This window comes from Ascaphus truei, chromosome 4 (genome assembly GCF_040206685.1).
Source record: "Ascaphus truei isolate aAscTru1 chromosome 4, aAscTru1.hap1, whole genome shotgun sequence".
Lineage (NCBI taxonomy): Eukaryota > Metazoa > Chordata > Amphibia > Anura > Ascaphidae > Ascaphus > Ascaphus truei.
The window spans coordinates 51,202,950-51,327,578 of NC_134486.1; the positions used below are offsets into that span (position 1 = coordinate 51,202,950).

The 124,629-nt window shown below is 42.6% G+C and overlaps 1 protein-coding gene across 4 annotated transcripts; it reads right to left on the bottom strand.

Annotated features, from left to right (window-relative positions):
• Positions 1–60,037: 60,037 nt before the first annotated feature.
• Positions 60,038–116,531, bottom strand: HAAO (3-hydroxyanthranilate 3,4-dioxygenase). 4 transcript variants are annotated; one of them, XM_075595757.1, is made up of 11 exons: positions 116,373–116,531; positions 115,050–115,162; positions 100,211–100,289; positions 89,151–89,234; positions 85,435–85,541; positions 78,262–78,351; positions 73,212–73,255; positions 69,386–69,531; positions 68,221–68,289; positions 65,764–65,846; positions 60,038–60,288 (listed from the first exon to the last, which is right to left on the bottom strand). In XM_075595757.1, exons 2-11 carry the CDS (start codon positions 115,094–115,096, stop codon positions 60,207–60,209), a joined length of 831 nt encoding a protein of 276 aa, XP_075451872.1. In that variant the 5' UTR covers positions 115,097–115,162; positions 116,373–116,531; the 3' UTR covers positions 60,038–60,206. The 4 variants fall into 4 exon arrangements, with proteins under 4 accessions (XP_075451872.1, XP_075451869.1, XP_075451873.1 ...); XM_075595754.1 differs by lacking the exons at positions 115,050–115,162; positions 116,373–116,531 and adding an exon at positions 112,683–112,916; XM_075595758.1 differs by lacking the exons at positions 89,151–89,234; positions 115,050–115,162; positions 116,373–116,531 and adding an exon at positions 112,683–112,920.
• Between the last annotated feature and the right edge of the window lie 8,098 nt (positions 116,532–124,629).

The following is a 124,629-nucleotide window of genomic DNA, read 5'->3' on the forward strand; positions in this document are numbered from 1 at the left end:
TCGCTGAAATGGAGAAGGCTGGGATCGTGCAAGGGTCCCGGAGTCCTTACGCCTCGCCCATTGTGGTAGTCCGCAAGAAGAACGGGACCGTACGCTTATGCGTGGACTATCGAACATTGAATAACCGCACCATTCCCGATCAATACACGCTGCCCCGAATTGAAGATTTATTGAACGCCCTGACGGGAAGCACTTGGTTCAGTGTACTCGACCTCCGGTCGGGGTATTACCAGGTACCCATGGGGCAGGAGGACCAAGAAAAGACGGCCTTCATCTGCCCCGTGGGGTTTTATCAGTTCACTCGCATGCCGCAAGGGATCTGCGGGGCACCCGCCACGTTCCAGCGATTAATGGAGAGAACTCTTGGAGACCTGAACCCGCAAGAATGCCTGGTGTATCTGGACGATATTATCGTGTTTGGGCGGACTCTAGAAGAACACTCCGAGAGACTAATGAAGGTGTTGGATAGGCTTCAGGGGGAAGGCCTCAAACTATCTCTGGACAAATGTAAATTCTGTCGGTCCTCTGTGACGTATGTGGGCCACATCGTATCGGCTGAAGGGGTGTCCACCGATCCTGGGAAGATAGAAGCGGTGGTGAACTGGCCTAGGCCCCAAAATATCCAAGAGCTGCGGTCGTTTTTGGGATTTTGTGGCTATTATCGGCGGTTCGTGGAAGGCTACTCTAGCAAAGCAAAGCGGCTGAACGATCTTCTAAGGGTGTACCCAGGGGAAACCGAGACGAAGGGGATCACGGCGCAGACGCCCTTTGGGGAAAAATGGACCCCGGAATGTGAACAGGCCTTCCTGAATTTAAAGACTAGCCTCACTCAGGCTCCAGTCTTGGCCTATGCGGACCCAGACCGGGAATATGTCCTACATGTCGATGCTAGCCTTAACGGACTGGGGGCGGTATTGCATCAGAAGTATGAGACCGGGCTACGTCCTGTGGCCTATGCGAGCCGAAGCTTGACCCTTAGTGAGCAAAACTATCCGGTCCACAAACTGGAATTCTTGGCTCTAAAATGGGCCGTGGTGGACAAGCTGCATGACTACCTGTATGGGGTACAGTTCGAAGTACGTACGGACAACAACCCCATGACATATATAAATACCTCAGCCAAATTGGATGCCACTGGACACCGTTGGTTAGCTGCCCTGGCCAATTATAGGTTCAACCTCAAATACAAGCCCGGACCCACCAACATAGGTGCCGATGCTCTATCGCGTCGACCTGGCCTTCAGGCTACCCCGGATGAAGAGGTGTGGGAAGAAATACCGGGCCCCGGGATTCGTGCTCTCTGTTCCGTGGCTGCGATAGTCGACGATCAGGTTGCATTCTCGGAATTACGGGTTGCTGACTCGTTGGGATGCCATTCACGAGCCATTCCTCGGGCCTATCAAGGTCGAGAAGGGATGAATATCACGGAAGACAATATCATCTCATGGAGGGATCTAGTGCATTACCAAACTCAAGACCCCATAGTGGAGATGGCTCGTCAAGCGGTACAACGAGATGATCCTTCTATACTGAAGCAAGCCCCCAAGAACTTGGTGAAACTCCTGTTGAACGAGTTTGGGAAGTTCGAGATGGATAATTGTTTGTTATATCGGGTGATACCATATCATAACCACCCCGATCGGCGTCAGCTGTTTCTACCGGAACGCTTGAGGACTCTGGTCCTTCGGGCCCTGCACGATGACCATGGCCATTTGGGCATTGATAAGACATATGGGCTGCTACAGGATAGGTTCTACTGGCCTAGGATGAGGGAGTCCGTGGAGCAGCATTGTCGAAGGTGTACCCGCTGCCTACAAAGAAAGACACTGCCCACCAGGGCTGCTCCCATGGCACATTTGAAAAGTTCAGGTCCCATGGATCTGGTGTGTATGGACTTTCTCTGTATTGAGCCCGACAGTCGGGGCGTTAGTAATGTTCTCGTGATCACTGACCACTACACCAGGTACGCCCAAGCGTTCCCTACGAAAGATCAGAAGGCCGTAACGGTAGCCCGGGTCCTGTGGGAGAAGTATTTCATTCATTATGGATTACCAAATCGTCTTCACTCTGATCAGGGCAGGGACTTTGAGAGTACACTGATAAAGGAACTGCTTACATTACTAAACATTGCCAAGTCGCGGACTACCCCGTACCACCCCGAAGGGGATGCGTTGCCCGAACGGTTCAATCGCACCTTGTTAGACATGTTGGGGACACTGACAAGCCCACAAAAGACGGAGTGGAGTAAGCACGTCGAAGCGTTGGTGCATGCGTATAATTGTACCCGGCATGAGTCCACTGGATATACCCCGTACTTTTTGATGTTCGGAAGGGAAGCCCGGTTACCGGTGGATGTGCGACTACGGATATCTACCGATGGGGTATCCAATAGGACGCACTTTCGATATGTACAGCGACTGAGGGACAGTTTGCAGCTGGCTTATAAATTGGCTGAACGAACTGCAGCACAATTGAATGCGGGAAATAAAAGACGCTACGATCACAAAGTACGTCACAAGGAGATTCACCCCGGGGATGCGGTCCTCTTACGCAACTTAGGAGTTCCTGGGAAACATAAATTGGCGGACCGGTGGCGGGAAGGTGTGTACGAGGTGGAGTCACAAATGCCTGGCCTTCCTGTGTATCGGATCAAGGACTCCGAAGGCTGCGTAAAAGTGTGGCATAGGAATCATCTACTCCCCATACCTCAAGTAGGGAACAATGAGTTAGAATTATCTGCTACGCCAATAGATGGAGAAGCTGAAATTCCAGAGGATGGCCTAGAGACTGTAAAAATTGCCACCTCTGAAGATCCGATGGAAGGAACCTCTCAAAGGGGCCTTCCGGCCGCGGAGGCATCTCCCGAAGGAGCTACGGGTAAAGAGCCTCTTGGCCCGAACATTGATAATCTGACTCCAGTGAGTCAGTCCCTAGATCCACAAAGCCCATGTTTCACACCCCAAAGAGACTTTAATAATGTTGAAAACCCCTCAAGGGTAGAGATGGAAATACCAGATGAAACTGGATACTCTGCAGAGGAAGCGGAGGGGAATCAACCTCGGCGAAGTCAGAGAACCAGTCAGCCTCCCATGCGAATGGCATACGATCAATTTGGGGCACCCCATTATGAGGCTCAGCAGTGGGCTCGGCATAGAATGCAAGCTATGGTGGTACTGTTCAATGAAATGTGTAACCTGATCTAGGAAAGAGGGGGCGGTGTAAATAGTTCACACATATGGTGGTTAGATAATCCAGCGGGGACGTTGGAATCTGGAGAGGGGAGAATGTAAGGATGTGTATACATGTGTATGTAAGGTTCCGCGCTGTCACTGACATAGGAAGCGCTATACTGTTCTTTTGCCAGTAAGGTTCATAGAGTAAGAGTCAGGCTGCGCATGCGCGAGGAAAGCGCGCGAACGGCAACCAATCTGGAGGGACTTTGGGGGTTGCCCTTTGAACTCTGAACTGTGAGAGAGTCAGCTGAGGCTGAGGACCAATCGGGTGCGAGACTCTGGAGAGAGGAACCGGATGCGTGTGGGCGGTGGGAGAGACACGAGAGGGAGGTGAAGGAGGAGGTTGGCGGAACCTCGTGTGCGAGAGCGGAGGGTCAGTGACCTTCCCGCTTAGGTGAGAGACATTTCCCCAGGCCCGAGGAGCATTTCCCCTGTCATCGTAGGGTGCCGTTTTGTAGGGACGGCCATAGCAGTTAGGGACGTTTCCCTTTAGTGCGGTTTGAGCTGCGGAGCTGCGGAGCTGCGGTCGCCATATTGGATTGGATACAGACGGCGCAGCATAACGGAGTGTCAGCGAAAGGCTGGAATCACGCTAAGAACCCTGTGTGGAGTGTGACGGTCATCGCAGTGACCGGAAGGTATCATTGTCTACAAGTGCACCTACACCGGTCAACAGGCGCTGATCCCGCCTCCCACTAACTAATTGGGGACATTCGTGTGATTCATATGGTACAATACAGATACTGGTTATAGGACATACTCCTAGGGAGAGTGGCAGAGCCACCTGTGTACAGAACATTATTCCTGATAAGGTGTGGCCGAGCCACTGTGTGTGTGTGTACCGTTAAAATATATATTCTGCATTTATTCCGTTCAGTATGCATAATACATAAAAGGTTGCTGTTGCACAATATGGTTGTTATGTTCTTGCTTAGGGTATATTCTCTATTATGGGGATCCTAGGCAAGTGGAGGCGCTGCACCGTGATAAGTAAGGGTATTTCCCCAGGCTCCCAATTAGCGGAGGCTCAGAGCTCCTGAAGCCACAGGTACATGCAACACCCGTAGCTACTTAGTGCATGCAGGCACAAAAAGGGTTACATATATATAATAGAGAGAGAACTACATAGTGCGATCAAAAAGGTACAACTTTATAATTTAAAAAAACGGGTCAATAAAATGCGCACTTACAATGTGCCAGTAAAAATCATGCATGTATCTCACAAATGGAGAAAGTAGAAGCTCCCCGAACTGCTCACCGCCTCCCTCGGGTGTTTGGCTGGCTTTCTCTCACGGATCTGTATGCCGGTTCAGAGCCTCCCTCACGGCGCCCGTCCAGGAAGATGACGTCACGGCTGCAGAGTTGGTCAGCTACGGGTCGCGTTTGAGTCCAAAATTGGTACACTCTACGCGTTTCGCCCAGCTTGCTGTAGCTGTTGTCGGCTTCGTCAGGAGTGTGTAAAGGTTGGGTGCAGTTGATACTTATATACCCTATAGACAAGCTAATCTATTCAATTAAACAATTAAACAATTGAACAACCTGATCTAAGACTGTTATTGTGGGAGTGAAATTGGAACTTTCAAGTGATATAATCAATTGCTACGCATATGTTAGAATGTAAGTACAGATGACAATACATAAATGAAGAAATCAGAGAACAGACATTATGACCTTATGATGTTTCAAAGTACATATATATATAAAATTACAATGATATCCCAACTTGGGCTATATGAAATGTCATTAGACAATTAATGTTTTAAATGGCATATGTGGATTTTTTTCTCCTTTTCTATAATCCTCAAGGAGCAACACATATGAAAATAGATTGGGGAGATGGAGTTTGAGGGGTAAACTCTGTGCTCAGTGTAAGACTGTTCACAACATTTTATAATAGTATTTTCTTGCTTCTTCAATGGGTATTTTATTCCCAAAGGTTCTAGCAGTAATGCTCAGATTGCAAACAATGGGTTTATTAGAGTAGTATAGTTAGGAGTTAGTATATATGTGCAGTTTTTGGTAGGGTGCAATCTTCTGCACTAACATATATCTGGGAGCTAATTAGTCATGAAAATATGGCAGGGTATTGATTCCTAATGGCAGTTTAATGGCATCTTACTTTAGATATATCTTGGTGGTCCAAATTTTATGTTTTATGTATATACATTAATAGATAAATATAATGAGCTGTGAAGATAGTATATAGATTCAATTTATCATAATTGAGATGTGAAACAAATTTCTAAAGGCTTTCACTAGGGTTGCGTTAACAGGGGGACTAATTGCATATGGATAAAGACGAAGTGAAGAAAAATATTAAATATTAAATAAAAATAAAAAATAAAAAAATATAATAAAAAATCTCTATCAATCAACTATAATGACATTTCATTTACATTGTATGGACACAGAATCAAAATATTCTATATACAGATATAGTGTGTACAGTTGTAGATTCCTATGGGAAATCCTGAAAAATAAGATAGGAAAAGCTGATGCAAAGACAAAGAGACAAAGGAACAAAAGAGGATCATATTAGTAACATGATTTTGAACATAATCTATTTCAAAAAAGGAGCAAGATCTATCTCAGCATTGAGGCCTCTTGGAGCTAATGTTTTGAGGCGATGGATCCAAAATGTTTCCCTCTTTAGGAGTTCTGACCCCCTATCCCCTCCCCTCCAATGGGGTAGTACATGTTCGATGGCTTTAAAGACTAGGCCTGTTGGTTCCCCACCGTGACATTCAGAAAAATGATTTGGTATACTGTGGTTGGTTAATTTTCTCTTGATGCCACTCAGATGTTCGATAATTCGAGTTCTTACTGGTCTTATGGTCTTTCCGATGTATTGTAACTTGCAGGAACATTCCACCAGATAGACTACGTGGTCTGTCCTGCAAGTCATAAAAGTTTCAATATTGAAGACTTCACCGGTGACATTAGAGCAAAAATTAGTATGATCAGAAGACCTAAAACCACACGCCTTGCAACTTGTGCAGCCAAAAAAACCTTTCTTATTTAGCCATCTGTTGTTCTTAGAATTAGAATCCCTTAATGCATTAGGGGCTAGTTTGTCTTTAAGGTTGGAAGCTTTTTTAAATATCACATTTGGTCTATCGGGGATATTTGGGCCCAATACTGGATCATTTTTAAGTATATCCCAGTGCTTTTGAATGATATTCTTAATTTTTCCTGCATCTCTACTATATCCCGTCAGAAATGCAAAATCATATTTGTTGTTTCTATTTAAATTCTTTTGCTTGGGTACCAATATTATCTTTAAAATAGGTTTTTGTTTTGATAGATTCGTTTTCGATATAGATATTTAGATCTAAGAAATTGATTTGATCCTTGCTCCATTCACTAGTAAATTTCAAATTATATGAATTAATATTCATCTCATTGATGAATTTGATGAGTGTGTCTTCTCCCCCTGTCTGTATCAGATTGGGAGACAGACAACATCTGGTCAGGGAGTGAGCTTGGTGCGAATCTTGTCCTCTATCGCCGCTACATTGATGATGTGTTTTTCATTTGGAGTGGGGGAGAAGACACACTCATCAAATTCATCAATGAGATGAATATTAATTCATATAATTTGAAATTTACTAGTGAATGGAGCAAGGATCAAATCAATTTCTTAGATCTAAATATCTATATCGAAAACGAATCTATCAAAACAAAAACCTATTTTAAAGATATAGATAAAAACAATTTCATCAAGAGAGACAGTTGCCATTTACCACAATGGATGGACAATGTACCAGCAAGCCAGTTCACCAGAATGAGAAGGAACTGCACAGACAAAGAACAATACATCACACAATCTGAAAAAATCAAAAACAGATTTTTAGAGAAAAACTACAAAGAGGAAACAATAGAATCAGCTATAAATAAGGCAGGGGAACTTCAGAGAGAGGATCTATTGGTACCCAAGCAAAAGAATTTAAATAGAAACAACAAATATGATTTTGCATTTCTGACGGGATATAGTAGAGATGCAGGAAAAATTAAGAATATCATTCAAAAGCACTGGGATATACTTAAAAATGATCCAGTATTGGGCCCAAATATCCCTGATAGACCAAATGTGATATTTAAAAAAGCTTCCAACCTTAAAGACAAACTAGCCCCTAGTGCATTAAGGGATTCTAATTCTAAGAACAACAGATGGCTAAATAAGAAAGGTTTTTTTGGCTGCACAAGTTGCAAGGCGTGTGGTTTTAGGTCTTCTGATCATACTAATTTTTGCTCTAATGTCACCGGTGAAGTCTTCAATATTGAAACTTTTATGACTTGCAGGACAGACCACGTAGTCTATCTGGTGGAATGTTCCTGCAAGTTACAATACATCGGAAAGACCATAAGACCAGTAAGAACTCGAATTATCGAACATCTGAGTGGCATCAAGAGAAAATTAACCAACCACAGTATACCAAATCATTTTTCTGAATGTCACGGTGGGGAACCAACAGGCCTAGTCTTTAAAGCCATCGAACATGTACTACCCCATTGGAGGGGAGGGGATAGGGGGTCAGAACTCCTAAAGAGGGAAACATTTTGGATCCATCGCCTCAAAACATTAGCTCCAAGAGGCCTCAATGCTGAGATAGATCTTGCTCCTTTTTTGAAATAGATTATGTTCAAAATCATGTTACTAATATGATCCTCTTTTGTTCCTTTGTCTCTTTGTCTTTGCATCAGCTTTTCCTATCTTATTTTTCAGGATTTCCCATAGGAATCTACAACTGTACACACTATATCTGTATATAGAATATTTTGATTCTGTGTCCATACAATGTAAATGAAATGTCATTATAGTTGATTGATAGAGATTTTTTATTATATTTTTTTATTTTTTATTTTTATTTAATATTTAATATTTTTCTTCACTTCGTCTTTATCCATATGCAATTAGTCCCCCTGTTAACGCAACCCTAGTGAAAGCCTTTAGAAATTTGTTTCACATCTCAATTATGATAAATTGAATCTATATACTATCTTCACAGCTCATTATATTTATCTATTAATGTATATACATAAAACATAAAATTTGGACCACCAAGATATATCTAAAGTAAGATGCCATTAAACTGCCATTAGGAATCAATACCCTGCCATATTTTCATGACTAATTAGCTCCCAGATATATGTTAGTGCAGAAGATTGCACCCTACCAAAAACTGCACATATATACTAACTCCTAACTATACTACTCTAATAAACCCATTGTTTGCAATCTGAGCATTACTGCTAGAACCTTTGGGAATAAAATACCCATTGAAGAAGCAAGAAAATACTATTATAAAATGTTGTGAACAGTCTTACACTGAGCACAGAGTTTACCCCTCAAACTCCATCTCCCCAATCTATTTTCATATGTGTTGCTCCTTGCGGATTATAGAAAAGGAGAAAAAAATCCACATATGCCATTTAAAACATTAATTGTCTAATGACATTTCATATAGCCCAAGTTGGGATATCATTGTAATTTTAAATATATATGTACTTTGAAACATCATAAGGTCATAATGTCTGTTCTCTGATTTCTTCATTTATGTATTGTCATCTGTACTTACATTTTAACATATGCGTAGCAATTGATTATATCACTTGAAAGTTCCAATTTCACTCCCACAATAACAGTCTTAGATCAGGTTGTTCAATTGTTTAATTGTTTAATTGAATAGATTAGCTTGTCTATAGGGTATATAAGTATCAACTGCACCCAACCTTTACACACTCCTGACGAAGCCGACAACAGCTACAGCAAGCTGGGCGAAACGCGTAGAGTGTACCAATTTTGGACTCAAACGCGACCCGTAGCTGACCAACTCTGCAGCCGTGACGTCATCTTCCTGGACGGGCGCCGTGAGGGAGGCTCTGAACCGGCATACAGATCCGTGAGAGAAAGCCAGCCAAACACCCGAGGGAGGCGGTGAGCAGTTCGGGGAGCTTCTACTTTCTCCATTTGTGAGATACATGCATGATTTTTACTGGCACATTGTAAGTGCGCATTTTATTGACCCGTTTTTTTAAATTATAAAGTTGTACCTTTTTGATCGCACTATGTAGTTCTCTCTCTATTATATATACATCATCCTGCTGACGGTATCGCTAACAAGGGGGGTCCAGATCACAGATAGGTGGCAACCCAATTTGCCAATTGCCTGATTAACTCATACATCTTGTGAGTAATACATTTATACGAGCCAAGACAATATCATTCCACTTTATAGAAACGTCTGCACTTAAATTTGTATTTCTTTCCCCTTATGCTCCCCCTGGATGTTTGAGAAAAATACTTTAAGAACGGGGTGGCACATACCCTCAAAAATGTGGAGGACACAGAGGGATTCCTTAGGAGGGTCCTGGGTTCAACACAGAGTCCCCCTCGCCATGCGGCGGCTAAAGATGGCGCCCCCCCGCGCAGCCATGAGCTAACCCACGACTGATGCACTGAGCCCTGCATGAAAGACCCTCCACAAGCCACAACCACCGGAATCTACTATTTAGACCTACCCCAACACTGCCCCTCATGCCCTCGTGACCGCTTGGGACCCCTTCCGCAGCCCTCACCAGTCCCTAGAGAGGGGAATCAGCGCCCTACAACGCAGCAGGTTCTACTCACGTTTTTTGGCCGGCAGCCATCTTCCCTTGCTCCTTTCCCGAGGCGCGGGGGAACTTCACTGATCTTCGCGGGCTTGTCCAGTGATGTCATCACCCCGCGCCGTCTTCCCGCGAGAGCTGGATCCCTGGCACCTGTGCAGTAGAGGGAGGAAGCGGAGGCACCTACTGCCCTCTCCAAGATGGCCGCCGAGGAGTGCTGCCACGCGCGGGACCTCCGGCGCCTGCGCAGAAGAGGGAGGAAGTGAGGGAGCGTACTGCCCTTACAAGATGGCCACCGAGGAGCGCTGCCACGCGCGGGATCCCAGCGCCTGCGCAGAGAAGGGAAGAAGCAGAGGCGCTTGCTGCCCTCACCAAGATGGCCGCCGAGGAGCGCTGCCACACAGAACGAGGAGGCTGGCGGGGGCACAGACGCGGAGAAGCTCTAGACACGCTACAAAGGAGTGTGCATAGCAGCCTCCACTCGTGCCCATGCCCCAGAACTGTGGTCTCCCATATACTGTACATAAATACACACAATAAAAAGGATCTAAGGGAAAGGGAGGGGGGGTGGGAGGAGGAGGAGAGGGGGGGTGGGAGGAGGAGGAGGAGGAGAGGGGGGAGGAGAGGGGGGGAGGAGAGGGGGGGATGAAGAGAGGGGGGTGGGAGAGGAAGGAGGAGTGGGGATGTATATGTACACACTCAATAAAAAGGATCTAAGGGAAAGAGGGGGGTGAGGGGGGTGGAGGAAGAAGGAGGAGAGGGGGGGTGGAGAGGGAAGAGGAGAGAGGATGAAGGAGGAGGAGAAGAGGGGGGTTGGGTTAACATTCACCAAGGAGCTAAGTAGATGGGCTCCAAATAGGTGACGTGGTTCAGGGAGGGAGACAGAAGGTTAGACACAGGGCAAAGTTTTTCGTTATGTTTGGGAGGTGTTTATTGATATGCAGTTTCTGTTCCAGTTTCCATCGTTGAAGAGTTTAACGGAGTTACATATAGTAGCTGATTATGAAAAACACGCCGGCGGGATCCCCCGTATTGGCGTGCATGCGTTTCCACTTACGATCCCTGAGAAAGAGGGATCGCACACAAGTCCCAGGGAGGTCGGGTCCCAGCAAGACGGAGAGATCCCTCTATAAGACTGGACCAGGAGACCAACCCCGTGGGCGCAAGAGACACACTCGGGGGCTCCCGAGGTGGATTCTTGTTTTTTTATTATTTGATGTCACTGCCATGTTGATGTTATATATGCATGTTATTTTTTGTTTCCTCCCTACTGTTTTTACCTACATGTGGTCCCCCATCCCCCGCCTTCCCACCCTCCCTTCCCTCCCTCTCCTCCCATCCCCCCTCCCCCCCTCTCCTCCCCCCTCCCACCTCTCCCCCTCCCACCTCTCCCTCCCTTCCCCTCTCAGGGGAACATCAGCCACACCGTCAAAACACACAACAGATGGTACAGATGCGTCTCAGCACTACGGACCGGGCATGCTCCAAGGATGGAATCTTGGGTGAGTCCAAAGATTTCACGAAGCTATCCCACACACATTAATAAATGGCGTTGATACTTATTTCCCATAACGTACAGGGCTTTAACAACCCAACCAAACGGAAGTTGGCCTTTACAGACTATAAAAGGAAACACGCTGAAATCCTTTTTCTACAGGAGACACACTTCAGTAAATCAAGTGCCCCTAAATATCTTGACAAAAATTTCACCCAGGTTTTCACATCATCAGCAGCAGTCAAAAAACGGGGGGTAGCTATATTATTCTGGAACAGTATTCCGTTCGAGGTGCAGTTAAGTAAACGTGATACGGATGGTAGATACATTATTGTTGTAGGTACAATTAGGGGGCAGAGAATCACGTTGGCTTGCTTATACGCTCCCAGCGAGAAGAGCACGATCTTTTTCGATAAGTTTTTCAGAACCCTGAACTCAGTGGCCCAAGGGAGCATCGTGCTCGCGGGTGACTTTAACATAGTCATTCAACCGCACCTGGATAGGTCAGGGGTTGTAGGTCAGTACAACAAGGGAGCGGGTGTATCTTTGCGCCGGGGCCTCAAGACCAACCAGTTATCAGATATATGGAGGGAATTACATCCGGCAGACAGGGATTACACTTTCTTCTCTCACCCCCATGGCTCGTACAGCAGAATTGATGACTTTTTTGTGTCCTGTCAACTGGTTCCTAAGGTTACCCGAGCAGGGATCCATGATATTTCATGGTCAGACCATGCGCCAATAGAGCTAAGGTGCAATAATATCCGAACTGATAGACCTGGGACGAACTGGAAACTTAATGAATCAATCTTAAAAATACCCGAAATATGTGATGTTATTGGCAACGAGATTGACCAATTCTTCAATATCAATACGGGCTCTGTTGACTCACAGCTTGTCCTATGGGAAGCCCATAAAGCAACGTTACGCGGCACGTTAATAAATATCACAGCCAGACGAAAGAGAGAAAGAGAGTCCAAAATTATTAATCTCCAAAACAAATTACAGACTTTCTCCTCTAACCATAAAAAGAATTTAGACCCCAAAACCTTACAGGAGGTAAAAGATGTCAAAATTGAACTTAACATGCTACTAGCTTCCAGAGCTGACAATTCACTGAGTTGGTCAAAGAGAAAATTTTACGAGAAAGTGAACAGGCCGGATACAATGCTGGCCCGCATGCTAAAGGACAGGCAAGCTAAGTATAACATCCAAGCTATATGCTTAAAATCTGGTACCCCCACGTCTAATCCTCAGAAAATTGTAAACGAATTCGGCTCCTTTTATGAAACACTGTATAACGGTGAAAAAGTGGCACCTAACTCTACAACGAGCGGTGCCCTAAGAGATTTCTTAGCCAGCTCGGAACTAGGGAGATTGACGGACACTGATAGAGCAGCTTTAAATGCGGACTTCACTATGGAAGAACTTTCTCAGGCCATTAAAGAACTGAAGCCATCAAAGGCCCCTGGGCCTGATGGATTCTCAGGGCTTTACTATAAGAAATTTATAAAACTGCTCGCCCCAAGGTTGCTCCACATGTTTAACGCTATTTTAGCGGGAGTCCCCATCCCCAAGGAGATGTTAAAGGCGTCAATATCACTAATTCATAAAACTGGGAAAGACCCGCTAGACTGCAAAAGTTACCGGCCTATATCATTAATTAACACTGATGTTAAATTATACGCTAAATTATTGGCCAATAGACTTAGTCTCATCCTACCCAGACTTATACACCCAGATCAAGTCGGATTTATCAAGGGCCGGAAAGCAGCGGATAATACACGACGATTTATTGATCTGTTGGATTTGGCAAATAGTAATGCGACTCAAAGCATGTTGTTAAGTCTGGATGCAGAAAAAGCTTTTGATAGGATAGACTGGCCATATTTAAAAGAGACGCTTGCGACATTTGGCTTTGGAGATCGGGTGAGTGAGGCGATTCTATCGCTGTACTCTAACCCCACCGCCAGGGTCATACACCAAGGCTACCCCTCTCTGCCATTCCAAATAAAGAGTGGCACGAGACAGGGCTGCCCATTATCCCCGCTTTTATTTGCCCTATGTATCGAACCACTGGCGGCACAAATCAGAGGAAACCCAGACATCTCAGGGTTAAATGCATACTCCCAGACCCATAAAGCAGCCCTGGATGCGGATGACATCCTCTTGATTATCACAAAACCCCTTACGTCCCTACCAAACCTCTTCGACCTACTAGATCGATTCTCTAAGGTCTCTGGCTTCAAAATCAATCAATTCAAATCGGAAGCCCTCAACATCAACCTCCCTAGACACATGGAGAAATTACTAAAATTGAATTTCAAATTTAACTGGCAACAAAACCACATAAAATACCTGGGTGTCCACATCACCAAAACTGTAAAAGACGTGTACAATGCAAATTACCGCAACCTGATTCGGACCTTAAAATCTGATTTACGGAAGTGGACATCCAAAAGGATATCCTGGATTGGACGTATCCATAGTGTCAAAATGAACCTACTCCCCCGTATATTATACCTCTTCCAAACTCTTCCAGTGCCACTCAGTTGGAGGGACTTGCACTCACTTCAATCTGAAATCTCCAAATTTATCTGGGGAGGTAAAAAACCGAGAGTAAGTAAATTAAATATGAAAAGATCTGTGGTGGCGGGCGGCCTAGCAGTACCCTGCCTGGTATCATACTACAAGGCGGTACAATTAAGTCAGATTGTACAATGGCAATCTAACCCAAAGTTAAAGAGATGGGTGGAAATAGAAAATGCTGCGTGTGCACCTCTGGAATTGAGCAGCTTAATTTGGTTACCTAAAATGGCGCGAAAATTTACCGCCATGCCGCTCTCCTCGGTGACCAACTCAGTGTCAATCTGGGAGTCTACGAAATTTCGGCATTCCCTCACGACAAAAAATTCCATGGCAACACCCATCTGGAATAACCCTGATTTCGCTCCAGGTCTATCAGTCAGTAATATCTCAATCTGGAGACAGAGGGGCCACAATTGAATTAGAGATCTGGAGGGTTATGACAGAAAAATCAAAACATTCGACCATATCAGGGAAGAAAAAGAGATCCCTCACTCAGAATTCTTTAGATACCTCCAGATCAGTGCATTTTATAACAAATTTGCCCCATACCCCCTACTAACATCTTTCGAAAAGCTCTGTCTGGCTGAGACCGACACGAAGGGACTTACATCTCAGCTATACGGAGAAGTGATCAGTTCTGGTGAACATGAGCAGCAGATACCCTCATTCCGATCTCAATGGGAAACAGATCTGGGAGAAAACTTAGAAGATGAAGAATGGAGCGCCATATATATGGCCACAGCGAAGAGCTCCATATGCACCACTCTCAAGGAGAACGCATATGAAGTCATAATGCGATGGTACCTCACCCCACTGAAATTATCAAGGTTTGTGCCGGGTTCCTCTCCTCTGTGCCCCCGCCAGTGCGGAGGAACAGCCGACCTGTTACATATGCTGTGGTCTTGCCCACGGATCTCTCCACTGTGGGAGGCGATTAGACATTGGATACAGAGACTGTTTGATCTCACCATTCCCCCAGACCCGTGGTTGTTCCTCCTGAACAGGCCATTGACTGGCCTTTCCAAAGCAAATAACAAACTAATTGCCCATTTTGCAATTGCAACGCGGTGCGAGATCGCAGCATTATGGAAACAATCTGATATCCCAACCATCCCAAAGATTCGGAATCGAATTTGGTTAATTTGCCAGATGGAAAAATTAACGAGTTTAGTTAACAATACTGGTGACAATTTTCTAAAAGTCTGGACGCCTTGGCTGGCACAAACAGATATCCCGGGGATTGAGAGGTCCTCAATATGGCTCTGATAACAGTAGATGCGTTCTCCTTGGGAGGGACATACAGGAGGTATTCTATACACCCAAGACCCCTTATAGCAGCATTATAATATAAGTAATGTGAGAGACGACTCAGCTTGCAAGCATCTGTGATGCTTGGCACGGGGCCACGTGTCGCATCTACTGCTAACGCACTCCCCCTACCTCACCCCCAACCTACCCCTCCACACCCCCCTTGACCTCCCTTTTCCTTATATTTAATTTTTTTTTTTTTTTTTTTTGTGAGTATGTATTGTCTCCCCTTTTAAGTTAAGTTATAAGTGTCTGTTTGTCCATTTAAGTAGAGTCGGCTTGGACTATATGGTCCACACCAAAATACCCGGAAGACCGGGTCCCGAAGCACAGCAGGACCTCGTTGTTACTTACACAGTTGTTAAAATATTGTTTGCATACAAGACAAAAGTATTCTGTAATGTATTTTATGCTGTTTTGATTCAATAAAATTTAAGTTATAAAAAAAAAAGTCAGGTAATAGGAAAGGAAATCCCTGAGAGCTTACAATCGAATACATGCAAAATGTCAGGGGCAGTGAGAGTGAGACTGTGGCTGAGAAACAAAGTTGAACTGAGATGACTAGTGCCACCATGCCACCTGTACCCACTAACATTGGTGTTCACACCCAAGGCCTACAATACAACTACAAGTTGTACCAACTAAGACTTGCACAAGCAAATGAATGCCAACATAACCAAAATATACGTTACACATGGGTATTAGAGTGTGAGGATCGGGTGCAGGCTCCTCCCCCAAGATTTCATGATCAGGTGCAGGACCCACCCTCATGATAACTCTATCGTCGGAACAGTTGGTGCCTCATAAGCATCTGCTGTGCAGACTTCCCCCAGTGACGACCCAGTGGTCTGATCTGTAATCATCAATTTCAGCCCTGATGCCTGTCCTTGGATTGGCTATTCGATTTAAGACAATCACCTTCAGCCTTGCAGCCTCTCATCTGATTGACATAAGGGTAGGAGAGGTAAGGTAGTAGATATACTCGCCATGATCGACGGTAGACGACTGTAGGTAAGTTGAGGTCACTTAGCTGAGGTCGAGGGTAGTAGAAAGTAGAGTGGTAGGTATCCAAGCCGAGTTCGAGGGTCACAGAGAGGTAGAGCAAAGACCTGTGGTTGAGGTAACTGGAATACAAGACAATGTAAAGCAAGACAAGACCAGCAAGGCCGAGCATGGCAAGCAGAAGCTTGTAGCCAGCACTTCGTCACTAGAAAAAGACTACTAGGCTCAGACGATTTGCAGAAGGAATCAGTGAGCATTTAAAGGACAGGTAGTCAATCAGATGAGAGGCTGCAAGGCTGAAGGTGATTGTCTTAAATCGAATAGCCAATCCAAGGACAGGCATCACGGCTGAAATTGATGATTACAGATCAAACCACTGGGTCGTCACTGGGGGAAGTCTGCACAGCAGATGCTTATGAGGCACCAACTGTTCCAACGATAGAGTTAACATAAGGGTGGGTCCTGCACCTGATCCTGAAATCTTGGGGGAGGAGCCTGCACCCGATCCTCACACTCTAATATCCATGTGTAACGTATATTTTGGTTATGTTGGCATACATTTGCTTGTGCAAGTCTTAGTTGGTACAACTTGTAGTTGTATTGTAGGCCTTGGGTGTGGACACCAATGTTAGTGGGTACAGGTGGCATGGTGGCACTAGTCATCTCAGTTCAACTTTGTTTCTCAGCCAGTCTCACTCTCACTGCCCCTAACATTTTGCATGTATTCGATTGTAAGCTCTCAGGGATTTCCTTTCCTATTACCTGACTTTGTTGCTCATTTTGATGTGTGTATATAGCAAAACTTACTTTACATCATGATTGCCAGCAGGTGGTGTTTGGAGTAAATTGTAGTGCATATGCGTGGAATTTGAATAATGACATCATCACATTAATATGTAAATGGGGAAGACCAGGCGCTTACCTTTAGTAACAGATAGTGATGACACCAATAAATGTGGTTACTCTCTTTTGTTGCAGAGTTATTCCTATGGTCCCTTCTGCTTCAACCCCTAAAAGGGATAATCCAAAGCCCTTATGAAAACGTGAGAACAAAAAATAGAGTAGGGGGAGCGAGGGATCAGTAGACATACACCAATAAAATCAACGACAATACAACATGCATAAAATAAATCCAATGTAATGGGGTTGGGACAAGAATTAGAAGATAATAATATAGATACTTACACGGCCGTGTGTAAGTACGATCCAAAGAAGGTATCTTTGTGACGGAATATTGACCCCTCCACAAATAAGTGCAGGGGGATCTCAGAGGGTATCTATATACTAATGTAAATACTCACACGGCCCAGTGTGAGTAAGGGTGCAGGGCAGATGTCTTTAAGGTGGAGTCAGTCTGTCCACAGACATTTGTTTTTGTTCCATAACATGATAAATGGAGCATGTGCATTACTAAGCCCTTATTAACCTATGGAAATTGTACTGTCATTATTATATATCTGTCGTACAATAGTTCACTTTTCAGGAATATGATGATAGGGATTGGTTAGTAGGTAATAAAGCGGACTTTGGTGGGACGGTGTAATGGTTTGGGTGAAGTTTCTAGGCACCGGTACTTTATGTTAGTTGTGAAGGGAATGATTATGTGTTAGATTCAGTATATCTGTTTGTGCCACTGGGTGGGAGGTAAATGGTTAATTAAAAACTGTGCTCCTCATGACAAACATCTGTAGCTGCCTCTGTGAGGCTCTCAAGGTCCCGTGTGTGATGATGGCATGTACTGCTCAAATCCTAAGGTCAAGGCAATACTCTGACTGAATTAATATTCTGTACAGGCAAAGCTTGTTTCCTCAGGTAAAGCGATATCAGGGGACACTGGCACAGTGGCAGCTCATGGTGGTGTGCTAAAACATTGCCTTTAAAAGTCTGTATACTGTATACTATCATGTTCTTGGTCTTTGGTTTGGGCTGCTTCACCTCGTGTTTATTATTCTCCCTACCTGTCTTGGCTGCCCAGCAAGACCTCCCAGATGTCCTTTTTATGATGTTTGTAATGGGTGCCTGTTGTCGCAAGCTCCATGCAGGGGGTGTGACGGTGAAGGGGTAACAGGCCATAAATAAAGGTATTATGCCCGGCTGGTTACCTCTGAGCCCTATTTCAGGTTGTAGAGTGTTAGCTCTTCAACCTGTGTATTGTACCTGCAATTAATGTAATTGTATGGCAATAATGAGTTTACAGTATGTGTGTTTTACCTTTCCAGAAGTGCTACCCAGTGGAGATTCTCAGGCTATGAGTTTAAAGGGTGGGGTTTGCAGTAAAAGTGTTGTCGGATTGTGCCTAGGTAGACTGGGGTCCAGAGTTACTGGCCATCCCAAAAATGTAGCCGGGAATCAGGTCAGATTCCCGGGGACATATAGGCACATCACCATGGTCAACTCCCTTGAAAACAGTTATGCGACTCACCGCCAGGTTTCCCTGCTTCAGCAGAGACCAGAAAGGTAAAAGGGGGCATAGGGATTTGTGTATCCCGGGTAAAGTCAAGGGTTCCTAATTTGGTGAGGGTTCCCCAGTATATGCCCAGGTACCCCAGAATCAGTTTAGAGGTTGCGAGGGGTTTTGCCCTAGGTCCGTACATCAAAGTCACAGATGCTGCCAGAGTTGTTAAAGCCATTTGGGTAGGATGGTTAGGTGGAGTACCCTCGCCTCTTTGTGTGTGTGTGGGGGGGGTCTCTCTATGTGTCTCTGTGTGCGTGTGTGTCTCTCTCTGTGTGTGTGTGTGTATGTCACTGTGTGTGTGTGTGTGTCTCTTTGTGTGTGTGTGTGTTTGTGTCTCTCTGTCTCCTTTTTGTGTGTCTCTGTCTGTGTGTCTCTGTGTCTCAAGGGCTGTGTTTGTCTGTGTGCAGGTCGATGGCTGTGTGTGTCTGTGTGCAGGACAGTGGCTGTGTGTGTGACTGTGTAGTTCAGTGGACGTCTGAGTGTCTGCAGGTCTGTGTGTACAGTTCAGTGGCTATGTGAGTAGGTCAGTGGCTGTGTGAGTGTCTGTGCAGATTAGTGGCTGTGTGTCTGCACATCAGTGGCTGTGTGTCTGTACTGGTGTGTCTGTGTAGGTCTTTCTTTGCAGGTCACTGGCTGTGTGTCTGTGCAGTTCAGAGAGAGAATGGAGGGGGGAGAGAATGAAGTGGGGGAGATAATGGAGGGGAGAGAGAATGGGGTGGAGGTGAGAGAAAATGGAGAGGAGGGATAGGGAGAATGGGGAGAAAGTAGAGAGAGAATGGGGGAGAAGGTAGAGAGAGAATGAGGGAGAAGGTAGAGATAGAATGGGGGAGAAGGTAGAGAGAGAAAGGGAAGAGGTAGAATGAATAATACAGCATCAATGGTGACACTTAGATATCATTATAATATTCATTTTTTAGTAATGTCACTTGAGTATTAATAATTTTTTTCATGTGTCCCTGTTTTTTACTTTCAAAATCTGGTCACCCTACCATTACCTCTACTCTATAGAATAAAGGCTAATGTTTATTATTGGCTAAAGCTGGTAAATTCCGGGCATTATTGAAATCCCTGCTCTTTGATTGGTTAAAATTTCTGGCATTATCCAATCAGTAATGGCCTGGAATTTTTGGCAGCCTACCAAGTTTTTCAGCCAATCATCTTTCAGTTTTCATTCACAAAGAGTGAAATTTGCTCTTAGACAAGGGAGGTGATTGGACAGAAGGCAGCAGCAAGGCACTGACTCCTCCCACTCCCTGCCTGCAGAGAGCTCCACACAGGACAATGAGGGGAAAGGTTTGTGTGTCTGTTCAGTGTTTTGTGGGTATAAAGGGGGCCAAGCAGAGTGTTTTATTAGTGTGTGTGTCTTCTGTTGGTGTGTGTTTTGTGGGTGTAGATGGGGCAGCAGAGTCTTGTTGGTGTGTGTCTGCTGTGTGTGTGTTTTGTTGGTGTAGAGGGGGAGCTGCAGTGTGTGTGTCTTCAGTGTGTGTTTTGTGGGTGGAGGAGGGGTGCAGAGTGTTTTGTTGGTGTGTGTGACTGCAGTGTGTGGGTTTACAGTGGGCTGCAGTGGGTGTAGAGAGGGGCTGCTTGTGTGTGTTATGTGGATATAGAGGTGGCAGAGTCTATTTTGTTGATTTGTGTGTATCTCTGCAGTGTATGCTTTGTAGGTGCAGAGGGGGGGCTGCAGTGTGTGTTTTGTGGGTGGAGGAGGGGTGCAGAGTGTTTTGTGTGTGTGTGGATGCAGTTTGTGGGTTTACAGGGGGCTGCAGTGGGTGTGGGGAGGGGGCTGCTGGTGTGTGTTTTGTGGATATACAGTAGAGGTGGCAGAGACTGTTTTGTAGATTTGTGTGTATCTCTGCAGTGTATGTATTGTATGTGCAGAGGGGGAGCTGCAGTGTGTGTGGAGGCACGTGCAGCCGAGTCCCCCAGTCTGCAGTGAGCTGCGGGGGAAAGTGGGGGGGGGCGGAGTGACGGGGCGTGGCCGTGACGTCACCCGGCAGGTTCACCCTCATTGGCTGAACCGATGGGGGGGCATGGCCTAGAGCTCCGTCGCAAGTCCTGATCTCGATTCTCTTGAGAGCAGGAGAAACTGTCGGCGCAGCGCAGCGGCCACCCCTCGCTGCGGGCCCGGCCCCATTGTGGGGCGGCTCTTGTCCCTGTAGGACTAGTAATAGCCAAATCTCACAGAGGGTGGGGGTAAAGGTGTTACACGCCTATAATATATATTATCTTTAACTGTGCATTCAATGTCTTGTATATAATGTATAACCCTTTTCACCTAATGTAACCATGTATTTGTAACCATGTTTTTGTCATTATAACTCTGTGCCCAGGACATACTTGAAAACGAGAGGTAACTCTCAATGTATTACTTCCTGGTAAAACATTTTATAAATAAATAAATAACACATCACTTACTTTGTTTATACTTATTAAGTATATACCAGAGAAAAGGGAGACCTAGTATTTAAGCACTCAATCACTGCTGATGTATAATGATAATATTAAAATACTTTATTTCCAAACAATGAATTAAAATAATGGGGTTTAAAATAAAGGTAGATCAAACAGCTCGTGACTGTGGATCTGTTGTAACATAATTCTGGCAGCTATGTAGATGAAACGTATGGGGGATCCCTGATAGATATTCAGGATCCCTTGCCGTATGTATGCAGCCTACTACTGGTGTAGTAATAGGACCAATGTTAAACCACTCTTCCAAACATAATAAACACTCTGCTAATATGCACAAAGTGTAACCACCTACTGTACAGTATATCAATGATACATGCATACAAATTCAGTGGTGGTGAAGGTAGGTATAGAGCTAGGTACAGCGATGCGAGTTGTACTAAGGAGTGTACTTGGCTAGGTTTGAAGAAACCCTTGCCACGGAGGCACCCCTAAATGAGGATTTGTATAGACAATGAAACCTCCTTGTCAATCAACATGAACTGCTGTTGGTTGTCTCAAGAGTAAACATATAGTGCTAATGGTACCCTTATAATGATAACATACAGCTGTTAGAACACATCCACAGCATGTGGGAGGTGCCGTGAGTCTGGTCTAGTTAGGATAATCTCCCACACAGATACCCCAGGTAGAGGACTGTTGATACTCACAGACACACACTACAGCAATGTGAACCAGGTAAATCCAATGCTATCCTGGTGTTGCTTAAACAGCTAGTGGTGCAGTTTTACAAGAGGTAGTGTGCTGATAGCAGATCCACAGCCTGTGAGAAGTGCCGTGAGTCTGGTCTGATTGGGATAAATCTGCCACACAGATACCCCAAGTAGGGGAGTATAAATGCTCACAGATATACAATATAGCAATTTAAACCAGGCATAATTATGCTAACCTGGTGTTGCTCAAACAGCTAATGGTGCAGTTCTACCGGAAGCAATGTGTGCCGTCAGTGAGCTCTGTCTACCTTTATTTTAAACCTCATTATTTTAATTCATTGTTTGGAAATAAAGTATTTTAGTATTATCATTATACATCAGCAGTGATTGAGTGCTTAAATACTAGGTCTCCCTTTTCTCTGGTATATACTTATCTCCCTACCTAGGTAGCACCTCACCGTGGTCCACAACATTAGCTGTGCGGGGGTTCCCCTTTATGTGTAGCCTTTATACTTATTAACTAAGAGCAAATTGTTACCCCCCCCCCCCCCACCCCCACCCCCCTGTGCTTGAAATGTCTAAAAATGTCTTAGATGGCAAGCAGATGACCAGGCTGTCCCACAGAGACTGTGGGGACCCCAAAGAGCATCTCCACATTCTTGGGGCTACAGTTTCCCTGGGAATATTGGAACACCATCAATGGCCATATTGCCTAACAGAGTAAGCGATACCTACTCTAATCCTTCCATTTTTTGTTTATTTACAAATTATATACAGTATACAATATCCTGAAGTGTTTTAATTCTCTATTATAGGAAAAAAGGGGAAAAAGTAGAGCACTGCCAAAAAAAAGGAAATCAAAAAGGGCTGGGGCAAAAAATAACAATTATTTATTGGGCATATAAGCATATAATTGTTATTTTTTGCCCCAGCCCTTTTTGATTTCCTTTTTTTTGGCAGTGCTCTACTTTTTCCCCTTTTTTCCTATCTCTCAATTATCGGTATAGCAGCACGCCCCGGTACAACTATTGCAGATCAGCTGTTTCATCCAGAGGATTTTCTCAACGAGCTGCAGAGTAGATCGGGTTTCCAGCCAGTGTGTGGCCGACACCCCAGCCCCTTACCTTTACCAGGAACTGAACACAGCTGACAGAGACGAACAGCACAGAGGAGTGGATCGTCCTCCGTCTCTCTACCAGCACCCGCCCCCTTGACAGCGTCGGACCGATACATCGCGGGAGAATCACCTGGCACCCGGTAAGGCGGCGGTAGACTCTGCTTGCAGGTCTCTACTACCATCAGCTTGTCCTATCATACCGGGTAGCCGTTACCGCATGTCCGAGTGAGGAGGGTTTTACCCCATCTGCCACACAGGGGGTGTGTACCATCGGCTCGGTTGGAGTTTATCCCGGTTCCATACAGATGAGGTGGGGGTCGTCCAGGCTCACACACCATCGGCACTACCTACGGAACACTCTTTTATTTTTTATATGTACCGGCTCATCATGGCATTCTATCTCAGTGCTTAATTTAAACTTTGCAGTATTTGCAGCATCAACTTGGGGGTTTCCCCCTGTTTTTCTAATTCTCTATTATGTTTTGTGTAGGGAAACTGGCAGAGAAAACACGCTCCTCCTGCTATGGCCGAGTAATGAGGATGAAGAACTGGCATGTCTTCTGCTCTACAAACTTGAAGGGGACCATGATCTTCTACAGTGGCTGGTGGAGGGTTACAGCACTTACAAGGGGCCAGATGCTGACTGGATGATTCCATACACTGACCCCATGAGTATCGTGTATTTGTGGTGCTTGGTCGGTTTCTGTAACGTTAGGCCTGCAGAAGGGTGTTTATCTGTGTAAAGCTGCATACTGTTCATTAGTGAATTACAATATGAATTAATTTCAGAGTACCTACAGGTACTGAACAGTATGTGTAGCAAGTGTAGAAAGTTGGCTGTGTTACTGCTTCAAACAACAGTATGTACAAAATGCTGAATAGTGATTATTACATTATTTTTCTTTCCGTTAAAACTGCAGCCAGCATTTTTTATCTTGCTTGTCAAGTGTGAGGAGGACGTGGAGGAGGCACATCCACCAGCAAAATAAAACCTGACCCCTCCTCCCGCTCCGACGTGAGGAAGAGCTCACCGACCATCCACCACGTTCACCAGTGAAGAAGAGGGCACAGGGAGAGAGTTGAGTGGGAGATCGAGATAACGGAGGGAGGGAGTTCAAGGTCTTTTATACATTTTGTTTTACTTAATAAAGATTTATTTTTTTGTAAATAAATATAATGTTGAAGTTCTTATGAATAACAAGTTAAACCAACTAATTTATTATACAATAAACAAAAGTTCAACAATATAACATGAATTAAAAATAAGAACATGTATAACACAACTAGAAAATAAATATAACCCCCTCAACCCCATCCCATAATCAGTATTAACTGCATATTGTCATTAAATTGTAACAACTCTCGATTTTCAAACATAGAGCACGTGTACACAGAATACAGCAGGGGTGGGCACTCCAGTCCTCAAGGATCACCAAAAGGTCAGGTTTTCAGGATATCGCTGATTCAGCCCAAGTGGCTCAATCAGTGGTTCAGTCTTCAACTGTAGCTAAAACTGGATTTGGGAAGGGGGGGTGAGTGGGCTATATTTATTTTGTAGTTATGTTATACATGATCTGATTTTTAATTTGCAGGGTTTATTTATAGCTTCTTCTGGATCTCGAGAGAGTCTAGGCAGGGTTTTCCGTTATTGTTTGCATTGTCTATTGAGCCCTTGGCAGCCACCATCCGAGTGAACCCCAATGTCTCAGGTTTACAGGTGGGTGATATAGACTACTCTATAAGATATCCCTCTTCACAAATGACATCCTGTTGACAATCATTAGGCCTAAGATGTCTCTTCAGAACCTGTTCCAAGTGTTGGAGTATTAGGAAGCCAGTTTGGGCTTCAAAGTCAATAACTCCAAGTCCCAGGACTTAGATATCAATTTGCCTAAAGGAAATGTCCAGATTAATAAAATTGAACTTCGACTTCACATGGCAATCCCAATCCCTCCCATGTCTAGGTGTAAATATCCCCCAAAAAACGATACCTCTATATAAAGAAGTGAAAAAATAATTGTGTTGCACTCAAATTATAAAGTGAAGTGTGAAAAATGTTAAGATAATTGTGAGTACATAAGGCACTTGATACAATAGTATGCACAAAAGTATCAATTGCACAAAAAACACTGAATGTGAAGAATACACAAAGAACTTTCCTACTAGTTGAGGGTTTGCTGCTGTTCATTTGAATGGCTCAAACATCACATATCTGGATTAATTTAAAAAAAAAAAAAAGAAGAAAAGCACAAAACCCTCATGGTGTAGAATTTATAAATGTGTCTGTGTGGTATAAAAAGGTGAAAAATACATGTACAACAATGACATTCAAATAAGCATTAGTGGTATAAAAACCATGTTGAAGTTATCACCAAGGCAAACAAGCCCTCACACCACACCTGAGCAGTCCAAATAGATAGAAGAGGAGGGGGAAGGGGAGAGGGGGGGGAGTAGAGGGGGGTGATTGAGGCAAAGCTCTCTCTAAATAAGAGAGCTATTGGATATTCCAACTGAGCACCCTAGTCCCTTCAGGGTTAAACGTAGAGGTTTATATAATTCCTCTCTATTGACTGTTTATTTTGTTAATAAATTAATTAGTAATATTCTCTGCACTAACTTTTCCATAGGATAGTACACAACCCCAGCACTATACCCCACACTATGCTGTGATGAGTTGTTTAGTATTAATACATTTGGTGATCTGAAAGTATATAATATACAATAAACAATATCCACAAATTGAAATATTATGGGTGTTTAAAGTCCACCTCTATATTGAAGTTTTGCAGCCTGGAAGTCTCCCGGATTGTCCAAGTCCTTTCTAGAAGTTTGTACAAAATAGTCCTCCTTGGCGCTAGTCCTCAGTGGAAAGTGCACTGTGCAGTATGTGAAGGAAACATAGACAAAAAACAGTGTATAGTATCAAACAGTAAAATAATACAGTTTGTTGTCATTCATACAGTATTGAGAAATTTGTGTAGAAAGAGTCCGCTCCTATAGACACCATGAATATAGAGATTTAATAGCAACAGTGGTCTAGATTGTTCTGTGACACCATTGGTGTGAAGGGGATTGATGTGGCAATTATGTTACCCCTTAGGTGCACATAGTACATATAAACTGTCACTGGATACCAGGCAGTTTACACCTTTTTACCAGGATCATTCATTGAGCAAAACAAGGTAATGAAATAAATTGTAATGTATTCGGCATAAATTCGCATACAGACAATGAAACACAAAATACAGATGAAAAGTACACTTACTGGGGATCGAAAACTAAACTCTTCTAGGTGCAGGGAACTCTAAATAAGGGTTTTACCCTGATCGGGAATTAGCCCGGAATCTCCTGGTTCCCAAATCGGCGTGAAGTTCCACACGCCACCGATCCCTTCGCTTCTGAGAACTTGGACTCTTTTGACCGCGAGCTACCACCGATCCTCTGGAACCGAAATCGGCATCAAATCCCAGCCGCGACCGCTATGTTTAATTATTGGAACTTGGTCGCTAAAAACGGGACTTAGAATCTGGCGGGCAGACTTTCCTGGCTTGAAATCGAAGTCGGTTGCTCTGCTATTCGCGCAAGAGCATCTTTGAAAGCCCGCCCCCACTTCTACCTCTAGAAATCTCAAATCTGATTGGTTTAGACGATTCTTATAGTATTCTGAGTTTCATTCATGAAACTCAGCAACCAATCATAACGTGGAAACTTTCTTAGCAGCCAATCAGATACTTGTTTTTAAACCAATAAATGTTGTTCTTTAAGTCCTGCCTCTACCCGTTCGTTTGGGAAGCTGTGCTCCGGTTTCTTCTCTATGGGACTTTCTCTATCAGCTATGTGCTTGCCTGGATGCACGTCACGCTGGAGATCACTCTGAAATCCATTACTACATCCTGCACTGTGCCATTGCCAGCTGATTCCCTGGTGTTCCAGTCACTACGACGTCACACTCTTAGTGTTCAGCAGACGCAGATGGAACCTACACCGGAGCAGCTGACAGACATCGGTCAGCCCCTTGAAGAGTTTTTCAGCTTTATCGGGCCTCTTCATCAGCTGTGCCTACAGCTTGGAGCTATACAGCTTACATCGCGTGGTTCCCCTCCTCCCCCAGGTTCTACTAACGGTTAACCGTGAGTACAAGTCAGGCACGATTATTGGTGCTACATGAGATCAGCCAGTTGCCTTGAATTACTTGTTTCTATCTATACTGGTGGTTGTGAGGAGGGGTTATTTATTTACATTTATGGATACATATTTTCCTTTTTAAGGATCTCCAAGAACCAAATCTGTACATTCATATGTCTTCATTGAGCACCGATAACTTTTAGGGCTGACATCAGCCCTGGATACAAACTTTAATCAGATACAAGCCGGTATGTGAAGCGAGGTAAGCTGGACAACTGAAATTGCCAAGGGACATGCGCAAGTTTGCCCCCTCTGTCCCTGGCTATCTCATGCCACCCGCTGGGTCAGGCTCCACTAGGCCTGGCAGAACAAATGGCAGCCCGGATGACTGCTATAGTCCTCCAGAACTGAGTATTTGAGCCTTTTCCTGTTACCCAAATGGTGTTCACACCTTCTGCATCCTCTGGTTACTTGAACTCTGATGTCCAGCAGACTTACTGGCACCAATATGGTAGCCCATGTAGCCTGACTGGGCATCGGTTCTGAAAGTCCCAAGCCCATACAGTAAATTACAGTATGTTACAATGTATTAATAAAATAGACAATAATACATCCCTAAGCCTTGGGTATAGGGAAATAGAATAGAAAGGTGCACTTTTATTTCTATCAGCCTTTATTCCCCACACACTATCTATAGGACTTAGACTGGACTCTGAGAGTCCCCTCACAACCTTATCTATGTTTGGAGTACCCACGAACCCAATACAGGATCTGGGCTACCTAGGCATTACCTGGGGTACCCCCTTAATCTAGGGATCCAACAGTTCCAGCGACACTTTTCATCCCTGTGCCCCATTTACCTTTCTGGGCTATGCTGAAGCAGGGAACCCTAGCGGTGAGTCGTGCAAGTGGTTTCAAGGGGAGATAATGCTGGGACAATGTGCCTACATTTATCGGAGAATCAGGCATGATTCCCGGGTAAATTTTTAGGGGATCCAACAACTCCGAACCCCAACTACCTAGGCACATGCTGACAACAATTCCTCTGCAAAATTCCCCTTAAAACCCATACCCTAGCAATCCCTTCTCACTGACATGCCCGGAAAGATAAAAACACAAAAAATATCTTGAACCCTTATATACAGATCAGGGGTAACCTAAACCGGGCTTAACCTTTATTTGAGGGCCTGGTCACCGCCTACCATCACACAAACATGTCAAGATATTGTTGGATACAGTTACGACTCACATTAACAATTCATTTGAAGACAATGGAATGCAGGATTGCATAAGGTAGTATTATCAATTGCATAAAAATTGAGAAAATATAACATAGCACAATACTGTATATATAATGTAATAAAGAACATAAAACACTCCTCCCCTGAGGATCAAAGTTTATTCAGGAAATGCATAGGGTGATTGTTTCCAGAATTGCCTTTGCGGGTGGTCAGTGATCGGAGACTCGTGAGAGTGCTGGGAGGTCTGGAGAGCTGACTACAGTGCGGGATAGCATAGAGATGACCATGACAGTTAGCTGTGTATCGGCGTGCGACGGAATGTGATGTCATCGCACAAGGTGGAGTCGCGAGGCTGAGTCGAGCGAGATCTAGGAAGTAGCTGGCTTACCGGCATCTCGGCAAAAATCCTTTGGAGACACGTGGACGTCGAAAGGAGCTGAAACTACAAAAAATCCAGGCCACAGAACCCAGAGAGACAACAACTTACCTTGTACAAAGCGCAAAAGAATGGAAAATGTGTGAGTGGCACTCCTAGTGTCTGTGTTTTATGATTTTTATAAAATTTTATATACAGCACTGTGCTATGTCATTTTCTTCTCTTATCTGTAGCCTACTGGGACTGATCCTAAACTTGTAATGATGAACATCAGCGGCGGTATCCGCCATTCTGTCTTCCTGACAGTTGGTGACAGCACCTACATCTGGACTGAGTGGTATTCAGTATTTTCTTGTACTTTTTTTATTTACCTCTATTCACAGCTCAATCTATCCAAAACTGATGAAGATCATGAAAAAACACTTGGAGACATGGGGCAAATATTGCATCTCGTAGATAGGTAAAATTAATTCTGTGAAAATTACCTAGCTAGCACATCTCGTGTATCTATGTAGAAACCTGCCCATGCCCATCCCCCATATAGCCCTCTAAAAATATATCTCCCATTTTGTCTGGGGAAGGAAGCGCCCTAGGGACAAACAGGCTGTACAGGGCCTCAGATCATACCAAATCTCCCAGCTTGGTCAGCTCCTCCTGAGGAACTCCCCCAAACGCTAGAAAGGGTGAGTCGATATTGAGCATGCCGAAGTGGTGCCGACCAAGGTTAACTCCCTGCTTTGGCTGTCTAGTTCATCCATGCCCGTGACCATTAAATCCCACCCAGTTATAAAACATTCCTTTAAACTATGGGATCGGTTAAAGTTTCCTTTCAAGCTCTTCTCCCTGAAACCTCGGTTGATCCTTTTGTTTAATAACGGGACTGTGTGCCTCGTCTCTCAGATTGGACCTTCAATACATGGAGAAAGGCAGGTATCACTAGGGTTCAGGATATGATCTCGAGTGCAACCAGTAACGTCCCCTTTTCTCTCTGTATCCCATTAAAACTGACAAACAAATAAACAGGTTTTTTTTTACGTTCCCAAATCTCTGCTTTGAGCATGATTAAATGTAAGTGAAATAATTAGATTGCTAAATTCTATATATTTTTTTTTTGTCAGCCATGGTGAAATGCACCTTTAAGGGTAGGAATAAAGCGCTTACTTTTTCTCCCTTTTATAATATGTATATTTTGTTTTATATATATTTTTTTTATATATTGTAGAAACCCAAAACATGAAAAACAGGAAACAGTAATAAAGGAGCTCATGCAAATGTAGTCAGCCTTATTGTTCCTAATGATAACATAACATATCCTGTTATAGTGTAACTTTGAGGCCTAGATTCAAAGCTTATTTGATATATGAAAACATAAACAGACAGACAAGTTCCTCCTTGAATGCACTCAGAAAGGTAAGTCAGAGCGATATGGTTGATAACATTAAAAACCTTTTAATCACCAAATAGTAAGAACATATTGTATAGAGGGAAATGGTAGAAGTAGTCCACGGCCAGTCCCTTAAAACAAACCAAGAAAAGATCTTCCTAAATAGGTGTAGGGAAGATAGTGGGGACAACTATCAGACTAACCTCTGAGGTTGACCAGACGAACATCACGTTTCTTGACCTCCTGATCTCAAAGACTGCACACGGGACCTTATCTACGTCCCTTCATCGTAAGTCTACCGCCACGAACAGCCTCCTCAGAGCAGATAGCCACCACCCGAAACACCTGATAAGGGGTATACCAACGGGCCAGTTCTTACGCCTGAGGAGGAACTGTTCATCCAATGAAGACTTTGAGACAAAGGCGGCAGCCATGAAACTTAGATTTCAGGAAAGGGGATACAGCAACAGGATTATTAAAAAAGCATATCAGAGAGCAAGATCTACAGACAGAAAAACACTGCTAGATGATAAGGTCAGCCAACAAAATGACAAAAACGTTATACGTTTCATTGGTAGGTTTAACAACCAATGGCCTGAGATTTATAACATCATTAATACACACTGGCACGTATTACGTGAGGATGTTGACCTAAGAGAGGTCCTGAACGATAGGGCAACACTGGTGAGCAAACGAGCCTCTAATCTTCGGGATCTGTTGGTACATAGCCATTACCAAAGACCCTCCACAGGCACTTGGCTAGCCAACAGATCCGCCGGCTTCTTTAAATGCCACAAGTGTCGAGCATGCTCCTCCTGCATGCCTACCAAGATCTTCCAGAACTGGGATGACACACACAGCTTCAATATCCGTCAGTTCATAAATTGCAGAACTGTGGGCGTGGTGTACCAAATTGTCTGTACGTGCAATAAAAAATACATTGGTAAGACCAAACGGCAATTAAGGCACAGGATACTTGAGCATCTAGGGGATATTCGCAACCATCGCGATACCCCCGTTGCCAACCACGTTCACAATAGACATCAGGGAGTACCCACAGTTCTAAAATTCGTGGGCATTGAGGCAGTGTCTAGTCACAGCAGAGGGGGAGATTGGGATAATGAGATCCTGAAACGTGAATCCCGATGGATCTATATCTTGGGTACATTGGCCCCAAAGGGACTCAATGAGGAATTTCTTTTCTCCCCATTTATTTGAACGATCTGGGATAAATCATCAAAACTTTAATTGAATGACATGCGTGACCTTGATACTCACGAGTATCTATGGCTATCTTTATGTAAACACAATTCTGCATTTGACTATGATGACTTTATACCCTGGCGGACCCACAAAACCAACACCATTAACCCCCCCCAAAACCAAACCCCCCCCCCCAAAAAAACCCCTCCTGTCCCAGTTGACACTTGACACTTGCCGTCGCTATCCAACTTACATTTGTGTACACTCCCCCTGTTCTAATCAACATGGGCGACTCACCTGTTACAGGGACAATGTATGCATTCTCTATCTGTATGCATCTTATTGCAGCACTTATCTGTACTTCTACTCATTGTAAGCAACTAAGTGTCACTCTACTAACTACAACTATGTATACACACGTAGGCTTAACATCAGTATATTTATTTATTTGTAAGTCAAGCGTGTTCAAGCATCACTCGCATGCAGCAATTCAGGCAGCGCAACAGTTAACCCAGCAAGCAATCAAGGGCAGCCACTCCCCCCTGGTTGCCACAACAACCGAGCGCTATTTAAAGTGCACGTTTACTGAGTGCATATACCTTTGAGAAAGCGCGATCATGCGCGAAACGTACGTCAGGTGACCAGAATGTGATGACGTCATCACACCGAGCGGACGCCTCCTAGCAGTGGGATGAGACTGCTGCGGCTGCAGCTGCTGACTTAGCAGGCTACAACCCTTCAACTCGGCACCCCGCCCCCTCTGCCTACACTGTAGGATCGTGAGCTGCTGCAACGGACAACCCCAGTCCCCATAAAGCTAAGTTATACTATGGGTGGTCAGTCAGAAGGTATTTTTTGAGGTCACTGTACCTGATAGCAGCATATACTATAGCCGCTCCTCTGACAGACATTCTCCTTAAACCGAGTGTTATTTGGGGGGTCCATATTGTTAGCATTATTAGGGGTAACCCACACACACTTAGGGCAACATCACTCTGTGCAACACTCATTATGGACTGATTTATACTGCCAGGAGTACTCTGATTAAGTACAGTGCCTCTGTTGCCTGCTATCTGGGAGACTCCACTCAGTGAACCTCTGTATTTCCATCTAGCAGAGACCCTATTCAGTGACCTCTGCATTAACTGTGTTATATTATTCTGAGGCCATAACTGGATACGGTCACTGAACCGTGCCTCTGGGCACTAGCAGAGCACGCTTTGTGCTTGCCCTACGCAGAGGTTACTACTTACTAGCTACGTAGCTTTGTATGTGGTTTAATTTATGTTATATGTATTACTCTCCACATCATCTGTTGACTTCATTTGTGTTTTGGAGTTGACATACACCCCCATTCTTTGTGGTCTATTTATACGGATGTAAGGGCTTTATGACTCACGAACTGTATATGAACCGCCTCTTCAGATCTAGTATCAGCATACTTTTTTCTATAGGTGTGCCGGTTTTTTGATATTAGAATTCCTGCCAACAAGACAGGTTTTCAAGTCTGAAGTTACTTTGTGGCGAGACTTTGCAGTTTTCTGTAGCCCACACCTAGGTGGTGTATTGTCCCCACTATCGTCCATACACCTGTTTGGGCAGTGACCTCTGCATTAACTGTGATATATTATTCTGAGGCCATAACTGGATACGGTCACTGAACCGTGCCTCTGGGCACTAGCAGAGCACGCTTTGTGCTTGCCCTACGCAGAGGTTACTACTCACTAGCCACGTAGTTAATAGCTATGTATGTGGTTTAATTTATGTTATATGTATTACTCGCCACATCATTCGTTGACTTCATTTGTGTTCTGGAGTTGACATACACCCCCATTCCTTGTGGTCTATGTATACGGATGTAAGGGCTTTATTACTCACGAACTGTATATGAACCGCCTCTTCAGATCTAGTATCAGCATACTTTTTTCTATAGGTGTGCCGGTTTTTTGATAATAGAATTCCTGCCAACAGGACAGGTTCTCAAGTCTGAAGTTATTTTGTGGCGAGACTTTGCAGTTTTCTGTAGCCCACACCTAGGTGGTGTATTGTCCCCACTATCTTCCATACACCTATTTAGGAAGATCTTTTCTTGGTTTGTTTTAAGGGACTGGCCGTGGACTACTTCTACCATTTCCCTCTATACAATATGTTCTTACTATTTGGTGATTAAAAGGTTTTTAATGTTATCAACCATATCGCTCTGACTTACCTTTCTGAGTGCATTCAAGGAGGAACTTGTCTGTCTGTTTATGTTGTTATTATAGTTTATCCTCTATTGCACCAGTTTGTGTGTTATTTGATTTCATATACTATCCTCATTTTGCTGACGCGGGAGCTTCCCCTTCCCCTGTCCCCTTCCCTTCCCCCACCCCCAGATTAGTTGATATATGAAAAGCGGAATTTCACCCCATTTTTTTTATCAGCTTTTTCACTAAAGCCATATTGCATGTGGTAAATCCATAATTATCTTCATTTTTTCCCAGTGATTTTTGGCCAGTGGTGTTATTGCAAATAAGGATCTAACACCTAATTAATTATTCATGATCACGAACATCAAATTTACTAAATGTCGATATCTGTAGATATGGGGCTTCCGCCAAAGTGAACAGCAATTTATCACCTACCCTAGGCTTAGGTATACAATGGCCATTATATACATACATTATATACTATATACATTAAACCAACCTAAAATAGACGATACAAAATATATTAAATAAACATTTAAGTTTTTGTTTAAATATATATAAACCCATTTGTAGCCCAAGTGAACAGCTAGTCTGACCCCTACAGTCTACTAAAGGCTTAATATATGTATCCCCTTGCATACAAAAAAGGTATTGCGAGTCATTCCAGTGGATGGGGACAGCTTTGGCTAATAGGGCTATACGTCATTCCTATAGATGGGAAAGGGGGGTAGTTTTAGCTAATATGGCTGCAAGAACTTCCAGTAGATGGAGGAGTTAGGTGTGTTGGGGTGGGAGTAGGAAGGGTGATGGTGGAGGGAAGTAGGGATTCAACCCTTGTTTTCAATAGGGGTTAGTAAGTCTTTGCTAAACAATGCCTTATTAGCCTCTATACCATTGTATCCTATGTGACCTTTCCCTTATTACCAATAAGGAAAATAAATCTACTGTGCAGGTAAACATAAACTCATTCCTACAGCTACTTCCTTTATTATAGCAAATTATTTGTGACCTTTGTAAGAACAAATAAACTCAAACAAACCATCTTTTTACACTTATCAGCAGTTGGCTTTCGCAATCTTTCCCATCCTTTACACACCTCAGCAGGATATTGATCAATATCATTTACGTTTGCATGGGTATGCAAGCTAAGAAAATATTAACTAATTGGCACACTCATAAAACTGAATAGAGTCACAACATAAATTTATTTTGAAGCAGTCACAGGTGAGAACAGTCTTGCATATTAGTCCCTTATATTTGGAAAATAGCCTTATATTTGGAAAATAGGTAATTCCATTCTCTTTACAGTATATTTACTACAAAAGGCATAAAATATAAAAGGAAAGGATAAGCAACTGCTTTGTTAAATATAGATGTAATCAATATTAAGTTAATTTTATGTAGGATGAGTAAAATGTTTCAGAAAGATCAACCAAAATCACTTTTTTTTATTTTGAAATCATGTAGCTCAATTTGTCATTCATTATGTAGGGAAATTGGTGCTAACAGTCCTCATATATTTTGATAATACAATACAGCATATGAATATATGTACTTATCAATGTTATTAGAGAACATAACCTTTTATGATAAGAGTTGACAGCCTTTATAACAAGTTACCGTATTGTTTTGGAAGTCTAATAATTTGAAGTGAGAATTATCTGATGCTACATACAGGTATGGCACTTAGTTAAATATATTGGAGTTGTAATAAAGTTAAATGCAATGAATTGTTCACCACTTTTAATGTTGCATAATTAAAGATTTGTTGGTTGTGATACATTTTTTTAAACTTTGAAAAGTGGCCAAATTAATTACATTTACAATAAGATGCTTATGCCAAAGATAATTTGGCATCAAAGAGTTTGCTGACATTTAGAACACTTGTCTGTTAGGAACTTTAACACACATTTAATGGACAAACCTAAGAATTCTTCATTGATTAAAGTGCACAGACTCAGAGCTGCAAATACAGTCTAGCGAGGTTTTGAATGGTCTGAACACTATAATTTTTTCTATGAACAATTCTCGTGCTGTTCTATTAAAAGGTAACCTAGAACAATTGTATACATTTCCAGTAAATATATCTATGATAAAACTGAATTACTTAAAAAATTGAGGACATTTAAGAGTTTCGCAAATTTAAGCTTAGAAGCCTAAATTATAAGGATCACAAAAATATAATACATAATTCTAATATTGGGGGCTTATAAGTAACTGAGCTAAAAAGGCAGCACTAACATTGTAGCTATTAGTGTTGCTTGCTGTAGATATGTGTGCTGATTTATGTGGGTGATTTTAGAAAATATCCTATAGTGACAATTTTAAGAGATTTGCAAACAAACATTCTGCATCAAAGGTCAGAAAAAGGTACTTGTGCTGTATCTGACTTTAAATAAAATCGAAAGTTCTTAGACATTGGGGAGAAGCTTGTCGGTCCATACTTTAGCAAGAAAATAACCAGGGTTGGCGCTCAAGAGGAGATAGTGCCACAAAGAAATAATCCAAATGAAAAAAATTAAATAGTGACACCCTCTGGTAACCAGGGCTCACTACAAGAAATTAACCCAAAAAAGTGCAATAAACATTAAAATGAAATAAATAATTGACATAAATTAAAATTATATAAAAAAATGTAAGCATTAATTAAAACTAAGACATTTTAAAAATGTAACATTCCTGACCTTGTATGTATACAGTATTACACTTTGCAAAATAGGGTCTCTTATTCTCCTCGTGGCAGTCAGTGACATCACTGCCATGCAATGCCGCAGACAGCTTTTCCGGGGCCCAGGACCAACGTTTCCAATGGGGCCCCCCACCCACGTTTAGGCGGCCTTGCGAGAACCCCCCTTCTCACACACCTCCTCACTCTCACCCCACCTCACACTCCCCAGTCACCCTTTCCTCCCCCTCCTCTCCCTTACACCCCATGTATTTTTCTCCCCTCCCCACACTCAACCTCCCTCCCCAATATACGTACACACACAGTGACACACACACACTTACCAACACACACAGCCCCTCCCCTCCTCATATCTCCCCATCCTCTCCTCATATCTCCCCCTCCTCACCCAATATCTCCCTCTCATACATTCCCCTCCTCATACCTTCCCATCCCCATATCTCTCCCTCCTCATATCTCCTCCTACTCATATCTCCTCATATCTCCCCTCCTCATATCTCTCCCTCCTCATATCTCCCCCTCCTCATATCTCCCCCTCCTATCTCCTCCTCATATCTCTCCCTCCTCATATCTCCTCATACCTCCCACTCCTACCTCCCACTCCTCATCTCAACCCCTCCTCGTCTCCTCATACTCCCTCCTCATACCTTCCACTCCCTACATCTCCCCCTCCTCATACCTTCCACTCCCCACATCTCCCCCCTCATCTCCCCCTCCTCATACCTTCCACTCCCCACATCTCTCCCTCCTCATCTCCCCACATCTCCTCCTCCTCATACCTTCCACTCCCCACATCTCCCCCTCCTCATCTCCCCCTCCTCACCTCCCCACATCTCCCCCTCATACCTTCCACTCTCCACATCTCCCCCTCATCTCTCCACATCTCCCACTCCTCATACCTTCCACTCCCTACATCTCCCCCTCCTCATACCTTCCACTCCCCACATTTCCCCCTCCTCATCTCCCCACATCTCCCCCTCCTCATACCTTCCACTCCCCACATCTCCCCCTCCTCATCTCCCCACATCTCCCCCTCCTCATACCTTCCACTCGCCACATCTCCCCCTCTTCATCTCCCCACATCTCCCCCTCCTCATACTGTACCTTCCACTCCCCACATCTCCCCCTCTTCATACCTTCCACTCCCACATCTCCCCCTCCTCATTTCCCCACATCTCCCTCTCCTCATACCTTCCACTCCCCACATCTCACCCTCCTCATCTCCCCCTCCTCATACCTTCCACTCCCCACATCTCCCCCTCCTCATACCTTCCACTCCCCACATCTCACCCTCCTCATACCTTCCACTCCCCACATCTCCCCCTCCTACCTTCCACTCCCCACATCTCCCCCTCCTCATACAGTACCTTCCACTCGCCACATCTCCCCCTCATCATCTCCCCACATCTCCCCCTCCTCATACTGTACCTTCCACTCCCCACATCTCCCCCTCTTCATACCTTCCACTCCCACATCTCCCCCTCCTCATCTCCTCACATCTCCCCCTCCTCATACCTTCCACTCCCCACATCTCCCCCTCCTCATCTCCCACTCCTCATACCTTCCACTCCCCACATCTCCCCCTCCTCATTTCCCCACATCTCCCTCTCCTCATACCTTCCACTCCCCATATCTCCCCCTCCTCATCTCCCCCTCCTCATACCTTCCACTCCCCACATCTCCCCCTCCTCATACCTTCCACTCCCCACATCTCACCCTCCTCATACCTTCCACTCCCCACATCTCCCCCTCCTACCTTCCACTCCCCACATCTCCCCCTCCTCATACCTTCCACTCCCCACATCTCCCCCTCCTCATACCTTCCACTCCCCACATCTCCCCCTCCTCATCTCCCCACATCTCCCCCTGCTCATACCTTCCACTCCCCACATCTCCACCTGCTCATACCTTCCACTCCCCACATCTCCCCCTCCTCATCTTCCCACATCTCCCACTCCCCACATCTCCCCTCCTCATACCTTCCACTCGCCACATCTCCCCCTCTTCATCTCCCCACATCTCCCCCTCCTCATACTGTACCTTCCACTCCCCACATCTCCCCCTCTTCATACCTTCCACTCCCACATCTCCCCCTCCTCATCTCCTCACATCTCCCCCTCCTCATACCTTCCACTCCCCACATCTCCCCCTCCTCATCTCCCACTGCTCATACCTTCCACTCCCCACATCTCCCCCTCCTCATTTCCCCACATCTCCCTCTCCTCATACCTTCCACTCCCCATATCTCCCCCTCCTCATCTCCCCCTCCTCATACCTTCCACTCCCCACATCTCCCCCTCCTCATACCTTCCACTCCCCACATCTCACCCTCCTCATACCTTCCACTCCCCACATCTCCCCCTCCTACCTTCCACTCCCCACATCTCCCCCTCCTCATACCTTCCACTCCCCACATCTCCCCCTCCTCATACCTTCCACTCCCCACATCTCCCCCTCCTCATCTCCCCACATCTCCCCCTCATCTCCCCACATCTCCCCCTGCTCATACCTTCCACTCCCCACATCTCCACCTGCTCATACCTTCCACTCCCCACATCTCCCCCTCCTCATCTTCCCACATCTCCCACTCCCCACATCTCCCCTCCTCATACCTTCCACTCCCCACATTTCCCACTCCCCATCTCCTAATATCTCCCCCTCCTCATATCTCCTAATATCTCCCCCCCCTCTTAAATCTCCCCCCTCCCCTCCTCATATCATACTGTATCTCCCCCTCCCCTCCTCATACCCTCCCCTCCTCTCACTGTATCTCCCCCTCCTCATACCTCTCCCTTCTCTCCTCCTATGACACACAGACAGACAGGACACACACACACAGAACAGATAGGACACACATAGAAAGGCCAAACACACAACCAGACAGAGACAGACAGAGTGGGCACCCTCAGAGGGAGGGGGAGGAGAGAGGTATGAGGGGACACTCAGAGGGAGGGGGGAGGTATGAGGGTGAGAGAGGTATGAAGGGGCACCCTCAGAGGGAGGGGGAGAGGTATGAGGGGGCACCATGAGAGTGAGGGAGAGAGATATGAGTGGGGCTCCCTCAGAGTGAGGGGGAGGAGAGAGGTATAAGGTGGGGGGCGGGGGGGGGGATAAATACGAGGGGACCCTCTCACGATGGGGGAGGAGTCTGATGAGATGGCAGAGGAGGACTCCGTGAGGCTCTGCCATTACTTGCACTCACAGAGAAGTAGTCAGCAGCAGGTACACAGCTACAGACACCGCTGCACTGTAATCACCTCCACAGGAGGAGAGGGGGTGGGGGGGGGGAGGGCATTCTCTGACTCCAACCAATCCCCTGCTTCTACTCTAAAGCTCCGCCCCCCGGCATTCTACTATTGGAAAAAAAAATACACCCGGCTGCCGCCTCACGCTGCCGCCCCCGCGCACCGCCGCCGACTCGCACACGGGACCAGCGGCAAAACCCGGGACATATCCGGGACGGACCGTCACCCGGGACAGCCCAGAAAAAAACAGGACTGTCCCAGCAAAACCGGGTCCCTAAGTGTGTGGGTTTACAGGAGGCTGCAAAGGGTGTAGAGGGGGGGGTGGGGGGGGCTGCTGGTGTGTGTTTTGTGGATATAGAGGTGACAGAGTCTGTTTTGTTGATTTGTGTGTGTCTCTGCAGTGTGTGTTTTGTAGGTGCAGAGGGGGGGCTGCAGTGTGTTTTGTGGGTGGAGGAGGGGTGCAGAGTGTTTGTTTGTGTGTGTGTGTGTCTGCAGTGTGTGTTTTGTGGATGTAGAGCTGGCAGTCTGTTGGTTTGTGTGTGTCTGCAGTGTGTGTTTTGTGGGTGTCGAGGGGGGCTGCAGTGTGTGTTTTGTTTGTGGAGGAGGGGTGCAGAGTGTTTTGTGTGTGTGTGGGTTTACATGGGGCTGCAGTGGGTGTAGATGGGGACTGCTGGTGTGTGTTGTATGGATGTAGAGGGGCAGCAGTCTGTGTTGATGGTGTGTGTGTCTTCAGTGTGTTTTGTGGGTAAAGAGGCGTGGCTGCTGTGTGTTGTGTGTTTTGTGAGTGTAGAGGGTGAAGGAGGACTGCTGTGTGTTTTGTGGGTGTAGAGAAGGGGGGCTGCGCAGTGTGTAGTGGGGACTGCAGAGTCTGTTTGTGTATATAGAGGGGGGGGGGTTGCAGAGTGTGTGTGTGTGTGTGTGTGTTTTTAGAGGGGGCTGCGTGTATGTACAATTTCCTTTTAATAAACTTGCAGTAAAAGCATTAGAATGTAGACAGAGGAGGGGATTGGACAGAAGGCAGCAGCAAGGCACGGACTCCTCCCCCTCCCTGCCCACAGAGAGCTCTGCACAGGAGAGTGAGGGGAAAGTGTCTGTTGTGTGTTTTGTGGGTGTAAAGGGGTCAGCAGAGTGTTTTATTAGTGTGTGTGTCTTCTGTTGGTGTGTGTTATGTGGGTGTAGAGGGGGCAGCAGAGTCTTGTTGGTGTGAGTGCTGTGTGTGTGTGTTTTCATTCACAAAGAGTGAAATTTGCTCTTAGACAGGGGAGGTGATTGGACAGAAGGCAGCAGCAAGGCACTGACTCCTCCCCCTCCCTGCCTGTAGAGAGCTCTACACAGAACAATGAGGGGAAAGGTTTGTGTGTCTGTTCAGTGTTTTGTGGGTATAAAGGGGGCCAAGCAGAGTGTTTTATTAGTGTGTGTGTCTTCTGTTGGTGTGTGTTTTGTGGGTGTAGAGGGGGCAGCAGAGTCTTGTTGGTGTGTGTCTGCTGTGTGTGTGTTTTGTTGGTGTAGAGGGGGAGTTGGAGTGGGTGTGTCTTCAGTGTGTGTTTTGTGGGTGGAGGAGGGGTGCAGAGTGTTTTGTTGGTGTGTGTGACTGCAGAGTGTGGGTTTACATGGGGGCTGCAGTGGGTGTAGAGGGGGGCTGCTGGTGTGTGTTTTATGGATGTAGAGGGGCAGCAGTCTGTGTTGATGGTGTGTGTGTGTGTGTGTGTGTGTGTGTGTCTGCAGTGTGTTTTGTGGGTGAAGAGGGAGGGCTGCTGTGTGTTGTGTGTGTTTTGTGAGTGTAGAGGGGGAAGGAGGGCTGCTGTGTGTTTTGTGGGTGTAGAGGAGGGGGGCTGCACAGTGTAGGGGGGACTGCAGAGTCTGTTTGTGTATATAGAGGAGGGGTTGCAGAGTGTGTGTGTGTGTATAGAGGGGGCTGTGTGTATGTACAATTTCCTTTTAATAAACTTGCAGTAAAAGCATTAGAATGTAGACAATCATGCCGATAAAAATCAATGACTACAAAAATGTATCTTTTTTATGAAAAATTAAAAATAAGCCTACATTTAGCCTATAATAGTAATAATCCCCCCAGAAAAGGGCATTACTGGCCAATAATTCCCTGGCTGGGTTAAAGTTCCTCGGCTTCGCCTTGGGCCTTCAACTCCTCCATCCAGGGCATTATTTGTATTGTATTGTATGTCTTTATTTATATAGCGCCATAAATGTACATAGCGCTTCACAGTAGTAATACATATCATATAAATAACAAATAATATAAATAACAGATGGGAATAAGTGCTTCACACATAAAAGTAACATTAAGGAAGAGGAGTCCCTGCTCCGAGGAGCTTAGAATCTAATTGGTAGGTAGGGAGAACGTACAGAGACAGTAGGAGGGAATTCTAGTAAGTGCGTCTGCAGGGGGCCAAGCTTTATGTATCACGTGTCCATGATTATCCAGTGCTATTATTGGCCAGTAATGCCCTGTTCTTTGGGGATTATTACTTAAACATAGTGGTACTCTGCCCCGCCTAGTACTATCACACTGTTGCACATCAATAAAAAAAAATAGTTTTTTTTTTTCCAGTAACATTTGGTACTGTATATCAGGTACGTTTATCCTCCCTACAAATGGATAGGAGCACAAACATACTTAATGAGATGGATCTGGCAAGTCACGTCACGTGCTGAGCACGCGGTGTTTGCCGCTTTTAATTACATAAATGTATATGTGCAAGTCCCCGCTCCCGCTTGGCGCTTTTGTAAACAATTTTTTTTACTTTCAAGCGTGCTCAACATGCCCGCAATGCCCCCCCGCACGCTCTTGCGAAATAGCCAGGCCACCCGACGCTCATGTTTGGAGAGCTGGTGACGTCACCGCTCTCAAGCAAGAGCGCGGTCAGCGCTAGTGGGGCCACAGCCTTATGCAGCACTACTTGTACCGTAAGCATTTTCTAGTTTTGTATACAGTATCAGTATTATATAAGACAAAAATGTTTGCAGTATATATTATTACCTAGGCATTTAAAATCCAGTAAAATATTCATATGACTTTTGGTCTGGCATAATATATTTTGAATAGGTGCCTGGCAGTGACAATATCCCTTCTATCTTATCTAGTACAATGTCTACAGATCAATAGTTAATTAAAGATTGACAAAGGTTAACTAGAGATACTGTAGTTCAAACAAACTGTTTTGTTAGTGATGAAATATTTGCATGGTGATGCATCTGTGTTGTGTTATTCATTAATGAAGACGCAGAAATATGCACTACAAGATAAAATAATACTGTACTAATGAAATATGAAGGAAATAATTCTCTTTATAAACAAAACTATAGACAGGGCATAAGACAGCATTTTTCAGTTGTCACTGTTATCAGGGATAAGTCTACAGGCATACCCCGGTTTAAGGACACTCGCTTTAAGTGCATTCGCGAGTAAGGACATATCGCCCAGTAGGCAAATGTCAGCTCACGCATGGCCTGTCAGCACGTACTGAACAGCAATAACAGCTCCCTACCTGTACCGAAGCTGTGCGCAAGTGGGGAGACTATAGAGCCTGTTACAAATGCGTTATTTACATCAGTTATGCACATATATGACGATTGCAGTACAGTACATGCATCGATAAGTGGGAAAAAGGTAGTGCTTCACTTTAAGTACATTTTCGCTTTACATACATGCTCCAGGTCCCATTGCGTACGTTAATGTGGGGTATGCCTGTACATATGTCCTGACAAACACAATACAGTGTTGTAGGGGACATATTTGTATGTGTTATACAATAACTGTTTATCTTCCAGTCCTCATTCAGTACTTCCTTTGTGAAATAATGTTCAGCAGTATTTAAGTATTTTTAGACCTGGTTTAGCTGAAAATTAATAGGTCAGCAGAACTTTGGCTTTTTACATAATAGAAAATGTTCGCGAAATTCAACTTGGCATAAACCTTAAAAAGTCTGTTAATCGTAATAGTTCAGGATTAAGTTTCCATGCATTAACCAAAACATATGTTTTATTATAATGTTAACAAAATCAGTTATTTTCATAGTATGGATATTGTAAATAACATTACACTAATAATGGATATATTTTTTTTAAATAGAAAAATACACATACGTAATTCTGTTTAAAATAAATGTTTTCAATCAGGTATTGAAAATGACGTAATGTATCAAAATGAATGTCAAACAACTAATGTGACATATGTATGAAGCCTTCAAACAGTACATACAATATACATTTTTATAAAGGTTTGTACTACTTTTTAGCCTTCAAATGTTGGCACACCAAAAAAAATAATATGATCTTATTATATAGGCCCACTTATATATCTCTTTGTAGATATTTTTTTAAGGAACCTCTTAATTGGGGGGTGATTGTCAATATCACCCCCAGTTTCCTTCACCCCCAATTTTAATCAGATTTATGTAAGTCACCGCTATGTCTAAGAACAAGTTAGGTAATGGAACAGGATAGTGAAATGTTAAGTGCAGTTAAACTCACCGTAAAGAATTGTAAAGTTTTTTTTTTATTCTCATATGTCAGATACAGGGTTGTTGAAGGCATAAGTTACGCTTATGGATCGGAAGGTGGTGCAGTGTAACTGCATCTTTTTTTACTCATGATACACTGAAATCGCGAAGAGTCATTTGCTGAGTCAAATTTTTGCTTTCTAAGAAATTATGTGACCTACAGATGCAGCGGCCGTTATTCGAACACTTCACGCGTCATGTACATCGGAATCCCGATTTGAAACCGCGGGATGAGTTCCAGCCTTCCTGCACTAAGATGCGAGCGCGGCGAGTGCAGAAAAACGAATTTTAGTATTCTGGCTTTTAAAAACATGACATTGACACAGTAGCACAGTACTGTACACATTACAATTCATCCATTTTATTGCAAACGAAGAAACAGAATCCATGAAATTCAAACAAAACATCCGCAATAAGCGCGGGTGCCTGGGATAAGCGCGGGTGCCTGGGATAAGCGCGGGTGCCTGGGATAAGCGCGGGTGCCTGGGATAAGCGCGGGTGCCTGGGATAAGCGCGGGTGCCTGGGATAAGTGCGGGTGCCTGGGATAAGCGCGGGTGCCTGGGATAAGCGCGGGGGCCTGGGATAAGCGCGAGTGCCTGGGATAAGCGCGGGTGCCTGGGATAAGCGCGGGTGCCTGGGATAAGCGCGGGTGCCTGGGATAAGCGCGGGTGCCTGGGATAAGCGCGGGTGCCTGGGGCGATTGGCCGCGTTCATGCTGCGTGGGGAACAGCAGAGAACTCAAAAACGGCGCCGTGATGTGTTCGAATAACGGCCGCTGCATCAGTATGATACCAAAAGTAATTTTCAGATGTTGACATTTTGGTGGTTGCTTCTTAGTATACCCAGACTTTGTCTTAAATGTGATTATTACCTTTTAGTACCACTTACTGTTTGCTATTTTCTTTCTTTCAAAGCTGTATGAATTTCACTGGAATGAGATTTCAAAAGATGGAGGGAACCACACGATCTCTGAATGTGTTTTGTAGATGGTACCTTTATGCCACGCATGGATTTCTCTGTGAGATAATGTTTACAGCAGCATGGGACTTTTTCCAGGCCTTCAGTTGGAAATTAAAAGGTGTTAGCAGCATTTGGGCTTTTATCATATATGGAACATCAATGCTTATTATGGAAAAAATGTTTATTTTTCTTCAGACAAGATGCAATATTTTCTTAAGATGTTTCATATATACTCTATGGACATATGCATGGGAGTTTTCTACAGGCTTACTTTTGAAGAGCTTTAACGCCTGTCCTTGGGACTACTCAGAATTCCCTGGAAACTTCATGGGTCTCATTACGTTGGAGTATGCAGTGCCATGGTTTTGTGCTTGTATGATAGCTGAACAGGTGGTGATCAAAAATACTCTACAGTTAGAATTTGCCATGCAAGAAAAGCATAGAAAGCGCAAGTAATTCTAACAATAACATGTTTGGGAGGAGGCACATTGGGATTCATTAAATATTTTCTCACATGCATACGATTGACCAAAACTGCTATTGACTACAGCTTGATCGGTTGTTTCAGACAATATTGAATCAGGCCTATTACGTTTATTATACTAGTACCTTATTTAAAAGTCCTATTTTAAGTTTGCCAAACTAAATAAAACTGATATTAAGGGGCAAAGACATAGCAATGCATTGTGTTGTCTATAACATGGCTTGTAACAATATATTTATAATATTACGTATAAAGTGTAATTAACAAAACAAATACAGTACAATTAATTTAAAAAGTAATATTTTGGAAACATAATCAAATTGTTAATATAGTTGTTGGAAGAGAATGGATGAATATTCTCTGATACAGATATTATCAGCGAACTCTACAATTTTATATAAATTGACAATGTTGTATCCTTTAGTTGTGAATGATACCATACAAATACTGGAGGCTGTGTATAGAAATTTGCCAAGGTCTGCTTTTTTATATTAAATTCATGCTGTTTATTTTATTGTTGATACTTTGTATTTTCTTACAGTAGCTCCCCTTAAGTGAATTGTTGTAGCTGGAGCTGCGGGAGGAGTTACTCTGCACAATATTAAAATGTGATGTACTGTACTGTATAAAGATGTGAATCTCTAATCATAATATTTTTTTCTCTTCCTTTGTTAAGCTAAACCTACCGGGTATGAAGTTATTATTATTATCTTTTATCTGTATGGCGCCAACATTTTCCGCAGCACAGTACAATGTTGGAGGGAAGACAATAACATTGTACTGTATGACAAAAGACTACATATACTGTATGTTAAAACAAACTGGGACAATAGGAAGTAGGTTCCTTCCCCAAGGCGCTTGCAATGTAAATCTGGTAAAATATGTTATCAATAAATAAAAGGAAGTTATGTAAACCTGTCCCTATGAGATGGCAATCAAACGATATGCTAATAAGTATGTAAAGTATATTTAAATGAGTCACCACCCACTTTCTAAAAGGCGCTAAACAGGAACTATACTGAGTTTATAAGGCTAAGACACCTACAGTACTGTAGTGACTGGAACAGTGTACTGGTGTCAGACCCAACAGGACTAGAACAAGGAGCTACTTCTTTCATAAGCAGCATCTCTAACAGTGTGAGCTAGACCAGCTGCTGGGTTGCACTACTGTAACTATGCACTAGCATATCTATTTTGTTGATTGTAACCTTCAAAGGACTTCAAGCACAAAGTAATGTGTACTGAGGGCTATGAGTTACTGAGGCCACGTGAGATTAAGTAAAACACAGGTTTTCTGACACTCACAAGTGAAAGCAAGGTTAAGCACAGCAAAGAAAGCAGATGAAAAGAGAAATGAATATAATAAAGTGACCTTGTGACTTCAGTTTGTACTTCCAATCGTATAAAGGATAAAAACAATGGGCCTTATTAATAAGCAGTGCTCTGCCATCGGTGCTGAAATACATTACAGACTATTAAAATGGAATGTAAGGTGTCTTCCCGTGCCAGAAGGTGTCTCATGGCACAATATTGCTTATTAGATATGTTTATTCATATCCCAGAAGAGGATAAAGTGCTCACTCAGTGAGAAGTTGAACTCAAATGTATGCTGTGAAATCAGTGCTAACCATCAGCTGGTTTACCTCACACTACTAGAGATGATACCCAGAGCAGCACAGGTTGTGGGTTCTAATTTTGTTGGGTCTTACACCAGCCCAGTCATGATTCATTAGGTCAAGCAGTCTTCTGGAGAAAAAAACGGAGCACATCCAGCAAAGTGGAGAAAAAATGACGATCAAGGGGTAACGTCCATAAAAATAGATTTATTAGTAGCTTACATCGATAGCCAGTAGATAAAAAATGCACCTACACGTTTCGAGCCGAGGGCGTACAACAGGTAATAGACATTAGCCTTTATATATGTTGCCCCTCCTATTATTAAATTCTGGACATTGCCTACAGAAGGCAGATATTGCGCAGCAATATGTGGGGATCCTTGGGACCTCACTAGGCATACCATATATAGATGTATTTTGTGGACACTAGAGAGTACCCCGGATTTACATATTACTATTATTGGAAAAGTTTTCCTGAGCGAATAGGGAGTCTGAACACCATTTCACACTGAACTTTATGATTCATTAGGTGCCTAAATCTTATCAACTCTGTATAGTTCTTATGGAAATCCTTTCAGGAAGGTTGGAATGGGACTCATTTAAATATACTTTGAATAGTCATTGACATATCTCCCAGCTGGGTACTTCAGGTGCGCTTCTTTTTTATAACAGACATCTCTCCATAAATTATTTTACTATTAAAATGGAAGTCCACCACCAACACCACCGTCACATTTCAGGTACGTGGATTGAATTTGAGTTTGGATTCTTAAACATTGTCGGACCATCCTGTCCATCACTTCCAGAGTCCAATAAATATAGGAAAAATTTATTTTTTATTATTACATCTCAGAAATTCTTACTGTAAATCAACAAAAAACATAGGAGAGGCATTTTGTACCAGGTTAAATGGTGATGAGCTTTGCTATTGGAGCTAATGTGGAGCATTTCTGACTGTGACATTCTAGTTAGTTTGGCCCCCTCCTCCCCTGCGTCACTTAGCTATTTGTGGAGTGCTTTTCGAACAGTTAGTGGAGAGGATTCTTGGAGCAATATTATAATGAAAAGTACTGGAACAAAGTTTGCGTCACTAGCAAGCATGCGTCATTAACATCAAACACATCTGAGGTGGTGTTAGTTTCTCTTGCCCAGTGCAAGATGTTTTAACAAGCTCAAACAAGCTTCCTATAACAGTATGGTTGCATACAGTATGATGCAAATTCAAACTTATGTTTCTATATTGATACATATCCCCCTATTTACAGTACTTCTAGGTCAGAAAAAAATGGTGATTGTATACATGTGGTAAATAGTACAATATGAGCAGTAAAAATTAAAGGTAAGATTAATTGGTAACATGTTAACGTGTTTGTTATAAAATTATATTTCGCCAAGTGTTGGGCTATTCATTAGAAAAATATATGCCTTGCCTTCAAATACTTTCTGGGCAAGCTACCCAGCTATCTGAACAAGCTCCTCACCCCTACCACAGCAGCGCTTATCATCTGAGATCTGACTCCAAAAGACTGTTCATGGTCCCAAGGATCAACAAAGTATCCGGCTGCTCCTCCTTCTCTTACCGTGCACCCCAAAACTGGAACAACCTGCCGGAGACTCTCACATCCACCACCAGTTTAAGTTCTTTTAAAACTAAAGCTGTCTCAAATTTTAATCTGGTCCGTAACTGTTACATACGCCTATAATATATATTTTCTTTAACTGTGCATGCAATGTCTTTTATATAATGTATACCCTTTTCACTTATGTAACTGTATTTGTAACCATGTATTATTTGTCTTAACTCTATGCCCAGGACATACTTGAAAACGAGAGGTAACTCTCAATGTATTACTTCCTGGTAAAATATTTTATAAATAAATAAATAATATGGATTTGTATTCATTTAAATGGGCCATAAAGTTGTGTACAGCTTAGCACTGCTTTGCAAATCTCATTCTTAATTCTCTGTATATACAGGCTGTGACCATATGTAAGTTAATTTGGTATTGTTGTAAGGCCTACAGTATTGAAAAAACTATTCAGATATACAGTATCATACCTTTTTTGTCCCCAAAGTCATCCACTGCATATGACTGACTTTTAGATACAATCTATGGCATTGTTGCTGGAGATGGAGATAAAAAGTCTTCAATATTGTTTTTCATCATATCTCTGCTTGCTTTTTTTTTTTATAGAGCTGCAGAATGTTTTTATATCTTTGCTCATAGGAGGCTTCCGATTGCATGCACTACAATGCTTGCAGGAGATATCCACCATGTTGAATTTTGTCGAGTCTAACTTCTCTTCTGAGATATGCATTGCTTGTGATTCTGTGGTATAACTGGGGGTTTTGGGAGATGGAATGGTTCAAAGGTGACATGTTTACTTTGTTTTTAAGCCCTTAGAGCAGGCCTGCACAACTTGTAAAGCGAGAAGGGCCAAATTGCTCCAAGGAAAACAGATTCGGGCCGCACGGGTAAAATAATAATCATCATCATCATCATCTCTCCCCCAGCACCTCTCATCATCATATCCTCATATCTCCTCCAGCACCCCTCATCATCCTCATATATCTGCCCCAGCACCCCTCATCATCCTCATATCCCCCCCAGCACTCATCATCTTCATATATCTCCCCAGCAACCCTCATCCTCATATCTCCCCTTTCACCCCTCATCATCAACCTTTGCGAGACTCACCCACTATCTCACACCCCCATCTCTCCCCCTCAGCCATACACAATACTCCCCCTCCACATAACACACAATACCCCCCTGCAGAGCACACACATCCCAACCCCCTGCATCTCACCCCCCCCGCACCTCACCCCCTGCACCTCACATCACCCCCCTGCACCTCACATCACCCCTCCTGCACCTCACCTCACATCACCCCCCCTGCCCCTCACATCACCCCCCCTGCTGCTCACATCACCCCCCCTGCCCCTCACATCACCCCCCCTGCCCCTCACATCACCCCCCTGCCCCTCACATCACCCCCTGCCCCTCACATCAACTCCCTGCCCCTCACATCAACCCCCCGCCCCTCACATCACCCCCCCTGCCCCTCACATCACTCTCCCCCTACACCTCACTTCACGGCTGCAGAGCAGGCAGGACTAGCGCACTCGCAAGCAGCAGGCACAGGAAGTGCCACACGCATACAGCGCGCAGTCCTGAGAGCAGGCTCGTGGAGGGGGAGAGCGGGCTCACAGGGGAGGAGGGGGAGTGCGGGCTCACGGGGGAGGAGGGGAAGAGTGGGCTCACGTGGGAGGAGGGGGAGAGCGGGCTCACGGGGAGGAGGGGGAGAGCGGTCTCGCACGCAGGGTAAAAGTGCACTGGCGAAAGCGGGCCCGCGAGGGGGGAAAGCGGGCTTGCAGGGGGGGGGGGGAGAAGCGGGCTCGCCGAGGGGGAAAGCGGGCTCACAGGGGAGGAGGGGGAGTGCGGGCTCACGGGGGAGGAGGGGAAGAGTGGGCTCACGTGGGAGGAGGGGGAGAGCGGGCTCACGGGGAGGAGGGGGAGAGCGGTCTCGCACGCAGGGTAAAAGTGGGCTCGCGCACTGGCGAAAGCGGGCCCGCGGGGGGGGGAAAGCGGGCTTGCAGGGGGGGGGGAGAAGCGGGCTCGCGGAGGGGGAAAGCGGGCTCGGTAGAGAGGAGGAGGACGGACAAAGCCGCCGCGGGCCGCACAATGAGTGCGGCCCGCGTGCCGCGTGTTCTGCAGGCCTGCCTTAGAGGAAGAAGGCCAATGAAATGTGTTTCTTGAACAGCATTATACGTGGGGTATTTTTTCTATTTGGATGTGTTGTAATTTTTGGAGAATATTTTAAGGTTCTGGTGCATTTATATAACATATAACAATACTATTGTTTGAAATGCAGACAGTTTGATAGTTAATGCAATTTTCTTCCTTAAGCAATATCAGTTATTTTAAAAACATCATAGTTTGAAGACTACCATCTGATTGTTTACACGCATTTTCCTCTTCACATCTGTCATTAACAGGTGTACATTTTACTTAAAAGCAATAAATGTCAGCAAGATGTTTTTATAGCTCTAAATACCTCATATTTTGCTAACTTGCAAAATAACATACGTGAAGTAGCTGGGAAACATGAAGTTATGGGTGCCTTAGCACCTAAACTCAGACTCCTTTTTCCTTTGTGCTACATAATACATTATATTATTCATATATACCATACTCAAAAAATAGATTTGTTAGCCATGATAGATTTGAAACTGTTTCAAAATCAAAATATAAATTAAATATTCTACATTCTAGATATGGAAGGGTGTCTCACTCTTATTCCTTGTGTGAATTTACATATTATGTATGACATTTTAAGATGAAAATGAATTATCCTTGTACCGTATTAATTAGAGTTAACCTCTGGGTATACCGAAATGAATGTGAAAGTGCTTTGAAATTGGCAAGTACAGAGCAGTTTCTGGTTCACTTGCTTCCTGCTGCCTTTTAAACTCTCTAACAAATTTATATCGTTAAGTGTGCCAAAAAAAGAAGCCAATGCATCACCACCATCTGTGGAGAAGCCAAACACCATACAATTAACAGATTTGATTTCAATGCATGAAATTCATGCACTCTCATTCATACATTATGCAATATAGTAGTGTAGCTCCCCTTCTGTGGACTACTAATTCTATAAGAGGTGAATAGCCTTACTTGGGTTACATTTGTGGGCTCACTCAGGTTACTCCCTTCCCCATCATTTGATGTAGGATGACTATGCAGAAAGGATAGCCACTCCCTTGTATGTCTTGTGACCAACGATGTCACATTGGGAGATAGAAGTCTATATATAGAGCCACCCAATGTTCGATAAACAGGTTCGTCAGAGTTCTGACTTGGCCCCTCACTGTGAGTCCTGTAAATAGGTTTGTGTGTATAGTTAAGTGTATCAAGAAGTGTCCTATCACAGTTTGTTGCTTTCAATTAGGAACGTGCCCTTTAAGCAAGCAGCAGTAGTAATTGTTCTCACTATTGAAAATGAGGAAGCAGGCTTTTAGTAAGGAGTTTTTGGCATAGTAACTCCAGGGTAGTATATTTAGACTAACCCAACCAGGAGGTTTCTAGTGCAAGCCTGATCAAAAAGGTATGGAAGAAGTATGTAGTACATACTTAGCGGGTTACTAATTCAGCCCGAAGTGTATTCCTGAAAGACGCATTTGACATGGGTGCATTACTAACTCTATGCAAGAGACTGACAATGTATTATTTACTACAGGAAACAAGTACTTTTACCCAGCATAGGAGTGAGAGCTACCAGGGAATAACATGTTTTGCCACAAGTTTTCTGTCAAGTGTGATATATGTCAATACCTGTGGAGCCTTATAGACGGATGTCAAATAAAACACCTTTTATGTTTTACAAAAGTTCCTAGTGCTCATCCTTTTTCAATCTGCTTATTCGTGTCCTGGGAGACTGAGCACTGCCACTGTAAATAGTAGAAATTTAGAGCAGGTTAAGGAGGGTTAGAGTAAAAATGAAAGAATAAAGCTTCAAAGAGAGAAAATACAGCAGCTGATCTGATCACACAATGTACTTACAGTAACTGCAAAATAACTAGTCAGAGTAGAAAAATCAACAAAGAACTAGTTCAAGGAACATTCTTTATATATTATTGGTGCGGTTTATGAAAAGGAATGTTATTAAGGAACTGATTGGGATACATTTCAACCCTGCTAACAGGATTATTTGCCTCACATTCCTATAGTCCACTTTATATAGTAAAGATCCATATATACACTTGTTTTCCAAAGCAAGATGAGGCAAAAAGGAAGTCACTTAGGCCGCGGTCAGGGTGCAACCTTCCTGGCCATCTAGTTGCGTGTGTTTGGGGGGGGGGGGGGTATGCTGGGGGGTGTGGCTATGATGTCACGGAGCTGGTTCACCCTCGTTGGGCAAACCTCTCACGTGATGCGCCAGCGAGCTGCAAAATCAAATTGATTTGTCTCGCCAAGCAGCTGAGCACCATGTGCTCACGGGAACGTGCACATTGCCATTGTCGCAATGTGTTTGATTGTGCTGAGCACGAGCATGCATGCACGCTCGCTCTCAGCCTGGACGAGCCCTTAAGGGCCTATTCTATATCTGCTGTAGCAGTTTTCAGTCGAAAATCCCCTGTGAAATCTAAGGGAATTTGTGCCTTTTAATGGCCACTTCAGCATACTACTGTATGTAATTCCCCTTATTTTCTAAATTATTAAAGTTCACCATACTACTACATAAAGCCTACAGTAACATATACCATGTGGAAAAGTAGTTAAATGTAAACATCTACGGTATCTTCCTACACTTGCTCGTCACATTGTTGTGTGATGCACATTCTTTGTACAACAAAGCTTTACTGAAGGTGGCCATGTTTAATTATTCCATGTGTAACAGGGCTGGTCCTGATTGCCTCTCTACCCCCTGTCATGTATGTCGTTTGTAGCTACAGGCTGTGACAGGCCATTCTGTGGGCATTTGACCCCCCTCATGCTACTCTCTGAGTGGTACAGAGTACAGACCTTGAGCCCTCTCCTTCCAGAGGTCAGAGAGGAAGTGACAAAGTATTGTTGAGTCTGCTTCCACCCTTCCTAAGGAGTGGAAATGTGTGCTATCTCCCGGCTGGGATTGAGAGGCCAATCAGCCCCTCATGGGCTGGCTTCTCATGGAAGATCTAAGGCTCCACAATGCAAGAGCAAGGACCATCCAGAGGCCTGGGATCCTCTGAGACCCCTGCATCCGCTGTAAAGAACAACTGCAGTGACTGCACAATAATGTCCCCTTTGCTTTTATTTAATCCTGCCTGAGTGTCAGTCCCTGGGCAGAAGGGAAGGAAGTATGCTTTGGTGGGTCGTGATCTCTGGACATCCTGGAGCCCACTACAGCTGGAGGTGCTAACCACCCTGAGTAAAAGAACATCAGATCATCAAAAAGCCTGTCCTAGTCTCCAGGCCATCGCAGACAACTCAGCTCTCCTGACAGGTATGGCCACACAACAACACCTTGTAACTGAAGCAGTATCTTCCAGAGGGTGGGGGCACATGTGTTACTGTACACATGTATTGCTTACCCTTGCATATAATGTAAATGTAACTAAATCTTTCACCTTATATTGTAACCCAACCTAAAGAAGAGACTTTAGCAGTCATGAAAGTTAGTAACAGAATTTAAAAGGTAACTCTTTTTCCGCCAGGGGTGCCAGAAAGAGTTAAAGGTATCACCTTTACTCAACATTCGCTTTTTTGAGAAAGTGTTTACGCACTGTAGGGTAACATGGCATCCCCTCAACATGCCTTACATCAGTATAAAACAGTTTTACCCTAAATGAACAACATTTGATTTCACAGGAATAACTGGAGTTTCTAAACCACCTCGTCTTTAAAGCTGCAGACCAAGCAATATCCTACATGTGTTTTTTTTTAATCAGTTCTGTACTATGAGAAAATACTTATTGCATTTTTATTAAAACAACTCTGAATTACATTTGTAATGTATTATAATGTAACAAGCATTTTTTGTTTCTATAGCAACCATTTACAAAGTCACATCTCCTACCTCTTCTGAACAGGCCCTGGCACAAACCCCTTTTTGAGCCCTGACCTCTCTCTAGCAGTGCACCAATTGCATCTAGTGATCACCTTCCCCGCAGAACTTTGGATCTTTGGTCCTCTTCTTCTGCACTGATAGCCATTTAGTGAATCCCTGAGCTGAATTTTCGCCAATCCATCACAGGAGAACGGTTCGATCGGCAACATGGCTTATATGCACATATATCATTACGTGGATTGTATTGATGCACATATTAAAGGGGAAAACGAAAAAGATGGCAGTTCTGTCTACTGCATTAAGACCAATATATGTTTGAGATGACATTCAAAGAATGCAGTTCCAGTCAGACACCAATGTTAATTTGCAATTTTTAATTGCGCATCATGTAATTATGGACTTTGACCAGTGCATTATGTTATTGCATCAGTTTCTCAAAAGACTTTCCACGCAAGCAGATGTTTTTAGTGACATTCCTGGGCAGGGCTGCCGAGAGTGGTAGACAGCTGGGGCTGGTGTCCCGGGCTCGCTGGCTGGGGGGGGCCCGGCCAGCGCTGCAAATTCTTCCTGACCTGGTCAGGCCCTGCTGCTGGTTGTGGACGGGCTCCGGCTTTCAGCTGTTTGCAGGACCTTTCCTCTCTCTGTCCCACGCCGCTGAGCTTCCCCTGCCAGTGCCCGATGGGGCTCTGAAGTCTGTACGCCGGAAGTAACCTTGGCCCAGTTTCAGGCGCGCCGCACGCTGCCATCAGAGCCCCGGCGCGTGCCGGCAGTGGAAGCTTGGCAGCGTGGGACAAAGAGAGGAAAGGTCCTGCAGGCAGCTGAGAGTCAGGGCCTGGCCACGATCGGCAGCAGGGCCTTGCCAGAGGTCGGGGAAAATTTGCAGCTCTGGCCCCCCTAGCTAGCAGACCTCCACAGTCACCGGGCCTGGCTTGACCCATGGTAAGTCTGTATTTTTATAGGTATTGGGGGGGCTTGGGGATATTTTTATATGTATTGGGAGACTTTGGGGGAATTTTTTTATGTATTGTGGGGCTAGGGGGTATTTAATATGTATTGGGGGGCTTGGGGGTATTTGTATATGTATTGTTTTTTTTTTATATGTATTGGGGGCTTTGGGGTATTTGTATATGTATTGGGGGGCTTGGGGGTATTTATATATATATTTGGGGGATTTTCATATGTATTGGGGGCTTGGGGTAATTTTTATATGGGTTGTGGTATATTTTATATATAGGGGAGATTTGTTTTTTTTATGTATTGTTTTATTTTTTTCAATAGATTGGGCTCTTTTTAAGATGTATTGGAGTCTTTTGTAGATGCATTGGGGTATTTTTTGAGATGCATTGGGGTCTTTTTTATATGTATTTGGGTTGGTTTTATATGTATTTTTTTAATATGTATTGTTTTTTATATATATATATATATATATATATATATATATATCTTTTATCCTTTGAAAAAGTCACTGATCTGTGACGAAACGCGTCAGGACGTATCATCACTAAGGAGTCTGTTTCTCGTCAGAGTAGATTTGGAGCACATGTGAAGACCCAGGATTTCTTTTACAGCAGTTTTATAATGCATTTTAGCTGCATCGCGCCAACACCGGAGTATACATTCTACAGACTGGATTCTCCTGCTCACCCTGTGAGCTTGTAATCTGAGGCAGTCAGATCCCGGAGCAGTCAAGTTGGCGGTGATACTTTATTCACACATGCTGTTTTTATTTCTTACTTTTGTAAGTGTCCCTGTTTCCCCTCCCCCTGTCTATCCCCCTTGTTTTCATTAAATACACATTTATGCTCTATGGAGCGTGCACTTTTTGTTTTATATATACAGTTAGGTCCAGAAATAATTGGGCACTGACACAATTTTCATCATTTTGGCTCTGTACGCCACCACAATGGATTTGAAATGAAATAACCGAGATTCAAGAGAAGTGCAGACTTTCTGCTTTAATTCAAGGGGTTGAACAAAAATATAGTATGAAACGTTTAGGAATTGCAACCATTTTTTACACAGTCCCCTTATTTCAGGGGCTCAAATGTAATTGGACAAATTAACACAATCATAAATCAAATATTCATTTTTAATACTTTGTCGAGAATCCTTTGCAGGCAATGACTGCTTGAAGTCTGGAACGCATGGGCATCACCAAACGCTGGGTTTCCTCCTTTGTGATGCTTTGTCAGGCCTTTACTGCAGCTTTCTTCAGTTGTTGTTTGTTCGTGGGTCTTTCTGCCTTAAGTTTTGTCTTCAGCAAGTGAAATGCATGCCCGATCGGGTTGAGATCAGGTGATTGACTCGGCCATTGCAGAATATTCCACTTATTTGCCTTAAAAAACTCCTGGGTTGCTTTCGCAGTATGTTTTGGGTCATTGTCCATCTGTAAAGTGAAGCGCCGTCCAATCAACTTCGCTGAATTTGGCTGAATCTGAGCAGACAATATATCTCTATACACATCAGAATTCATCCGGCTGCTTCTGTCTTCTGTCACATCCTCAATAAACACTAGTGACCCAGTGCCATTGTAAGCCATGCATGCCCATGCCATCACACTGCCTCCACCGTGTTTTACAGATTATGTGGTATGCTTCGGATAATGAGCCGTTCCAAGCCTTCTCCATACTTTTTTCTTCCCATCATTCTGGTAAAGGTTGATCTTAGTTTCATCTGTCCAAAAATGCTGTTCCAGAACTAGTCTGGCTTTTTTAGATATTGTTTGGCAAAGTTTAATCTGGCCTTTCTATTCTTGTGGCTTATGAATGGTTTGCACCTTTGGTGAACCCTCTGTATTTGATCCCGTGAAGTCTTCTCTTTATGGTAGACTTGGATAATGATATGCCTACCTCCTGGAGAGTGTTCTTCACTTGGCTGGATGTTGTGAAGGGGTTTTTCTTTACCATAGATAGGACCCTACGATCAGCCACCACTGTTGTCTTCCGTGGATGTCCAGGCCTTTTTGTGTTGCAGAGCTCACCAGTGCATTCATTTTTTCTCGGAATGTACTAAGCTGTTGATTTGGCCTCTCCTAATGTTCCTGCTATCTCTCTGATGGATTTTTTTTTTTGCAGCCTAAGGATGCCTTGTTTCACTTGCATTGAGAGCTCCTTTGACCGCATGTTGTGGGTTCACAGCAACAGCTTCTAAATGCGAATGCCACACCTGGAATCAACTCCAGACCATTTACCTGCTTAATTGATGATGAAATAATGAAGGAATAGCCCACACTTGTCTATGAAACAGCTTTTGAGTCAATTGTCCAATTACTTTTGGTCCCTCGAAAAAGAGGGGGCTACATATTAAAGAGATGTAATTCCTAAACCCTTTCTCCAATTTGGATGTGAATACCCTCAAATTAAAGCTGATAGACTGCACTGTAAGCCCATATTCATTATTTAACTGTAACTTGAATTTATTTTGGTACACAGCCGAAATAACAAAACTTGTATCAGTGGCCAATTAGTTCCGGACCGACCTTGTATTTGTGTGTGTGTGTGTGTATGTATGGGGGGGGTTATATGTATTGTTTTTTTATAGGTTTTTGGGGGGGTGGGGGAGGTTGTATATATTTGTGGAGGTGGAGATTTTGTTGTATGTATTTGGTGGTTGGAAGTTTTTTTCATTGGTGGGTGGGAAGTTTTTTTTTTTTGGGGGGGGGGTCAGAACTGTAGTCCTGGGCCTGTCTGCAGCAATGTTCCTGGACATGTAACAGCGACTGTATCGCTTGACATTACCCATTCAAAATTCAGTAACATGAACATACTTGGCCTGATGTATAAAAAAAAAAACACAAAGGAAAAGAAAACGAGATGGCTCTGCACTGGACTTGTGTGAATAGTGATGGTTTATTGAAGGATTAGCGTTTCAGTCAATCCTTCAGTAAACCAGCACTACTATTCACAAAAGTCCAGTGGAGTGCCATCTAATTTTTTGTTCCTGAATGTGATCTTCATTCAATGCACCCGGGGCAGTACTTGAAGAAACTGTGATTGCTCGTATGCCCAATTTGTTAAATAAAAAAACAAAAATACCATCATGCTGTTACAGAGTATGGATTGTTTTACCTGTGATCTGTTTGCTGAATTTACAGTACTCAGGGCCGGCTGGGATGTTTGCTAGGCTTGGTGCAGGGACATGTGCGAGGCCTCGTCTCTTACCTTCTCTGGTGGCATCTCCTAATTGTCCCATCATCATGGCTCTGCGACGTCAAATTGTGTCGCGTTGGCATCACGTCATGGCAACGCGGTGCCAAAGGCATCCCATTGCCATAGCAACGTGACGCCGCATGTTTTGTCATTTCAACACAACTTCATTTGACGTTGGGGAGCCATGATGATGGATGTGGAGGATGAGGAGATGCCGCCGGAGAAGATAAGAGTGTTAAAAAGGCCCCACTCTCTCCCCTAACAATCAGTTTAACTGTTGTGGGGGAGTGCGTGGGGCCTCTGTAAGCACAAGGCTCGGTGAACATACCCCGACGGCACCTCCATCAAGCCGGCTATGTACTCATCAGCAAGGTTAACTAATATTCCATTGACTCTAATGCACATTCCCTACCTCTGCCCAGACCTTAAACTGCTGACTGTAAATCCAGAGACGTTTAGTTAATACTGTCTTTTCTGCTGCAAGCTGTAGCAGTTTGTTAAGTACCTGTACCTTCTACCATTTTACCACTGATCAAGACAACTATTTGCAGTCAGTGGCACGTTCTCTTTTAGGATCACATTGAGTAAATTGTGGTAATGGATTTGTCACATGGATTTTTATAAAATCCACATGGTGAAAGGATCATAATGCAATTACTAAGTAAAAAATAAAGTGTGCCATATGCCTTTAATTGAATATTGTAAATGAATTATTAGATTGATTTAGTTGATTACTTTACAGTACAAGAGGTCAAGTCTAACCTTGTAAACAAGTGTAATATACATTAATCATCCATATAATTATTTCTAGGTATTCCTTAAGTTAGAAAATAGTCTGTATTATTTTATATAGATGAAAATAAACATATATGCAGTATAACAATTAAAAAAAACTTTCATTGTGAAAAAGGCTGTATCATAACATCATTGCATATAGATGTGTATCATTTATATAGATCAAAATAATTAATACATTGAATGCCTCAAAATGTGTTTTATGGATGAGTTGTGGTACTTATGTTACATACAATAGCTACAACTATTTAAATGAATCCATATATCTATGTTGGACTGTCCCCTTAAGGTATACTTTTCTAGCCAATATTTTAAAATCTCTAAAAAAAAAAAAAGATTCTAAAGAAAAATGTCAGTGTTGTATTATTGTGCAGGAAGGCTATTTTATTGCACTGTTTACCAAACAATATTTTAGCATACAGTATTGTAAACAGAATAATTACTCAAAGAAAATAATGAACTGTTGGTGACTACCAAACTGCAGGATTCTTTTTCATCTGGATTATTTTATTATTTTGATTTACTAGTTGATGTGGCATTATATGTGAAATAATACAATATTATGACTATTTCCATACACAAGTAGTGAGTAATTCTTTATTGCTTAACTGTCTTGAATCAGTTAAAAAGAAGACACAAATATTTATTCCCGCTTACAGTACATCCATCAAATTAGTTTATAACATGATTCTTGTGGAAACTGTGAGACAATTGAAATGCAGCTGCTTTCTTCTGAAAATTCTGTGATCAAATTATGAACGATATGGTTTCTTTTGAGCGGGATCTTGGGAAATGCACAAGGCAATACATCCATCGTCTCTGTTCCAGCAGTACCTATTTAAAATATGCAGATTATGTTGCAGTTTTTCAACTAAAAAAAAAACATATTGACTGTATATTTCTTGACCATCACAGTTTACCAATAGGAACAATCATTTGAATCTTGTCTGTAACTGTTACATATGTCTATAATATATATGATCTCTAACTGTGCATGCTATATCTTGAATATAATGTATAACCTTGTTCACTTATGTAACTGTATTTGTAACCATGTATTATTTGTCATCTTAACTCTATGCCCAGGACACACTTGAAAACGAGAGGTAACTCTCAATTTATTACTTCCTGGTAAAAAAAATTATAAATAAAAAATAAATAAAATTAATTAACAATAACCTGGTCATGTTTCCTCCCAGACTTCCCTCCCAAATTCTTGTGGTAATTTTCTGGTCTTAACATCTGCACTTTACATACCAACATTTTCTTAGTTGCTTTACCTCTTTGTAAAAAATAACTACTGATTTATTCATGGTATCTTTTACATTTAGATTACATTGGAATTATATCACAAATGGATAATTCAGAGCCAATCTCTTTCAGGTCATTGTAGATACTGTTTTGGGACACATTGCATCACATTTACAGTATTTCAGTGAAAAGAAATCAAATTTGTACTTGTCTACATAATTTGCACATCTGTATTGGAAATGTTAAAGTGAATGGCTTAAATGACAGGGATAATTAACGAAGTAGAATTTATTATAAAGGTATTATATAACATCAAGACTAAGATAAAATCATCCCCTGCTGTCTTAATTCAATTTAGCTTTCACACCTGTTTTTTCTAAGATGGGTGTTGTCCTGCCCACCTGCTTTAATGTCCCTCACATGTGTTAATTAAGTTGCTTGGGCCAGCCAGGTGACTTTTTAAAAGTATATAAGCAAACCCACAGCAGCCAATAGCTGTTTGCAGCCATGCTTAAAGTATACATGCTTGAAGTAGAATGTTAGATGAAGTTCAAAAAGAAGTGGAAATGTGGACAACACCTACTGGTTCTGATTCCTGCATTTGATCTACGCTGGGAAGGAGGATATCATCCCATACTGCACATCTCAACTCTTAACTATTGCTGTGATGCCACCTTTACTTTTTATATTTGCTGTAACCTCACTTATTTTCAAATGATGCACTTCCTTCCACCAGTCTCCTTATGTCTCTAACTCTATTCACATATCTCCATCTCCCCTTCCTTCATCACTTCTCAGTTCACATGAGCTACTTTCTTACCTGCGCCCTCTGACACCACACAGCTATACACCCTGCACTAAAACACACCCCTACAAATCATCCTCACACATTCTCTTTCTTTGCATGCTTCTCCTCCTTGCTTCTGGGGATATCTCTCCCAATCCTGGTCCCTGCCTTATTTCTACGTGCTCTCATCCTCGCCTTCCACATGCAACTTCTACTCCTTCTGGTGTTAACCCCTCCAACCTCATACCCATCCCCTGCCACCCTCCATCCTCTCTCCCATTCTCCTGTGCCCTTTGGAATGCTCGCTCCCTCTCTAACAAGTTCCTCTCTGTGCATGACTTCTTTCTCTCTCACTCCCTGCTTCTCTTTGCTATAACTGGGACTTGTCTCACTCAGTCTGACTCTGCTCTGGAAGCTGCCCTCTCCTACGGTGGCCTTACCTTCTCCCACACTCCGCACCCTGACGGCAGGGGTGGAGGCATGGGGCTCCTGCTCTCCTCTTTGTGCCGTTACAGAACCCTTCATATTCCCCCCTCTCTTGCTTTTCCCTCCTTTGAGGTTCACAGTCCAGATCTTCTCGCCTCTGCCAGTCCACGTGGCAGTCATCTATCGCCCACCTACCTCTACTCATCCACCCTCTGCCTTTCTCTCACTTTGAATCCTGGCTCTCTTTCTTTCTCTCCTCAGACTCCCCTGTTCTTCTTCTTTGGGACTTCAACTGCCACATTGATGACCCTTCTCTTTTTTGGGCCTCCCGCTTTCTCTCTCTAACCTCTTCCTTTGGCCTTCAACAGTGGACTGAAGCTAGCACCCACAAAGATGGCCACTACCTAGACCTGTTTTTCATTAAAAACTTTTCTCTCACCGATTTCTCCATTTCTCCTTTTCCTCTCTCTGACCATCACCTCATATCATTTTCTCTATCTTGCTTCTTCCCCTCTCCATCTCCATCTAGCCCTCGTTTTTGCAGAAACCAGCACTCTATTAACCTACCAGCTTTTGATTCCACTTTACGCTCCTCCCTCTCCTCTCTCAGTTCTACTTCAGACCCTGACAACCTGGTCAGGAACTACAACTCTGCCTTATCCTCCTCTCTTGATCTACATGCCCCGCTTTCTCTCTGCCGTCCTCGCCCTTCTAACCCCAGACCCTGGCTAAATTCCAACACACGCATGCTGCATTCCTCCACTGCTCCTCTGAACGCCTCTGGAGGAAATCTCATACGCTCGCAGACTTACTTCACTACAAATGTATGCTGTTCTGTTTCAACTCTGCCCTATCTCAGGCTAAACAAACCTACTTTTCATCACTAATCAACATGCACAAGTCTAACCCACGCCGACTCTTTTCTGTCTTTGACTCTCTACTCAGATTACCCTCGGCTGCCTCCTCTTCTTCCTCCATCTCACCTCAGGACTTTGCTGACTTTAAGGAAAAGGTGGAATCCATACGTCAGAACATCCCATCTGTTGCCTCCTCCCATCCCACACTGCTTCCTAACTCTCCTCCTGCCTTTCTTGACTCAATCTGCTATCTCGAAGGAGGATGTGTCACTGCTGATCTCTTCTCCCTCTATCACCTGCCCTCTTGATCCCATTCCTTCCCATCTCCTAAAACCTCTTGCTCCTTCTATAATCGCTACACAGATCTTTAACTCTTCCCTCTACTCTGGTACTTTTCCATCCTCCATCAAGCATGCAACCGTTATACCATTGCTCAAAAACAGCAAGCTTGACCCTACCTGTCCTTCTAACTATTGACCTGTCTCCCTCCTGCCTTTTGCCTCCAAACTCCTTGGACGTCTTGAATTCTCTCGATTGCTAAACTTTCTCAACATCTATTCTCTTCTAGACCCTCTACAATCTGGCTTCCGCACTGCTCACTCTACTGAAACAGCCCTCACTAAAATAACCGACGACTACCAAAGCATTACACTCTGCTCGTATTACTCGACCTCTCTGCAGCATTTGACACCGTGGACCACCCTCTTCTCCTCCACATTCTCCATACTCTTGATATTCGGAACAAAGCTCTATCCTGGATCTCCTCTTACCTCTCCCATTGTACTTTCAGTGTCTCTTTTGCTAACACCTCCTCCTCTATTGATCTCTCTGTGGGGGTACCCCAGGGCTCTGTCTTGGGACCCCTTCTCTTTTCTCTTTACACACTCTCTCTAGGTGACCTAATCACATCTTTTGGGTTTAAATATCACCTCTATGCTGACGACACACAAATTTACCTTTTCAACCCCTGACCTTACACCTGCTATACAGAACAAAGTTTCTGAATGCCTCTCTGGAATATCATCCTGGATGGCCATCCGCCGACTGAAACTTAACATGGCAACAACAGAGCTCCTTATACTTCCTCCCAAACCTGGCCCTACTACCTCCTTCCACATTACTGTTGGAAATACGATCATTCACCCAGTAGCCCAAGCACGCTGCTTAGGGGTCACACTTGATTCCTCTCTCACATTCAAAACATTTCTAAAACTTGTCGCTTTTTCCTCTGCAATATAACAAAGATACACCCTTTCCTCTGTTACTCGACTGCTAAAACTCTGACTCAGGCCCTCATTCTCTCCTGTCTCGATTACTGCAACCTCCTGCTGTCCAGTCTCCCTGCCTCTCACCTGTCTCCCATACAATCTATCCTAAACGAGGCTGCCAGAATCACTCTACTCTTTCCTAAATCTGTCTCTGCGTCTCCCCTCCTAAAATATCTTTCCTGGCTTCCGATCAAATCCCACATCTCACACTCAATTCTCCTCCTCGCTTTTAAAGCTTTACACTCTTCTGCCCCTCCTTACATCTCAGCCCTAATTTCTCGCTATGCACCATCCCGACTCTTGCGCTCTTCACAAGGATGTCTTCTTTCTACCCCCTTTGTATCTAAAGCCCTCTCCCGCCTTAAACCTTTCTCACTGACTGCCCCGCACCTCTGGAATGCCCTTCCCCTCAATACCCAACTAGCACCCTCTCTATCCACCTTTAAGACCCACCTTAAGACACATTTGCTTAAAGAAGCATATGAATAGCACTGTGGATAATCCTGGACACATGATACATAAAGCTTGGCCCCCTGCAGACGCACTTACTAGAATTCCCTCCTCCTGTCTCTATACGTTCCCCTACCTACCAATTAGATTGTAAGCTCCTCGGAGCAGGGACTCCTCTTCCTTAATGTTACTCTTATGTCTGAAGCACTTATTCCCATGACCTGTTATTTATATTATTTGTTATTTATATGATTACAACATGTATTACTACTGTGAAGCGCTATGTATATTTATGGCGCTATATAAATAAAGACATACAATACAATAATAAAATAATTTTTATGACATGCAGCAATGTACATAGCGTTTTTTGTGTTTTTGGAGTATTGTTCATCCTCACCTTTTTTAAACAAAGTTCATCCCTATAGGATGAATAATACTATGTATTAAGTGCGGGTACTTTCACTCATGTTTTATGTTCTAAGCAAATTTCATGCTGTGATTCTGCTTTTGCCAATACTTGGTTTGTTTGGTTTTGGATTTTTACCAAATTTTGGAAAGAAAACTCAAAATATGCAGGGAAATGCTAACATAGCATAATAAAGCATAAAAATGCTCAAACCAAGTATAAAACCATAAAAACAATTACGAAACAAACATCATGTACAGTAACTGAAAAAAGTTAAAAAAAAAGATATGATAAGAAACACCTAAATGGGCACTTGACCCAATGTTCTGGATTCGGTTCTAAAAATCCTATAGGTTTTGTATTCAGTTCTGATTTCACACCCAGTTTTGCCCATCTCTTTAAATATATATATATATATATATACATATATATATATATTTATATATATATATATATATACACGCGCACACACACTGTAAATTGGTAGTAAAGTCAGTTACATAGCCACAGCTCCACATGGTTGGTGGAGTTAATTTGTATACAGGTTAAATACACTTTACTTGCAAACATATATGAAAAATTGTACAAAAATAAGTACAATTACCCATTCCTTTCTTGCTTGTAGCCCTACCAAAAGAAAGCTAGAAATAAATCATCATGTAAATTGTTATATAAAGACATACGGTAGCTTGTAAAATACTCCAACTATGATAGGAGAAGGGAATGATTGTCTAAATGCTCTCATACAGCATATACAAAGTATTAATTTGAAGTGATTGATAACTTTCTATAGTATGGTACAATACATGGCCATGAATCAGGGAGCACCCTTTTCGGAAAAACTATTGAAACCACACTTACAGACACTGTTCTTGAATGAGTAGACTATCTCCAGTAGTCAGCTTCAGAGTTTTACCATCCAAAGTAACAAACGATGTGCCTTCCTATAAATACATTTACAAAACATATAATAATTAAATAATTAACACTTCTGAAGGTAATGTACAGATTATCAAATCATGACATACAGTATAATCATATATTTAACTATGAATCAATCAATACTAAATTATTACTACTGGTAGATTACAAATTGAGTGATGTGTACTACCCTAACTACCTTCACTGGGTAAGCACACTATCAGCCTCGACTGAAGCCACTTTTGCTTCTGCAGAATTAAAAACTTTTAGGAGATCTGTTGTGCAAAATAATTTGATAAAATACCCAATAAATCATGTTAAGCAATTTTTAGATGCAAGTAGTTTTGATTCCTTAAATTAATCTTATTGTGATAAAAATTTACAGTGTTAACTGTGTGTTTAACAGAATTTCCAGCGGTATATTTTTGATTTTGCTATTTCTAAAATCGTATTATTGGAAGCCCTATGAAAAACATTTTCATTCATTTTAATGCATGTCATGAACGGCACACCTGTGAGTACATGACTTATATGTGACAAGGGTTAATACGCAAGCTATCTAGCTGGTCAATTTTAAACCTCTGCCAGGTCCGTCAAGTAAATATCTCCCCTCAACCTGTCACAAATATATTTTAAATTGCTGCTACCACCAAAGAGATATCAAGATTCACTTGCAGAGTCTTTGGTCCCTATTTAAAATAAAAAATATGTACTTAACATACAAAAGTCTATTGCAGCCAAAATGTGTCAGAAAATGCAATACTCTACAAAATGTGCAAACTTTTATCAGAGCCCAAATCATTACATACTGTACAAAAATAGTTCAGTGCTTAGGTTAGAGAAAAATAATATTATAAAAACATACAATACAACAAAGGCAAACAGTTTCACAAAATAAAAAGATAAACAAAAAAATCCTACACGTTACCACATAAAAATATCTGATTTCCTCCAAAGAAGCCGTTGGAGCATAAAATATGAGAATTTACGTGTCTGACATCAGAACACACCTCTTGTTAAATTCTGATTTCATATTCCAAATGCAGGGTTTATATGCTAAATTCCTTTCATTGAAATACAGCATAACCCCACCTTCTGGGTGTATCTTTAACCCCCTTTCTACATCAATCTGTAATGACACATTTATGGCTTAAGAAAAAAAGAACTCTTTGGAATTAAAAAAAAAATGCCTGAATATATAAAATACTCCATATCATTATCCCCATAGCTCCTAGAATAATGTGATTCATATCAATATGTTTGGGTGAGTTTGCCGCATGTAAGGACACTCTTTTATTACTGTCTTTCTCCTATGTTCGAGCAACAAATGGATATCTGACCGGTGTATTCTCACAATCATGAATTGTTTCGTATAATTGAATTTGTCTAATCACAACTGTTACAAAAATTCATCTGTAATTCCTGTGAATCTTTGTTAGACCCATGATATTTTATATTTAGTAAACTTATACAATACGGAAGACTATCTTCTTGGCAACACCCTTTGGTATTCCCAGACCTCATTCCTAGACCTACACATAAAAGCCAGGCAAGGTCAATGACCTGACCCTCCACAAAAACAATTCCTTGTATTTCTAAAAGTAGCTTGTAACTCAAACTAACCTCTGGTGTGCCAGATGTATTAAAATACAAAAATCTTCACGCATTATCATTACAATGTAAATTAATCAAAAACTTTTAAAATCATGTTAATAAAAATTCTGTATTTACTTTTATTTTTTAAACCAAATACCAGCACTAGTAATAGTATAGTTTCAGTAGAAACATGTTAGTGTAAGAAGGTAACTCCTATGAGGGAATACTGTCAGATGCTAAATGCATCAGGGGTACAGTAGTACAGCATGGGTGTTCCAATGCTCATACACAGCATATAGAGATATTGTGATGGCTATTGGGACTTTAAAACTGCTACAATCACTTTTGATTGTATGTAAAATATTGGAGTTCAAATATACTGTATCAATGAGATTTGTTAGTGATGGAGCATTGAGTTCTTTAGGATACGGGACACATAAATGATGGACTGTAAGTATAAAAGCACGGTAGAGATATATATGATATACATTTATATGTCTGAAAAAAAACAATCTTGTCTTGCAAATGGATGCCGCTTTATGGCTGCAATCATTCAAATCAACATTAGATTATTTTAGAGAGAGGATTTATTTTCTCTTTAAAGTAAAATGTATGCTCATGGAAAAATATGCTTTTGAAAAAGACGAGAGATTTAGACTGCAGAATACACTTTTAAATTGAAAATATGTATTACTTCAAATCAGATATCAAAAGGAGGGACGTTAAAGAATGCATTATATAATTCATATGCAATTAACCATGCTTAAACTTTTCTAAATAAGATACACTTTTTGCACACACCAGTTGCCATATCCAGACATTTGTGTTTGTCTTGCTTTGCTCACTTTCTCCTGATCCATAGATTACAACCTGAAACACAAACAAGTATGCATCGTAAACCTTATGGCAATTCGAAGTATATTTTTACAGCCACTTTTCTGACTCTGTAGAGAGTCACGAGACTGCGATAACATATATCAGAGGCTTGAGAATCCCACCCACCTTTATATTTAGTTAAAATAAATAAAATATGCTATTATAAGTTCTAGATGCCTTATTGATACTAGAGTGTCATAGAATAATTATGTTGTGATACATTTCATGGATCTACAAAATGATTCTTCGTAGGTGTTATAGCATGTACAGAACTTTTAAAATGTCAGGAAGATAACAAAATGCAGTCTGTTTTTGGAGAATTTGGTTGCACTCAGGCTTTAATAACCAGTATGGAATGTTAACTGAGACCAAGTTTAGAAATGGAGTAAAAAAACAACCAAATTAAAGTGTAACTTCTTTCTGCCTACAGGTTAGTACTTAAAACCATTTACAAACTTATAGTAGGCTTCATATCCACTCAGTGGATACTCATTCTCACATGCATTCACTTAAATGGGCCATAATAAGGTGTCTTCACGTGACGAAACGGTGTCTTATAGAATTGTACTACTTAGTCAATATGGGCCTTAGTGGTGAGATAGTGAAACTAGTGTTGCAATATAGTACAACATTTAAATGTTGCTCAATTCAAAGTTAAATTGAAAGAGTGTAAACAAAAGTAACATACAGTAACATACAGTAACATGCCACACTACATATATAGTATTTGACTAAATCTAGTTTCAAATACCAAGACCAAAGAAAATAAAATCTTCACTGTGCACTGAGCCATTCATAAATAGAAGTATATGTTGAATCTAAATGGCATAGGGCAGACTTGTTCTCTTTCGTCTTTGGAAGCGATGAAGGGAAAATTGTATTAATGATACATAACACTGTCCTTTAAAAACTCATTTGGGATCCTTGTTTTGACAAGTAATTGTGGAAGTTTGTAAATACCAAGACTACCTAAGGAACCATAGATTTGTTTCTAAATCTAGTTTTACACTATTATTCCAATTATATTAAACTTAATTGAATACGAATTACATCATTGGACTAGTTATGGCTCAATAAAAAAAATGTGTACCTTTGTCTCAAAACTGTCTGCAAAAAACCTAAAGTATTTGTTCTCATTTATTTTCATACGGTATTTATCTAGCCAGTTCTGAAATGAAAATGGCTCCATAACTTTCATGGTGTTAAGAGAGAACGGCATTTTTTCTGGTGGTTGATCTACAAGGAAGCATAAAAAGAATTAATTTGAAAGGTAGTGGCAAAACCAGCAATTTTCCAATGTAACACACATTTAAAAAGGCCTTTCTTGCCCTGTCTGCTTCATACCATATAATTTAAAATGTTATGTACTGTTAAACAAAAAAGGTGCTAGAAGACATATTTGGAGTTTAAATGTTTCTCACAGTATATTTTATGATTAAACATACACAATCTTAGCAAGATCAAAACCTAGACCACAATATTATATATTTATATATAAATTTGTGTCAGTTAGAGTGCCACTGGGAAATTGACCAAATATAATACAATAAACAAGAAACCCCAATGCACATCCTATATAACAAACAACAAGTTTTGTTACCTCTTTTCTCTTTACAGTGGAAGAAATACAAAAGACATGATATACAATTAGTAGTGTAGGACAGGGGTACGCAAACTTATTTGCTTGCGCCCCCTGCCTGCTCTTCCCCCCTGCTCGTGCCCCCCACCCCCCCACCCTTTACCTTTTCTCCGACATTTTCAGACGTCACAACATCATGTTACCCTGCGGCATCATTTGACGCTGTTGTGATGGCGACATGTCACCAGAAGCAGCCGGGAGACAAGGTAAAGGAACTTACAGAGGCTTTGCTCGCTCCCCTGGCATTCAATTCAAATGTTGTTGGGAAGAGCGTGGGGCCTCTGTAAGCGCTGTGCTCCCTCCACCCCTACACACCCAAAAAAAATTATTCCCCCCCAGTATTGGCACCTCTGGTGTAGGACATGCAGATAGGGTCTATCATGACTTGATTGCAGATTTGAAATGTTTTGGCCAAAATATTGAGCTAAATGACCAAAGTTATAAGAAGAACAAATATAGAAAAACATATATTAATTTACTAAATAATTTGACATATTGGATGTGTATTTGGGGCTTCTTTGTTTATTGTGATATATTTTATGATGGGAATTATTTTATTTTTCTGTAACACAATAAAGTATTACACACATGATATTGTACTCTATGTTTCCAAATGCATGCTTCTTCCTGATGAACAATGTTTTGTTGTGGTCAACCTGGTAGAGCATGTAAATACTTTACAATAATAAGCAAAAACACCTTACATAACATAAAAAGGGAAATGGTGGGAAGTAGGCAACAGCTAACCTAGAAGTATAAATGTTATTTGAGAAATATACTGTACAGTAAAACATTAAAAAGCTTTCTCTAGCATGTAATGTAGTAGGAAAATCAGAGAGAACTAATTGCTGTGTTCTAATAGATTACAGATGTAGCAAGACTTACTTTCTCGGTGCCTCGATTTTGACTGGTCCGGTGCGGCTGCAGTGCAGCTACAATTTTCATGGCCCTGAGAACAGTAAGCTGCCCAGGAGGATTAAGTCTGTGGGGTTCCAGGCTTCTGAATGGGACCCGGCAGCATTAATCCTTTTGCGCCATCTGCTGGGAGAGAATACCTGTACTAGCCTTAAAATGAGCTGCGCAGCTGTCTCTGTCTGCAGCCATCTCTGCATCTGCAGCCGTCTCTCCGCAGGGGAAGGTAAGATGCAGGACTTCGCAATCTCTGGATGATGTGTGTAGCCATGGCTGGTCTAGCTATACTGCTGCCCCCCCCCCTGTCCTGTAGGTCCTGGTATCTGCAGGCTGTGTCAGGCCCCATCTTGGGTTTACCCTCCCTCATGCAGCTTCCTTGAGTGGCAGGAGTGGAGGTGGGACTTGACTTGTGATTCCCCAATCCTGGGTGCAGACCTTGTGCCCTCCTCTTCTGCACTAAGGAAGAGGCAGCTCTAAATTTTAGTTAGTCTGAGTCTCTCCCTCTTGGGATTGAGACGTCCCCTTCAGCCCCTCAGGGGGCTGATGCTAAACACCAGGCAGCTTGAGTGGCCTCAAGTCTGATAGCGGGCCTAGGTACCATCTAGAGGTCTGGGAGCTGATACAGAAGAATGTATCCACTGGATTAACATTTACAGTGGATATGAATAAAAATGCCTGTTTTATATACCTCCTGCCTAAGTCTTCAGTCTATTGGGGTGGGGGGGAGAGTATGACAGATTGGTTCCACTGCGGGGACTGGCTCCAGCTAAGCTGGAGCCTGTGGTGGATGGAAGCATTAGCACCAGAGACGAATGAAGCCTAAGACATCCAAAAGCCTGTCGTTTTATCCCCACAACATCGTGGATCCTCAGATCTCCTGCAGCCTACACGTACAATGCACCAACCCACACCTGGTAGCCAGCCAATCTCCTAGAGGGGGGAAGCAGCGCTACATGTGGATGCCCTTATATGGGTCTCTACATCATGAGGGGGAGCTATATGGCCATATTTGGTCATCTACATCATCAAATGGCAGGACACTAACACTATGCAGCCCGCGTAATGACCAAATATGACCAAAATGACCAAATATGTCATATACAGTAGCTCCCCCTATGTTGTAGAGACCCATATAAGGGCATGTTCTAGCAGGGTTGCTAAACCCTGTATCGTACATCAGCAATGCAAGGATACGGCAGCAGGCAGAGATGGCTGTGCAATTCATTTAAAATGTTATTACATGTATTCTCTCCCAACAGCTGGCCCATCAAACGATTAAGGCTGTGGGGGTCTCATTTAAAAGCATGGACCCCCAGCGTTAATCCTTCCGGGCCACACTACTTGCTGTTCTTGGGACCGCGATTGGGCCCATTTTTTTTCCATGGCCACAAGAATAGTAAGTCTTGCTATATCTGTATTATTTTTTAATACAAGTTACGTCAGTCAGAAGTTTAAACCGGAATATAATACAGATGTAGCAAGCTTTAAAGAGTTTTCATGGGATTCAATGGCAATGAAAACATAAAATATTACATCAGATACCCCATAAAGCGCTAGCGGGGCAATAACCCTAGTTACATCTGTATGTACCTATGATTCAATATAGATTATACAAAAAAAAAAAAACATCTTCAAAAATTAAGGCCTAATCCCCATCATTGAAGCTATGAAAGATATTTCTTATTGAGGTGAGTGACTACTACAATGATTTATTCACCCAATATCTTCTCAAATTCTTATTTCAGGGTCTCCTAGACATCCTGCTCCTCGTCATAATTCCTTTCTCTGTCCACCGGGTGTGCTGCTAGTTTCTATCTGCTCGGGGTTCCTCTGTCTGCCTGTCTGTCTCCTCTTGTTCTCCTGTCCTCGGTTCTTGTAGTTCATGTTTCCTGTTACTCCCTTGCCTTTGTTTTGTTTTCAGACTACTTATGCCTACTGTATGCCCATGCATCTGCCTCTGCTTCTTTTCCTGTTCCGTGTTGGAGTTCTGGATATTATTAAAGTCCCTTGCAGGTAATCTGGCTTGTCCCTGTTTGTTCCCTGGTCTCAGTCCCTGTTCCCTAGTCTACGTTCCTGCTCCCCTGCCCTGCTCCTGACTTCCTGTTGCTGTATCCTGCCTGTGACCTTGACCACAGAATAAGTGAATAACCAGAATAAGTGCTTTTTCATTTACTATTGGAGGCTTTGTTTTGTCAATGCTCTTTTAAAGTAGAGAGATTAACAGTTTTACACATTTCTAATCCATTTATTCTCTGCAAAATTGTAAATTGAGATTGATTTAGATTTACGAATATCATGCACAGATTTTAGAAATATTGACAGTAATCAAACCCAACTCAGTCACATTGAAAAGTGTTGATGTTACCTGGATCAGGTTTTCCGGTTTGATATTGTTTTGAGTTGAAAAACCTGCAGGAAAAAATAGTATGTAACGCCTTTCAATATTTTAAAATAAAATTATACATATGTACAGATGTGTCCTACTGTTCTCTCCTTCTAGCACAGGAAATTCTAGGAAAATCTGTGGCTATACACAGAAACGCTGCAACATTTCTGTGAGATTTCTGTGATATTTCTGCAGCCAGACTAATGGCCCATCAGATAAACACAGCAGGGGGGCTGCTATTTGAATGGACTGCAGGAACACCCACTGTGTTAATCCAATAGGCCATTAGTCTGGCTGCAGTAATATCACAGAAATGTTGCAGCGGTTCTGTGAGATAGCCACCGATTTTCTTAAGGCACGTGGTCGAATACAAGAAGCCACATCTGTTTGTACAGGGGTGCGCAAACTGAGGATTGTGCCTCCCTCTGGGGGCACAAGATATTGTAGGGGGGGCCGTGGAAGGAGCGCGCCCCAGTGGTCCGACCCGGAAGTCTTTGTTACTTCCGGTGTCTGTGCTGCTACAGCGCGCTCCTTTCGGCCATCCTTTCTGCCTCCGTGCAACTCCTAACTCTTCTGCCGGCTGCTCCGCTGCTTAACTCTTGCGGCACTCAGCCGTTATCATCTCCCCCTACCTGCCTCTATCAACACCCGTTCCAGGCATGGAGGAGGGGCAGAGAGCTGGAGGAGGAGGGGGAGAGAACTGGAGGAGGATGAGAGAACTGAGGGGGAGAGAGCTGAGTAGGAAGGGGAGGAGAGATGAAGAGGAGGAGGAAGGAGATAGAGAGGATCAGGGAGAGGATGGGGGGGGAAAGGAAAAAAATAGCAGTCAGTATTATCTTATACTACTATGCGGATTTATTTAAAAACAAACCTATAACATTTGCCATGTTTACTGTTTTAAAAATGTTATACCGATTGAAAAAAAAAGTCATGTGATTTGGATTACATAAGGCAGGGGGGCAGAATAATATCATGGATGAAAAGGGGGGCTCGGGGTAAAAAGTTTGCTCACCCCTGCAGTATATCATGGGGGAGATTTTCAACCATGAACTGCACTACAGCTCATACATAGCACATTTAGCGCTCCTGAAATGTAACCCTTGAGACACCGCATATAAGTCACACGCCCCATACGTTTGGCTGTAGCATTTGTGTTGCCTCATCTCTATGCAGTGGAAGAAATACACAATAGTGTATGATATTGGTAGTGTAAGACTTACTGAATGGGTCTCCCGTTACATCTTTAAATGTCGTAGATTTAAAAAAAATTGGCCAAGGTTTTTAACTAAATGACCCACATTTATGAAGTATGAATATAGATAAAATGCATATTAATGTACCCAAGGATTTGTCATTGGATATAGCATTGGGGCCTCTTTGTCTCTTGTTGTATTATATTGAGCAGTTAGAAAACTGTAATCAAAATCTACAATCTATGTAGAAAATGAGGGAATAACCCCTTCAAAATGCAATCACTAATAATTTGTAAAAACATTTTGAAAAGAACGTAATGTAGCTGTCTTCCTTTAAAAAATGTAACAATACTTAAAGCAAATACTTGGCTTTTTTAGTTTTTCCTTACATTGAGATATTTTCTTTTTATCGGGGCCCCTGAATGAAGTGGAGGAACTTGTCAATCAAGGGTTAACTTAATGTCTTGCCTATCCTGCCTCTCTTAGGAGTCCAGTAAATATGAGAGGGGTTATGCAGAGGGAGAGGGAATGGGGGGGGGGGTTTTACCTGTGCAAACTCCTGTTCAGCACATAGTGATATCACACATAAGGGAGTACCGACTGGACATTAAACCTATTCAATGTCACCATTACTACTGATGCAGCGGCCGCTATTCGAATGGATCTTGAATTCGAAAATTATATAATCCCCTAATTCTCCCCGGTTTTGGCACGTTATTATTTTTGAAATGATTGTGACGCATTAGCTTCCCAAAGCAGGGACCCCTGCTGTGTGAATGCTACCGGCGTCTGCCTTTGTGTAATAGACGCGCAGAAAGAGAGTCTGAATAAGTCCCTCTAACTGCGTGCCCCTCATAGGCGATCGCGGGGGATTTATTAAAATTCTAAAATTACAGTTTTGTAGCAGGGGGTCTCCTGAGCTGAACAAAGTTGATTTCAGGTCCGGGAACCCCCTACGTCCCGAGTTACAGGCCCCGTTATGGGGTGCCGGTACACCCTCCATGTTAAAATCCTGTGGGATCAAATCAAAACAATGCAGAGGGATACCAGCACCCCATAACAGGGCCTGTATCTCGGGAAGTAGGGGGTCTCCAAGGCTGAAATAAACTTTGTTTAGCTCGGAAGACCCCCTGCACCCCCACACTAGTATCAACCCCCCCTCCAAATAAAAAATCATTACCTTAGCGGGTAGCTGCTAAGGTAATGAAGCTGCTTACATTTTATTTTTATTTTTATTTTATTTTTAATCATAGGTTTTACATCCCACTTCTGATTGGCTCAAGTACTGTACCATGTGAGGGCGGCCATCTTTCTTTTGACGACATCGTCTTAAAGGCAATTAAGGCACAGCCATTCTGATTGGCTGGCATCATTGCCTTTAAATGACATCATCAATTTTTTATTAATTTTTTTTAATCACATGATTTTCACGGCCCAATCAAGGTCGTTGGAACCATATGACGAAAATGTGACATCATTGGCCTTCAAAAGCCTGTCGTCTCATTTTAGAGCTAGACGGCGTGGAGGGAGGACCACCCCTCCAAGAAGAAGGCCAGGGCGTGGCCGAGGAACAGAAGAAGAGCGGAAAAAGAATACAGATGAAGACTCCACAGACGGAATAGAAGACACAGACCTCTGGATTGTTATGGTTTATTATTTTATGGTTTATTATTTTATGGGTTCCTTTGCGTGGATTGGTTCGAGAGTAAGCAGTATCAACGGGAGTCGGTGAGCGGGACAAATAATGGTAAGTTTACAAAATAAATGTATTTTATTTAGCTTGTACAGGTTTTGAATTTTTTTTTTTAATGTGATTGATTTTTTTTTGTCCATTTATTGCCTCTGTATTTATGTATGTCCCTATGGATATACATAATACAGAGCAAATAAAAGCTTGTATTGCTCATGTTTGCTTGCTTTTTTTTGATGCATTTTTAACTGTATTTTGCAGCTTGGTGTGCAAATGTGTTTGCTATGGTTTATTTCAGGGGGGGAGGGCTTGCTTTTTAATAGTGGCTTATTGTTGGTTAGATTTAGTTGATTGATGGTAATTTATTTCTGATTCCTTGTTTTGTTCCTAGGATTTGAGTAGTGAATTGTGTAATTGATTTGGATTGTATTGTAATTGATTTGTGAATGGATTGATAGATGGTCATTTATTTCTGTTTAATTGTTTTGTTTTTAGGATTTGAATAGTGAATTGTGTACTATAATTGATTTGGTTTGTATTGTAATTGATTTGTGAATGGATTGATTTATGGTAATTTATTTATTTTATTTCGAGCATTGCTTGGCATACAGTACTGTAGTGTATGTGTCAGAATGTACTGTATCGCGGTGGTAATAAGAACAGTAGTACTGTATTTATTTTATTATGCTACTGTAATTAATGTGTTTGGCCCATTAATGTAATGTATGTGTGTTTGGTGGTACGGGGGGGGGGGTGTGATTTATTTAAATGTACTGTACTGTGTAGGCCATGTTTTAGTTTTTTTACATACAGGGTTGGCACCTGTGCCTTAACCCCTTCATTGCCTTAGCGGTCACTGCTAAGGTAATGAAGCTGCTTACATTTTAAATTTTTATTTATTGTGCGCATGAGCAGGGGGTCTCCTGAAATGAACAAGGTTATTGGGTGCCCGTATCCCCCTAGTCCCGCGGTCACGTGACCCACAATTTTAACATGGCGGGGATACCGGCACCCCATAACTGGGCCTGTAACTCGGGAAGTAGGGGGTCCCCAGACCTGAAATTAACTTTGTTCAGCTCAGGAGACCCCCTGCTCACGCACACTATGAATAAAAATAAAATGTATTTTAGCTACCCGCTAAGGTAATGATTTTTTATTTGGAGGGGGGGAGGGTTTGATACTAGTGTTGGGGAGCAGTTGGTCTTCCGAGCTAAACAAAGTTTATTTCAGCCTTGGAGACCCCTAATTCCCGAGATACAGGCCCTGTTATGGGGTGCCGGTATCCCTCTGCATTGTTTTAATTTGATCCCACAGGATTTTAACATGGCGGGTGTACCGGCACCCAATAACGGGGCCTGTAACTTGGGACGTAGGGGTCCCCGGACCTGAAATTAACTTTGTTCAGCTCAGGAGACCCCCTGCTACAAAACTGTAATTTTAGAATTTTAATAAAACCTCTGTGATCGCCTGTGAGAGGCGCGCAGTTAGAGGGACTGATTCAGACTCTCTTTCTGCGCGTCTATTACACAAAGGCAGACGCCGGTAGCATTCACACAGCAGGGGTCCCTGCTTTGGGAAGCTAATGCGTCGCAGTCATTTAATTAAACACAGCGAGCTTTGTCCCCGTTATGATCACGGTTTCCCGCATTAATTGCCGCGTGAAGTGATCGAATAACGGCCGCTGCATCAGTATATTTTCAAACATAAAAAAAAAGATTTAAAAGTACTTGAAGGTGTCTGATTTTTGTGGAAAAAAAAATGATAATCACCTAGACTTAACTCCTCAAAACATGTCACTGCTATTGGTTCTTTTGCAAATTTGAAGTACAGCGAAAATTGAGTAGTTCTCAGCAGCTGCAATTTAGGAATTTCATACAGTACCAGCAGCTATCAACTCTAAACATCAGAACTAAATTGTTGAGGAAATTATAGCTTTAAAAGCAGATTTCTGACACTCTTATTCAGATTTAAACAAATGCTTGGAAAATCTTACCTTTATTACTAATTCAATTTGAAATATCTCAGGATGAAATTACACTTACAATCTTATGGTTAGACCTCACATACTTCTGTTTCAGCCAATTAAAAAAAAATGCACAAGTTGGGGCTCTAAATGTCGCCTATGTTTAGGAAGTGAAGGACTTACTTATTCATTATTGGAACAAGTTGTTTTCCAAGATCCTCACAGTCAAACCACTTTTCATACAGTACTTCAGTTGAATCTTCAACATAATATCTGTAAAAATGTTAACAGTGTTATAATGACATATATTGTACAATGAGCAGTATGTCTAAACTATAACACAATGTTGCTGTTCTTGCTGCACAATTAGGAAGACATTTTTATCATGTGTCTCTAAGGCCATGGATAAAGTAGGAACACGCGCGCAACGGTGCGCATGGCGTCACGCGCGCCTGTTGACTGATCGATCTGTGGCCTGTGATCCACAGTGACTGGGAGGCGTGGCCGTGACATCACGTGACCCTCATTGGCTGAACTGCCCACGTGACCCGGCTGTTGTGCAACAAACACACGATTATGTGTTTTCTTGAAAAACGCGCACGCGGTCGCGGCTTCATCGCAACATTTGTGCATAATCAAATTCACTACACTGTTGCTATGACACTTGTCTCTTTTAAATACTACCTTTCTTATGGGAAACGTATATTTTGTTGTCTGTGTATTCCAGGGAGATGCACACTTTGCATGCTTTACATACTGTGTTGCACCATGGAATGCATGTATGTGTGTCTCGGCTGATTGAAGGTGTCTACGCATGCATGTCAGCACACGTAATATATTCACTTTTTTATTTCCTTTTTGAGCATTATTCTTAATTAAAATACATTACTTGGCTTTCTATTGTGTTTGTGGGAAGTGGAAGGGCAGGGAGGTGGAGATAGCTCCAGTACTGTATGTTTCACACAAAAACTCAGACAGTGGTAGTTGAATAAGAAATATTTATTATGTGATTCAAGATACTTTTAATCCTTAGCTGCACAACACCACCTCCCCCACCTCAAAACACTCATATACCAGACATGATAATAAACACACATCAAACTGTGGAAAAATAACGTTTTTGTTATCATTAACAAAATATTTAAAAAACACACCACGCACTCTTCTTTTGCATTTATTGCTCATATGGACAACGGTTGCTTTTTGTTCTAGGGTCTCTGCTCATTATATTTGGGGGTACATGGTTAAGGGAAGTACCTTATGTTCCTCTGGGGCATGAGGAACAGGCCTGAGGAAGGGGTTTTCTCCCCGAAACGTTCCCCCCTTATTTCCCCTTTCCCCCACCTACCCTTATTTTCCCACTCCCTTTCCCTGTGTCATGTCCCTATGCTACCTATGATGTTAAGTTTTTGTGCTACATTTTTTTTGCTTGTGTTGCATTTCTCTATGTATATGTATACCTTGTGCTTGCATTAAATATTTTTTCATTCGGCATTTATCCCGTTTTGAGATTTGTCTTTAAAGTCAGTGACTGCTGGACCAATTGTTAATAATAAATAAATAAACATTGTTTAATGTAGGAATTAAATTTGAGGTGCACTCACAAGCACAATTACAGTATGGGTCATGGTATTGAAAAAAATGTGTCAAAGACAGATACCAGCCAGAGATGGCCATTGTGAAACCCCAAACCTGACTGAAACACACTCCTGTTGAAGTAGTATCAGGGGAATGGGTGGGAGTGGTGCACCGCGCTCCTGCTTCGGCCATCTCTGCTCTTCTTTTAATTTCCATTTCTGCATTTCTGTATTAGGATGCACTGCATGGAATGCATTTATCTATGTATGTTATGGCTGGTACAACAGTTGTCTGCACATGCCTGTCATCACAAATTTAAAAGATTAGGTTTTCAATGCTTTTCAATTGGTATACAATAAAACAGCCTCCAACAAATCCTCTTGTCACGAGGGACTCCTGTAGCGGGTAGGACCTTGGTGGCCGAAACAGCTGGGAGCAGGCAAGAAGAGTGTGGGTCACGAGCTGAGGTCGGTGGTACGCGACTTGCAGGAACGTCGTGGTCATAAGCAGAGATCGGAGGCAGGCAGCAAGCAGGAACATCAGGGTCACATGCAGAGGTCAGAGGCAGGCAGCAAACAGGAAGGTCTGGGTCATAAGCAGGATATGGCAACAGGAAGGCAGGAGCAGGGCAGGGAAGCAGGAACTGAGACTGGGGAGCAGGGACTGAAACTGTGGAGCAGGGACTGAGACTGGGGATCAGGGAACAAACAGAGACAAGCCAGATTACCAGCAAGGGCCTTTACTATGAACAGAACTGGTACAGGAACATATCAGAGACAGAAGCATGGGCATGAAATCTGACACAAAACAAAGGCAAGGAGAAACAGGAAGCAGGAACTATAAGGACAGAACAGGAGCAACAAAGAGACAGACAGACAGACAGACAAACCCCAGAGCAGTCAGAAAGCAGCAGCACACCCGGTGGACAGAGAAAAGAACTATGGCTGGGAGCAGGATGTCTAGGAGACCCTGACACCTCTCAACCTCCATCATGCATATTGTCAAATAAAAGATTTGGTATGTTGAAAATATAACCTTTGCTTAGTATTGTGTTTGCTTGGGGAAGAGCGGGAAAGCTCTACTGTGTGTCACCAAATAATCAGTATTGATTACAGAACTCATCATTTTAATCACACAGCAGACGAGTTCTCTTAACAAAATTGACTCAGATAGTTGTATGTAGAGATGGGCAAATCTGCCCAAATCCGTTTCCCAGATTTTTACTGATGTTACCCCCAAAATCCGTTTCGTGTTGTAAAATCCGCATACGGATTTGGGCGGTTTAAATCCGCTCAGATTCATCAAAATCAACCATTGGATACAATCCGTGGATGGATATAAGGAATCCAATCCGCGGATTCAGCAATCTGTTGGTGGACTCTTAAGAATCCACCAACAGATTACTGAATCCGCAAATTGGATTATACAAATCCATCCATGGGTTGTGGAATCGGAGGAGTATATTGGTAATAATAATAATAAAAAATCTGCACAACTCAAATCTCCCTTTTGGACATTGATCTGCTGAAATCCGCAGACCAAAGGAACCGGACGATCCGCTGAGGATTCAAATTTGCAAAAATAAATTGTCCATCTCTAGTTGCGTGTTAGTGCAAACAAGGTAATAAACAAGAGTTCCAAGTAGCGATATATTTACATTGTACAAAAACGTACACCTTACAAATGAACACCTCTCACCCCTGCTCTACACTTTTCTGTGCCCCAATACTTAAAAAACCCAGACAGTGGTACACGGTAGTTGAATACACACAGGACACCCTTATGGGTACTCTGAAGCACCCATAATTGTGGCTAGATACTGGTGTACTTTAGTGTTGTCCTGGTACTGGTTCTTTAATTACAGGTATACAGTTCAGTAAGTAAGGTATATATACTATGATTAAAATATAGTGGTACAGGTGCATATAAGCACTATAGGGTTACACATTACCGGGTTAACATTGGTTAACATGTGTAAATCAAGAGTTGCTTTCTTTTGTTTTTATTATGTGCATGTTGTAAAGGTTTCCTTTTCCTCTCTCACAACACAACTGCATCCACTGTCTGAACACTGATATACAGTACTCTACTAGATAATAAACAGATTGAATGATATTTTGTAACATAAAAAATTATTTTATTGACAAAGTACACTTAGCAGTACAAAGTATACACACTCATCAAGCCCCTCCATCTCCACTGCCACCCAACACACTCATCAACAATAACATTATATATGCTATGTTACATTATGTATATTGGTAATATTAACTTTGTTTACTATTGTGTCTGTGTTGGGAAGGGAAGGCAGCTCCTGTATGTTAGCAATTAATCAGCATTGATTACAGAAACAGAAACAGAAACAAAAGTTAATTACAATTCAAAAGTAGTGTTCCATGGAAACACTATAGGGTTAACCATTACAGGTTTAATACTGATTATTACATGTGATGTATCAACCCACATGCACAAATATGGGCTCCGGATATGGCCCCATACTAAATGCAACTTTGTGAAAGTCATGTTGCATGCTATCAGTCATATTTTACTCTGGAACCACTTAGGTGATTAAGGGGTTACAGGCTAGTACAGCTTAACCCCATTATAGCGCGATTCTCGGGGGCCACCCGCGACCACCGCGTTATAAACGGGGTCGCGGAAACAAAATGTCCGCCAAATTTTTTTTTTACATTTTTTTTTGTGGTGGTACAGTGTCCGCCGGAGGGGGAAAGCTGAGAACTCTCCCAGCGTTCTCAGACCCGGTGGGGCAGCGGCAACAGCACACAGCACTTAGCCAGCATCTGACAGCTCTTCTCCCTGTCTCTGCTTCCTACTTCTGCTTCCGTCTTGTGAGAGCAAGCTCCCTTAAAGAGACAGTGTGTCTCTCTGTGTGTGTTTGTGTGTGTGTGTGTGTATTTGACTGTGTGAGACTGTGTGTGTGTGTGTGTGTGTGTGTGTCAGTGTGTGTGTGTGCAGTTTGCTGTGAGTGTGTGCAGTGTGCTGTGAGTGTGTGCAGTGTGCTGTGAGTGTATGCAGTATGCTGTGAGTGTATGCAGTGTGCTGTGAGTGTGTGCAGTGTGCTGTGAGTGTGTGCAGTGTGCTGTAAGTGTATGCAGTGTGCTGTGAATGTATGCAGTGTGCTGTGAATGTATGCAGTGTGCTGTGAGTGTGTGCTATGAGTGTATGCAATGTGCAGTGTGTGTGTCAGTGTGTGTGTGCAGTGTGCTGTGTGTGTGTGTGTGTGTGCAGTGTGCTGTGAGTGTGTGCAGTGTGCTGTAAGTGTGTGCAGTGTGCTGTGAGTGTATGCAGTGTGCTGTGAGTGTGTGCAGTGTGCTGTGAGTGTGTGCAGTGTGCTGTGAGTGTGTGAAGTGTGCTGTGAGGGTATGCAGTGTGCTGTGAGTGTATGCAGTGTGCTGTGAGTGTGTGCAGTGTGCTGTGAGTGTATGCAGTGTGCTGTGAGTGTGTGCAGTGTGCTGTGAGTGTGTGCAGTGTGCTGTGAGTGTGTGCAGTGTGCTGTGAATGTGTGCAGTGTGCTGTGAGTGTGTGCAGTGTGCTGTGAGTGTATGCAGTGTGCTGTGAATGTATGCAGTGTGCTGTGAATGTATGCAGTGTGCTGTGAATGTATGCAGTGTGCTGTGAGTGTGTGTTATGAGTGTATGCAGTGTGCAGTGTGTGTGTCAGTGTGTGTGTGTGCAGTGTGCTGTGTGTGTGTCTGCAGTGTGCTGTGAGTGTGTGCAGTGTGCTGTGAGTGTGTGCAGTGTGCTGTGAGTGTATGCAGTGTGCTGTGAGTGTGTGCAGTGTGCTGTGAGTGTGTGCAGTGTGCTGTGAGTGTATGCAGTGCGCTGTGAATGTATGCAATGTGCAGTGAGTGTGTGCAGTGAGTGTGTGCAGTGTGTGTGCAAAAAAAAAAAAACTTAATTTTTTATTTATTTTTTAACTTCGGGGGTCCACGCTCAAACCGCGTTATAAGTGGATCCGCGTTATAGCGGATTGCGCTATAACGGGGTTGAGCTGTAGTTAGTTTTTATTTTACTGTCGGTGCCCACTGAAGACGAGGCGGACGTGGAGGCCGAGGATGAAGACGGCCTTCATCCGGGCAGGGGTAAGTACAACTTTTGTTTACTATATGCTGGCTGGGAAATGTTTTATTTTTAATAGGCAAATGCGCTATCATCCAGATTTGAATAATAGGGCTTTTGCCCATTACAGTACTGCATGTGTTGGGGGGTGGGGGGTGTAGAGTAGTGTGGGTAGGTGGGTGCCCATTCATTGCCATTGTGGTTATCTGTGCTCCCATTGAGGGCATAGATAACCACAGTGGCAATTAATGGGTGTATTGGCTATTCTTTTTATTGTATTGTATGTAGCACTCTTTCCTTCACCCCCTTGGAGATGTGTGGCTACGGTATATGTGTGGTGCTATACCTGTAGTGTACAGGAGATGTGAGTCTTTGCTACTGGGAACCTGGGGTATACCTGAGTGATCGTTCGGTAGCGCCTCCATCTGTAATGGGATTCTACAGTGTGCAATGACCCAGTTACAGGACAAGAAAGAATTCACACGTGTAAAGCATAACAGTTTACTATACACAGCATAAATAATACTGATAATTATATACACCCTCACAAGGCCGTGTCCATACCCTGGTGGGTTTTGCCCCAATATGCTGAGGTGCTCTAGGCACCGGACCGTCCCAGTGTTCTCCCAAGAACCAACCCAAATGTGTGAGACAGCGCTGCCTCACTAAAGTGTTGAGTTGGTGCACTGGTTAGTTGGGTACTTGCCGGGTGTGTCCACAGCCGGGCGCGCAGATGAAGATGGGATCCACGGATCTGAAGTACTGAACCGCGAAGCCTCTGCCTCTACGTTGGGTGATGTCCCGCCTGGACTGTGTCACCATGAAGAGTGTCCTTTCTGGAGGTGATGATCTGGTCCAAGGCCAATGGATGCCAGGATGCAGTGTGTCCTGGCTGTGTCCCTCACTATTATGCTACAGGGGCAGTGTTCCTATCTATGGGCTTGTCCCTGCAGCAACCACAAGTTGAGGGGAGTTGAGGCCTAGCTGGGGCCTAATAGGGGGTATCTGGCCTAGTGCAGCTGCCACAGACACCTGCATACATAACATACCCCTTCCTTGTCACAGCTCTGACTGGCGTGGCTTACCTAGCGTGCCAAATGTATCTATCTCCTTGCAGGAGATTCTGAGCGCCCTATTGGCTGTTGTGGGCCATGTGTTGCAGCAGCCCCTGAGGCTGCTGGGAATTGTAGCCCTTAGCCCTTAGCTATTGGCCGCCGCTCGCGCTTCACTGCGCATGCACAATACTTCTAATGGCTGCCGGGGGCTTCCCATTACGTGGCGGCGCCCTGTACTGTGCTCACCGCGGGTCAAAGGCGATGTGCTCACCTCCCTATCAACCTCCCCTCACCCACAACTATCCCCGCAGCCACCAGAGGGTAAGAAGAGGGGGGGAGGGAGAGCAGAGGAACCGGGGGACCAGGGGGGACCTGGTTACATGTATATTAATGTTTATTCTATTTAATTGTGTATTTTTTGTTTTTTGCATCACAAATGGGCAAAAGCACTAGTAGCCATTTTGCTACTAGTGCTTTTGCCCATGTGTGTGTGTGTGGTGATGGGGGTGGAGGAAGAAATATAAGTTAGGTTTATTGGACCAGATGAACATTATCTTCCAATTGAGTTACAGTATGTAATTCAATGCTTCTAATTATTTAGAACAATCCATTGCCAAAGTCCTAATAAGTTAAGAATATTTTACCTTAGATTGTCTATTTCTGTTTCTGTCCTTCTTCTCTCAATTACAAGTCCCACTGTGTCCACATATCTTTGTGGGGAATGTGGTATTCGAGCCGGTAGTAGGAACATCTATCCAGACAAAATAATGATTATTGTAAATATAAATGATCATTATGCTGTATTAAAATTCCAAGTTTATCTTCATACATTATAATTAGTCTCTTTAGCAATTGAACAAACAAATACAGATAAAATACAGATAAACTACAAACATGACTTATAGAAGATGTCTGCGTGAAGAACACTTCATGAAAATCTTTAATTATAGACACATCTATTTCCATGGGTAGTCATCGTTCGCATTTAACTAAACAATTACAGCTTTACTCTGTTCTGTTCTGTATTGTGTTTGAATTACTTAAAGCAGTAATCCACGCTGCTTGTATTTTTTGTTTTCAATTTACCTAAACTGAGAATCTTGTAGAGCTGATTTTGATCCCCCAACGTCTGGTAATCCACCATGCCCAAGCCCCAAAAAAGCCTGCACAAAATGGCTGCAGTTAGGACTTTTTCCCCCGGCCAATAGAAATTTGCAACATTAGCGGGAGATGAAGTTGCATTTTTCTACTCATGATATCACAGCAAAATGTATCATTTTTTTGCATTGATGAATTCATAAAGTACAAATATTGCAGGAACCACGGATCAGCTCCAAGGGACCTCCAGTTCAGTATATATCACTGTATATATACAGTGTTCGACAAATCACCCAAAAATCTACTCGCCCAACCAAAAGATCTACTCGCCACCTAGTCCCGCCCCCAACCCCACCCCCGCCCCTAGTCCGCTTTAAAATAAAATATATAAATAAAATACATTTAATTAATTCCTAGTCAGAACAACATTCGTTTTTGACATAAATGTATTTATTTTATTACATATATATATTGGGATTGCTGCTTTATTGGAGGTGACATAAGTATGTCAGAAAGGTTATACAGACATAGTTTTGGTTTGAACAGCTGTTTTGTTACTGTATAACCCTCATTAAAAATGTTTCTAATCTTTGTCCCATAAGCAGTACTAGTCTGAAACTTAACTCGGGTCCTTATTTTTATTTTATTTTTTAGGAAAACTGCATCGGTAGACAGCAACATATTTTAGGTGAATTTATCAAAATCACAGAGGGAAATTAATCACATTGAAAACAGATTTTGTAGTTTTCTTTTAGTATATGCTGTTGTTTGCAACAGTTTTGCCCAAATTTTGCAGCTACAAAACATTGAATTGTATGTGATTCTGTAACATAAAATGGTTAATTCCCTTTCCATGTGTTTCTCTTAGCACTAGAAGTCCCTTTTTATGTAAAGTACATGACAGGTATAAAATTAGCACTGGGACCTCTTCTCTTTTCTCTGTACACACTCTCTCTAGGTGACCTAATAACATCTTTTGGTTTTAATTATCACCTCTATGCTGACGACACACAAATATACTTTTCAACACCCGACCTTACACCTGCTGTACAAACCAAATTTTCTGAATGTCTCTCTGCTATATCATCCTGGATGGCCCTCCGCCGCCTTAAACACAACATGGCTAAAACAGAGCTCCTCATACTTCCTCCCAAACCTGGCCCTACTACTTCCTTCCACATTACTGTTGGAACTACGATCATTCACCCAGTAGCCCAAGCACGCTGCCTAGGGGTCACACTCGACTCCTCTCTTACATTCGCCCCTCACATTCAAAACATTTCTAAAACCTGACGCTTTTTCCTCCGCAATATAACAAAGATACGCCCTTTCCTCTGTTGCTCGACTGCTAAAACTCTGACTCAGGCCCTCATTCTCTCCTGTCTTGATTACTGTAACCTCCTGCTCTCCGGTCTTCCTGTCTCTCACCTGTCTCCCCTACAATCTATCCTAAACGCTGCTGCCAGAGTCATGCTACTCTTTCCTTGATCTGTCTCAGCATCTCCCCTCATGAAGTCCCTCTCCTGGTTTCCGATCAAATCCCGCATCTCACACTCCATTCTTCTCCTCACTTTAAAAGCTTTACACTCTTCTGCCCCTCCTTACATCTCAGCCCTAATTTCTCGTTATGCACCATCCAGACTCTAGCGTTCTTCTCAAGGATGTCTTCTTTCTACCCCCTTTGTATCTAAAGCCCTCTCCCGCCTTAAACCTTTTTCACTAACTGCCCCACACCTGTGGAATGCGCTTCCCCTCAGTACCCGACTAGCACCCTCTCTATCCACCTTTAAGACCCAACTTAAGACACACTTTCTTAAAGAAGCATATGAATAGCACTGTGGATATTCTGAACACATGATACATAAAGCTTGGCCCCCTGCAGACGCACTTACCAGAACTCCCTGCTACTGTCTCTGTTCGTTCTCCCTACCTACCAATTAGACTGTAAGCTCCTCGGGGCAGGGACTCCTTTTTCTTAATGTTACTTTTATGTCTAAAGCACTTATTCCCATGATCTGTTATTTATATTATCTGTTATTTATTTGATTACCACATGTATTACTACTGTGAAGCGCTATGTACATTTATGGCGCTATATAAATAAAGACATACAATACAATAAGATTGCGGACGTTTCGGCTCTGTAGCATTTATCACCAGTTCTTGGACTCACCATATGTGTTTTAGGAATTATTTGTAACAATTAATGTATTATCATTTATTAGAAAAGAATAAGGTGCTTTTACTTCTAAACCTACATTTGTCACTTCATGTACATTTTGTATTGAGGACATATGATTCTAACAAGTAGAGAATTAATACAAATGAATGGATGATGCAAAAAGTGGTAAATAGGGAAAACTTAAAGCACGAGTGCATATCACACGTGCTAATAAACTGATAAAAGATACTTTTAATGTGACTGCTGTTCATATACTACAGTAATACAAATGTATATATTATTGGGAACAAAAAATACAAAAACAAACATAGGGTAGTATGTCTTGGTATTTTGAATCAGTTGTTCAGAGAAAGTTTTGCACTCTCATTTTATGAAGTTCAATTAAGCATTTCTCCAAACTTAAGTTGGAACCGGAACAAAAGTGTGTGTTAATTCAATTTCTAACTGGCAACAGTTGTTTGGAGGTAAGTGGCCCCTCCTCCCGGAGCTCACCCCTCCCCACCTTTTTAACTTGGGAGGTTTTCTCATTTTGCTGTATGGACAGGACCTATTATGGTTGTTCCCCCTCATACACAGGTAAAAGGGAAAGTTCACAGTGTAGTGTTAGGACCTACAAATTTGGTTATACCTTGACGTTGGTATGCAGGCTTATGATGCTTTGGCTAAAGGGTTTAACTAAATAATCAAGAAATTATTATTATTGAAGTATTTAACTTTATTCTCATTACCATACTGTATATGTTTTGTCAATTGGCTGTAGCATTGGGCACCCTTGTCTTTTGTTGTATACATTTGCCACGCTCAGTAGTACTCCTTTTGACATATATACATACACACACACACACACACACACACACACACACACACACACACACACACACACACACACACACACACACACACACACCACACACCACACACCACACACCACACACCACACACCACACACACACATACACACACTCCAACAATTCTACAATATTTATACTCTGAGTGGCAATCACCCACTAAAATAAAACAACTAAAACAACCATGACTTATAACAAGACATGTGTTATATGATGTCTTAAGACCATTTACCTCCCCTTCTTTGATATGAACATTCTTGTGGTTTCCATTTTCAATTATCTTCAGACACATGGCTCCTTTCAATTGGTAAAACAACTACAAATAGATAGACATGTTGGTCATATTTCATTGCAAGCTAATTGAATTACATGTTTTGCTTTATCACTCTTTCTTTTTAACATGCATCTTAAGAACATTCTCTGGGGAGATTCACTAAGGGCTATTGCAGCTTAATGCAACCAAACTGGAACTTACTGTCATTGACTTGAATTGGAGTGAACACCAATTTAGATGCGTTATCCTAGGTGCACACAAACTTTTTACACCGCGCCTGCTTTTTACTCATGCCGCTAGTAGCGTACCCCCTGCCAGAGAATCAACGTAGTGTACTGTAAGGTATTATAATATTTTGTTTTCAAATCGGCACCCCCCCCTTAGAAAATGTCATGCCCCCAAGTTTGCACACCCCTGCGTTAACCGATAATGGAGTTTCATTATTCACTCCTTTATGTTCTGAAAGTGCCATCTCAATTTGGTCAGAAGAAGGACCAAAAGCCTTACTTCTTGAAAAATAATAACATTTTATTGGGTCCAATGGACATTTCTTTCACTGTCTTGCACAACTTTATATCTAGCTTTCAGTTGTAAAGAATATAAACAAATACATGGCATGGCTTTTAATATCATGCTTCTAGGTCAATATTGAAAAAAAATGCTTGAAAAAACAATAAATTATTAAATGAACTGCAACATGGATAAATCAGAAACGCGTAGGGAAGGTGTGCAGTGGACCTTCACAAATGCTTGCTCCAGAACTGCTTGGAATTCTATCGGTCCGGCATCCTCCGCCATCTTTGTGACGTCATCCGCTGGTCCGCGACATTCACCGTCCCCGGTGGGAACAAAAAAGCATCTGTTGGTGTACACCCGGGGAGAGATCATTGCGGAGTGCCAATTACATCAGTTCCTGCATGCGGTGAACAGCAAAGGCAGCATTCAGATCCAGAGGTGTCACGGAGCCAAGACAGCAGTGAAGCAGTGTTCTCCTGGTCCTTGGAGCATGAGTATATCTCATAAAATGCTTTTAATTGTTCTATGTTTGTGAGTTCATTTTTATTGAGATTTTTGGGCATTAAATATATCGAGTTTGCACAGTAATGCACTAGGATTTGGCGCTTCTTTTCTTCTATTTTTTATATATATATATATATATATAGAAACCCTGTCTTCCCATAAGAAAAGGCACAAAAGCAGCAACACTCAGATAAAGCAAAAAGACATGTATTAGCAGTTACGAAACAGCACACTATAAACCCAACGTTTCGGTCCTAGGCAGGACCTTCCTCAGGGGGGTGCCTAGGACCGAAACGTTGGGTTTATAGTGTGCTGTTTTGTAACTGCTAATACATGTCTTTTTGCTTTATCTGAGTGTTGCTGCTTTTGTGCCTTTTCTTATGGGAAGACAGGGTTTCTATATTGATTTCTATGGAGCATGCACCTTGACTTTACATTTGTTGCTTGGAGTGCTGGCTGCTGCTTTTTGTTGTATATATATATATATATATATAATATATATATATGTGTGTGTGTGTGTGTACTGTGTGTGTATACGAATATAAATAAATATATATATATATATATATATATATATATATATATATATATATATATATATATAATCATACAATACAATACCTGAAAGGTAAAAAGACAAAAGCATTCAGCAGTTCAGTAATGAAAAAAATGTATTAAAGTACTCAAATACTTGCACAAAAAGTCCAACGTTTCGATCCCAGAGAGAGATCTTTATCAAGGGGGTGCAGAGAACAAGTGAGACTCAGTGACATTTATACCCTAAAGACACACCTACCAATATGAATTAAAGTTTAAAAAAAACATGCACAAATGATGGTGACTGCAAAATAACAATCAAATCAGGCACTGCTGTGTAGGGAAACGCTCTATTGGCTGTTGGATTGCACGTGATGTAAAAACGAGCAGGGTCATGTGTAGCCATTTTCAAAAGGCTGGATAGCCAATCCGGGTCCCCGGAGCCACATGAATAAAGACCACATATCCAGAACATTAATGACATGCCTTACAGAATCGGAAACATAAGCATGTGAATGTTAGTAACCAACCATAAAAGTATATGAATAGTATCAAGGAAAGCCACAAAGTATCCCTATGAAAATTTAAGCAGCTATATCAAAAAATCAAGAATAACATTATTGCAATCAAATGCACCAATATTATATGGTGGAGCATAACAGGCTAAAATAAAGTCCTAAAGGAGACAATAATTTGTAGTGGGTGAGGGAACATATCGGCTGAACTATACATATAAGAAGAAAGGGAGTAACCAAAAAGTGTGAAAGTGACGGGCGTGGGGGGCGGGGGGGCAAAGGAAGGGAGGGAAAAGGGTAAAAAAAGGGGAGGGGAACAAAAAGGAGGAGGGAACAAAATGTCAAGGGAAGAAAGCAGACTGTATATAGAAAAGCTATAAACATGCAGTAATAAGAGCAATTTTGATAAATGCTAGGGGATAAAGCGGATATCATAAAGTGGGAAATAAACAGACAATCAATTGAATTAAAGCGAATGATCAAAAGGGTGCTATAAAAAGCAACCAAGATTCATGTCTTCATTAAGGCCTTTTGGGGCCATAGTGTCCAATTTATGTATAGATCTGGCCTCCAATTGTAAAAGCAACTTATGTCTGTTCCCACCTCGGGGTGGAACATGCACCTGTTTGATGGGCATACATCTGAACGTTGCAAGACCATGTTGCTTTTGTTTAAAATGTCTTGCCACTGGTAGTACTTTCTAGTCATCTAGATCAGTAGAGTCAGATAGGGCCTTCCGGATAGTGGACCAATGCATGGATATCCTCTCCTTCAGCATCCTTGATGTTTTGCCCACATACAGTAGTCTGCAAGGACACTTGATGATATAAACGACGAAACTAGATTCACAAGTAAGGAAGTCAACAATTTTGATAGGATAACCCTTATGAATGTATTACCCAGCATGAGGTATTGACAATTGACACACCCTTTGCATTTATGGACTCCTGGAGCCCTGTTCAGCCACATAGGAACAGTGGCGTATTTCTCAGATGGATCTGCCTTAACGAGCGAGTCACCAATGTTGCGACCCCTCCTATAATAAAAAAGGGGGGTGATGTAAAATGTTGGCCTATACGTTTATCATTGGCCAGAATGTGCCAGTGCTTCTTAATGCTGCGTTGGATGTGACTTGAGGCATTGAGGCATTATATAAATTTCCGCCAAAGAAAACAGCTTTGCAAAAGCTGTGAATGCCTGCAAAAAACTCAATGTGCAAAGTTGCTTGCAGGAGTGACACAAAAGCATGGCCATGCTTATTATAGACTGTTCTAGACAATGCTATTAAAATCCACGGAACAAAGGCGCCCCATCCTTAATGGTCTCAATAAAGGAGGGACTAGTTTCCACAAAGAGGAATGTCACCTCCAACAATGTGATTTACGCCAGGTTCTGACTTACTTAGACTGTTCTTTGGAGCACACATCTGCTCTGCACTCTGTGCAGGTACAGTAATAGCTGTATTCAACCCAAAGTCTTGGATACTCTCTCACAATAATCTACCTCAGATTGAATATGGAGGCTGGAGCATCGGTACTGACCGTACTGAACTAAGATCCCCCATGGACTCTTTGTGGTGTCTGTGCAGAGTCAGGACTATTTCCAGAATAGCAGTTATGGCTCTGTGCGCAGAATGTAGCACCAGGTATTTGCAAACTCCACTCTTGTGTCACCTGAGAATCTTGATGTGGTAACAAAGTGATCACAATCGATCAAGCTGACAAGGATGTCTGCTTCCCTGAGGGTTAGGGTTGTTCATGGGGAGGACATGATAACTTCAGAAGAGCCTTACCAGGCTCGTCTAAACTAAATAGATGACAGCCTGTTCTACAGCGATGATGTACTGTGGGACATGGTCTTAGCCGAAACACTTAAGATCTGAAGTATTACAATTCTTTATCTGCTGAATATATGGATATGTCATTAGTGTTATAACATGTAGCTGCCTGCACTTTTGACTTTATTATTGCACTGTACATGAATTTATAGGTACACTGATGTTCGTGATAAATGCCATTAATTGTTTTTATAATGCCGTATTATGTGTATTCAAATGTATATGGGTTCATCATTGTTCTAATGTAGTTGCCAAAAATGTAGGTACACTGCTAATTATTTTATACTATAGTAAGTACCAGTTTTAACCGAGATATATGGTATTTTTATACTTTACTGCAGAATCTTGAGGACAACATTTATTTTCGATAGGGGAAGAGTGTAACTCTTCTTAGGGATTACTAATTTCAATGTTAAGGGCCTTAAAGGGATAACACTCTGGGGCCTATTCTAGAAGGTTTGATAACCAACTCATCAAGCATTTTTAGCACTTCCCATATGATTTGGCAGATTTGCTATTTTGAAAGCTGCTATGACCTGCCAAACTCAACTCTTACGGGGAGTGCATTTTCCTGAGCGTTCTCGCTCCTGGCCAAACACACCGAGCGGGAGGTGCATAAGCGAAATAGCGCCATTTCGATAAGATAACGTTATTCTAGTAGCCTCGAGAATCTCATCGGGGCTCTGAAATAGTGAGCTTATCGCAGATCTCATCTCACCACCCCAGGGGTGGCGAGAAGGGATTTGAGTGGGATTTAGAGGGGAAAAATGCATTTTTCCTGCATTGGATTGAAGCCTGGAGTCTCCGGAGCTGATATGCATTTTTACCAGCTCCGGAGACCCCCGGCATCAATCCTATGCAATAAAAATACTTTTACAGGCAGCTTCATTACCTTAGCGGCTATTCTGTGTGAAAAATACAGAGCAAAGGGATACTCAAAACTAGCCTTGAAGCTCAAATATGACCAAATTCATAAGTGAGGAGCAGATGGTTAACTTTAATGGTTATTAAAAACTGCACTTTTTTAAAAATTGTTTTTATTAAATAGCAAAAGATACAGAAGAGACTGATAGAAATACAGTACTCAGTTTTCACACAAACACAGATTATAATTTACCATGAGGAGTTCTGCATCTCACATGACCCCAGGTTCATCTTTGTAGATGACACATCAGGCAGATAAGGGGGCCATGGTGCATATATAAGGTGTTTTGATGCATGTTACCCTACTTGGGCTGGGACTTCACATCTTCCTGAGTACACATCCCTTTGCCTGGAGATGACTTCTCACTGCAATTCACTTAATCTTGACTGGACTGCCCATCACATTGTTGCAATTTCTATTCTTTCACAAACACATTCCTTGTTCTTTGACTGAACATCCTTGCAACTTTTTTTTAATCATTTGCACTCCATGCAACATGATTTGAACTATGTTGCAATTAGTAAATAACTATATAAAGGGATGTTGGGCAACACAAGTGATAATCAGTATTAACTTATAATAATGCAATGCCCTGGTACAGCTACTACATAGCCATAGAGCATTACAATCGGTATATACAGTACAGATGCAGCGGCAGTTATTCGAACACTTCACGCGTTGTATACCTCGGAATACCCATGTCATGGCGCGTGATTTCTTCCAACCGTACCGCCTTAAGATGCGAGTGCAGAAAATGGCATTTTAGTGTTCTGGTTTTTAAACACATGAAATTGACACAGTAGCACAGTACTGTATACATTACAATTCATTCAATTCATTCATTTCATTGCACACAAAGAAACAGAATCCATGAAATTCAAACAAAGCAACCGCGATAAACATGGGCGCCTGGGGTGATTGGCCGCGTTAATGAGTGTGGAATACAGCAGAGCAGATGAAAATGGCTTCGTGATTTGTTCGAATAATGTCCGCTGCATCTGTACTGATGAAGCAGCAGTTATTCGAACACATCACGTTGCTAATTTTGAGTTCTTCTGTTCCCCACGCAGCATGAACGCGGCCAATCGCCCCAGGCACCCGCGCTTATCTCGGATGTTTTGTTTGAATTTCATGGATTCTGTTTCTTCGTTGGCAATAAAATGGATGAATTGTAATGTGTACAGTACTGTGCTACTGTGCTGCTGTGTCAATTTCATGTTTTTAAAAGCCAGAACACTAAAATTCATTTTTCTGCACTCGCCGCGCTCGCATCTTAGTGCGGGAAGGCTGGAATTCATCCCGCGGTTTCAAATCGGGATTCCGATGTACATGACGCGTGAAGTGTTCGAATAACGGCCGCTGCATCAGTATGCGTGGAAAACCACATTAATATTAAACTATTATTATTTGTACTGTAAAGTACTTACCAGGATGTACTGTACCGGGCATTATTGTACCCACACTCCCCTTTTTTGAACTAATCACTTTTACAATGGTGTCTGTTCCAGCAGGAGAATTAATACCTACACCGTACATCTGTATGCAGTCTAACAGCCTCAACATGGCCATCCACTGTGATATTCACTGTGCCATCTGGCAGACAGGTATAGAAATAATGTTTTAATAAACACACCGACCCGCGGGATGTCCTTTCGTAGGCTCCCCGCTGGTGGAATCTCCCACTAATACCTGGAACAGTAAGCCTTGCTACATATGTACACAGTACATTTACTGAAATTAAAGAAAAAAAACATATTTTTGCCCAAAATAAATAATTTTGTACTTTCATGTTATCGCTCTTTATTAAAATAATTGACTTCATGCAGTGAAGCAGCTTTCCTGAGTTCAGCTCTGCTGAAATAAAAGGGACTAAAATCTCCTCCTGCATGGGGAAGATGCGTTCAAAGCATCTTAAAGCAATGTCTTAGTGGCATATTCATCAAACGTCGGTGTGGATCAGCTTTAACTTCCAGTGACTTGAACGGAAGTTAATGCAGGATGGGGTGTGCTGACCTGTACCGGCACCTGCTGAACCTGCCCTTAGTTTGATCGAACCTTTCAAGCCACCATATAGTATATAGCACAATTTTCCAATTTCAACAGATAATCTGTTATTGAAATTTAGTAGACCTTTTTAAGCAGCAAAACCACTAAATTGATTAGCAACTTTTTCTTGACAACTTTTCCTTCGCTATTTTTCTAACTTCTGTAATTTAGGATATGCAACAAAAACATACACAGTTTTTGATGAGAATTTGAACTTTGGCAAAAAATATACACATTTCTATTGGAATACAGAATAACAACCATGAAACACAGGCATACAGTGACAACTAGTGGCCATACTCTGTTAAGTATCTAAATGAGAAAATAAAAATACTGTACTACAGTACTTGTGAGTTGTGAGCACATTCATGTCTCAAACAAGTCTGCCAACTAACTAACTCATTACTTTGCTATATACTGTATGTGACTCTAGAGTTTACATATAAGTAAGCTCTTATGATATTAATTATGTGTCAACTGACAAAAATTGGCAGTTAAAAATAAGAGTGAACAGTTAATGTTGCAATATACTGTAAGCCACGAAAATGTGATTAATGGATTAATCATAGACAAAAAGTTAGAATATCATTAGATCTCACAAACTCCTGAAACATACTTCTTCATAAAGCATAGAGGGGTTCTCATTTCTCAAATCATTGTCAATAAAGAGAAATATATCCATATAACATTTTTAGTGATACATTTTGGATCCCCAGAGTGTCTTAGAGGGGTCAGATAAAGTGGGAGAATCATACTTCCTCATTCAACACCTTTGGGGTAAATGTATCAAGACTATAAATCCACTTAGCTTAGCATTTAAGGAGCATGGGGTATCCAATGTGTTCATTTGAGAATGAGAGGGGGTAATCTGGAACAAAGTCTAATTTAATGTGAAGCTAAGTGGCCTTTGTGGCCTCCCTTATGTAGGCAAAACTATTCGACCTCTATGCACACGCATATTGAAACGTGTGCAGAATATACAGGAAAAGATTCAGTGTACCCAGACATTTCTCAAATCATCACGGTGGAAACCCCACTGGATTCAAATATATGAGAATAGAGTGGGTCAAAAAAGACCGGAGAGGGGGTGATCATGATATTAAATTTACCCAAAGAGAAACACTTTGGATCAACAAATTGGGGGGCACTAATCCCGGGGGGACCTAATGTATATATCGATCTTGGGGACTTCATTATCATATTTTTTTTATGTCATAATTTTCTGGTGTCAGGGTTTCTATCTGGGATGTTCTTGTGGTTCTTCTTTGTCTGTGATTATCCATCTTCCATTTTTCCCTTTCTTTCTGTGTAATACAGAGACATTTTTGAATCTCTCTGGGTCCTTTACATTCATGAGACAAAAATGAGATTCATGTATGTGTTACGGTCAGAACCCTACCCAATCTCATATGGGCCCCTATGTGCAGAATCTGCCCCCAGTTACATGTCATGTTGTGTGGTGCACCTGCTGCCTCACAGGACTCCTGAGTCTCCTGCTTGTTGGTATTGGGGATTTCACCAGGACTGGCTCATGAGGTAGTTCTGAGTTCTACTCACAGTTGGTACAGCACCTCCATCTCTTCCAGATCCCCACGACAGCAGGGAGGAGTATCTGGAAGAGAACCCCTGGGTGCAGCTTCTCCCTGATTAACTCCAGTCTCAGGCAAGAAGGTTCTTTGAATCAAGGGCATCTTTATTAACATCCTCCATGGCAGACTGCCCATCATAGTGGCCGGTACTTAGGCGCACATCAGCATAGTTGCCCACCTCAAGGAAGTTCCCTCCTGACTCTGTAATAGAGACAGGGATATCTCTGCCACCTCTCCCCTAAGGGAGGGCCGCCATCTGTGCCAGAGCCCAGACACAGTGTGGGGCCAGCTTGTCACTCTTCAACTACTAGACAGAATTGATATGGAACTTTAGTCTCACAGAACTGACACTTGACTAGCACTGATCTGAACTTAGACTACTAACTTTAGCTTTTAAACACCTGAAATTGACACAGTAGCACAGTACTGTACACATAACAATTCATTAATTTCATTGCATTTCATTGCACACAATCCATGAAATTCAAACAAAGCAACCACGATAAACACGTGTGCCTGGGGCGATTGGCCGCATTAATGCCATGTGGAGTACAGCAGCGCACACGAAAATGGCGCCGTAATTTGTTTCAATAACGGCCGCTGCATCTGTAAGCTACATACCGTTGCGATTCCGCTGTAAAACTGCACTATAGGCTAATCTTTTATCTACCAAATGTGAGTGGGATTGCCACATGATTTTGTTTTTAATATATTTCATCTACGTGCCACACTGTGCTCTGCTTTCTTTATTTGAGGGAGCTGTAAAATCTCGACGTCAGTGAGGACCTTAAGAGTGAGAGAAAACATCCAAGTTCAGACTAAAAGACACTTAACAAATGCACGTCTATATCTGAACCCATATGAGTGCATAGATTGGGACGCTTTCACACATTTTCAATGTTATACCTGTACTTAATTATAAATATTTTCATTTATTTTTGGGCAACTTCTTGTGCTCCACTGACCCAAAGAAATCTGCATTTGACAAAGATGACAGAACACAAAGTCTGCATTCAGTATGGAGCTGAAACACACGTTTTGTGTATCATTATCATTCATATATCAGCAAACAATCTATTAATGAATTTTATTTATTGATGTCACTATTAAAATTTCCAGTAGTATTATCACTGGGAGCGCTTCATTCTTTGTGTTGCTATGTCTGCAAACCTGCTTTTCCCTATTATCTCTTAGCATACAATGCTTCCACTGCAGCCAGGTATTCTGGGTAATGACATTCAAATAAGCACACACATGTATTTTACCCAGGCCTTACTGAAAAAGCTGTGTAATACATCAGACACAAGTTTATAAGGGTCCATTTTAAAATTGATAAGAAGTAAAGAAGGACTCACTGTAAGAACTCATTTGCATGCCATTACCCAGAATCCCTGACTGCAGTGGAAGCATTGTGTGCTTCCTCCCATCCTACACCTCTTCCTAACTCTTTTCCTGCCTTCCTTGACTCTTTTTCCACTGTCTCAGAGGAGGATGTGTCGCTGTTGATCGCCTCTTCTCCCTCTACCACTTGCTCTTTTGAGCCCATTCCCTCCCATCTCCTAAAACCTCTTGGTCCTACTCTAATCCCTACGCTCACACACAGTTTTAAGTCCTCCCTCTGCTCTAGAACCTTTCCATCCTCCTTCAAACATGCAACAGTTATACCATTACTCAAAAACAGCAAGCTTGACCCTACCTGTCTTTCTAACTATCGACCTGTCTCCCTCCTGCCTTTTGCCTCTAAACTCCTTGAACGTCTTGTATTCTCTCGCTTGCTCCACTTTCTTAACACCTATTCTCTCCTAGAACCTCAACAATCTGGCTTCCGCACTGCTCACTCCACGGAAACAGCCCTCACTAAAATAACTGATGACCTCCATGCTGCCAAAGACAGAGGTCATTACACTCTGCTCATATTACTCGACCTCTCTGCAGCATTTGACACCGTGGACCACCCTCTTCCCCTTCACATTCTCCATTCTCTTGGTATTCGGAACAAAGCTCTATCCTGGATCTCATCCTACCTCTCCCATCGTACTTTCAGTGTCTCTTCTGCTAACACCTCCTCCTCTATTGATCTCTCTGTGGGGCTACCCTAGGGCTCATACTGAGCCACTAATTGAGCCAGCTGTGCTGAAGTAGGGATATTCTAAAAACCTGGCCTGTTTGCAGCCCTCGAGGACTGGAGTTGTACAGGCCTGCTGTAAACTGTGTGCTGGTCCAATCATTTAGTTTTTTTCATATGAAAAAAGGGACCAATACCATTATTTTTTTTGTCTATCTTAAAAAATGTCATGGTGGTAACATACAATTTGACCACAAATGCAAACATTTTAGTTACCTATTGAATGTCTATCCATAAATAACATTTTATAATGTGACTCATTTTGTTTATTACAGATACTTGACAGAAACAGTTCAGCTGTTTGAAAGCCATTCAATATCTATTTCTGTTCTCATTGTTGGCCAAGAGTATTCTGTGACTAGTGTACGTTAATTGTAATACTGCAGAGAACAGGATGCAGAAGTTATTGTCATGGCATTATTACCTCTTCACCCTCTTCAATGTGATAATCCTTTCTTTGGTTGGGACCGCCCACAAACATTACTTTGAGCTGATTATTATGCCTGCAAAGAAATAATATCAAATGTTAAAATACAACAAGCCCTGTACCCAATAATCATTTCCTAAAGAGCATGCCCCCTGTCTGCATTGAGAGCTAATCTTTAGCTGGGCCACAAATATCTATGCTGAACATTAATTGTTTTTGTTTTCCCACTGCAATTGCACTACTGAAACTGTTGGCACATTATAAATAAATTATAGCAATTCTAAGAACCCTAACATAATTGAGAGGCACTGGTGATATTGACTTCTATGAGAGTATCAATGCAATAGTGCCTCATTAATATGTGGGATGCACAGGTCGTACCTTTCAAAGACGTATGTATGAACACGTCTACAATATAAAGAAGGGTTTAACAACACATAGTGTGTCCCACCACTTTTTAGTACATCATGACAAAAATCCCAAGGGCCTTGTCTGTCAACCTATTGAATTGTGTACACCTAATTGGAGAGGTGGTGATAATATCCAACACATCAATAGACGGGAGGCCTTTTGGATTTATGAACTCAAGACTCTTTCCCCAAATGGGCTCAATATTGATTTTGAGCTGGGTTCATTTTTGAGTAAGTGAAGTGGTTAAACAACGATCAGTGTGATTTAATTAGTGATGTATAATAGGAGTTACCAGAGCTAGTAGGGTATCACCTCACCTGTCTGTTTCTGTTCAATTGCAGGTAATGGGAATCTGTGTAGTTTCAAATTAAAGGTTTGGAGACTGTTTGAATATCCTTTGGCCATTGTTTGGTATATATATACACTAAGTCAGGATAATATTATGACATATAGACATGTGCTGTTGTTTTTATGTATTGTATGTTTGTTTTATTAGTGTGAGACATAGCGATCTGATATTAATGACATGCAGGCTATATAGCTTTAAATGGTCAATTAATTTTTAATTGGTTAGGGTATATTAGTATGTCACCTAATATCATTGTTTGTAGCCCCTGAGGAAGTAGAATAACGTCTACGAAACGCGTAGGGCAGGTGACATAGTCACTCACTGGTTGGTACTGGACGTTTATGGACATTCGAATTTGGAGCCTTTCTGCAATTGCCAGCTCCCGGCATTTGGAAAACATCAGCTGTCCCTTTAAGGTCACGGGCACACTCGCGCGCGGGCGCGCTGAGACATCCTGTGCAACCGGAGGAGGAAGTGGGGTGAGCGGCCACACGTGGTGTAGAGCTGTGGACCCTGCTAACTAGCCTCCGTCACCGGCACTGTTCCGGTGAATACCTGAAGGGCGGTTTCGAACTTGAGTCGCGGCAGAGCAGAGATATAAACTCTGCAAGGACCTCATCAGCGCCTAGAGGACTTGTTCCTAACAACGCGTGTTTATGCCTTGCTGCTTGTAAGTAGGGCTCCAATTTTTCTATCCCGGATGACCTGCGGTTCTTTGTATTTGTTAGTACCATTTTATGGCATAGCCCCTTTTAATAAATAGTATTTTTAAGTGTTGCTAGGTTTCACACTGTCTTATGTGATTTATAGTGTAGAACTGTTTAACCCTACAGTGTTGCACTATGATCTTTGTTTGTGTTTTTTTCATTACATGGCCTGTCGAGCAAGTGTGCGGACCCCATGAGGGATACAGGACTTTCCATTGATTATTTGGCGCCAGGTTTCTTTTTCTTTTTCACGTTTTTCTGTTAGTACTGGCAGTATTACCAGGCAGCCTTCCTTTATTATAAGATATTTGTTATTGTATACACGTTGTTATTTAGACTTTAGCGCTTGTTCACATTTTTTTCTTCACAATGCAATAGTGCCTCAAGCAACAAAATTGCAGTTGAATGAACCTAGGCTAATTTTACAATGGTACATATTTAGTCAGGTAGATCAATTGGTGTTTATCTTGTCGGATGGCCGGATCATTTTGTACCCAAATTGTGTGAATACAAACCCTATTTGCTAAAGTAATATATTTGAATGATGCGGATGAATTCCAGACTTTTTTGCTAGCTTTTATGGTGGGTATGCATGAGTACTATCAAGTTTACCTTTATGGTCACACATCTGCTGCACCTCTCTAAATTAAGTACAGTATGTGTATATGTGAGTAGGGTACAAGTTTATGAAGTCTGGAATTAAGATTTATTTTAACACAAGCCTGTTCCAAATCACGAAGAGTTTAGAACCTCAGAATTATAAATGGTAGTTGCACTTTAAGGGATAACACTAAAACAAAAACCAATAAAATAAGCCCCTTAATTATGTTGCACTCAATACAACTAGTAACACATGTAGTTGGAACTTAAGCTTTATTAACTCAGTACTATTAGAAAAAAATATCACTAAAACTTAACCTTTAATTACAAATTAAAATAGATGTCTACCACAATTACCAGTACCAATTACAAATTCAAAATACCCATTCTGGCCACAGAATGTAGAAATACAGGTAGATAATATATAGAGTATATTTCTCTGCAGCCTATAGAGTTCATGTGTATAAGACAAGTAGGAATACACAACAGGTAACTGCTCACGGTTTCGTGTATAACACTGAAATAATTAGTAAAGAAAGACTTGGAAACAAAAGAAGATACAGTATACAGGGAATAAGGAGATAAAATCAAGTAGAAATGGAGGACAGCTAAAAGAAGCAGTTTTTGCCAAGTACTCCCCATTTACCATATATTCATCATCAACCCTGATCTCGGAAGGGTTATTTATTGAGACACTACAGTGATGATATTCTGGAGTGAACAGATGGCTTATGAAGGAAGATTGGGGAATACTAAAGAGTTTACTGCAAAGCTATCCATGCTGGATATGTCAAAATTCTATGTTAATATGTATATGTATCGAAGGGCTTATTCACACACCACCATCTACACAAAATCATGAGATCATGGGTGCTGTTTAAAATTACCTAATAGTCAGATAGAATTGGGACAAGGGGGACGCAAGGTGCATGTAGCACCATTTAGAAGCGCGTCCAAACTCCTATAGTACCCCCAGTATTGGGGCTCTATGTAACAGTTATATGAATTGGAGATAGGGGACGTTTGCAAGGTGTACAAGACACCATCGAAAAAGTGCATCCTCCCCTTAGCACAATGATGTCATCAGTGGAGACTGACCCAAACCGAAACGTGTTTCACGTAACAATGCTTCTTCCTAGGTAATTCAATGAGGTATTGACTGAGGGATTGGCAAGGTGTTGGAGACACCATCAAGAAGTATGTCTTCTCTATGGCACTATGACATCATCATAAGCGACTGACCCTAACCGAGGCATGTTTAGCGTAACAATGTTTCTTCCTAGATAATTCAATGAGGGATTGACTGCGGGATTTCCTAGGTGAAGAAGACACCATCAAGAAGCGCATCCTCACTTTGGCACTATGATGTAATCCTAATTGACACATGTTTCACATAACAACGTTTCTTACAAAGCGAGTCAATGAGAAATTAACTGAGGGACTGATAAGGTGTAGAAGACACCACCGAGAAGCATTTCCTCTCCTTGGCACTATGACATCATCAGTGTGGACTGATACTAACCAACACACATTTCATATAACGCTCTTTCCTAGGTGAGTCAATATGGGATCCCCTGTATACTGGTATCTACTTGGATTTCCAAGGATTTTGTAACTAATTATTTAAATGGTGTATATATACACATCAAGAAACCTTGAGAAGTTACCTGTGGTGTAAGCCTCGGGATCTTATACACATTCACTCTATAAACTACAAAGAAATATACTCTATATATGATCTATTAATCCCTGTGGAAATAATTGTTTTTTTAACCGGGAACCGTAATAGCATGCAGTCATCTATTTTAATTTGTAAATAAACATTACGTTTAATGATATTTGTTTCTGGAGGTACTGAGTGAAGAAAGGTTAGATGCCAACTACAGTACATTTGTTCCAAGTGGTTTGGAGTGCAACATAATTAAGGGGCTTTCTCTTTTCTTTTTTGATTTATGTACCTGTTCCAAATCATCCTGACCAAAGTGATCTTTATAGGTGTAACGGGTATTCCCCCCCCCCACCCAATCGCATATAGTGGGTGTGTGTGGGGAACCTAATGTTACCTGGTGTGGTGCGTTATACCTGTCAGGCTCACAGGAGGCCTGAGCCTCCTCTAGTGAGAGCCTGGGGTGAATCTCTGGAACGTTCTCGTCGGTCAGCGCCTCCACCTATGTAGGATTCTATAGGAATGTAGAATGGGCCTAGCATAGGAACCCACCCAGAAACCACATACACCAGGGTTATGGCTAAAAGGTTTACTGAACGAGCAAATAACACAATAACATCACATCACATCATATTGTATAGTAACACAACACAGAGTATCATACTTTCACAGTGCAACATCATCAGTATGCACAACGATATATATGCCACCCTCTGCCTCTAGCTGGCAGCTATAACCTTGCCCCTAACTGTGCTATAACCTCCTTACACAGTATCCCCAAAGTCCTTTTACCCAAAGTCCCAAGAGTCCCACAACCCCACCAACGTGTGGAACAGCGCTGCCCACTAAGATAAAGTGCACTTGGTGACTTGGATAATACCTGCCCGTTGCTCCTGCTACCGGGTGCGCAGATGACCTTTGCTTGGAATCCCTTGCTCCGGGAGATGATCCAAGATGCCTCCGCCTCAACGGTGGGTGGCTCCCGCATGGAGTTATCCACCTTTATAATGTCTCTTATCTCTGCTACTGCAGAGGATGTATTACCATCACAGCACTTGCCAGGATAGTCACGGTTCCTGGCAGGACCTCACTTGTCTAGGTTCTACAGGACCCTGTCCCTAGTCTAAGGGGAGTCCCTGTGGTAACCACAAGCTGAGGTGAGTAGGGCCTAGCTGGGGGCTCAGGGGAGACTTCTGGCCTAGTGCAGGAGGCTACTTTCCTCTCTGCAAAAAAACACCCTCCCCTCTCTGTGTCCCAGCTTCTAACTGACAATCCCTGTCATCACACAACATTGTTGCAACTTTGCAGCATGAGAATCTGTCAGCCTTATTGGCTGTCTGGCTGCCTGTGACCAGGGTGAAAGTGCAGTCCCCAGAGGCTGCTGGGAATTGTAGTCCTTGGTGGCTCTCTTTAACATTGGGGCCTCGTGCACGCTGTGTAATGGCCGCCGCTGCTAACTGCGCATGTGCGAACTGGGGGATATCCCTGACTATGGAGCGTCTCTTCTCACTCCCTGTTATGGCTGCCATATCGCATCTGAGGCTATACGCCACGCGCGCGAACTTCCACGTATGCGCAAACGCACACAAGATGGCGGCGCCCTGTAGCTGATGTCGCCGGGAGCCCCCGGTGACGTGATCACCCCTGCAACTGCCCTCACGCTGTTGCAAGTGAGAGAGAGAGAACCGAATGTCTGGGGAGCCAGAGGGGACCTGGCTATATAGGGAATACTCAGTTCAATTATGTAGGGATGTATCTAACTTGATCTTACTTACTGATAAACATAGCATATCACAGAGTTTTCATACGATTCAATATCAAGAGGTATAATTAGCTCTAACGGAGGTATAGTTATAAATACTCATCTCTTCTTAAATGCATGGTATTTAGAAGATAAAACATTCTCATAAAAGGAGAGAGAGAAAAGCACATATCATCTGTTCATTGCGTATCATTGTTTTTCATATTCTTTCTAAAATGTGAAGGGGTCATGCAGTATATTGAGGGCACGAAAAAGCAAAGCACATGAAAGTGTGCAGTTTTATTTGGTTTTCTCTTGGTGGCTGAAAGAAAGTTTACAGTCACTGAATAAAAAGACAATTGCTGCAAATTAAAGAAAATAGGGCAGAGAAGCAGAATTGTACACAAACTTTCAAGAAAATACCATTAAAATATTCAGTATTTTAATAATCTGGTACACAAAGAGATAACGTATATTTTTAAAAGACATATTTTCCTTCGATGTAAAGTCAATCTGGCTTAGGTATTTATTGGTAAGTCAAACAAAACATGTGTAGCCCTGAGTAGTTTTGGGGCTATAGTTCTGTCCTCCTCCTGGCAGTAATACCTGGTAAAAGCAGGTCGCCAGGAGCAATCATGGGATTTCCCCACACATGCTGTGACTCAGAGATCAGGCTCTGTGTCGAATTAGAGACACAGGGGTGGTGCCTACTGGAGCTTACTTAATGTACTGTAAATTCCTGTTTAGTCAGTTGGTCTCTACCTTGATAGAGACAGGGTACCCGTACCAAGCTGCCAGGGCTCTAGTAGGCTTGAGGCCCTCCCTCCGGGGAGTGTGGGTAGACCCATACCTCCTATCCTACCAGGGGATGGGGGAAGAACTAGAAACACACTTGGTGCCCTTGGCTGGGAGTCAGTTCAGGGACTTCCTGAGGGGGAAGACCTGGTGAGAACTGCTGCTGAATAGTGAAGACCAAATAAAGAGCTGCTGCATTTTGCCTATACCTTCCTGGCCTGAGACTGAGGTTCTTTAGCTTTGCAGAGGATCTTTTGCAGAGACTTCACCCCATACAGCTGGGGGCTGCACAAGATTGAGGTGCTGCACCTATAAGTAGAATTTGGGCACAACCCCAGAAGCCTGTCCTGTTCTTCCCCTCTACTATCCGGCGGGAGACTCAGGGCCCCCTGTTACTTGCAGGTATTCACCACCCAGACCAATGTAACCAGAGCAGTATTTCCCCTAGGGGACCCTATGTGAGATTGAGTGGGGGAAACAGGGTTACACATGTTTAAATAACAGTTTATGGTGGAGAGGGGTAAGGGGTTATCTAAGTGAACCTTGATCTGGAATTGTAGGATGATTTAGCCAAAACCCAACAAAACTGTTTACAACAGGTTTGGTCAATGTTACATATCAGATACATATCTCACCTTCCAAGATGAAAGTTACCCCTATCAAGATGGATGTCCACGCATGTATTTTAATTATATAAATGCAACAGTGAAGGGGGTGCACTATTCTAGCGGTAATAGAAAGTTATATGGTATTTTAACACACATAAAAAAACTAATTTCTCTCCCCAAGCCTTAAAAATTGCATTAAAGTGATAAGGGGGAATTAAGGACACGCCCCAGAAGGTGGGCTTATTCAGTTTCCAATGCAGCTTTTTTTTAAGATAAAAACCACGCTTTTGGGATATCAAATTAGAATTCAACAAAGGAACTGTTGATGCTACGACACTGGAATTCTCATATTTCCAACTGAAGCCTGATGTGTAGTAATATATGTAAGGAATCTCTGTTTGTCTTGTCCAATTATGTGTATGAAACTGTCAGCAAATTATGCTGAATGTTTCTTATAACATATTTTTTTGTAACTAAGCACTGTACTACTTTAGAAGATTAAAGCCAAAATGCAATAAGTACAGTTTTGTGCTCTAATTGAACCTTGCACGTTTTAGAAGTAACTGCATTTTCTGACACATTTTACAATAGATTTTTGTGTGTTAATCATATTTGTTCCTTCCTAGTAAACAGGGGATTGAGGATCCCTAGTAGTAAGATCCTTGGTGGTGGCAGCAAGTTTCAGATATTGTCACAGATTGAGGGGAGATATTACTAATTTTAGGGACCCTGCGATGAGATAAGTGAGTCTGCTAGATAGTGTGACTCAATGTACTGAAACGTCATTTCCTGTAGATTTGAAATACAAACTTTTTTTTTTTTTTACTTGCCTGGTTTGAGAGATTGCAGTAGGTGTGTGTTAGTTAATTGCTAACCTATTACACCTGAATGGTGTGTATGTGTGTGTGTGTGTCTATCTCTAAACAGAGGCTTGTAACGAATTCTTGAGCCTGAGAGTACTGAGCTGTGTGAGTGAATTGCAGTGTGGTTCAAGTGCAGTTGGATTAAGTGTGGAGTTATAACCAGATAAAGATGAAACAAGGTATACAGAAGTACAGTAGCTTGTTAGCTCTTAATACTCCATAATTGTAACAAGGAGCAGGATTGAGAATGCCACTCAACGCACATCTTGCCCCATGTATGTGCATTTGGAGCAGCTGCTCCAGGGAGCATACCGCTGTGGGAAATGTGAGCAGGTGGTATCTTTAGAGTCTCAGATTGCTGATCTGAAGAGGCAACTTGTATCGCCGAACATATCAGAACTATTGAAATTGACTTGATTACACATAGTGTATAAAACCACTTTAAAGAGTTTCATCAACAAGACCACAGTAGGCTGAAACATTTTGGCATAAACATATTAAGAGGAATTACAGGGGTGGTGATAGGGTAAAGAAAGCTTCACAGCAGGAAACCTTGATTTTCCAATGGAAATCTCTATCCTCCCTGAGGTCTGAATATTGACATTGATTTGGGAGCATTTCAATGTAATTCACTTGGAATATATGTGTTCTGTACAGAGTTGATTTAACTTTTAATCAAACATCTAGTCCTGTCAGTAATGCTTAAATATGTGTATATGTGTAGCCCACAATTCTAACTTTATATCCGGAAGTATGTTGACAGATTTGTCGTTATTTCTATTACTGAAATTGCATATGGTTTTAGCCCATAATTCTATTTTTGCTGACAGACTTTCCGTAAATCTATAATTGGATGTAGCATAGAATTATACTATACAATAAGCAGCTATTTTATATATAGTTTGTATATCCATGATGTTCCATATATAGTGGTGCTCTCATGTATGTTTTTTTTAAATATATATATATATATGTAGCCCTGGCCCCCAGCAGCTCCTGGTGACCCCCCTCCCTTGGAGCAGTGCGGTCGCGGGTGCCGCCGGAGCCAGCGCCGGGCCCGACGGCTGCTTCCAAGGGTGGGGGCCGGAGCAGGGAGCCGTGCGCTACCTCCGAGATGCGTCCAGTTGCTGGGGACGCGATCGGGCTGTTGCTAAGGCCGCGGTCGCATCGCTAGGGTCCCGGCGGCTCGGGGAGCAGGGCGCCGCCATAGTCATTGTTGTTGCGCATGCGCAGGAGCCCAATAGCGCGGGAGGCCCCCAGATAGCTCGCGCATGCGCAGTACAGGACTATCAGCCCCCAGGATGCCCAGGGGTAGAGCCACATGACACCAGGGAGTCAATAAGGCTAGAGGATGAAAGCAGAAAGAGAAGGATATTCAGCGCTCGTGCTGCAGATGATAGATATGGAAAATCCCTTTGCTGCAGGTGCATGGAGCGTCTCCCCAAAAGCTCCCACCTCAAGGTGACCCCCCCTATAAAAGGGAGGAGAAAACCCTGAAAAACAAAGTAAGAAAAATGCACAGATGCGCACCAGAGATTAAGTAATTGTCATTTATTAATAAAAATACACAAATAATACTGAGAGGATCCAACCCCACCTCAGCTCAAATAGTTTTACAGCTCAGATTCAGTGACCATATATATGACCTCTGAGATGTCTAAAACCCTAAACAGTATAACACATGGAACACAATAAAAACAAAGCCCGCGAAATGTATCTATCTGCTCTTGCAGAGTCATCCTCTAGCCCTATATATATATATATATATATATATATATATATATATATATATCAATAGCAGCAGTTGGTACTCCAAAATGTACCATTTAGAAAATATTTGCATACGATACCGTTCTGAAGACAGGCATTAAGAGACAGGACTCAAGCATAACGTGATGACACAAATGTATTCAGTGAAACAAAGGGTTACATATAGACCAACATTTCGGTCCCCCAAAAACGGGACCTTCCTCAGGGAGATCCAGGGGGAGACTGAGAACAATGCCACATATATATATATATACACACCCAGGTAATACATGATGAGACACAGCAACCAATGGCCACTCAGCAATCAAACAATCAATAAACCCGCCAAACGTGACATCATATGCAAAAGAGCTTATGTAAGCTAAGTTGTTTACTAACATCATGGGGCTGTCTGTTCTGTGAGGCGCTAGGAGCAACGAGTCCCTGTTAACTGAGTGGCAAGTGGGAAATGGTGTCAATATGTAGTCAAGGCAACTGTCGGGCACATGCACACTGGCACAGCGTCATGGGACTAACCAGTCTATGAGGTGCTCGGAGCAACGCGTCCCTAGAAACTATGCGGCAAGTAGGCGCGGGGCATCGATGAGTAATCAGGGTGACTGGAGGGCGCATGCTCACTGGCCCTGCCTGCAGGGATATGTGAAACATAGGGAAGACGCGTGCGCAGTACTAGCGGGTCTGCTGGTAGCCAAGGAGATGGCCTGGCGCAAGCACAGAAACTCAGAGCACTCCTTAACATAAACTAATGTGAGCCTCGTGGGCTTCCGTGCAACCTCTGATGAAGTCACATTAGTGACGAAATGCATAGGGATTGAACGCTACGACGTATGACGTCATCTTCCCTCACCACATGAGTTCACTGTATTGAGATACAAGCTCAATCCAAAGGACTTTGTGGTAAAAGGGACATTTATGCAGTTACATATTGCTACTAATGTATCCTGGTACTCTGCTTTGAGAGAGCTTGTTAAGGAGTTCTATCAGAAGGACACTTTGTTTTTTACAAGATTTGGCTGAGAGCCAAGGAGGTTTCCCGGCGGAGGCATCAGCTGAAGATGAGTATCATCTCCCTCGGGATCGATTTACTCTACAGTACATGCTTTTTATCTAGCTCCACTTGTGAGTGTGTTTTTTAAAGACTACCATTATTGTCAATTAATAAATTGTGACATAATTACGCTATGTGGCATGCGCCTCTCTTCTTCTTCTTCATTTCCCCCTAGATATTGCTTGGATGTGGTGTATCCTTTGAGAGGCTGCAGCGGAGTCATAGCATCTGACTATATAACACTTATTGGATTGTCTTTTTGAATGGACACACAATTGGTTATTTCTTATATAATTTTTTACATTTTTGTGTGTTTCAATATCAACTACGTAACTATTTACTAGATGTGTATATTGGTGTTTTTATCTATTTAGTGCTGCATATCTGTATTATTATTTTTTTAGGTATCTCTTATTGTACATTATTTATTATATACATTTCTTTTTCTGTCCACATTATCAGCCATTTACCTATAGCCTTTCTACTGGGTTTTATAGCCTTTCTACTGAATTTTATTTACAATTTTATTGTCATTATAGGCTTAGTGTATAGAGTGTGCGCTTACGTTTTGTGTTTTGTGTGTGTATATATGTATATATACACACACACACACACTTACAGTTACATTTTAGTTTTTAGATTTTTTAAATTAAATTATATGTAATAAATCTACTTTTTCATGCATTGTTATATTAAGTGATTTTTTTTTCAACAATGATTAGTTTATTTATTTATTTTATATAATTCAGAATTGATTTATCTTAAAACAGTGCATACTGTATTTGTTTTTTTTTTTCATCGCGGTTGACTTACTGATGTTTTAGTGGGTCATTCTACATTGTCCAAAGAGGCCATTGGGACCATTTTTGCCTGAAAATCCCCACTGACCAATAGGTCGAATCGGACGATATAGAATAGAGCCCGTAATGTGGCATACACTGAAGCAACCACAGCAATAGAAGACAGCAAGAAAGGAAGAGTAATCAAATGAAAATTTGGTGCACATGAAACTTTGGCCCACACTGAACTTGTAGAGACAATCACGTATCAAATAAAATATGTGCATTAAAATAAATACATCACGTGTAAACTTGCTGCACATACATTAACCTCTGCTAAATTACTATTACAGCTCAACCCTCTTATAACGCTGTGCTTGGGGTCCAAAGAATCGTATCGCGTTATTAGTGGATCGCGTTAGAAATTATGTACAATTGTATGCATTGCACAATAAAGTATTTAAGACACCAATAATCGTGTTGTAAAGTATTCATAAACACGAAAATTGGGAGCCACGCTGGCATCGTGTTATAAGCGGATTCGCGTTGTAACGGATCGCGTTATAACGGGGTTGAGCTGTACAAACAGGGTTGCTGTCAGTGGTTTGGTTATATAAGATAATACCATACAAAGTCATATTAAGATGAGAGAACAACTTAAAAGCTATTGAGCAAGAACAAATGAATAAACTAAGGTATGATGCTAAGGAATGAAATCTCAAACAATAGTGTTATAAAAATTGTTACAAACCACTCTTATTCCAAACACTTCAACTTGTTCTGATCAAAAGGAAATACAGTTTGATAACAAATGTGCATTATATCCATTCTTAAAATGATCTTACAGCATGTGCATGTTATGTGAAAAAACATACAGTACACTGTTCGTGTTCTATTTTTGCTTCTATCTAAGTCCTTTGGTCTTTCACTGCTATTGTCTATTATACTATTTGTATTCGCAAATGCTCACACTAAGTAGAACTCATTAAAGGTGATTTACAGTATATTACTGATGAGTGGTATTTGAATGTAATGTCACCAGCCAGAAGACACACAATAATTAAAATCTGAACTATGAAATATACTATATTGTTATTGTCTAAACAGAAAAAAATAGCAATTTTGTACTTACATAAGTTTATTGCACACGGGTGGTGAAAAATATGCTTTGTTCTCTTCTATCCATTTCTTTACATTCACTACTAACCCCATGACTTTGAAAAAGATGTCTTGTTAGGGGAAAGTAAAGGCGTTAGCTACTGTAAAATGCAGAGACAATGTGCATGAAAGCAGAGCACAAATAAAAACCTTGCCATTGCACTCATTCATGTTCTGTATACAAAAGGTTATTCTGTGTTTACTGGCCAAAGGTTGCAGAGAGTACAGATAAAACCTGGTTAAAAGTAGATACAGTTTTAAAAACCTGTTAGTAAAGGGCACATGCAGAAATACCTTACTGAGCATACAGTAGGGTCCAAAGCCCAATGACCAAGCAATCATGTCTGCACATTGTTTATTCTGTACATACTGCATCAGGTGAATGAGATTTAACACATATGTAGAAAACAGCAAACTTTCAATTTAATTCTGCCCTCTGTGATAAATATGTTTGTAAATATACAGGACATTCTATTAGATAAAATTTTCTGGTTTCAGAACTGGGGCTACACCAGTGCAAACACATCAATATATTTATCAAAGAAAAAACATTGAATGCAGTTCTTTTGCACTGATTTTGCCTCAGTTTTGCAGCCGAGAACCTTTAACAAGGTACATCTTCAGTAATGGTAGGGAACAGCATGATTCATATACAAAAAACAAACAAAAATAGAGTGCAAACAGGAAAGCACAGTCAATTTACATTGATAAAATTGTATGTAAAATATAAACAAGTTAAAAACTCACATATACATGTAGCCAGATACCCCCTCTGTGTCGGCACCCCCCCTCACTCTCCATACTCACCTCTGCGGTGCTCGGATGGGGGCGGCCGGGTGGGGGAAGGTGCGGGCGCGTGTGCGAGGAGTGCGCGCATCTTCGGCAATGCGAGTGGATGCCAGTGCGGTGTCGGGAGGAAGATTGATTGCCAGGGACTCCCGGTGGCTCTCGCTGCAGGGCGCCGCCATTGTTGTTTGGTCGCGCATGCGCAGTGAGAGAGTGTAGTGCTGCGGCCATTAGGAGCTTAGGAGTGCGCAGAGGCACGGCAGGGAGCGGCGGCCATTACATAGAGGCACCAGGGGGAACTACAAGCCCCATAGTACATAGGGGCACCCCAAACAGAACGCCAGGGAGCCAATAGCGCGGCTCCAATTCCCTGCACACAGAAAAGATATATTTCGCGCGCTGGAGGAGCACGTCAGTCGGAAGAGGGACAGCAAAGAGTCAGGTAGTGTCCAGGGAGTGGTACTCCTCTGAGCTAGGCCAGACTGTGTCCCCAAGGCCCCAGTTAGGCCCCGAGTCACCAATTAAAGCAGTGATTGCTTTAGAGACAGACCCTTATGTAGGGACTCTACCCTTTATCTATTTGACAGTCAGGGACACAGTGCGACGCAGCGCAGCCCTGCAAGGTGGGTTCTGGGATCAGAACACCACCAACGACGTAGACCCCACACGGTGATATTATCCACGCCGGAATTCACCCCACACGGTGATATTATCCACGCCGGAATTCACCCCACGCGGTGGCGGATGAAGACGTTGGCCTGGACGGAGACCCTGTCATATTCTGCGGGCAGGTATCGTTCCACAAAGTGCACCAACATTGTACAGCCACGTACGGATCACGCTTAAAAGGTGGGGGAACTACTTGGGGACACTTATGTGAGAGAGTGGCCAAGGGCCCGTACAGTATTCAGGACACGGTGTGGGAACACGGTGGTGGGTTGCGCCCCTGCGAGGTGCGTAGGCCAGTTGAACTTCTAGAGGGGTGGGTTATTTCATATTGGTAATCCTGTTACAGTATAAGACTGTTTGCATATCGTATTAGTAAAGGTTATTGTTATTTGCTGTGTGGTACTATTATTTGTTCCTGCACGGGGTCATCCCCAACACTAGGGATCCCGTACAGGTGGAGGCGCTGTCACCTAGTAGCTAATATGTATCCTAGGCTCTCAGTGGCAGAGGCTCAGGTCTCTGTGAGGCAACAGGTAATATCAGCATCAGTGGACTCTTCCCATAAAGGGGTAAGAGAGCTACATACAAAAGGCAGAGTAGAAGAATAAACCTCAGGGCCCGGCGCTACTAGCCCTAAATACAGCGTGCATCACGCGGAGGCTTGTAAATAATAAGTAACCCTGTAGATACCGGAGACTGAACCTATAATGCAGGAACTGCTGCCACTGTAATGAAGTAAGCCCTTCAGGCGATCACATATAGTGGGAACCAGCTGGGAGCGGTGGTTGTGGGGTCCCCCAACGGGAACCGGCAGACCCTCGCAACAACAACCAGACTACCCTTAGTGATAAAACAGCAGTGAACAGACAATGGACGGTGTACTCACGATCCAATCCCAGGTAAGTCAGGATCTCCAGTATAAACTGCGTGCATCCACAGGTAAGCAGGAACAGATGAAAAAAAGAAAAAAAACTAGGAGCACAGCAAAAAGGAGGAGAACTGGAGACAAAATTGAAAAAATAACAAACATTTATTTAATGAGACATAACTAATTAAAAAGAGAAACCTCTAACGCATTTCTCGCATGGTGCGCTTTATCAAAGAATAGTTTCAATGGTCTAAAACAATCTCTTTATAGTCTCCACCCCCAGAAAGCACCGCCTACCTGTGCCCAGGTAAAACAAAACCCCTGGACACAAAACCCCTATGAAAGGGAAACACAGGGAGGAGGCAAAGTATCCTGAAGGTGGGGAACCACAAAGACATAATATACATTTAAAGAAACATGTTAAAAAAGACCAAAAAATCCAAACAATTCAATAAACACATACATATCATCTGTGGAACCATATAATACAGGCGTAAAACTATACAATAAATCAGCAGTAACCAATAACGGTATACATAACTAATTAACCTTAAATCAATATATCATATCAGAATATAATGAAGTTAATAATCACTCAGGACATCATAAATATCTAATCCTGAAATTGAATACCTCACATGATTCAAGATAGTCTAAACACCTGTAAAGATCAATACTAGAAAATGAACGAGAATATCAGAAACTGTAAGGCTAAAACATATTATTTTGTCATGCACATATACATAAAAAATGAATCAGAACAATGCATAACTCTAGTAAAACAGGAACAACCCCCCAGAGGGCAACAGAGAACCATATAAAATATAGACTTAATAATGAGATCATCTGATCAATATCATCCTAAATGCAGATAATATAGAATGTTCAGCGCTCGTGCTGCAGGTATATGAAGTATTGGAATAAAAGTCCAATTCCTGCACGTGTGTGGAGCGTCTCCCCGAACAGCTCCCAAAACAAGGTGATCCCCCCAAAAGGGGGGGGGGGGGGCACCCTGGAATACAAGAAAAAAAAAGTGCACACAATGCGCACAAGGGATTAAAATAATATAATTTATTAATAAACATTTCACTGAGGGGATCCAACCCCACCTCAGTTATAAAAGGTCACACAGCTAGGTTCAGTTACAATGAACATGAACCCTAGGTTATACATTAATTACTCTAAATCCATTAACAGCATGACACACAATAAAATAAAAAACGGAATTGAAGAGACAGTGTAATATGAATAAAACAGAACAATTGATCCTGAATTGATCCTGAATTGACTGATATATAATTAAACAACTATCTAAGACTGGCAGGGGAGACGGAGACTCACACTGAAGCCAAAGGCGGGTCCGCGGCAAACGTATTAAGATCCGGATCACGTCACTGCAGAGATGGAACCACCACCTGGGCTTCTTGCAGGCGCCGTCTCAGCCCATCAGCAACACGCGCAGGATGACCTGTCGTGACCTCTACGCGTTTCGCACTACGCCATGGATATGTGGGCTGTACCATACATCCTGTAAAAAACAGGATTATGGAACACATTCGGTCTATCAAAAGAAAAGACCTGATGTTACCTGTTTCGAAACATTTCACTGATTGCCCTTTAGGCAGTTTATCAAGCTTTCAGTTTTCAGCAGTGGAGTTGGTTTCTATGCCTGTGAGAGGTGGTAATAGATTAAAACTACTTAATCAACGCGAGATGTTTTGGATCCACTCTTTAGATACATTATTCCCTTCAGGAATTAATACGGAATGGGATCTTAAACATTTCTTGTGAATTTGCTTGTTATATGCTTATAGCCGTGTTTTCCCTGCATGTCGCCCCCCCTCACCTTGCCGGCGATCGCAGGTGCCGCCGAGCCCAATGGCGGTCCCGTCGGGCGGCTGTAAGAGTGGGGGCAGTAGGATCCTGCTTCGGGGGGTTGCCGGGGACGCGTGCGGCCCGTTGCTATGGCCGCGATCGCATTGCGAGGACTCCCGGCGCTCCCGAAGCAGGGCGGCAGGGCGCCGCCATTTCGCATGAGTTTGCGCATGCGCAGTGAACCTCTTTATGCGGTGGTCACCAGGGAAGCTTGCGCATGCGCAGTGATAGCGCGCGAGAGGCAGCCAACAGGAGCGCCCCACGTTCAATTTTTCCTCCAGTTCTCCTCCTTTTTGCTTTGCTCCTAGTTTTTCTTCTTTTTTTCACATATACAAAAGGGTCACAATGTATTCGTCACCCCTAATGGATGGGCAAAGGGCACAGCCGGTGTCAGGCATCACCATCCCCCCACCCATGAGGACGCCAGCTACGGCAGCCCAGAGTCTGCGGTTACTTCCATCATCCACAATCGAGGACTTTGTCTGGGACATTGGAACATTTCCATCTCATACCCTAACCATCCGGCTGTGCTTCTTGCCCGTCCGTTAGGGGTGGTGAATACATTATGACCCTTTGGTATGTGTGTTTTTAACTTGTTTATATTTTACATAAAATTTTATCAAGCTATATTGACTATGCTTTCCTGTTGGCGCTCTATTTTTGTTTTTGTATGCTACCCCGCTGATCACGGGAGAATATCGCGCTGCAGGAGGAATACACTCCCCTGGGACACTACTCCAAGTTGTTTGGGAACCGCGTGCACCTTTTCGCTCTCTTGATTCAGATACAACACAGCATTGTTCCGATATCGGAGTACGGAACACATATACCAATCCCGATATATATATATATATATATATATATATATATATATTAGCTTATATGCAGGTTTTAGCACAGCTAAAGATCACAACTGCCACCAGCAGTCAGTCTATGTAAGGCCTATGTCAGTCTGTGCTTCCAGGAACAGAAATAATGTAGTTGTATTAAATTCTACAAGTACCACAGGAGCCTGTATTTCATATGCAATGACTAGTTTGACTGTTTGAACCCAAAAGACATGTACAGTATGTGGCAGTTTAAGTGACGATCCACTGATTTGTCCAGTCACCAATTATATGCAATTATTATTATAAAAGCACTTTCCTCCTATTATACACAGCAACAAATGTAGCTAACCTTACTGTCTCAGGTGCCGTTGCCATTTGTGGTCTCAGCACCAATGGATTATTGCTGCTTGGGGTCCCATTCAGGAGCACAGAGCTCCCGCAGTGTAATCATGGCAGACACTTTTTTTGGTGCCGTTGACCTTTTACTTCTTCGATCACGGTGCCAGTGACCACGAGTCTTGCTACATTTGTATATGGCCTCTGGTAACCTCCAATTGGATTTGTTTTGAAGTTAAGCTGCTGCAAACCCAAAAGTTTGCCAAACCCGAAATATATATATATATATATATATATAAATATATATAAATATATATAAATATATATAAATATATATAAATATATATAAATATATATAAATATATATAAATATATATATATATATATATATATATATATATATATATATATATATATATATATATATTTCGGGTTTGGCAAACTTTTGGGTTTGCAGCAGCTTAACTTCAAAACAAATCCAATTGGAGGTTACCAGAGGCCATATACAAATGTAGCAAGACTCGTGGTCACTGGCACCGTGATCGAAGAAGTAAAAGGTCAACGGCACCAAAAAAAGTGTCTGCCATGATTACACTGCGGGAGCTCTGTGCTCCTGAATGGGACCCCGAGCAGCGATAATCCATTGGTGCTGAGACCACAAATGGCAACGGCACCTGAGACAGTAAGGTTAGCTACATTTGTTGCTGTGTATAATAGGAGGAAAGTGCTTTTATAATAATAATTGCATATAATTGGTGACTGGACAAATCAGTGGATCGTCACTTAAACTGCCACATACTGTACATGTCTTTTGGGTTCAAACAGTCAAACTAGTCATTGCATATGAAATACAGGCTCCTGTGGTCCTTGTAGAATTTAATAAAACTACATTATTTCTGTTCCTGGAAGCACAGACTGACATAGGCCTTACATAGACTGACTGCTGGTGGCAGTTGTGATCTTTAGCTGTGCTAAAACCTGCATATAAGCTAATAGAAAATAAAATATATAAGAAAAGGGATTTATAATTGTAGCACTGTTCCTCCCCCACCCCCCCAGTGGGAGATGCACAGATTCTCCTAACTGTGTGTGGTGCGGATACCTGTTAGGGTCTGAAGAGCTGAGTTTGATCTGCGCTGGTATGGAGATCAGGACAGGCTTATGTTCTTTCTATAGTTCTCCTGGTGTTAGCGCTTCCAGCCATAGTGGGCTCCAGGGTGTCCAGAGATCAGCCCCCACTATTGCACACGTCGCCCTCCTGCCCAAGGACTGATACTTAGACAGGATTGTAATGAACAAGGGTCTTTATTGCATGGCATGCACCCACTGCAGATGGTTCCATACAGTGATGCAGAGTCTCAGGTCCCAGGCCTCTGGATGGTGACTGCCTCTGGTCGAGTTGAAGCAGATGTTCCCCCAGCACAGAGGCTGGGAGTGAGCACGCTCATCCCACCAAGGAATAGAGCTCTACTGCTCTCTCTTACTCCTCCAGAGCAGGCCTGACTAAATTTGCCACTCCCTCCTAGGAGGAACCAGAAGGGGTGGGCTCATGGTCTATACCTATACCAGATAGGCTTACACAGGTAATGAGTCACCACCACACTTCTGTCACTCATAAGAGGGGCATGAGGGGGGGTCAAAAAGCCCATAGATTAACCTGTCATAGCCTAAACTGCTAGGAGTTACATGACAGGGAGGAGAGATAGGCCAGAAGATACAGACCATGTTACATTCTCTCCTGGATGAAATGCCTAACGCCCTCGCATGGGACCAAATTTAGTGCACCATCTATCAGTCTTGGACCTGAAAGATAACATAGGTTACACATAACCATACATGTTATAATCAACAAAAAACAAATCATCCACTGACTACAGCGATGATATATACTATTACTCTTTAACCAACAGAATGCAAAACACTATTTATAATACTTTGGATCAGGCTTCTTAGTAGCCCATCCCTCAAAGTCCTTCACCCAAACAGAGTATACCTTAGGGCAGGGGTCTCCAAACTCAGTCCTCAAGAGACACCAACAGGCAAGGTTTTATGGATATCCCTGCTTTAGCACAGGTGGCTCAATCCGTGGCTCAGTCTTCAATTGAGCCATTGATTGAGCCACCTGTGCTGAATCAAGGATATCCTGAAAAGCTGGCCTGTTGGTGGCTCTCGAGGACTGAGTTTGGAGACCCCTGCCTTATGGGCACCCGCTTGTTGGCGAATTTCCACTCTGTCCATATATATACATGTCCTTATGAGCTATTCCCTCATGATAGCACAAATATTAGACTCAGTCACAAATTCTGTGTAACTAGTTTTGGACTGTAAATAATCAGTGACCGCCAGCTTAAGACACTCATGCCGGTGATCTTCTATTTAATGCATAACAGGTTCTGGCACGTAAGGGAAATTATAGCTATGGGACTGACGATATCTGTTCTTTATGGCCCGATCAGCTCGGCTAAGCCTCAGGACCTTATGACCAGGTCCCTGGCCAGGTAATACCCAGAACCCTGGGTCATTAGGGTCCAACTCTTGATACAGTATAGAGGGGCCCTTAGGTATTCGGACACTCAGATTAATCTCCCCCTATCTCTTACGGAGAGCCTCAGCCGATTCGTCTGGAGAGAATGCAGCTTCTTCCCACCAGTGATCCACTATTGAACCACTGATCAACACAAACCTAGTGTATTTTATATCATGGGCATAACCCTGAAACATGGGGTCCAACGATTTAAGGGGTTTCCTGGACAAAGATTTAGGTCTTGGCCCTAAAGGTCGGTTGTGTACTTGAGAAGATACCCAAGAGGTATCAGATAGATGAGATGTGGACCTAGAGCAATCCCTATAGGACCCAAACGATCCTCTAGATGAGGATCTTTTGTTACAAGATAACATAGGCATGGTACATTCGGATTCATCTGTATCACTATCCCCCCTCCCATAGGACCAATCCCGCATATGAGAGGACAATCCAGGGCACACGGTGTCACTGTGGAATGCAGACAATACAAACGTGGGATAACAGGATCAACAGAAATGCACCCAATATCACCAGGTGTAGCGATAGGGCACATAATACAGGTGTCTCTGGGAAAAAAAATACAGGTGTCTCTGGGAAAAAAAACAGGGGCTGAAGATGGCGGAGCAACCTCCGAGACACAATGTCCATGGCCAGGGCATTGTACCACAAAATAGGGGGCACTTGGCGGTAAGGGTTCCAACTTCACCACAGTGGGTGCCAGCGGTGAGTTAGAAACAATGGGGACGGCAACAGATGCCAACTTTGTGATGTCAATGTCCTGCGACAGTCTCACAAGAGCACTTGTCTGGCTCAAGTTCAAAGACTCCAGTGAGGACGTCACTTCCGATTAAAACGGAAGTAGGTCACCGGGCTACTCTCCAAACAGGGTCCTGCCTGGTGGCTCCACATCGGTGTAGGCCGCAACGGACTCCTGTTGGCGGAAAAGAGGGGAAGTCTCACCCATCCGTAGGTAAGGGACGTTGTCTGCTTCCACAGGTTCTGCGACCAGTATAGTCTTTACAGCGACTCATTCCCTCTTCGGTACAGGACCAGCAACAGCACCGATGTCATCGGTAGAAGAAAAACAATACAGACCGGCGCCTTAAAGTCCAAATGATTGGGATAAAGATAAGTCCAGTGATTGGCTGCAATGTCCAATGAATGGTAGTCCAGTCCAGTGGACAGCAGGTTCCTCAGCAACAACAATGATAAAATATGCAGGGAAGACAAGAAAAAAGAATCATAGCGTAACAAGGTAAGAGCATAACATATAACACTTAGACATGGACACACAAACACATACAACACTAAACAAATAGGCTGACTAATATATAGAGAATTTAATAAACACAATAAAATACAAAAAACTGTTAGAGAGCAGGTCTAGGATCCGGTGTGTAAAACCGGAATCCTACTTACAGCAAGTCCACAGAATATAGGCAGGTATATATAGTATAGGTGGTCCGGCGACAGCCGTTGGTGGACACGTGTCACTTGTAGAAGCCTGCAGGAACCTCTTCCGATCAATGCCGGTTTGGGCGTCACCGCAGACAGCTTCTCACGACGCCTTCCGTTCGCGCCCAGAACTGCGTCACAGTGGGCGGGACAGCGTTCCGGAACTCACTTCTGATGTATAAACTCCTGTATACCGCAACCAAAGGAACTCCTGCAAAGGTCTGCTCCTGTACCAGTTGACTGAAAAATGACTCTCAAAGGCCCAACGCGTTTCGTGCGCATGCGCACTTCTTCAGGGGTAGGGAGGATGTCATCGGCGGTCGCAGAGCTTCTTTGAAGTTTTGTAAGATCCGAAGGCTCCGGGACAAATACGGTGGGACTGGAACTCCTCTCCGGACAGAAGGTAAGAGGTGGGTTCTTCTCCGCAGATTCCGCCCTGTAGATAATGGTCACCTGCGATGCAGTGTCCATCAAAGCTGAGGCATAGACACCTTCCATGACGACTCTTATTATAGCAGTTGGTCCTACCCTACTGTAGCCATCTGGTGGGAAGGCCTCTTCCGCGGGGGTCTCTGATTCTCCTTTATCTGCCTTAGGTAATGCTGAGAAAGAAGTGAGTGATGGCAATACTTGTACGATGAAGGACTTGGGCCCTGTAGGTTTCAGTGGTGTGGGCAGGTCCTTGCGGCATGACCTGGTTCACAACAGTTGAAGCAGCGAAAATCTGTGCGAGATCTTGAACTGCCAGGGGACCTGGGAGCGGACCCTTTTCACTTTTTACCCTTTAACTTTTTGGCACGGTATACCATTTAATGGGAAAAAGAGAAAAAAAAACTCGGCGCCTTAAAATCCATAACAGTGAATGTTCTGGAGATTCAATACGAATTGGGATATTGTTTTATGGTTCCAGATAGTGTTAGCCTTTAACAGTTGCTGGCATTGTTGCAATATATTTCTCCCTTTTTTTTCTTTCATATCACGAACACACAGAGGAATCTGTATCTGGTCAAGGAATTGATGGAACCTCTCTTTGGACATTTCTCCCAATTCGTATTGAATCTCCAGAACATTCACTGTTATGGACTTGTAAGGTGCCGTTTTTTTTCTCTTTTTCCCATTGTCTTGTTTTGATTTGTACAAATCATCATCTACCAGGCAGCCTAGCCCACCATTAGGGGGCCAACCCCTAGTGAGGGGCACTCACACACTCACTTGTCTTAGCACTATTTATTCACCCTCTTCTTTTTTTCTTGTTCCAATTTGTACATTGTGGTGTTCAGCTGCTTCATTTCACGATTATGGGAATTATGCAGTAAGCAGCGAAAAAATGCATTAGCCAGTTTAGCAATTAGCCATGTTTTTGGCGTGTTAAACTCGCTGTATGCTGTAAGGGGCGAATCCCTGGCGAATGAATGCGCCACCACCATTTGATAAAATGGCTAGTAACCGGTGGCGAGATGGCTGCCTGGCGAGAAACTGCTGAGAAGCCGTCCCCTGCCGAGATGTGTTTGCAGCAGAGAGAGATCCGCTGCTCTCTCGGCGCAAACATCGGCACATTAAAAATTATTTTTCCATCAACTTTTATTCATAGTGTACATGTGCAGAGGGTCTCCGGAGCTGAACCGCATTGGTTTCAGTTCCGGGACCCCCTGCTTCCCGAGATACAGGCCCCTTTATGAGGTGCCGGTATCCCTCTGCATTTAAAGGTCCTGATCACGTGACCGCGGCCTGTAAACCAAGCTGAGGGATACCGGCACCCCATAAAGGGGCCTGTATCTCTGGAGGCAGGGGGTCCCCGACCTAAAACCAAAGCGGTTCAGCTCCGGAGACCCCCTGCACATGTACACTATGAGTAAAACACCATATCAATAAAGACTCGTTCCTTACCTTTGCGGCTATCTGTTATGGTAGCGAGGCAGCATGAATATTTTTTTAATAATACTGTACAGTGAGCAGGGGGTCCGCCGAGCTGAACCGCATAGCTTTGTGGACCAGGGACCCCCGGGTTCACGAGTTACAGGCCCCGGTATGTGTGATCGGGTGTCGACACCATTTTTATAGCGTCCCATATGCTACGTGCCCGCAATAAACATGGCGTCGACACTGTAACCGATGCCCCAAACCGGGGCCTGTAAGTGGGGAAGCAGGGGGTCTCTGAGCCACAAATCAATGCGGTTCAGCTCAGGGGAACCCTGCTCCCGCACAATATTATTAAAATACATTAATGCTGCTTCATTACCATAGCGGATAGCCGCTAAGGCAATGAAGGGGTTAATGCAAAATAGTATGTTTATTGGGGACAATTGCCCCAATAAACATAGCAATACACAACATACAATACAGTAATGGGCAACATTACTATTATCCAGAAATGGATAATAGTGCAGTTGTCCTTTTAAAATACATACAGAACAATCAATAGATTACATACATATAGCACTCACCCATGATCGGCTGCCACGATGAAGGCCATCCTCATCTTCATCCTGCCCATGCCCCATCCGCTTCTGCAAAACAGAAACAAGAATAAAAACATCAAATGTAATGTCCCCTAACCCGTTAATCACCATAGCGGTTA

Excerpts from the sequence above, each read along its gene's own strand:
- HAAO (XM_075595754.1), bottom strand. The coding sequence starts at position 112,762 with ATGGGGTTAGTAGTGAATGTAAAGAAATGGATAGAAGAGAACAAAGCA. Across the intron at positions 85,542-89,150 it reads TTCATATCAAAGAAGGGGAG|ATGTTCCTACTACCGGCTCG; the intron begins GTAAATGGTCTT and ends TTGTCTGGATAG. Across the intron at positions 69,532-73,211 it reads AACCGGAAAACCTGATCCAG|ATCAACCACCAGAAAAAATG; the intron begins GTAACATCAACA and ends GCTTCCTTGTAG.